Here is a 121,878-nt window from a genome sequence, read left to right on the forward strand (position 1 = left end):
TCCAAAAATCACGCAAATCGGATATCTCTACAGTCATGTGATCGACATGGATCTGTCTGATTGTCCATATTCCATCCTGATTGGCTGAGATTGGCTTTCAAAGTTTGTACGATTGGTCCGTTTTGGAAAAAATGCCTCAAATCACAAACGCAGAGTGTAATTAACATGAAATCGCGCACACACGTTCCCACTATGCCGAGGAAGAAATCTGCCACTTCAAATTTTTGAAATCAGCCTCATGGTGGCGCTATAACAGGCCAATTTGTGGTTTTACCTATAACTCCACCGATCAGTTTCAAACTTTGTACGCGCACTCCCTATAGGCCAAGGAAAAACCCTTTCCTTGCATTTTTCACATCAGCCTTTTATAGCGCCACCAGGAGGCTGACATGTGAGACACATTTTTGGATATTACTCCAGATTTTACCCACAATTAACACAAATCAGTACACAGTATCTCTACAGTCATATGATCAAGACAGATCTGTCCCATATTAAATATTCCATCCTGATTGGCTAAGATTAGCCTCCAAACTTCGCAGGATTGATCCGTTTCCAACAAAATGCCTCAAATCAAACACAGCATGCAATTGTAATGAAATTGTGCACGCACATTCGCAAAAGGCCAAGGAAGAAATTACACTACAAAATGTTCAAATCAGCCTCATGCTGGCGCCATGAAAGGTCGAAGATTGGTGAAGAACACATGCCACCCTTTTTACATTTGCCTATTATAGCACCACCAGGACGCCTGGCCTGGTGGAGACCTGTGCTCGGAAGAGCACTTCTTCTAGTTTTAATTAGTTTCATGCTTCTAAAACTGAAATCGGGTTACAGTAAAAATATATAAAATATTTGGCAACTCTCCTCATCCACTGAACCTGCTCCAGTTTTGGACCATAAAATAAAAAATCAAACCCTTCTCCCCAATTAAGTTTTTATGACAATTGATTGTTCCCCAGTGTTCCTACACATTTCTGTGTTGTCACTGCTGTTGTATCCTACTGGCTCACCTGCCAGTGAGGAGCCCACACAGGGTCAAGGGAGATTGTAGAGCCTTTGCCCTACTCCCGCCCAACACTCCCCACTGACAGGTGCTGTCCCAGCCTGTAGGAGTCCAGTATGGCTTTGTTTTGCGTAGGTGAGTGTGCTGTATGCAATGAATCAATTATTGTCCGATTGATCCAGATCGAGAAAAACATTTGAGACTAATATGCAAGGTGGGCTGGCCTCGGAGACCTTGAGAGAGATGACAATATATCACCACAGGGACTTGGTTTCAATATATATCGGATATATTGAAGCTAAGTAAGAAAACCATGTCACTGTGGTCCCCTAAGCAACTGCCAAATATACCACCACCAAGCCTACCTGGCTGTCACTCACTTTTTTTCTGAAATAAGTACGGTTCTGTACTTGTGAATGTACTAATAGTCCTTTACACAACATGTGTTGGACCTAGACACTGGCAAATGTCCTATCATATTAGATGTTAGATGTTTCAAAGTAAACTAGAAAAGTGTGCTCCTCAGAGCCATGTTGCATGGAAGATCCTGAAGAAGGCACAAACTTGGCATCTTTCCATTACAGGTCACTCAAAACAAGCGCGAGTACCAACTGAAGCATATTGGGGTCCAAGGTTGAACAATCCTTACAAACCTCATTGTAAAGATGACTAATCGATGACTAAATGATACCAATTGGTTTTAGTGAAGGGGAGAAATAATCAAACTAAGTTATGTTTCCGAGCTTGTGAGAAGTGTATATACAGTGTACTGTAGGCTGTATTCATTAGGTATTATAATGACTAGAAAGGTGCAATTCTGGGAAATTGCAAGTGTTTTTGCCTATTGATAGGCTATACGTGATGTCAAATGAAGATTGACGAATCCTAAGGCTGCATCACTCCTCCATTGAACTCAATGGACTTTTGGGGTTAGGCTACTCTATAAAGTTGGGGTTTGGGGTTACTCTATAAAGTTGGGCAAGAACTAGCCTATAGTGTGTTGCCTTTGGTGTCGTCACCAAGAACGTTGCTTCCTCATTGGCTATTTATCTATATGAAGAATAAAGTAATATGTCTTCTACATTAATCTCTCTCTCACATATAAAAGTGTGTGTGTGTGTGTGTGTGTGTATATTAGGGGTGCAACATATCGAACCGAAATACCCTGTACCGAACAATACAATACCACTCCACATCCAAATTCCCCTGTAACCCCCTCGAGGACCCCTTGGGGTCCGCAGAGCCCACTTAGAGAACCACTACCCTAGAGGTTGGGTACCCTATTGTTCAAAGTTAAAACTAAAAAATACGTAGTTATAAAAATGTTCTGTTTATTTTTTGTATCGAAAAAGTATCGAACCGTGATGCTACTAGGTCAGTGGTCTAAATATAAAATGTCAAGGGTTGACACTCTTGAACCCTGTCACAGTCCTTGTCACCTTGCTGTGTCAGGGCCATAGTCATAGAAGATAGGGGATATATATTGTATAAAAACATGAGGTAGTTCCTGAAAAACCTGATGAAACTATTGTGGTGCATGACTTAACTGTACTATGGGGAATACCTCAATTATGTGAACAACACCACACACAGTTCTTACCACACACAGGCCATGCCACACCGTCACTATCCCTGCTGTCTCATGTGTACAGTAGTTTCTATCAGGCGCCTGTGTTACTGCAGGGCCTCGGTCATATGACAAGGACGCCGCTTCACAGCCCTCTCTCACTGACTCTGCGTTTCGCGCAGGGGTTGATCAAAATAAAATAGTACCAATCGAAAGTATCCCTTTAACGGCGAACGCGTCCAAACGTCACCCTAGATACGAAACGCATCTCAATTATTGAGTAAACGGCTTCTATTGATCAGCATTGCGCTTTATTCCGTACAAAACGCAGGTATTTGTCCTTCCCTACGTCATGTTGTTATTGTATCCCTCCGCCGCAGACGCACTGGGAAAACAGCTGAGCTGAAGCAGACAGTGCTAACACTTAGCAACGTTTGTTTGTGTCGTGTCTCTGCTATTATCAGACCAGAAGGCTTTCAATCGAGCGCAGTTGTTTATCTAACTCACAGGGTTCAGAGAGACCAGCTGTCTGTCTGCCATTTACCCCTCTCTAACAATGAAGTTTCAATACAAAGAGGAGCATCCCTTTGAAAAGAGACGGTCCGAGGGCGAGAAAATAAGGAAGAAGTATCCCGACAGGGTTCCAGTAAGTAGCAAACGTTAGCATACTAGCTAGCTACCACCAACTGCTCGTTCGGCTAAAGGCTAAACTTAACCAGAATATCCATTCACTCGACAAAAACCGATGCGTTTTCATCATATAAATAGGACGTCGACACTTTTCCCCTTTTGAAAATAACGCTTTTTCTGCCTTGCTGCGTTATAGTCGTTAACCATGTTGTGACCGCAGTTTAATTTGAAGTTGCGACGTTTTAAATCCACATTCGACAAAGAAATGACGAAAGAGAAACGCCCTTAGATGACCACATTAGGTACATTTTCTATGGTATTATCTGCAACACTACTGTGTCAATATTGGTTTTCTCAATCTCTGGTTGACAGTGTGTGTTGGGTTCGGGCACGTCGCGTTAAGTTTAGTCAACAACACAGACAGGGCCTGCTGCTGCTGAAACTGAAACTGAAGCTGCTGTTAGGTTAATTTACTACTAATCTGCTGGAATGGTTTTTGTTACACATTGCGCGATAAATAGATAAACAGTGGTGGGAAAGTATCAATACTGCAATGTACGAATACTCTGTTTAAAGTAAACGTCTGGTATTCTAAATTGCTTGAGTAAAACTACAAAAGTATTGGTAATTGGCATCAAAATAATATAGTAGAAAGTACTCTGTCATTATGTAGAATGTCCCATTTCACAAGTTTGCAAATGTAAAGAAAACTTGTGAAAATAAGATCTACAAGCTCACAATGCTCGAGCTTGTAGATCGGCTATTTTCATGGCCGAAATGTATATAAGTAACTAAACCTTTTCAAATAATTGTAGTGGAGTAAAAGTACAATAGGCTATTTGCCTCTGAGATGTAGTGGAGTAGAACTCAAATTACTGAAAATTGGAAATACCACATCACAAATCACAAATACCTCAAAATTATTACTAGTAGTGTCAACACGAAATGCTGATAAAGTCCAAGATGTATAGTGAGTGGGCTTACCTTACTGGGCCAAATGCCACAGCCTACATCTTGAAATCGTATCGGCAGTGGATCCTAAAATAGGTGTTGTTTACGTTGCACTAGCCTCAGGTCGTCTTTTAACCCCTTGTAGTAATTAAACCATTAGGTGTCAAGTGTCAATGTGCCCATTTTTAAACGTTTACTTTATCTGACGTCATATTTGTATTGTAACTAGCTAGTAACACTTCTAGTTAGCTAGTAATGCTTTTTCAATGTCATAAAAGATATTCTGCATTTCCCTACCGTCTAAACTAGAAAGGGGTGTTCTGCAGAGCACATAACTACCCAGGACTGTGTATGTCGTCGGTTTCAGCCACAGTATCTGTGGAAGCTGCAGGGGAGATAGCAAATCTATCACCCACCGTTCAAATTTTAACATTTTGTGGTACCCTTTATGAGTAGAAATTAAATCAAGTTTGGGGGTGCACTCAATAGAGGCCTCAGAACATGCTATTCCAATTTGGGATTGATTGGGAGTTGCACATGGCTAGGGGATAAGAAATAGGCCCCTCCACTGAAGCAAATTGCAGACAGAATGTCAAAAAGCTGTTAACGCTGGCTCATTGTCACATTACTCCTGAGATCACGTGGACCTAATTTGGCTCAATCGGTACAATAAATATTTATCATATGACTCCAGAGATAATGTGTAGCAGTTTGAGTTTGCAAAAGGTGTGGTTTGAAGAAAATCAAAAAATATATAATTTGGCAGGGCATCGCCTATGGGGAGATATCCATAAAAATGAAATTTTATTAGACTTATGGTTCAAGAGTGGCCAAAACATGGTAGACTACTGGTAGTATGCACACATTTCATTCAACGCTGATAGATCCACTGGTTTGGTTTGTGAGATTCCCTCCAGATTCTCACATACTGGCACAAAGAGGAAAGATATAATCTCTGTCCCTGGACTAGGCCTGGCAGAGATAATTGCATATTCAGAGTAAGGCCTTGGTTGAACTAGAGACAGAACAGAACCATATTGTTTCTTTATCTTTGGTCTTTGTAGATTTTGTTTCACTTGGGCCCTTCCCCCACCTACCAATTACACTTCCCTACTGGGCAGTAGAGTCAACCAGTCTGTTTTCAAGTTGCCTAGCCTATTTGTGATCGTATTGGAATTTGTACCTGGTTGGTTATTTGAATAAAGCAGAATATATAGGCTTGGCTCATGTTTTTTATAATGCTGTACCAATCATAGAAATTAATCAATTGGCTTGAGTTTTAAGAGTATATGTGCTTGGCTCATGTTTTTATAATGCTGTACTAATCATAGAAATTAATCAATTGGCTTGAGTTTTAAGTTGAGAGAGAGATTTTTTATTATCAAGCATTACCCCTTTCTGGGGAGTTGGGAAACAAACAACCTTGTATCATAATATGTGTCTTTTTCTGAAAGGAAACTACATTCATCAATAATAGTATATAAAAGTATATATATTATTTTTCTAACTAATTGTTATTTTCTTCCTTATTAGGTAATTGTGGAGAAGGCCCCCAAAGCAAGAATAGGAGATCTGGACAAGAAGAAATACCTTGTGCCCTCTGACCTTACAGGTATAGCAGGGAACCACCCAGTTTCATTATTAGATGTCACATACCTGGCAAATGTGTCAACACTCTGATATTGTCATAACTTTGGTTAAAATGTTCCCCTCATTCTCTTTGATAGTGGGACAGTTTTACTTCCTCATCCGGAAAAGAATTCACTTGCGAGCTGAGGATGCTCTGTTCTTCTTTGTAAACAACGTCATTCCACCCACCTCCGCTACCATGGGACTGTTGTACCAGGTAGGAATTATTTGTAACTATTTCCATGATAAATGTTAAAGCACATCTATGCTAAACCAAAAGCTTTACTGTTTTTTTGTTGTTTTTTGTTTTTTACTATGCATGTCTTTCTGGGTTTCAGGAACACCATGAAGAGGACTTTTTCCTCTACATTGCCTACAGTGATGAGAGCGTGTATGGGGACAGCCAAAGGGAAATCTGATCTTGTCCTCACCCATTCACCCCCACAACCTCTACCATTAATTGAAATATTAAAATCCAGCTCAGCAGCCTAGAATTCCCAGAGTAAATGTCAAATGCACTTTCACCAACAGCCCCCCCCCCCCCCCCTTGTTTATTTGCGTTATTCTTATGTCTGAATTGTATTTTCCTCCAGTTATGTTTTCACTAAGGTCTTTGGTTGAGGGTTAAGTGGCCAGTTTTTGTTTTGTATATGTGTAGTGTATTGATCTCACTTAAAAGGAAAGGAAAAAAACACTTTGAAATCTGTGTTAGAATTAGACCATTGTACTTATCTTAAAGGTAAGAGGTGAAAGATTTAGTATGTGAATGTAATTTGGGGTTTTTATTCTTTTTATTATAATTTTTGGCTTGGAAGTTTGGTGTTTATTTTTTTAATACCTAGTTTGGTTCAGCCATGGCAGGTTTGAGGTTGGACTGCATCTGATCAGAGTGGGAAATTAACAGTAGCCACCAGCCAAAGGCAGGTAAATTTTGTCTGTGGCTGCTAAATTTGTCTATCAGCAACTTTGGCAGGTAACCAACTGCAATACAGGAGTCTTATCTTAACGTTAAGTTTGTTCACTTTAACTTGTGAACGTTAGTTTCCTGCCTTGCTGCTGACCTTTTGAGTGGAGTAATATAATTCAGACTAAACAATCACCCTTCCCTCTGTTTCTGCTTTCAGTGGTTCAAGAAGATTACTTTGAATGCTATTATGATTATCGTTGTTAATTATTAATTTTAGATGGCTTAATTTCTAAAGGTGTTGTAAAGCTGAGTGCAATTTTCTCTTATGTTTTTTTTTCTTTTCTCTTTTTTAAGAAGATATGAACCCGGTATTAAGCTGTATTACTGGCTCTTTCTCTCCACTCATGACCATACATGATAAAATGTGATAAAAGCCAAATATTGTTCCTGTCTTTTTTTTAACCCCATGGCATCATAGTGGGGAGTCTGGGAACACACCTAAAGCCTAGTTCAGACCAACAATTTGTGATGAGGTGAAACTGTTTTAAGCTTATATTTTGTGCCATAAATAGCAGATGCAACATGTGAACTTGACTTGTAGATCTGCCATTTTCAGCAGGCAATACCGTTGTATGATGGATGGAGAATAATTCAATCATTAATGAACACAATCAGTGGTCTGGAATTGAAATGCTCTGAAAAATGTGGGTTATAAATTAATGCTTTAATTATTTATAGTAATTTTACCACATTCAGAAATGTGTGCCTTTCTGTATTCTACATTGAAATATTAATTCTGAAGTTGTTGACTATGGGTTGAAAAATAATTCATTTAGACATGATCAAGCTTTTTCAGGCAAAATGCAAGTGCACTCATGAAATGTACTAATTTAACATGCAGATCCTGATTGCATGAAACTCAAGTCTAGCATCTTAAGCATTTTTCATAGCTGCTCTGAAAGGAGTGAGGATGGTAAAAACCAGGCATACAACAAACTCAGGAATATTTTTATTTAGTCCGAGCTGTGAAAAGTAACTACTGGTTTAAGTGATGCTTTCTGAATGGATTGTAATCTGACCAGTTTAGGTAGGTCTTCTGGTTTCAAATAAAGCCAAAGTGATGTTGAGGACCAATACCTCTCAAAGTTGTTATTTGTGACACCCTGTGAATGACTCAGCTGTTCATCTATAGCTGTTTTACCTACACAGAATCAACTTGATTCAGCCCTCGTCTTGATGACAACGCACATACACTCACTCATACAGCCTAACTACGTTGTAATACATTAATCGCTCAATAATAATTTATTTAAGACCCATTAAATTACGATTTCACAAATCATTTAGTAAAATGGTACATTGTGTGATGCTAGCCTTGGATGAAGACTATAATAGGTGTATTTTTTATCGAGTCTGACTTTTACTTTTACTCGTATCTGCAAATGTAAAAATCGATAAAATACATCTATGATTGATGATATAGTCTTGCCTTCTTGATCCAGTGCTAGTGTGATAGTAGATGGAAACCACAAGTTCCAGAATTCCATTCGAAGGAAACCAAGGAATAAGGAAACCCGGAAATCATCTTTTAACACCGGAAGTGTAGTCATTTCACTCAGAGCTGTGTTTACACAGCGGCTCTGCTATGTTTACTACGCATTTCTGGGACGTTGTTGTGATTTTATTTGGTTGAATTCCCATACAAACACAGATAAAAACAAAGTCAAGACAGAGGGTGGATGATAGCTTCTTATCATACAACTCACACTTAAAGAAACGAAAGTAAGATATCCGTTGTTATTTTATTTGACACCACCATAGCGTTAGCGTTAGCTGGTTAGCTAGCTTATCATTTTATTTGTTGAAATATCAATATGATGGTTAACCAGAACAACCTTCTTCCAACAGAACGTGGTATCATTTACACAATCAAACTCTACATGTGAACGTTAGGAAGACCATAAAGGTTCACGTTAGGTTAGTACGTTACTAGCCTTCCTGACCTGCAGCCAATTAGGCCATTGAGATCTGCGTTGTTAGTAGTGGTGGAAAAAGTACTTACATGTTTTACTGCTATGTAAAAATACTCTGTTACAAGTAAAAGTCCGGAATTTACTTGAGTAAAAGCACAAAAGTATTGGCATCAAAATGCACTTAATGTACCAAAAGTAAAGGTACTCATTATGAAGAATGTTTTTTATCTAATGTATTAAAACCGTTTGAAAATAGCAGATCTACAAGCTCACAATGTTGCACGTCGGCTATTTTCAAATGGTTAAAATGTATATAGGGTTGAAGTGGTTTATGTATGTCTTAAATCTACAAAGTAACTAGTAAAGTTTTCAAATAAATGTAGTGGAGTAAAAGTACAATATTTGGATCCGAGATCATGTAGTGGAGTAGACCTAAAGTATTCGAAAAAGTATTGGAAATACTCAAGTAAGCTACAAATACCTAAAAAAGTGTACTTACTTATAGTTACTTTACATCACCACCTATCTGCCTCGTTTATCACCCACACGTATTTTTTTCCTTGTGCCATATAAGCTGGCACCGCCACTGCCTGTCACCATGCCCGCCCTTCTGGAGAGACCCAAGCTGTCCAATGCGATGGCACGAGCCCTCCACAAGCACATCATGAGGGAGAGGGAGCGCAAGAGACAAGGTGGGTTCACCGGCACCCCAGGGTTTGCCAAGTTAACCGTCCCGTGCAGGGGTCATCAATATGTCCCTACACGGACAGATGTGTCTGTGGCAAAAACTTGGTCTTGTCCGTGGGAAATTTTAGATTTACACTCCATTATAATGTTCTCATTTTGATCATAAGACCCAATTAAAGAAATGCCTAGTCTCCAGGTTTTCTTCAGAATATGTACAGTATGAAACTTATTTACAATGACACCATGGCATATTTATTACGAGTCCACTCTTATAAAGAGCCTAACTTATTTCGGTTCGGCACTAGGCGAACCCAAATATGGTTCGCCTCCCCCGGTTCGAGGGGCGTCAACCGACTAAACTCGGTTCCTCGGTGCTGCCGAAATGTTGTGACCTCCCGACTTAATTTCGGTACTCAGCGGTGTCTTCTCATTAATTCAGCCCGGCTCCAATTTAATATTTTCGGCTGTGAAGCCAAGGAAACAGCGGTCGTTTGGGAGGGAGACACGCCGACTTCCAAATGCTTGTGTGGCCGTGTATTGACTATTGAGTGTCGCAGAGCGGAAACACTGTCAGCTGGTTCTCGCTCTGGCTGGAGACGAGAGTGATGGACTGGGAGGCACGCACGCAACACACACACACACACACACTCACACACACACACACACACACAGTCACACACACAGCTTTGCTGCATGTCTCGCTAGTCGGCGACCGTTTTAAAGAGAAAAGAAAAGCTTAAACACAACTTAGCTAGTGTTGACCTCCAGTCATTCAGCGTGCAGCGCAAGGGCCAGTCAGATATGTATCTGCCCTGCAATGCTCATGTATCGGCCACAAACGTTGTCATGCCATGGACCTCCAATATTTACAAGCGACTTCGGCACTAGCCGTTAAGAAAGTATGAATGGACTCCCCCCGAACTTAAATAATTTCGGGTCGGGGAGCCCTCCCGAACCGAAATTAGTTAGGCTCCTTATAAGAGTAAGAAACGACCCTAACTCTGGGTCCATTTGGTTCCTTTTGAACACTCAGTTCTAGACCTGTTATGGTCATTCAGGGCTAGCTCAAGTGAAACCCTAAACCCCTAAACGTCTTTGCCTTTTTTTTTGTTTTTCACTATTTTGAAAAACGTTTTTAAATAATTCAAATAGCTGATCGACAAGCTCACAATGTGTCGATGTAGATTGGCTATTTGAAGTATTTTAAAATGTTTTTCAAAACAGTAAAAAAAAAGGTAGAGGTTCAGTTGTTTAGGGTTTAGCATGGACGAAAATAGGACCCTTGGTCCCTTGAAATGGGAATCTGATAATGCACACTTTGTTTGTTCCTTCTTTTTGGGAATAAAACAATGAACAAGTGAAAACAGCCCATATGCATTAACATTTGCTATAATACAGGTTGTTGTGACTTGTGACCACTGTCTTAAACCCTCTAGACTTAAACTGGACCCGCGTTGTCTCTGTACTTGGACTTCTATTTTCTTTCTACACCAAATCTTTTTGCCAAAATAGACGATCTACAAGCTCACAACGCATAGCTTTCAATTTATTGTGGCTAATGGTATGTTCCTCCCAGGCCTGAATATGATTGCTGGGGTTCAAGTGGTTAATATAATAGACAAAAACTGTGTATACTTGTACACAGTGAGATTTTATCTTTTTCTGGGCGTCCCTGATATTTGTTAGAAATAGGGGAAGTCCCGCCAGGGGTGACCTTATTTCAACCCTAGTTCACCATCCAGCTGTTTGTATTTCATGCAATTTACTGAATATAGCAATGTACAGAATCAAAATGTATTGATACTCCTGGTCAAATATCACTCAACTGGAGTACTTGCTTAAAAATATATATTCTTTCGTATTCAAAAGTACACATTTCAAATCATTTTGTTGTTTGCGCTTGTAGATTTGTTATTTTCACTATTTTTGAAATAGGGCTGGTTAATTAATAACTTTTTACTTTTATCCAAAAATACAAATACTCATGTAAAGTACAGATATTTCAAACAAGTTACTCAAGTACATTATGCAAATAAAACATACTTTGTTACTGACAACCACTGATGAAATATAAGACAGGACTGGTGGTTGACAGTTCTACGGACCGTATAATGTCACTATGATTCTCCATTCTCAGAGGAGGAAGAGGTGGACAAAATGATGGAGCAGAAAATGAAGGAGGAAGAAGAAAGGAAGAGGACAAAAGAAATAGAGGAGAGGATGTCTTTGGATGAAACTAAAGAACAGGTTGGGGAGATGTACACCAGGATTATTGTTTTTTCACACCAGGCAACATAATACTTGTCATGCTAAATACCACATTGCTGCCGTGCAATGGCAGAATGAGTTGCAGTTTCACCTGTCCTTGGTCACTGATTAACATAACTCACTACAGCTTGCACTACAACTTTAGCCTTGTGTTCCTCTAGCATGAATAACACTGTCTCGCTCGCTGTGGTGGTCCGTCACCTCTCCCTCAGGTGATGAAAATGGGGGAGAAGCTGCAGGGACTCCAAGAGGAGAAACATCAGCTCTTCCTACAGCTAAAGAAAGTCCTCCACGAGGAGGAGAAGAGACGAAGAAAGGAGCAGAGGTACTGAATTCATCCATTACATCAGTGCAATGACAATGCTGTGGTTTTAAAACGATACCAGGTTGTAACTGACTGAAAGGTTCTATCCGTTAACATCCTTATCCAGCGATATCACAACATTGACGTCCTCCAGCTACCAACCCAGTCTACCTATGCACCCAGGACAGCACCTCATCACCATGCAAGGTAAGGGGTTATTAGTTTGTATGCATCACAGATCAGTCGCCTACATTGTTTTTGTTTTTATGTACCTAACCTAATATTCCTATTGCTCCTTTCCCCTCAAATATATTTAATCATCTCAGCTGTGTGATTTCTGTTAGGCTACTTATTTTCTCTCGATGTTTCTCTTTCCTTAGGCAGTCCAGTCAACCACAACAGACCTGGTCAACTGATGGGAGAGCGCAGTAAACAGCTGTTCCAAACCCCTGTCCTCCCGGTGAGTGCCACACATGCGACAGTGGAGATTCCTAAAAACATTTTCTTCTGAATCCCACAGAGAAGTTTGCATATCCTTAATCTTCCCCTCTTCTCAATTAAGAAATCGCACCAGTGCAAAGTGAGCGGTGAAAACACAACACACTTGCACATCTCCTTGTATGTCCGTGACGTCAGTTACTTTATGTGTACGAGCACAGATCTCCATACATGGACCACTTCAAAAAGAATGGCGACACCTACGTATAGGCTGGGTGTCTGATACAATCATTCTTGCAGCTGCTATGGGTCCTCGCCAGCCCGAACACCCTGACTGACAAAACAGCTGGCTCCAGCCAAAAGGCCAAGAATGTTGATACCATTATGCAAAATACAAATTAAAGGATCAGCTGGCTTGTGACGTCAGCATGTGTCTAAAACCTATACTGTTGGAGCAGTGTGTATCCAACCGTTTCCACTTATTTTCTCCAGGGGCGTCATTACCAGACACAGGGGTTCAGCACAAGTTCGGCAGAACACGGGCAGTTCAGCGGAAGTCAGGGGGTTCATGAGCCCTATGGTGTATCCCAGAGCCAGCATCCCTCCACGTATGCTGCCGGACCCTCTGTGCCCGTCAGCTTCGCCAGCAGCTCTCAGATCAGAGGTATGGCTCACATGCATCGTGTGTTTAACGTCTGTGATCGACGGCAGGAAACCAGTAGCGGAACTACCAGGACGTGTAATGTGTATTTCAATAGATCAACATCCTTTCATTTAGTTTGTTAGTATTTGTACCCGAGGTGGCCCCCATGCACAGATCCAGAGCTCAGTCATTAGATTAGTCACATTGCAGCATGATTCGTTCAGTGAAATTTGACTGTTGTAATCTCTTCCTCCCACAGGTGGTGCATCTGCATTTCAGGCCATGCAGTACCTTCCCCACCAGCAGGCTGGCTACCCTGTCCACGGCCACTTCACCTCCCAGCCAGGTCCGTTCAGCTATCAGCCTAGTAGTAACCCCCCCACTACCCTCGGCATATTCAGTTCTCTTGAGAATTTATTTATGACAATTTAATAATTTTATCCAATGCTAGGATATCTACCAGATTAACACTGTCATAAAACTTTGGAGTTATTATATTAAAGAAGTTGTTTTATTAGTTGTTATCCATTTCCTTTGTTCCATTTCTCCTATAGGATTCATCACAGGAGCGGGAATACCACTCCAGAAGCAGTTAGAGCATGCCAACCAACAGTCAGGCTTCACTGATGCCGTAAGTCCCCGAACTCTGTTGAAATTGAGAGTAGTCCCACTTAATCCTCCTAGACATGCAGTGGAAAGTCTGGGGGGATATGTTATCAGTTTCAGGCTTCTGTAATAAGTCAAACATGAATGTATATATTTTTTTATTATATACAAAAAAAACAATCAACTTTCAGATTCATGTTTCATCTTAATAGTTGGTGTCTGGAGGAGGTTAGTCAATGCATTGCATATAGCCCAACTTTGGACCATGAACAAGTGCTCTCCAGTCTTCACGGTCCTGATGTGTGGCCAGATCTCTTCACATCTCCATCCAGGTTAAGCCACCAGGTGTTTCTTGTCTGCCATTTTCCTTCTCCCTATCGGGTTCCAGAACAGGGCGTATCTTGTGATATTAGATGCCGGCTTGCGAAGAGTGTGGCTATAAATCCATCGCCAGTGTGTCTTTGGAGGATTTTTTTCTATTCACTGCCACGGTTCCAGGTTACTGATTGTGTTAGGCCAGTGGATTCAGAGGATTCTTCTAAAGCAGGTGTTGGATTTTCTTTATGGTGTTAACAGTTGTTCTCACAGTTTCTGCTCCATACTTCACTATGGAATTAAAGATCCTGATCTTGGTGTTTATGGGCAGATCTGAGGATCCCAAGACATTCTTCAGCTGATGGAAAGCTGCTCTTGCCTTGCCAATCCGAAATTTCACGTCTGCGTCGGTCCTGCCCAGTTTATCGACAATACGGCCCAGATAGGTTAAGCTCCACCTAGTGCTTTACCTTCGTGTGTGATGGGATAACGCTGTCAGTGTTCATTTTGAGGACCTCTTTCCTCTGACTGGAGAGGCCAAGGCGTGTTGAGATGGCTAAGACTACGTTTGTCTTCTCCTGCATTTGATGTTGGGTGTGGGAAAGAAGGGCCAGGTCATCAGCGAAGTCAAGGTCATCTTACTGTCCAAGGTGTCCACAGGATGACATTTCTTTTCTGTGCTGTAGTTGTAACATACCCATACGTAGAGTGATAACAAGCTATTTAGACAAGAGCTCCAATATTTCATTTGAGCTAATAGCAGCTTGGAGTTGGCATCGTCATCGTTCCCTCCCAGTCTTATAATAAAGCCCTATTCATGAATTCACGATGTTCTTTCAGGGTGCGTTGAGACCCATGCATCCTCAAGCCCTACATGCCTCTGCTGCTGGCCTGCTCCCCACACCCTCAATGGCAGTCCAGATCCCTACAGCCAAGGTAAACCCTTGAGAAATACACAAGCCTCTGTCACAATCGATTGCCTTTAGCGTACGACTTTAAGAGCAAAACGGCAGCCCTGTGAATATGGACGGTTGTAAATAATACGCTGAAATGGTGGAAAACAATGGGCACTTGCTGCATGCTGGTTTGACACTGGTTGTGGTTACACAACACTTCTCTCTCCTGGCCCCGCCGCCTTCTTCCCTTTCTTTTTTTAATGGAATTAACAAAACGATGGAGTTTTCACAAAATAATTTCACCCACTGTTTTACACCTGTAAACCTGTGATGTGACAAAGTTGATTCTGAACAACACTTTCATGTCTTTAGTTCTATTTTGACTCCTGTAACATTGTGGTAACATTTTTCCATAACTGTGTTTCCAGGCCCAGTTCCAGAGCTCTCCTCAACCAGCACCCCGCCATGCCTTTCTGCCCCATGCCCAGAGTGGACAGAGATTCTATCACCATGGCAAGTGAGGGTTGCACCCCACCCAGTAAGCTAACATCACCAATGGTGATCACTGAGATTTCATTGGCTCCCTAAAATACCCGCGGAATCACTTGGATTAATAACAGAAACAACTTCTTCAAAGTTCAGGTGTTTGAAAAGAATAGCCCCAAATTACTGGGTGTTAAGCGTTGTCTCTTGTAAAGTAGTATTGTATGTTCTTTTTGGGCTTTGTTTTTTCACTTCGTAGTTTGTGTATCAGTGGTCAGCAATCCCCTGGCTTCATCTATATCTTTCACATCTGTGCTTAAGTCAACATCCAGCTTCAGTTTATATAAATTAAAAAGGATATGCTATGTGTTTGTTTTGAAAATGTTTTATCTTTTAAACATGGCTCATTGTACAATGAAATGCATTAATTTGAATCTAAGAAAATATTAATTTCCAATCTATTGTGAATTTTATTTTAGCAGTAAAATCCTTGATCAGTGTGACATAGTAAAAAGTGGCCTTAGCCCTCACAAAGCTGGATGTTATAAAAAGGCAATTTATCCTGTTAAGTACAGCTATTTTTTTTTGTTTGTTATTACATCTTTTTCCCCCTTCTGTTATTTGTATCTATGCCATTTTAAAAGATTTTATGTTCTTTAAGTAAACAAACAACAAATCACACGCCATTTCTAACAATTTGTGTCATCTTTAATTCCGGTTCTTGAAACGATCTGTAGTTTGGACTTGATGTACATAAAAAGGTTAAAGACATCACAATGCCATGACCTTTCCGATCCTACTGGTACTGGATTCCCAATACAAAGTTAGAGATGATGTCGGATTATCCAGTCATATCTTCAAACTGCTCTGTAGGGCCGCAGAACAGAAATGTGAGAAAGGAGAAGAGGGTCTTTAGATGATGTAATGCGTAAATGCAGAGAAACCTTTGTGTTCTACGCAATGTGGTTCAGATATCCAACACAAGCACAACACATTTGAGTTTCTTTAACCCTACTTGAGGAAGAATAGGGGAAAACCTGGATCTGGATAAACTATCCTTATAACCGTTGCTTAACATAGCTTTCCGGTGATAACGGTGCGCAACAATATTAAACTAGGGCCAGTGTGCCACATAGAGCACACTCATCAAACCTTGGTATGTGATGGGTCAAAACCGAATATATACAATGCAATTCTAGTGTTGAAGCCCTTGATAAATCAGGGGGAAAAGAAAACCTTTCCTTTGAACCTTATCTTTCTACCCTCTATCTCCCCCTGTGCTTCTTGCCTTAAATGTGGTACGTACATGTGAGTATAATCATAGACAATACGTTATAGCATTTTTCGTTTTCACCATTTTCTCAATTATTTAATAAACTACTTACGGTCAGAAAGTACAGTGCAAGAGAGGACTTGGGAGGGATAGAAAATATGAATAAATACGAAATGAAGGAAAAGCGGGAGTCGCATTGATGTGGCAATCCCCTTCCCCCTGTCCAGTGCGTCTTGTTTGCCCCTGAAACTGGGATTGAAAGAAAATGCGGAGCGAGAGGTAGACCTACTGCAGCTTAAAGAGCGAGAGAAGGAAAAGGGGGTGAGAGGACTTAAAGGAGTAGTTCACCCCCAAAATGACTTTTTCTATTGATTACTCATGCCATGGAGAGTAGAGTTCAATAATATATTTTGGTTTTTGTCACATTCCTAAGACAAAAATTTGATTCGAGTAAATTTACCCCCATTGATTCCGGATGGGGACCCGTTTCGAAACGGGTCCCCACCCGGAACGAATGGGGGTAAATTTATTGTTATCACATTTTTGTCTTAGGAATGCGACAAAAAACTAAAACTATTATTGAACTCTACTCTCCATGGCATGAGTAATCAATAGAAAAAAAGTCATTTTGGGGTGAACTACTCCTTTAACAAGAATAAAAGTTACACTACAGAAAACTTGTACAGAATAGAACTTTATTCTACAGCCCACATGTAAGAAAGTGCATGGAGATGATAATGGATGGCTTTTCTAAGCAAGTTGTGAACTTAAAGCGCTTTATTATGGTCCATTCATTCACACATTGGGAAGCTTTGACCCAAAGCTGTAATGACAGTAATAATGCTGCTGCTGTATTGCTTTTAGAGGACCAGGTATGAGATACACTACTGTGTTAAAAATATTCAGTACACACTCAGTGATGCAGAATTGATCAGGCTGTAAAATAAAGTTTGACCCACTTGTTATTTGACAGAATTCTTAAATAAAAATACAATCCGTCAAAAAAAAGAAAGAAAAAAAAAACGGGACAAAAACGAAACTACCATGAGTATTGAAATATATATGACTTAAAGCAGTGGTTTTCAACAGATTTTGACCCAGGTACCACCATCCTGACTACGTGCAAACTGGGGACCCACCTGACAATAGTGTCAGTTTTCAAAGCATTTCATTACCAGTAAAGTGCATGGATCTCGTTTTTATCCAACATTTTTTGTTGGATACAGACACATTTGAATGCATTGGCAGAAAATGTAATTTACAAAAGTATTTTTTATTTTTTTTACCTGGAACAAACAGGACAAGCCAAGTCCTCTGTCAAAATATTATTCACAAGCACACAAGAACGAAGAGTAGCAAATACAAGTAAATTTTAAAAAGGCAAATTACTTTTTTCCCCCTAAATGAATAGCCAGGGACCACCTACAATATCTCCATGGACCACCAAGGGTCTGCAGACCACCGGTTGAAAACCTGTGACATAAATAAATATGATACATAGACTAGTAATGTTAACTAAAAGTGCATAAGGGGTATTGCCTTTCCCTTATACCCATGGTAACATAAGTCTTAGAAACATACATTTAGCTACACAATCCAGACACTTTCAATGTGCTCAGTATTGGTTCATGAATTACAATTTATCCTGTAAAATATAGGAAGCTTATGATCTTGGCTGACTAATAAAAAAAAAAAGTAGCAATAGTGATTGCCAGAAAAGTTTTGTTATGGGTGAATGTGCGAAAAACATGTTTTGATGGATAACAAAAAAACGAATTAGTGCAAATGCATTTACATGGGCGATTTTACTTTTTAACATAGTAAGTCAAACGTCAAAAATAGGGTTTACCATGGTAACAGACTTTCTTCTTAGTGACCACAGTTGAACAGCACATACTGTATTTACATATCATACACACAGAACCAGTATAACACATGCTGGTGTCATGTGGTTTAACATACATCCACTTGCACGCATGCGCGCACGCGCACACACACACACACACACAGCACTGCTGTAGCTCTCTCCATTTACCTGCAGTGCTTTATTTACCCATGGCTTTGATGGCAATTGCTGCCTCCTCTTCCATCGCGTGTAGGACCGTAATCTAAGAGGACATGTCACACACAATTTTATCACAATTCTTTTTCACATTGGTTTTTTTGTTATTTTTCAAGTTACTTGACAAAAACTAGACTCTCTGGGTTCTTTTTGGGAGGTGTAAATTGAACTTTACAAGTATGTAACTCTGACAGTATACAAATGAAACCAAATGGACCCGTTAAGTGGAGGTTTACCTTGACATTTTAACGTTTGAGAACTACTGATTTAGACCAAAATGCAGGTTTAAATTGAATTCTCCAATGAATCTCTGTATTAACAATTAAACAGGATTGTTTACAAGGTTCCCCCAATTGTATCACGATATATACGATATCTCTGAAAAGGCATATCGTGGAGACATTGTATCGTCTCAACGAATTGTTGAAGGTTTTAAGCTAGATTTTGGTTCCTTTGCAGCTAAATAAACTTGTCTTCTCAGCCATGAATTCTACCACAACATCTGCAGCAACCGTGTTTGGTGGCCGATTTTCATCCATGTTTGAAATGTTTGAGTTCAGTGCACGGGAGCAATTAATCTTGCACAGATTGGTCAGATACTACTGCGATATCTGATAATCTTAGAGCTTATCACCCTCTATTTCATTTTATTTGATCACTTCCCTCATTCAGGGCAGATAAATAAAGGCTGGGTATGTGATAAGATGTAAATATAAACAACAACAACATATTTCAGATCACCGCAAGTGACAGACAATACTGACCAGCATCTCCTCTCCAGCTTCATGCTTGCTCTCAATCTCTTTGCCCAGGTCTCCGTCTGGAAGCTTCAGGTCCTCTCTCAACTCGCCAGAGTCCTGGAGCAGGGTCAGATAGCCATCTTGAATCCCTATCAGCTAGAGAGACACACAGAGGGGCCAGCATGAGCCATGAGAGGGCATGACAGAGAAGAAATAAGATGGAGAATGGAAGGGGTGTAGGAAGTGAGAGGGGAGAGATACGCATCCTACTCATTTGACTGAATGACAGTTTTGTCATCACGTTGTGAAGAAAAAAAGAGTTGATCCGTAAGGCAAAGCGCTCTGTCTTTCGAGCAAAAGCGTGGGTCATGACCGAAAGTATAAGGTCTCGGGTACAAGCGGCCGAAATGAGTTTTCTCAGAAGGGTGGCTGGTATCTCCCTTAGAGATAGGGTGAGACGTTCAATCACCCGAGAGAGACTTGGAGTAGAACCGCTGCTCCTTCACTTGGAAAGGAGTCAGCTTAGGTGGTTCGGGCATCTAGTACGGATGCCCCCCGAGCGCCTTCCTAGGAAGGTCCTCGATGCACGTCCCACTGGGAGGAGACCCCATGGCAGACCTAAGACCAGATGGAAGGATTATATCTCCAAACTGGCCTGGGAACGCCTCGGTATACTCCCAGAGGGAGTGGAGGAGGTTTCTCAGGATAAGGAAATCTGGAAGTCTCAGTTGAAACTGTTACCCCCGTGACCCGATTCCGGATAAGCAGTTGAAGATGGATGGATGGATGGATGGATCACTGAATAGTCTCATCATCAGTCTACTTTCAATGCATCAAATAGTATTGTTTTTAAACATCAGGTTATACAGTAGATTACAAATGTAGAATGATGGAATCTGTGGGATGAGAAACACGCAAACCCCTTTTCCACTAGGAGGAATGTACTGTAGACTGTGCACTTAGTTTAAATAATTTAAACCCTATAAACCTGTGGTCTGCTACTTTTTTCGCTCAACACAGAATCTAACGACAAATTCCTTTTACCATCAATCTACAAGCTCAAAATGCACCGTGTTGCGATGCGTTGGGAGCTTGCTATTTTCTCTCAAAGTTCACCCCAGAATAGGGACACAGCGGATGCTAGGGTTCATGTGTTAACTTTAAACTTCCCCTTTCAATCCTATTTTTTTTTCTCAGGGAACACTTATCCCCCCCCTCCCCCATCCTATCCTATAGGACTCACCTGATAATCCATTCTCTTGATGTTGGGGACATCCATGTTGTGAGTGGAAGGACAGATATCCTCATGCTTCTTACCAGAGAATATGTCAATACCCACCATGTGGACCTGCAAGCACAATGGACACTGAATATTGTCTGTGTTGTACTGTACATACACAGTCACTCTTATTGGCCAACTGTACTGCCACATATGTGTGTAAACTGACGTACACACTCAACACAAATACATACCATGAAGTATGAAATATCCTCTCCCCGGTTCCCTCCATTACTGCCACTGAGTCCCTTTGAGCAATAACCTCATCATCAACATCATCCCCAATTTTATACTCCTCCCCACCCATATATAATAACAGCAGATAATAACATAATAATAACAGAAGCTGTAAATGTGTATTATTATGATTAAATGGATTTAACCATATAGTGAGGCACCTAAACATATTATTTTGGACTTTGAAGAGAGAGTAACTACTTGAACCTCCACACCCCTATTCTGGAGGCGAACATTCTGCAAAACCGCAGATCTACAAGCTCACAAACAGGTGTAACATGACATACTGTGAGCTTGTAGATCGGCTATAGAGGGGAAAATGACACGTTAAGTGAGCGGTGCTGTTTATGAGTTAATTTCATTAAGCGTCTTCAGACAGTCCAGTGTGTCATTGTCGTGGCTTAATTGACCTAGACGATAACACACTGGACTGGCTTGCTGCAAAGGAGCTGAAGGTCTAAGGAGGACATACAAGTCTACGACAGAAGATTAAGGGTCACGCGGAGCTTGGCCAGTGTGACCCTGAGCGCTTTGTGCCAAGATGTAGGCCACGCTTCAGAGCCCGGACATTTGAGGCCCCGGACAAAGCCAGAAGTTCGAGCATCTTACAGGAACACCCCTCAAAAAGGAGCCCACGGGGACCCTGGTAAATTACATGATATGGGGTGACATGACACCCCCAAAGAATGCGTTGTTACAACCATATGTATTATGCTTAACAAGCAAGTGATGATGAGCATGCCAGACACTAAACAGTAAACACACTAGTAAAGACTAGTTATGCTATGTTTGCACATGCTGTTTTAGAACCACAACGAATCTTGAAGTGACCTAGTGTCCTTTCACCAGCTTCGACTGCTCTCTTCGCATTCAATCGGACTTTTTCACCATTTGTGCGTTGATATCATTCGAAACAGGTGGTCCTTTAGTATTACCAGGTCAAGTCCCACAAATTGTTAGCTTATATGCTTACCTTGGCATGACCGTGCTTGCCAGTCTTTGAAGTGGACATCTCGACAATCTTGCAGGGTCTGCCTTTCAGGACGACAAAGCCGTTTTTTCGCAGAGCACTGCATGGGGAACGTGGCGGATGCCCCTGCATCGCCTGTCTGGAAGTCCAGCTCTGCATCTGCCATACCTACTGAAAAGATAATGCAAGATAATGAGTGAGAAGTTGAGAACACAGCTGAGCTCAACTTAGCGAACCATAACTTCTATACAGGACAGGTTTGTTTGTCATGAGGGAATAATTGTAGCCCATTGGTGAACTTCAAAAATAAACCTATGTCTTGTCAGTGAAATAAAGTGAAATAATAATCTATAATGAGAGAATGTCATGATTGATAATGTTGCGTAACCTATTAAGTAGGTCTACTTGATGCAAACAGGCCACCAGTTATCAATAACAACACACAGACAGACCTTTATTGATCCCCTTCCCTTTGAGATTTCAGTTGTTAGAGGGAAAGTAAAAGTAACTAGTGAAATGGATAAAATACTTTTATATAGGCCTAGTAGTGAAATAGATAGCTACACTTAAGTCTGACCTTGCCTGCACTTGGACTGAATGGATTAGCAAAGAGTATATTATGAACCATGAATATATATAGATATAAATGAATGAATGTTTAGGCACTGGCTATGAGGCTGTTAATTGTACAGACAGTGTCAGGGCACGTAATAGTATGTTCAGTCAAACAACATAGCCTATGTTGGTTGACATACAGTAGGTCACTATGTTCTATCAACAGTGAAACATCCCAGCAGTTATCCTTAACACTCGCATGACTGAACCTGGTTTTGAGATTTTTAGGTGGTTTGGATTTGCTCAGGAAACTCTGAGAATTTTTCCCTTTCATGATTTTTCCTTATCATACAAGCAAAGTCTTGTTTTTTTCTACCATTTGAGACGTTTTGTAAATATGAAATAAAATGTTTTGTGTGTTTCCTGACTATTCTAATTCCATTTCTAAATCTCAAAAACAGGTCAAAATGACCTGTTAGTCATGCGAGTGGCATCAGTTGGATAACGTACCAACTGTCATATGGTACTCAATCCACGATATGGTGATAAAGTAATTCAGATAGGACTACAGTTGCATGGTCGTTTGAATCAACAACACTGACAACGTAAAGTTGTCATTAAAACTAATATGGGGACGTCCACGACGTGCAGCTCAGGCCCTCAGACAACACGGGTCCATGCACCTTGCAGAATAGTAGCACCATTGTAATTAATAGTTTTTAAAATGTAACATCGGCCTACGATAATAAGTAAGCTAATACGCATGATGGCTTCTTGTGTACACTGTGCAGGATGGCATACGTCAAGCAGAGAGGAAGAGTAGTGCAACTTGAGCTTCCTGTGTGCATTTAGGGCTTCAGACAAACCATGCCAATATGCACACACAAAAAACAGAGAAACGTGAAAACTTTCACATATAGGCCTATAAGCTTTCTGTTTGCCGTTCGCGTACGTTCAAGACGTGATATTCCATCGGCCTATTAAGGATGGAGCTTATGTTGTCCCGGCCGCAAGGCAAAACGGAGTGGACCCGTCACCACTCCACACTATCACAGCACATCTTCATTCTGATCCAGTTTATTATGATGACTATAACGTGGCTGCCTCACAGACATCAATCACATCATGTGCACAACATAGCCTCTGCTCACGCGCAAACACGCCCCGTCTGTCTGCTGGATGTTGTGGACCTGTGGTATTGAACATACCCTGTGTCTGTGATAATAATGCGTTTCCTTCCCAGTGGAACGCCAAGCGCTTTCTTTTTACTCCTTGTATCCGTGCTTCTTGTGGACGGGGTCTGCCGCTGAGGTGCCTCGATCGCGATGTCGTGCCTTTCTCCTCCTTCAGTCCCGTCCTTATACTTCTTTCATCCCCAGTCGTTTACACTGACTCTCCTCCTCCTCCTCCTCCTCCTCCTCTCTCTCTGCTTTCGTTTAGAGCAGCACGGATGGTGACGGCTGCTCTCTTGCAAGGGGAAGAAGGAGCCACACACAGGCTTAGGTCAGACACCTGCCCCCAAAAGAACCCGTCCAGGACCACAAACCCCACTGTATGCAGCAGCACACACTCACCCCACCTCTCTCTACCCTGTCCCTGGCCTGTATGTAGCCCAGAATCTGTAGGCCTATGTATGTAGCCCACAATCTACCACTGTATGTAACAGCCCACACTTTCTACCACTGTCACTGTATAGCCTACACTCCACCTCTGCACTGTGTGTACTACTGTAGGTGTAGCCTACCTGTGCTTTAACACTGTACACTCCTCCCCCCCCCCCTCTCTCTCTCTCTCTCTCTCTCTCTCTCTCTCTCTCTCTCTCTCTCTCTCCCACTGTATGTGTAGTCTACACTCCACCTCTCTCTCTCTCACACTCTCTCTCTCTCTCTCTCTCTCTCTCTCTCTCTCTCTCTCTCTCTCTCTCTCTCTCTGCCACTGTATAGCACTGTATACCCCCCCTCATCCAGTCTCTCCAAATACCTGTGGAATCAACCTACCTCACACTGCGCATGAGCAGGGGCTCATTCTAGAGCAGGGGCACTGCTATGAGGAGAGATGACACGCATGCATCTGTGTCACATATTTTTGTGTGACCTAATGATCATGGCCTGATCCCAAAGTAATTTTGCATCAATTATTTGAAATCATCTGGCTTTCTCTATGTAATTTACGTTATAGGTTTCATCAATTAATGTTGTGTCCTGTCCTGTGATGCACACTGACTGCAGATTTAGGCCTACATGCATATTTAGAGTTGGGATTATTATGGATTAAACATATCAATAGTAGTAGTAGTAGTAGTAGTAGTATTTCCAGTATGACTCAGGGACAGGGTGCACCCACACCTATTGTTTTATTGTTGTGTTAATCATACTTTGATTTAGATAATGGTTTGTTGACATTGATGTAGTTTGTGTTGTCTGTCTCCACAACACCATGATATGAGAAGCTGAACAGACACAGCCGATTGTACCAGCTGGGCTCCAAGTTCCCATGCATGCCAGAGTAAGACATGCTGAGCCGGTGAAAGGTGGAAGATTACACGATCGACGAGGAGACAGTGCAGCAGCCAGCAGGAGTCTCCGGTGAGTCCGGTCTTTCCCCATCACCATTCATGAAAGAAGCTGACGTCAGTGACGTGACAGAGGAGGAGCCCCCAGTCGGGTTGCTACCAATCATAAAGAGAACCAGGACATGTGGCACCGTTGGCACGCCTCTGCCCAGTGCAACCCTGTCCTCATCCTTCATCCCTCAGCCTTCAGCACCTCTAGACTACATAGGTGACAAGGTGATGGATCTCAGGCTATACTTAGACTGTGACCTGAATGTACTCGGTGACGGTGCCACACCCTCATCATTCTCTCTCTCACTCATAAGACTAGGGAACCTGCACAACACTCACTGTTTCCCATCCCTTATCTGGTCAGCAGCAATGGCAGGGCTCAGATGAGAGGAAAATGGTTCATCCCTAGCTGTCCAGTGTGCTATGCTGGATTCAGCTGCCAGTACAGAAACCAGACCAGGGCCCACCATAGGAGACCTGCAAAGTTAAAGAAACAAATAAGGACTCATACTGTAGAAGAAGAAAGGCACTGGAGCAAAAACTCAGACAATTAAAGCCTCAGGTCGTACCATAAAGAGGCTACAAATGGCTTTAATACAAGTGAGGAACAAGATCGTTATTCATTTGCCTACTCCAGTTTACTCAGTGTCTCACCAGACACAAACTGAAAATAGCCGATCTACAATCTATGTATTATGAGCTTGTAGCTTGTATACATGAACTTCTTTAGAAAAATGATTGATATATTTTTTTAATGAAAAAGCTTGATATATTTTTCAAATCTTTTAAAAATATTTTTGATAATTAAAAAAAGGTAACAAAAAAGGGATATTTACTGAGGCAGAGGTACCTCCATCTCTTGTGCAAGTAAGAGCAGGTCATCACATACAGTATGAATGAAATGTTTGGAGAATGGAGTATATATAGTATGCTATATACAGTCATGTGTTCCACATAAAGTGATAGTACCAGTGCAGTGGCAATGGAGGAGTGTTTTTACAGTCTTACATGAAGTGATAGTGCCAGTGTGATGGCCTGTGTCACCGAGACTGACATGGCAACAGGGCTCAGCGCCTGTTCAGCAGCCCGGTGGTGTGGCTGTGGAGTTTCTTGGCTTTTGATTGATTGCATAGGAAAAGGCACAGTTTCATGACAGTACAGTTCACTCGTTCAAGGTCAACTAATAGGAGATCCTAGTAAGCTTTTCGGCTTATTTACACCGGAAACCTTTATGTATCATATAACATTGAATGACAGACGGATAGAACACAGTACTATGCAGTAGATATCGTCAGAAAAAGACAATCACACCCGTGTGAAGTGGAGCTGTGTGTGTGTGTGTGTGTGTGTGTGTGTGTGTGTGTGTGTGTGTGTGTGTGTGTGTGTGTGTGTGTGTGTGTGGATCATGTGTACCGAATTTTGTGACATTTGAAGAAAATATGTAGGAAAAGGAGCAAAAAGTGTGTTTTGGAGAAAATTCAAGATGGCGGAAAATCTATCATGGCGCAAATGGGCGTGGCCTATATGGGGAGATGCGTCATGACCCAAGGAATCCAGGGAAAAAATATTTTTAATTTTCCGACCTACGGTTCAAGAGTTACAGGCCAAAACGTAAAGTGGGGTGTTATGGCGCCACCATGCGGCCAAATGACACAATTATTTTTTATTTAATCCTTGAAATCATTATGAACCTCCTCTCCAAGTCTTGAAACTCTAGCCCCTATGGTTTGCGAGAGACAAATAATTGAATGTGAGTTTTTGCGATTCCCATTATAAGTCAATGGGGAAAATTAATTCACTAATAAATTAATATCAATTAAACTATAGAACCTTTCTCTTAGAAAAGTAATAGCCCACGATTCCCGAGTAAGCCGGTCGATTTGACATATGGCGCGAGTGTGTGGTGGCAAAACTGTGGGACTAGTGGCGTGCCGAAGTTTAGGAAGTTCAGGCTACATACAGACAGACACACAGACAGACAGACCCACACGGCCACGTATAGGGAGCCTGTGCTTCACACAGCTCCAAAAACTGTGCAAGAAATACTGCTGTATCACCTGCCTACGGTAGCAACATGAACAGATTGTAGCCTCATAAATCACCCACTTCCGGAAACCATTTCCTGGATTACGGAAGTTGGTCGTTTACTAGGCTAATAAAATAGGCATTGTTGAGCCTTTTGCACTATATATAGACTATATATATATATATATATATATATATATTTATATATATATACAGTATATATTCTTTTTTTTTTGCATACCCATCCTAACTATTAATATAAGAGCAGTGGGCGACTAGATACAAACAGAGTCTGCGAAGCAATTAGGTGTTAGCTGTTATGTTAAGTGTCTTGCTCATAGACAATTCTTAGACTTATAACTATGGTCCTCATTGATGTGCAGCTGAGGAGCCACCAACAAAATAGCACACCCCAGTCTAAAGTGAACATGATGAAATGGCTTGATAAAAAAAGACAAAAGACTAATGCCTCATTCACACTACAGATATATAGTTGAATGTTTTGCTTGGTAATTCAATGTAATCTCAATGGAAACCAGCTTTAAAGGCTGGATTCCAAGGACAGCCGACACGCCCAGCCTTTAAAGCTGGTTTCCATTGAGATTACATTGAATTACCAAGCAAAACGTTCAACTATATATCTGTAGTGTGAATGAGGCATTAGACTATTTTCTGTCAAGAGATGCAGTGTGGCCGTACACACAGTAGTTCCCCTACAACTTGACAGTTTGCAGAGCTGCTGGGTTAATTTTAGGCCATTGAAACTGGAGTACCACGTCCATTCCGTGACCAGTCTACTACGCCGTCTGAATGACGTACCATGAGGTGTAGATACATAGTGGTGAATGTAAGAGTAAGAGTGAGTCAGGGTCTGATCGGATGCAATCAAGTCAGCTCACACACACTCATGTGGCAGCTTTGGGTGTTTGTGCAGACTGATCTTGCGAGGAAGCATCACTGGCGGCCTCATGTATTTTAGAGAGTAATTTGGATGGCAACAATAAGGCCAACATGGTCTAAAGTCTGACAAAATGTGTAGCTATAGAACCTGTACTTAGATAGAGAAACTGCTATGACAATTTGAGTAATTTCTTAATTTTCTTCGTTTGAAAGTTTAATCAAACTCCTCAAAGTTTGTGCATGCGCGCGCGCACACACACACACACACACACACACACACACACACACACACACACACACACACACACACACACACACACACACACACACACACACACAAACAAACACACACACACACACACACACACACGCACACACACACATGCACGTGTGCACACACACACACACACACACACACACACACACACACACACAAACACACACACACACACACACACACACACACACGCACGCGCGCGCGCACATATACTCCTCATTACATAACTAACACATCCTGCACATAAATCACATTTTAAAGGACAAAAGTGGAAACAAGCTCTAGCTGCATTCAAAAGTGCATTTAAGGCAAAGGGATCCTTCACTTACAAAAGTACAAAGTGCTTCTCAATGGAACCGACTGGATAACAATTTAAGCACAACCTAAAAATCTTGTCTGAAAAGTTAGGCTTGTGTGAATTAAGAAGTAGACTAAAAAAAGAAATGTTTATCCTGTTATTGTACATCTTGTTTTGTTATTGTGTGATGTTTTGTTACGTAAATTGGTTTTATTTATTTACTATAGCCTCGCTCAGGGGTCTTCAACAGGGGGTCCGGGACCCCTAGGGGGCCCTCAGAGTTACTACAGGGGGTCCTCCAAATCTTTGTGCGATCTCTCGATTTGTTTTTATATTAACCACTTGGAACCCTAGCACTATTCTGATAACATTTGCCAAAAATAGCCGATCTACAAGCTCTGAGCTTGTAGATCGGCTATTTTCGGCAAAGAGGTTTGGTGTAGAGGGGAAAAAGAGCAGACTAAGTAAGAATCAAAGGTCAAGTTTATTATGTTTATTCATTGACGGTTCAAGTGGTTAAATATCTGAAGACGTACAAATTGACATGAATCCAAAAAACACTGATGATCGTGCTGTCAAACAATGAAATTGTGAACAGTTTGTCGGGGTCCCTGGCTGCTTTATCTCTCTCTCAACTAAGGGGTCCTTGGCCTGAAAACGTTGAAGACCCCTGGCCTAGCTGATAATATGTATAGCCTATCATGTGGATTGTCAATTTGTCACATTTCTGTTGTTTGTGAGAGGAAGTCCTGTACTTCATAGCTGTTCTTATATTATATTCTCTAATTGGAGTCAGTGAAATTAAACTGTTCCTCATGTTGCTGACCAGTCTATGAGAAGCACTGACCCTTCCAGTGCAATGAGTGCATCTGAATTTATGGTAGACCTACATTTGTACACTCTCACAGTTAAATTAAACCAGAGGATTTGACAGTGTAGACTTCTACCAGTATAGGCCTACTAGAGATAAAATAATAACATAAAAATAAATGGGGGTCCGTGGCTTAAACAGTCTGGGATTCCTTGAAACGAAAAGGGTTTAGAATCAGTGGTCTACACATCATTGGTTCTCAAAGTGGGGTCCGGGGACCCCCAGGGGTCCTTGAGGGAGTTCCAGGGGGTCCCCAGCTAAATGATAGTTAGGAACCAAATGTAATACCATTAAATGTGGGTCTGTAGTCTAATGCATATCAAACTGGGCTTCCTTGAAATGAAATGAATGACTGCTCGAATAAATCTTCTGTAATGGGGGTCCCTCGCATATCTTTTCAAATGAGGGTCTGCGGCTCTGCGCGGGCTAATAAGTGTCAATTTGGGGGTCCAAAGGTTTGAGAATCACTGGACTATATACCTTTTGCCCTCACCAGGCTCCAGCACCAATTACATTCCACGTCTATTGGGAAACCAATGAGGGCGCGGCTTACTCGCAGCAGACTGGAGGATGTCGGGATAAAACTAGCGGCGGCGGAAAGAAGAGTTTGGAGAGAAGGGGAACACACCAACGTTTAGTGTATCCCAGAGAGTATGACCGACACCGAGGCGCAGAGCGACCCACCATCGGCCCCAGTGGAAGAACAGCCACAGCCGGAGAGAAAGATCATAGGTGCGTGATCGAAGGGAAGTGTCAAGACGTTTAGAAAGCAAAATAAATATATTTTAGCTTTTAGGTTTCTAGGCCTGATCTGTTGAGTGGACTTCAGAGATGTTGAGTGTTGAGTGGACTTAAGATACAATAGGCTATATCTTATTTCAGGATAGTAATGTATTTGGTAATTTAAGCGTTAACCAGTTTGATCTCCCAACACGAGATAATTTCACTTGTTGACTGTAAGCAAGCTAGGCCTCTGAGAACTCCCATTAGTTTCGTTTACTGATCTACCTGCACGAGTCCCACATTTATACATGGGCATGATATGGGACAAATCTGTTAAATCTTCACTAAGTAATTTAACTGGTTAAAAACATTTGTTCGTTTGGGCAGGATATGAGACTTTTATGGACTTTTCTTTCATTGTGATGACCCCGTGATTGCACACATTCTTCCATTTGATTGCCACCTATGTTGACGTAGCTACAACAAGGACTACAACAATAATTTAAAAAAAGGCTAATTTTCATTTGCATGTGAATGTAGGTTACCAGTTTGCAAATGGGACCTAGATTTCCTTGTATCAACTGTCACGAGTTCAAATGGAAGGCAGATAGATGCACGCACAGGTGCAAGTCATTTCAATTCTACGCTTGACTGCAAACATGACGGTCGTCATGGATCGACCTCAACTTGGTGTTGAGAAGTTTAGCTAATTTTCCACTCGCATCTACACAAACGTCCAGATTCCAAAAATAAAGTGCTTACTGAAGGCTCACATAGGTCACAATATGGTACGCTCACGCGGAATTACCTGTATCTTCGTATTGTTTAATAAAAGCATTTTAATTCGTTTTGCGGCCATTTTTCGGATTAATAAACTACGTAACCCTATCGGTTGGGAGGTGTTCTGCACTCTGATACATTAAAACCTTTTTAGAAAACGGCGACCGATCGGATTAAAAATGCTTCTTATTAACAATACGGAAGATACTGGAAATTATGCTCAAGCGAACCATATTGAGACATCTGTGAGCCTTCAGTAAGCACTTTATTTTAAAAATCTGAACGTTTGTGTAGACGTACGTGGCAAATTGGCTAAACTACTCAACACCAGGTTGAGCTCGATCCATCGTGAGATAAAACCGTCAGGCTATTTCAATCCCAAACTGGGATTTTTTTTTTAATCAAAGGATTCGTTCAACGAATTTCGTTGATAATGATTTATGAGCGTTAGTTTACACTAAATGTGTTTACATGTTGGGCTGTTAGTCGTCTCTCTGAATCAAAAACCTTTTTATGGGCATTCTGAAATATTTTCTGATTTAATTATTGTGAGGACTATAAATGCAGCTCAGCTCTGTAAACCTCCCTCTTGACCTAGTTGGACTTGGTAGTGGTGGATTACAGGGTTTCAACTGTTATAGGGTTAATCATTTACAGATTTCTGTAGTGCTTGATAAACGCTATACTCAGAATTTACCTAATTTCTTGGATTTCAACTGTTTTATAGCCATAGCCATGTCTCCCTTGTAAATGTAAACTGGGAGGCCTATACAAACCAAGTAGGCTATATTAATTGATACGTCTGTCATTTCTTTATTTTAGCCACCTTGGTCCAGGGCACAGTGAAATGGTTCAACGTGCGTAATGGATATGGCTTCATAAACAGGTACAATGTTCCTTTGTGATTGAACTGTGGGGAAGTGAAATTGAAAATTGTTTAAGGATGATCTTTGATCTATGAGTTGCTACCACTTGTACTGTACTGCGTCCCATGGCAGTAATATAAGAAAGGGAAATATCACTTTTCTTTTTTTTTTCTTCAGACATGCCCCCTCCTATCTAAACCCATTGTAGCTTCAATTCTATTTTAAACAGACTTGAAAACCATGCCCCCTCCTATCTAAACCCATTGTAACTTCATCTCTTATTTTAAAGACTTGAAAACCAATGTTCCTGGTTCTGATGACCTTGTCTGTGGTTGGGACACCCAGATGGATCCCCAAATTATTTTCCTAATATTTATTAATTTAAAACAAATTCATAAAATCAATCTCATTGAAAAAACACAGCCCCCTCACACATATTAGGACAGTGGGTTACAATGGGTTTATCACCATGTATATCAATTTTGATACTTAAAAAAAGCCACATGAGTAGAGTAGTTAAAATGACAGACTTGTTTTTAACCCTCCAATCTGAAGCATGTTGGCCTATGTTATATTTATGAGGCTATGAACCAACGATGGCTGTTTCATCCCCCATAGAAATGACACCAAAGAAGATGTGTTCGTGCATCAAGTGAGTGGTTCTCTAATGTCTATGTCCAAAAATGTGTTTTCTGTGTAGCTTAAGTTTTCAACTGATTGCACGCCTTCTGTTCCCTCAGACCGCTATCAAGAAAAACAATCCTAGGAAATTCCTGCGCAGTGTGGGAGATGGGGAGATCGTGGAGTTTGACGTTATAGAAGCCAGTAAGGTAAGGATAAAGAATGAAACCTCTAGCTACCTGTGCTCATTTGGAGTTTGAACTCTAAAATCTGTCCTAATTGTGGCGGCAATCTTGGCAAAGTATTACTTTTTCAATTAAGTATTTATCTTGTACCACCCACTAATATTGAACGTAATTCCCAAGTAAATTGTTGAAGAATAGCTAAGTCTTTTTGTGTGCCTCAGTGAGGACTTGTGTGCGTTGTTGCTTGTTCTGTCAGTGTTGGAGGCAGAAGTCGTGTGTATGAGGAGAGGACTGTTAGGAGTCAAATAGCTGACCTCTTTTCACGTTATTTGTACCTTTTTTCTTAATTTGAAACTTTTTTTGTTGTTGCCAATGTACAACCCCAACAGGACCTTCCACGACCCCACCTGCGTTTGTATGTATGATAAATTAATCAATTAGTTCAGTTAACTGTTGCACCTCTTGTCCTAATCCCTCCCACAGGGCTCAGAAGCGGCCAATGTGACGGGTCCAGGCGGGGTCCCCGTCAAAGGCAGCCGCTATGCACCCAATAAACGGCGCTTCCGTCGCCGCTTCTTCCCCCGCGGCTCCCGACCCAATGACCAGGATGCACAGGGTGACGGCCAGGGCTCTGCCTCGGAGGGCGGTGTTGAGAATGAGGGCACGCAACCTGTACCACGGCGCCGCAGGCCTCGTAGACCCAGACAGGAAGTGCAAGAGGAGGTGATGAGCGGCTCTGAAGTAGAGGCAGTTGTATAGACTTTCTTTATTAGAAACTGAATACCTATACCTTTCAGCTTGAGACCCAAAAGAGATATTTGCTGTCTACCTGGTATGTTCTGTGTAATCTTATATTGAGGCCTGATCTGTGTGTGCCAGGGTGAGGCTGGAGAACAGAAGACGGATCAAGTAGGTGACCAGCAGAGGCCGCTAAGGCGTAGATTCAGACCTCCATACCGCAGGTGACTAATCTCTCCTCATAGTTCCATGCTGGATGTTGTATAAATGCTGTGTACCAAGGTTTCGTTTAGTTTTTCTTTTCTTAACCCATTTAGGCCTAGAATGATTTTAATGCTTTAACTATTGAAACATAGCAGATATACAAGCTCAACGCGCTGTAAGCTTGTAGATCTGCCATTTGAAAATTCTTTTTTTTTCTCCCAAGTCTGACTATCTTTAAAAGCGAACATTTGTTACTCAAGTATTTGCTTTTGGTAGTCTCTGGAACAACATTTTGAAATGGGGGGTCCTTGACATGAAAAAGTTTGAGAACCACTGATTTAAGAAGGCTTTAGAAAAGAAAATTTGAATCGGGTAAAAAATAAAGATTTCTTTTTTTAAATAGATAAAGCAGGGGTCCTCAATAGGCGGACCGCGGTCCACGTCCGGACCGCGAGGCACCGCCGACCGGACCCAGGACGAATTATATAAAAAAAAAAAAAAATTTACTCCACGTTTTGTTTCCACTTCTCCTTGTATTCATTCATTTCATTGCATGCGCTCTGAAGTCTGTGTGCGAGAGAGAGAGAGAACGGCACGCTGATTGGCTGATGCCGGGGCATAAACTATTATGGGTTGTCATCTCTATGACAATGACGCGCTGATAAACTGTTACCACGGCACCGCCTCTGTTCATTTCACTGCGGAGTGCGGAAGTTTTCGAAGCGGGCAGCACGCAGCAGCAGCGATTAGCTGCAGGCTGTAAACTAGTTATAAATCAGTGGGTTTCATTCGCGCACAAGCACAACATCAACGTGAATACGTTTGCAGGATGAGGATTATAATCTTCTCTGCAGAGAGTTTTCGCGAGGTGCCACACTGCAGCCACAGCTGGCTGCCTCTCTCTTTCTCCATGGATATGCAGCCAGCGAGCCATGCAGCAAAGCGAGCCACACGCATTACTCGGAGTGGGGAGGCTCTCTCCACGCATCGTCTCCGACGCGCGACACATTGTTTTCAGGATCGATATTCACGTTGCGACACAAGCATAAATCATTCGAAGATTATCCCAGTTTGCTAAAAGAAACAAACACTAGCGCAAACAAATAATTTTCGTAAAATAAATATCTCTGCTCCACCTTGATTTATTACATTCTGTTCTCCCTTCAACGGGTTGTTACTCTTTAGTCAAGTGAGTCAACTTGTGGGTCAAAGAGGACCCCAAATGATTTTGGAGGAGTCCCCAGGCCAGATGAAAGTAAAGTCATAATTAAGGACTTAACACCCTTTTAATAAAGAAAGAAACAGAAAAAGACCATTACTGCATCAACAAACTACTAAAAAAAACATTAGCCAATGTAAAATAATGTATGAAAGGGATATATATATATATTTATATATATATATATATATATATATATATATATATATATATATAATTTATTTTTCCCCGGACCCGGACCTGTTTCAAAAAAATATTTGTGGACCTTCAAGATTTGTATTTGAGGACCCCTGAGATAAAGCATAACATAATGGTTAAACTGGTTCAAATCTAAAGTGACACAGATTGGCGTTCAAGCCTAAATGACTTCTTAATCATTGTCCCAATGAGTCAAAACATTGAAGCATGTCTTTGCTGTTCCATGGTCCACAGGCCGTTCCGACCCAGAACCCAATTCAAGCAGCAACCCGAGGGCCAGCAGGAAACCTCTCCGGGGGAAACCCAGGGGGAGGAGGAGGTGGTCAAGCAGGAAGAGCAACCGAATGACCAGCAAACCAATGGTGAAGCCTCTGAGGGCCAAGAGCAGAAGCCACGCCGACAGTTCAGCCGCCGCAGACAAAGGACCTCTGAGTCGTCTGTCTCTAAAGTAAGCATTGGTAGCAATTGGGACAGTTGTCAGGAATAACATTTAAAAAATAATCCTAAATAATTTGAGCAAATTTCAAGCTTAAATACTTGATGTGCAATTATTTACTTGGTGCCATTTCAAGAATGACATGGGTGGGTTTGAGTATCATGGTCAGGTCATGTCTTTGAGAAATTTCGATTTTTGTGTTGCTACCTCTAGAACGGGGTAGAGAAAGAGAAGGCTGCCTCGGAGCCTTCATCGGAGCCTGATGCCTCGCCTCAGAAGCCTGCCTCGGAGCCTGGTACTCCGCCTCAGACCTCAAAGCCAGCTAATGTCAAATCTGCAACAAAATCGCCAAAGCCTTCTCCTAAATCACCCAAAACCCCTGAGACAAAAACGCCTGAGGTAAAAACGCCTGAGGTAAAATCGCCTGAGGTAAGACATTTTATTAGCTTTCTGCCTGCATGTTTTCCCTAGCATTCTATCCACATGCAAGTTTGACACCATTTCCTCTCCTTACAGCAGGCACCCGCCACAACAGTCCCTGCACCCACAGTCTGACATGGGTTTTGCGCGACCCTTTGAAAGAGGTGGGACTGCCATGTTACTAGTGCAACCCTGGCTCAACATTATTTAGGCTTGTACTTTTTGCATTGTAGGTGCCATCTTGGCCATCTCACAGATGATGACTTTTTAGTTTGTCTACAAAAAGGCTTGTGGTGGAATTGTGCCAGTTAGAGTAACCTTTTATATGTGTCTTAAGAAAGGGATTTGTCCTAAATTAAGACTTGAATTAAAGGTAGGTTAAGTTATTACATTTTTGGTTAAAATATGTTTGTTAATGGGTTAAAGCTCTATTGTGTAATCATTGCCATAATGTTCTCTCCAGCTATTCAATAAACAGAATACATTTTCAGGTGGGTTGCAAAATTTCAGCCAATCGGGAGAGTACCAATTTTCAGCTTAATTTTTAGTGTTCAATTTGTCTGCTTATTTCTTTTTCATCGCTTACAATTTCACTTCCAGGTTATCTATCCTGATTGGATAAAATTGGTATCCTGACCTGAGAATGCATTTTCTGTTAGAGCTGGAGAGATCCTGCATTTTCTGTTAGAGCTGGAGAGATCCTGTTACTGAACACTATATGACAACGATAACTATTTTACCAAAGAAAACCACTTGCCCCACCTTAAGCCCTCATTTATAGAAAGGGTAATCTTGGTTTTACAAAGTACAATTGTCATATTTTAATGCCTGTGTGACCTTTTTCTTTTTAGGTCCTGCAGATATCTGGGGGACGGGTCCCATTTCACAACACGCACTGCTTTCCCCTCCCCTTGTACTCCCCATCCTGCCACCCACCACCCCTGGCCCCCTGATCTTGACTAGACACTGAGAGGGAGGGTGTGAGAAAGGTGGGGGATGTGTATATTTAGAAATTGAATTACATCTTTGAAGAGAACGTTAAAATACATCTTTGAAGAGAACGTTAAAATGAGTGGAAAAATCTGCTTGGCAGCCCGGTTCAATAAACCCCCCTCAGCAAATTTTCTTTAATTGACTCCTATTCGGCATGACAGTGGACTAAAAGAACCAGCCGAGAATTTTTGTATTTCTTTTTTTCTTTCGTGGGTTTGCTGTGGAGCCAAGCAGGTGAGAGATTGGTGGTGCATTCGCGGAGTCCTTATTTCCATGCCACCCCACTGAGTTCTAAACAATTACATCCCCAGTTCGATTTTATCTCTGTGGGATAAATCTATGAAAGAAATTATTTTTGTATTTGTTTTATTTTGTCTTATTTTTTTATGTGCCTTGTTTGGAGGGGATTATGTGCAATGTCTGTTAACTTAGTGAAAAAATAAATTGTGTGCAAAGTGATTCAGTTTTTGTGATTCAGAGTTTTTATTCGTTTTAATTTGTCTTTGTGCCCATGTGAAGTAAACCTAGTTGCAGGGTAACTTAGACGACTGGTGGTGGCAAACTCCCTTATTTTGTGCCACTTTTGCATATACAACTCAAAACAAAGTTAGTCGGCACAGAATAGACTGATCATACTAGGGTTGGGGCCATGGTCGCGCATAAAATCATATATGGTGAGGGCCCTAGAGACTTGCTTTTCAGTGTGTATCAAATGTGAGCCATCCTGCTTTTAGCAAGCGCTTTGAGTTCGCAACTTGCTTAGAAAAGCGCTATAAAAATGCAATCCATTATTTAAAAGTAAAGTGTGTAAGGGATCATTTACTAGGAGCTACACAGTGGAACAACCTTAAAGAGGTGCCATAGTTTTGTACTTTTCTGGTTTTCATGTGTCTAGGAGGTTGACAGTATTTCAACGTGGGTGTGGTTAACTTCAGCTGGGTCACCACCACCCATCATGACAACCAGGCATACAAAAAAATAATAATTTTAACTCTTTCTGTACACATTTTGGAAAGAAATCTTCCTTGTATAATCTGATAATCATGTTTTTTTGGGGGGGACGATCATGGCACTTTATCTTTAAACTGACGACCAATCTGAGGTGTCTTAAGCAGTGGACAAAACATGTCTATTAGTAAAGGTTCCCCTTAGAGGGTCATTAGTCTAGAGAAAGTAAGGGAGTGCTTGTTAATGTACGTCATGTGTTTTGTAATGTATTTTTAACTTAATGGCCGTTAACTGTTGGCCCTCAAGGGAAAAAAAGTCTAAGGACTTGTCATCCTCGACTCTCTGTAACCATGTGGTTTTATTGCCTTTTCAAATCGTGTAGCTGTATTGTACCACTTCCTGCATGTAGCGGTTGCCATGTAAGAACTGACACTACCAGTTACACTTTGGGCCGCCAAAATGTGGTCGGTAATACTGAGACTCATGATGACCACTTATTATTACTCAGAATTCACTCTTTATATAAATTACAGGTCCTCTTTCAACAATTTCAATACAAATAAGGCACACGTAAAGAACAAGACGGCAAACGGCACACGTAGGTGACAGGAACACAAACTAAAGTTTGTGCATTACAAAGATCTACAAGGGCTACATTTTAATGGTAGCTATTACATTTTTTTTTTTTATGCTAGTACTTGTGCCATTATTACCCATGAAACAAAAAGCAGTGAGCACTGAGCACGTTTGGTGTGTGGGCAGAGATAGACCCTTAACCCTGCAAGACCCGAATTAATTTCTACTGGCCAAAAAAAATCAGATGGTGTTGTAGCAGTCCTAATCAGGAAAATGTAATGTTAACAAATTAATAATGTTTTTGTAAGGTTTTATAGCCATAAATCATGCCCTAATTTGCATTTTGGGGATATTTTTCACAATATTAACATATGCACGTGTTCTAGACATTCTAATGATCACGAAAAACAATATTACAGGAATTTACTTATGTTTCAGTGAGGAATAGCTTCAGTTAAAAAGTGAGATGTTCGTCCAGACGCTGGAATTTCAACTTCTCTGGGAGGTGTGAATGTCAGTCTCTGTGGGGGGTATTTATATGCAAATATCGTGGACAATGGCATTGTAATACTAAACAATAGGATTTAATGGTGATGTTAATGTGAAAAAAAGAACAGGAAAACTAATTATAACATTTTTTTTAAATGATTTAAAAAATGTTGCCAAAAAGCAACGCTGGGCCTTGCAGGGTTAAACCATTTTTAACTATAATCAAAACGGCACACTATATACATTAAGGTACTAAAATAATTTGCCCTCATCAAAGAAGCTTCTCTGCAGGCTGTGCAATGGGTTTCTCAAAAATGAGTTTAAGTTGATGGCATTCACCTACCTCACTGAAGATGGCAAGCATAGTCAACTCCTGTAGCTAACTTTCACCTATCTCTGAAACCTTGGACGTCTTTCAAGATAAAGTGCAGTAATAATCTCCACCCCTATCTGTCATTAATACATTGGTGTGCATAACCATGGAATACAATTATGCAATCTATTCACATATACTGTACATCTTGGTGGTTAATACCTCAGAAGTTAACACGTTTTCCTTGTTCAAGTTTGTCTCAGTCCTTAACTCCTTGTTTCTTTCCCAAAGCCCGATAAATATGTACACTTCATTCTCATGTTAAGGACCTGGTAACTAAACAACCCTACACACAAATCCAAATTTGGATCCCCTTCCACCTGGATAGCACTTAACATACAGTATGTCTCTGTAAAAGGAACGAGCAGAGGGCTTCTGTTTGGAATCAGGCCCTTATGCAGTACAGTTCACCGACGAGATGTCCCCAGTACCACTTCTTTCTCAAGGCTTCTTTCGCTGGTTTGAGCCAGCAGCTCTCAGTTGGCGATCTCCTCCCCCAGGTAGTCAAGCTCTGTGCTAGGCTTATCCATGTCCATATCCATGTCAATGTCTAAGTCCATCATTCCCCCTGGTGACTGCATGTGGAAGTTGGCTGAAATCTGGTCGAAGGTCTTCCCCCGCGTCTCTGGCACCCGGAAGAAGGTAAAGATGAGGAAGAAGAGGAGAAGCGCTGCAAAGATCAGGAAGACGTAAGGCCCACAAAGGTCCTGTGGAATAAGGACAAATACAGAATAATGGTTAAAAGCTGTAGCTACTGACACAAAATGAATTAGAGCAGAAAAACATGGCTAAAATTAACTCACAGCGACATATTGGAAGCCCATGCCGATAATGAAGTTGGCAGTCCAGTTGGAACAGCCAGCGACAGCCATTGCAGCTGGCCTGGGACCCTGGGAGAAGAGCTCGGCCACAAAGAACCAGGGGATGGGGCCCGGTCCGATCTCAAAGAAGGCCACAAAGCCAAAGATGGCCAACATGCTGATATAGCTCATCCAAGGGACACTGTCCTGTCATGTGGGAGAGAGGAAAAGGCTGGGAGGTTTCTCACGAAATCTTGTGAAAATAAGCTAAAATGACTTTGTGTAATCATAAAATCTATGATAGAAAACTGTGTAGTGTAGGACAATGTTTTATGAAAATAGAAATACTTCAGACATGCATGCATCAGATTCCTCATCAGTGGTGTAAAGGATGTTATTTTTGGGGGACTAACCAATAAGGCGAGAGCCATTGTCATGATGATGGCACAGCCGCACATCCCTGCTAGTCCCAGCATGTGTAGTGTTCGCCGTCCCATCCTCTCTATCAAGAAGAGCTACAACCACAACCAGATGATAGAGAGGTCAGAAACAACAGTCAACATTTGGGTATCCTGTTATAGCCTTGTCAATGACTCTGGCTGAGAGCAAGTAAACCGCCATAAGGCCAGAGATACAGGACAGAACACAGGTTATTTATTTTATTTCCTAAAAAGTAACAGTTTTGCACATACAAGGTTTCCATGCAAAAGCGTCAATACAGTGTATTATATTGTGATGTTATGTTCTCATATTCACAATCAGGATATGTACTGTTTGCCAGACCCAGGGGGTCGGCCTACATAAGGCTTTGTCTGTCGGTCGGTCTGTCGGTCCCTCTTTTCCTCCTCTGCCTGTCCCTCTTTTCCTCTGCTCATCTGCCCCTCCCTTCCCTTGCTGGGCTGATTGCCTTGAGTGCCGTCACCTGTACAGGACCAGCTAAGTTGAGTTGGCTGACGAGCTGCTGACACTATAAATTCCTCAGCCCATCTCCAAGTTCACAAACATTTCCAGCTGCTCAGCCTATACAATCCTGTGTGTTCATGTGTTAGTTCAGTGCCATACTAGTGAAAACAGCCGATCTACAAGCTCACTACGCTTTGTTGCTGAGACTATAAAATCCTGTGTGTTCATGTGTTAGTTCAGTGCCATACTAGTTTTCATTGCGGGTCTGGCACGTCCAGGTGACCTGGTCTAGTTTCTAACCCTACCCCGGCCTAAACAGAGGAAAAACTGCGATCGCTGTAATGTTTACAGTATAAATTGGAGAGAAGCAATCCAAACCTCAACTGTGACACTGAACCATCTTGCCCTGGCAAACAAAACCCAATCTATTTGGACGCAGTAATATGAGAGAGACAGCTAGGAGACAATGAAAGGGTGACCAATTCCCTGTTGTTTTGTTTTGCCTTTCATAACTTTGTTAAACAGTAACACATACTGTAGCTTTATAGAAGCACTATGGTACAACATATTACTGAACACTCTTCTGTGATTAATTGGGGTCTGTTAGTAGAAAGGAACATATACATACAGTATACAGTGTCTGTGTATTGAGCAAACGCATGGTTTATGATAGTTCTGTATGGTGGTGGTTGTATCAATTACTAACCGAGACACCAGTGAAGGCAACGTTTACAACCCCTGCTCCAATGGTGGCATAGACTGGAGACTGCACTCCTGCCTTTAGGAAGATACTGGTGGAATAGTAGAAGATCTGTTTAGAGGAGAGAGAAAGAGTTAAGACAATACTGCACAGATTGTTTAATGATGCCATTTCTTTGAACTAAATTTCATCTAGAACAGGGGTCTTCAACTGGGGGTCCGGGACCCCTAGGGGGTCCTCAGAGTTACTTCAGGGGGTCCTCCAAATCTTTGAGTGATAGAAAGTTTTTTTTTTTCTACTTTTTTATATTAACCACTTGAAACGTAGTGTCAATATTCTAAGAACTTTAGCCAAAAATAGAAGATCTACAAGCTCACAATGCCTCACGCTGCGAGGCATTGTGAGCTTGTGGATCGGCTATTTTCGCCAAAGAGCTTTGGTGTAGAGAGGAAAAAGAGCAGACTAAGTACTAGTCCGGGAAAAAAGAGTGATTTTTGGCTGAACGTGGATTCGCCTGTAAAAGTTTTTTTCTCAACTGATTCTTGTAGCTTGGGGTCACCTCTTAAGGATTCAAGAGGATGACCAGTGATATCCATTGAGCATTTTTTATTATTAACCCCTTAATGCCTGAAACATGGGCTCCCATTGACTTCTATACAGGAGGAAAATACCCAGAAAAAGATTTTTTTTCCGGGTATTTAAGGAGGATCTGAGGGGTCTAACTAGGGGTTTGTCATGATGCTGAATCCATTGCAGGCATTTGTTTTGCACAAAAAAACATTCCGTGGGCTAGAAATAGCCTCAGAAAACAATACACGTATGGGTGAGTATTCATGTTAGTCGGAGGCCTTAGGGTTTTTTTTCTCGTGCTAATCAGTCTAAAAGTGCAAAATTTTGCACAGATGTAGCTCAGGGCATGCTCTAATGATTTAGCTAGGTCGGCGACCTTCGGGGTCACCACAACCCCCACAAAACTCTGAAAAGTGATGACTCATCACTTTTCATCACTAAAGTCGATGGGAGCCCAACTTGATTTGGCCGCTGTAGCTAAATCATTAGAGCAAGCCCTGAGCTACATCTGTGCAAAATCTTGCACTTTTAGACTGATTAGCACGAGAAAAAAAAAACCTAAGGCCTCCGACTAACATGAATACTCACCCATACGTGTATTGTTTTCTGAGGCTATTTCTAGCCCACGGAATGTTTTTTGTGCAAAACAAATGCCTGCAATGGATTCAGCATCATGACAAACCCCTAGTTAGACCCCTCAGATCCTCCTTAAATACCCCGAAAAATAATCTTTTTCTGGGTATTTTCCTCCTGTATAGAAAGTCAATGGGAGCCCATGTTTCAGGCATTAAGGGGTTAATAATAAAAAATGCTCAATGGATATCACTGGTCATCCTCTTGAATCCTTAAGAGGTGACCCCAAGCTACAAGAATCAGTTGAGAAAAAAACTTTTACAGGCGAATCCACGTTCACCCCCATTTTTCCCGGACTATAGAAAGGTCAAGTTTTTGGAGCGGTGAAAGCGCTCCCAATAGACAGGTATGTCCGTGGGTATGTGGCTGGCTGGCTGGCTGGCCGTGTCCGTCCGTCCGTAGCCTGGCAATACCTTGAGTGGCCACACACAACACACTAGTTAAAGAGGGGCGCTGTTTTGTGCAGGCCAGGCACACTCACCACACACACACACACACACACACACACACACACACACACACACACACACACACACACGCACACACACACACACACAGGGTATAGCTGCTCAGATTCACCGCTCCACTTCGAACCGAGGTTTGATTTTTTAAGTATTAACGGTTCAAGTGGTTAAATATCTTAAAACACAAATCGAAATTAATCCAAAATACACTGATGATCGTGCTGTCAAACAATTAAACTATATGGAATCTTTGAAAAGGTTGGGGGGGGGGGGGGGGGCTGCTTCATCTCTCTCTCAACTAAGGGGTCCTTGTCCTGAAAACGTTGAAAACCCCTGCTGTAGAATCTGTATTCTCCATGTGCACACATACACAAATACACTCACAGCATTGACCCCAGACAGCTGCTGGGATAGCTGCAGCATGATGGCTATCATGATGGGCTGGCGATACAGTGGCGAACGGAACAGTTCCAGGATGGACACCTTCCTCTCCATGTCCATTCTCCTCTTCTCTTCCTTCATCTCTGCCAACATGTCCCCCACCTCCAGCCTGCCTGTCAGCCTCCGCAGGCCTGATGAGGAGGGGTGATTGGAAAGAACGAGATGTATTGATACAGTATAGAGCGTCGCAGTGGCCGTGGTTTACTGGTCCCACTAAAAAATCGTTCATTTTCCTCATAGACTTTCACGAAAATATTTATAACAATTATGTTAAGCCTAGAACCAAGCCATCCAGGATTGCAGTGAATCATGACCATAAAACCTTTGTTTCTATTAAAAGAACATTTTGAAAATCGCTAAACAAAGGGTATTTATTAAATGTAGTATCCAAAATAATTGGGGGGTCGTGTGTGATGTCATGACGTCATCAAACGATAAAGTCGACTTCAACTCAACTTTTTACTGATAAGTCGACTTGCAAAAATCACAAGTCGTTAATGCCCCAGTACCAATGTGAGAAAGCGTGCAGATTCCTAGTTTTAAACCGTTATGTTGACAGTGACGTGTTGTGTTCCCTCACCCCTCTTGGCTTGGTGCTCCTGGCAGCGTACAATGTAGAGGAATCTGGGGCTCTCAGGGCAGAAGGGCAGGAGGGCCATCTGAAGTACAGTAGGTAGCACTGTTATCCCCAGCAGTACAGGCCATAACTCCTCACTGCCCAGTAAAGACTCCAGACCCAGGATCTACACAGCAAGAGAATGAGCATGGAGATGAGATTACAAACATAACAGAACATTTACCATGGCCCATTTACACTGGCAGCCAAATCCAGCCTAAGTCATATCTGTGCCACATCCAGATTGGAATCCAATTGGTTTAAATGGCCACATGCTCACAACACGGAAAACAAATCAGATTCCAATCTGGATGTGACACAGATCTGATTCAGGCTGGATTTGGATGCCAGTGTAAATGGAGCCTTAAAAACGTACTTTATGGTCCTCTAGAAAATTAACTCATGCCCACATCTGATACTGACTCTCAGATCCAAAGCACACAATAATCTGAATTGGTAGCGCCAAAAAATAGGCTAGGTCTCTGATGGGATAATGTCATTTTGGTAGATAATAGCATTTCTCAAGTTTGTTTCTCACGTTTACACACACACACACACACACACACACACACACACACACACACACACACACACACACACACACACACACACACAGTGATTACACTACCCTGCCATGACATACTGAAGTCAGTGTCATTGCTTTTCTCACTACTGTTAAAAGAACATACATATCTGGAAAACAAAATGTGTGCCATTGACATCATAGTGTAAAATCGCACCTGTGCGATGAGGATACCCATGACTATAGCCAACTGGTGCAGGGTACCCAGAGCCCCTCTCAGACTGGTGGGTGCTATCTCACCCACGTACATTGGTGTCAAAGATGCTGCCAACCCTGGAAAGAAAACATGTCAGGTGAGGGACACATTCGTTTCTGTTTCATGCCTTAGGTAGGTCATTGATTTGTTCAAGGATCTTTTGTGTGTGTGTGTGTGTGTGTGTGTGTGTGTGTGTGTGTGTGTGTGTGTGTGTGTGTGTGTGGTGTGGTGCGTGCGTGCGTGCGTGTGTAAATACTGTACAGTATTTACGGTATTCAACTATGTCTGAACATTCGTAATGCGTTAACCGACGCATCAGCATCATCTCCTAATATAGGCCTAACACAAAACAGTAACAGTGCAACTCAATCGTAACATCTTTGTCTGTGTATCATCATTTCATCAACAGTGAGGGCCACGTGTTTCTTACCACAGTAAGCGCCAATCACAAAGCGTCCAAGAATCATCATCTCAAAGGAGCGGCACAGCTTGGACATGCCCATCAACGCTCCACCGATGAAGGCCAACAGGTTGTTTATGAGCATGGCTTTCCTCCTACAAAACACAGATGTGTACATATAAGCATAATGTTGTTAAGCCATATCAAATTCACTTATTAATGAAACAATGGTTATATCATACTTGTTGTAATCAAATGTACAGTAAAAAGACTATCTGTCAACAGGTATCCAATCTTTTTTGGTACATCCTAGAGAGTGCTGTGGTCTGTTAGAGTAGCATACACTTCTCAAATCAAGATGTAGTCCTGTAAATTAGCCTTATGGTATAAGTTGACCAGCTGATATACACATTAAACTTAGGCCAGATTCCAATGGCCTGAAATGAGCCACCAAATATTGAATATCCATCATAATATGTTGCCCATGCTCTGGGCTCACCACCACACCATTCAGGTTCACCCTCATTACAACTTGTCTTGAAAAGTCATTTTTGTTGCCCCTAGATGGCAGCGTCTTACAAAGAAAATTGTGAAACCAAGTTCTTCTGTAATAATTAGTGCTTTTGCAGGTAGGCACCTAGTTTGGGAATAACTAATGTGAATTTTGGAGATTATGATTGATTCTGTGACAGAACTTTACCCAATTTCTATGAGTAAAGCACAGCACTAACCACTAACCACGTTTTGAGGGCATTAGACCCCCAAATGGGCATAATAGTCAGTCATTGTGTCTTGTCGGCAAAGTTTATCATGGAAGCTATTGCTCTTTCCTCTTCCATCCATCCAAAAGTGTCTCCTGAAGAATGTGAAGTATGAGAGATACACTAGGCAAGGCAAGGCAGTTTTAGTACATTTCAACAAGACAATTCAATGTTCTTTACACCAGTGGTTCTCAACCTTTTCAGGCCGTGACCCCCAAAATGATCATATTCTAACTGCAGATCTACATGCTCACAACGCCTCGCAACATGAGGCGTTGTGAGCATGTAGATCGGCTATTTTCACAATTTCTGTCTCTAATATTTGACAATTTGGCCAATGTTTAATTTGTCACTTTAGAGGTATTAAAAAGTCCTTAAATTGTCACTCTATACACTTAAACTATATGTTGTTTTGTTTACTGTTGAGAGAGAAAACAATGTTGCACATTATAAGACAATCATCTAGGACAGGGGTTTTCAAAGTGGGTGACGGGGCACCCTTGGGTGCCGCGACGGTAGTCCAGGGTGCTGCGAGATAATTTGATAATATTTGAAATTTATTTGGACATTTAAAATAGTATCATTTTAAATTGAAGTACAAAGTTATTTTCAGTCAGTTCTAACCAAAATGGCTATTATCTGGCTTTCCTCGCAACATAATCGCTAAAATGTACTATAAATAGGGAGTGAAAATTAGGAATATAATATTTAGGGGTGCCTCGGATGAAAACCCCTGATCTAGGAACCCCCCAAAATAATCTAACAGGTTGAGAACCACTGCTTTTACACACTACTAAGAGCATTATAGACAAAGGGGGTCAAGGGTCATATGGGCGTCAGTGACTCAGGGGTATAGTGGCTGCTTGGCAACCAGAAGGTTCCCAGTTCGATCCTGGGCACCGTGACCTGGAAGTATGCCAGGAGGAACAGCTGATCTGGTGACCTGGCTCTTCAGGAACAACTTGTCCTGACTGTCTCCACTGGGATCCCCTTTCAATCAATGGCTGATGCCCAGTTTGTGGTCCAGTTCAGGTTGCAGCGGGAAACTGTATAATGTCCAGGGCCGAGGTTTTCCCCACTGTCTGAATGACTGACATTGAATCCAGTTTGGATGAGATGGAAGGCAGAGCAACATGTACCGTGACTCATGGTTTGGATCCTCCACTGTGTTTCTTCTTTCTTTCTTCATTTAATTCTCACGGCTAGAATAAGTACTTATAAGTACAATGTATGTATTAAATGGCTTGGGTTTGGGGGTTTGCATAGTATAGGTTTATGATGAAGTGACGGCAGTAGATCAATGACTGTGTAATTATACACACAGGGACACCTACATCAAATGAGGTTTACAGTGTGCGTGCGTGCGTGCATGCGTGCGTGCGTGCGTGCGTGCAGCCTTTGGTTCTCCCTACCTTCCCAGCCACTCTGAGACAAAGCCCACACAGGAGGAGGAGATCATGCCTCCTATGGAGAAGATGGCCACCGACAGCGACCAGAGCGAGGTCAGGGTCCCTGAGGGGATGCTCTCTCCATGCCGGTACACCCACGTAGCATTATAGTCCGCCTCAATGATCTGGACCAGACAGAGAAATTATGAGACATGTTTCACAAGTAAATATAGCCTCATCAAGGGAGATATCTTGACAATATTCACATAGATGCCTTTTTACGGCATGGCTCCTATAGCCTAGGGCAGGGGTCTTCAACGATTTCAGGCCAAGGACCCCTTAGTTGAGAGAAAGATGAAGCAGGGACCCCCACAACCTTTTCATGGATTCCATATAGTTTCATTGTTTGACAGCACAATCATCAGTGTATTTTGGATGTCAATTTGTGTTTTCAGATATTTAACCACTTGAACTGTCAATACCTAATAAACTTGACATTTCACTCTGTACTTGGTCTAGTCTTTTTTTTCCTCTACACCAAACCTCTTTGCCGAAAATAGCCGATCTAGCTTGTAGATCTGCTATTTTTGGCTACAGTTCTCAGAATAAAGGGTTTAGGTGGTTAATATAAAAAGGTTTCTATCACACAAAGATTTGGAGGACCCCCTGTCGTAATTCTGAGGACCCCCTAGGGGTCCTGGACCCCCTGTTTAAGACCCTTGGCCTAGGGATGACCTCACAGACCGCTGGAACAATGAGCGACACGTTCCTATGCTCGATGCCAGTAGGCCAAAGGAAGTAAAGTACTCCCTGACCTCTCGCCCTTAGGGCGTCTTACTGGTATATCATAAATGACTGGCCACATTAAGTCTGATATCCAAAGAGAAGCTACCTCTACATCTGTTCACACCAAGGGGAGCCGTCACACAGTCCTTTAGTTTTTGAGATCTCTTGTTATCGATAGGCCTGTCACAATTATGACATAATCGGCGCAATTATTTTGCATAATCGTCATAATCATTTCCATGTTGAAAAATGTTCATTCATTTTCAAATATCTTTCTAAAATTGCGGATATAGACGATTTTACAATGTGTCACGATGCAACGCAATGTATTATAATCTTGTAGATCAACTACGGTATTTCCACTATTGTTAAAAAAAATTGAAATATAGTTATTAAATATGTCACATAATGTCAGTCATTTCTTTGTAGGTTATTTTGTCATATCTGCCTTGTGAATCTTTTGTTTATGAAGCCTAAAAGCCAAACACTGTAATTGTTATGTAATTTACACAATTAAATCATTAATCACAATTATTTGTGTGACAACTCTAGTTATCAAGTGAAATATCAGACAGACGGACAACAACTTAGAGCCGGCAGCGGGGCTAGAAAGGGCGATACCCAGATTGACTTTTGGATAACACACTGTGCGTAAATATAGCCTGGATTATCATAATACAAACTAGATCGCAGTCTTGGGTTCTGAGAGAGGAATACTGGAGCAAATTGTTCAGTCAGTCAGGAACCTCTCTGTTGCCAGTAGGCCTATTCTAATGACAAACATCCAAAGCTGTCCTCAAAATACCACATAGACATACACAATAGCAAAGCTTAGTCTAGTCTTTCTATTCTGGCGTTAGGGTCTCTCTCTGTGAAGAGCTGGTGTTACAGGTTATATCAAGTGTGCCAAGTTAAGGATCTAGGAAAAATACACTAATTAAAGGTCACAGAGGCAGCGGTCACAGGCACATGCACAGATAGATTCCCCTGTCAACCCAAAAGTAATCTCTCAAGAGGACTTTGCCACTTTTCAACCCATCTTCATATACTGTAATAGGTCCTCACTAATGTTCATAATAAAATAGCACAATTCTTTTCTACTCGGTCCAAGTCTCTTAGGAGAGCTGTGGGAAGTTCAGAAATCCATCGTCATCCATCGTCATTTTCCAAAAAATAAATTAATCAATATTTTTGAAAAAAATATTTTGATTTTTATTATCGCAAGAACAATGGCTTCCACTTTAACATTGCAACTTTTCAGGAGTAGAAAGCCTGCATTTTCTATTAGCTTGGATTCCCAATCGATGATGTCACAAGGCGATGGGTTTCTGACCTGCCCACAACCCTCCAATGAGGAAAAAAAAAAAGAAAAGCTATTTTTAAGTGAGGACCAATTATATGAAGATAGGTTGAAAAGTGGTGAAGTACTCCTTTAAGTATGAAATTTGGTATAAAGTTTTTTTTATTGGCCTAAAATGTTGTCTATGTACTGTATATATACATTCATGAAACCACCTGCTGACCGCCTGTCATTGAGCTCTTTTTTTTAATAGGGGGTAAAAGTTTGGGCCCCTTCACTTACTATACACTATACTATAAAGGAAAAAAATACCCTCAAAAATCTGCTTTAAGTAGCATGTGAGGGGTCAAACTAGGGTTTTTAAATGATTCTGAATCCATTTCAAGCACATGCGGTCTGCAGGTGGATTCATGTGTGTATATAGACGATATTTTAGGCCAATAAAAAAAACTATACACCAAATGTCATACCCCACCTCAGGGGCAGCCGGACTATCAGCAAATTCAATTCATAAAAATAAATAAAATAAATGGTATTTTGTTTCATCACCCAATAACAAAGAAGATGTTGCTGATCTGCTTTGATTATAGTAAAATTACAAAGAGGTCCCCTTCTGTTAATCAGAGCTAAATGTCCCCCCTGGCAGGGGAGCTTGTTCTTTTATCAACTACGCATGTTGTTGTTAATGTGCCAATGCATATACACTCCACAAACAATACTTGATAAGCAATACTTAATGTTGATATAATCTTATTGTATGGAAAGAATAGGGATAAAAAAACAACAGTGATACAATACCAGTGAAAACGCTGTTGACGTGCACGGTTGTTAATTTGTCTGCTTAGTCTCTCTGTTCTGCATCAACAATAACATAAACTAATACTGCATGATTTATGCATCTTAGGAGAAGAGAAGTTAGAGAACTCATGGCAGAAAACATACTATTTGTGCATCCACTTCAATGCACTTCTATGTAAATGTAGCCTATATGATTCTGTGAGCTACTGTACCATTCATTCATACACCGTCCCACTCTGAATGGGACACCCACCTGTGTGTGTGTGTGTGTGTGTGTGTGTGTGTGTGTGTGTGTGCGTGCGTGCGTGCGTGTGTGTGTGTGTGTGTGTGTGTGTGTGTGTGTGTGTGTGTGTGTGTGTGTGTGTGTGTGTGTGTGTGTGCGCGCGCGCGTGTGTGTGTACATGGCGGGTGAGTTAAATCATCATTCTTTTTTACTGTGTAGCCTCCGACCCCTGAGAAAGGGGACAAAAATAGCACCTATTTCCCATTACACTGGAGGCAGAACAGTCGTAAACCTCCCCAGTCTCTTGGCTCTCTCTCCCCTCTCTCTCTCTCAGATGTGAAGGATACCCGAGATGAAGAAGAGGGGGGGTGGGGACTGTCAGACTGACTGGTTGGATAGAGTAGGGAATGTGATGGCCTGATAGAGGAGAAGGGTGATGTAGAGGGGAAAGAAGGGCCGGGAGTATTTCTGGCACAGCCCTGTTTTACTGTGGAGAGCACGTTGCGCACACACCCCCATGTTGACATAACTGAGACGTTCGCCAAGCACTGCCCCTTTACACACTCGCTCTTCACTCGCTCTCTCTCTCTCTTTCGATGCATATCTACAACTTTCACTAATAGTTTCGACTCCCTTTCTCCACGGTAGGGTTGAATGGAGGCCATGTTAATTCCCTCAGCTCTATATTCCCGTCTTGCATGGTTTCATTGCATCTCTGATGCTGGGGCAACACAGGGCCAGTGTTGCCCAAAATATCTGTTAAATCTGTTTTTTACAGTATCTAATGTTGTTGTTATACTGTCAATGAATTTAAGCTTGACTTTAAAGGGGGAAACACAAAACACAAATCAACACACATTTGCAATATTGGCCTGAAGAAATATTTTGCCCAAATCATTCAGGCACACTCCACATTGACAATTCTATACCCAATCTCTCTCACCTCTCTACCATTGTGAATAGGAATTGCTGGCAGTCTGCTGGCAGCCATCATATCAGACCAAGCATTTACTAAAGTTTACAGTAACGCTTGGAGGTCTAAAGTGTTCATTGTAATGACAACAACATTTAAACATTGCAGGTTTCCATCACAGCCGTTAATAACAATATCGCACACCCAGGATCAATTCCCTAGGGACCCAGTTCATGTTCATAATTATTATTTAATTTAAAACATACTATCCAAGTGAGAGAGCAATGCATTTGTAGCAAGAACAATATTTAAATGATGACAAAGGGATGCTGTGGATTTAAACCACTCCGTGCTCTTTAGAAAGATGAAACAAAGAGGTGGAGTCTGAATGAGACAACTGGTTAAATGTCACTCTCTGCCCAGTCCAGTTAATGACCCCTCACACACGCACTAGCATTTCTATCAACATGCCCAATTCTTTTAAAATAGACTCAAACGTTTGAGATAATGCTGTAACATGATTTGCTTCAACTTCTCTGAGGCCCTGCTTGATATTAAAGGGACAATACAATAAAACCAGTCCCTCAAATGGAGCTGCAAATGGAGCTGCAAACCTTTCATTATTGACAGCAGATAAGGATGTTACTGGATGCGTTAGAACATCTGTAATAGAGGGTATGCGCGTGACATCATCATCATACCCGGAAGTTATGCGGGAACGTCTACTGAGTAGCAAAAAACTACTTTCTGGACAGCTCATACATCCAAACAGAAAAGTCCTATTAACAACTTTAAACTCGATTTGCCATTCAATTTATGCATGCGCATACCCTTTATCAGGGATGTGCAAAGAATGTTAAAGAGGCAGGGGCTGACATTTCTAAAAAGGTGAAAATACCGAAAATAGACAACATCTGAGCTTGGAGGTCGGCTATTGTCAGTGCTTGATACCACACTGAACTAAGCGTAATCAAGTCAATCCTGGAGATGTGGTGTAATGGCATGGATTTCTACACAGAGAGGGCAATTCTTTCATAAGATGCTGCATTCAAGTTCAGGAGAGTTTAGACAAGGCAATTCTCTTGAATGCCTTCAGGTATAGCATGGAAAGGGGGCATGTGTTTCTTTCACCATAGTAAAAACTGCATTCATGGTCTGGAGGGCACTTTTTACAGATGGATAAAAGGGCAGGGGCTCAAGCCCCCTTTGATGTCTATGTGTTGGTTGGTGATCGTAAATCAGTATGAGCAATATTACCTTCTGGGGGGCATTGATGACACCAATGTTGTATCCAAACTGCAGAGATCCCAGAACAGCAGTGAAGACGGAGAGGACAAGAGTCCCTGTTATTGTCTATGGTGGACACACATAAAACACAGAAGAGAGAGAGAGACACACACATTAATATAACAGTACGATCATGAGGCATTGAATTACATGGCATGCCGATAGGTTTATGTGAGTATGTGAACTGCTCACATATGTACGGTCAGTCAGATAGGTTTATGTGAGTATGTGAACTGCTCATATTTGTACGGTCAGTCAGTCTATGGAGTGAACACACGTGCACATACATACTGTACAAGTGTACCGCCCACCTATAAAATCTGCTATATATAACTATGATCCCAATGTGATACAATCTGTTTGGTGCTGTATAGGACTTGAGTTGACAATCTACTGTACTTTGTGAGTGGAGGCTTAACTTTAGCTTCTCTCTGGTTTCAGGTCGGAGGTCTCTCATTTACACACACACACACACACACACACACACACACACACACACACACACACACACACACACACACACACACACACACACACACACACACACACACACACACACACACACGCACACACACCTGCCCTCAAAGTGACTGACAAGCAGACATGGGGAAGAGGAGGTCTTCCCTCATGTGTTTACATTCAACAAAACCCCTCTGCTGGCTCTTGCTGTGGACAGCAACATATAAACACTGCAGGTTGCCATTGTACCAGCATCTCACACCAAGGATCAACTCCCTTGAACCTTAATATCTACATTTTAAGCAACACTATACATGAGCACTAGGGAATAGCTGGTTATAGTAGGGATTGACCTACTGCTGCAATGACTTTTCTAGCCTAGCACAGCTAAACAATCCACCCATGTTAAAACAAGGTTTAGGATGATTTATACTAATGCAGATCTGCAGTATATAGTCTGCCTACGCCAGGCTATGACTTTTCCACTTTGGGGCAGTTACTCAAACAGCTGTGAGAGTATTATCCCTTTTTATTGTTTAAAATGTGGTTTATCATCTGTCTTACAAAATCATAGCTACAGCCCATGTTTTATTTGTAGGCAGATGTACCAAAATTATATGGTTCTGTTCTATGCTATGCAATACTATTTTGTTCTAATATATCTAATACATTTATTGTGATTACTGTGACAAAAGACTGTGTAATGAGCTGTATGGCTCAGTACACAGTCTTCTGAGTAATCCAAGCAAGCTCTGACTTTGTCACAGGTGTCTTTTTAAAACTATGTCTTGACCTTGCTGTGTGCGCTGTGTTGAGTCTCCAGATAAGCCTTGTTTGGTAATCATAAACCAAAACAAAAGGGCTTGTGTGTGTGTGTGTGTGTGTGTGTGTGTGTGTGTGTGTGCGTGCGTGCGTGCGTGCGTGCGTGCGTGCGTGCGTGCGTGTGTGTGTGTTTGTGCTTGTGTGCGTATACCGGTATGTTGTGCACATTTTTGCAAGCATGTAGGCCTAATGTTTGTGTGTATTGTGTCCTTGCAAAAGAGAAGGTAGGATAGAGACTGTCAGTTAAGCTCTCATCAGTAATTCCTGTGTAATAACTGTAAGCGGGTAAAGGCAAATAGTAGAACAGTCAGTTAAGTTTAGAAAATGACCACACTTTACTCTAATGCAGCCTTTAAAACCAGGAAAAGACAACACACACACACACACACACACACACACACACACACACACACACACACACACACACACACACACACACACACACACACACACACACACACACTCACACCCACACACAAACCAGTAATACACAGAGATGGAGTAGCCTAATGTTGACATGAAACCGGTTGGATAGCCTGACAACTCTAGTAGCCTACAGTACTACTCTGACCGGCTCAAGGTCACCCATAGAAGGCCAATATTATTGGGGCCACAAGTCGCTTCAAATGGGGTTGGTGTGAGTTAGGCTTATGTGGAATATATAATATAGAGTAACACTTAGGATCTTGATTGATTTGGTTATTTGTCCCTCTGTTTTACAGAATATTGAATATAAATAAATATATTATATTATATGACATTAACACTAGAAAATGATGCTTGTAAACACAGATATGCTCTGACTTTGTCACAGGTGTCTTTTTAATGGTGAAAACATGATTTTCCACCTTCCTTAGACACGAACCAGTGCATAAAATCAATGTCAGGACAATGGAAAATGCATAGCGGTTTCATGGCAATACTGAAGAAGAACTGGCTACACTTCAGACCACCACTTCTGTCACTACATAAGAAACATTCCATCTGGTCAGTCAAAAGAGAATCTTGAAAATTACCTCCCCTCCGAGTTGGTGAAACCCGGTCGGCATGACTTTGGCAGTCAGTCACCCAAGAGTAGCCAGAGACAGATGTACACTTTCACCCCACGTGAAACTTTCCCCTGGAGAAAGGCAGCCTCGACCAAGTTATTTAGCAACTTCTTAGAGGGGAGAACTGGAAAAGTAGAGTCCACATCACCCCAAAGTGGTTTGTCTTGTCTTAAGTCCTGTCTGCTTTGAGGTTTGCGTCGAGCCTGTTCAACTGGGATAGAATGCCGTCTGCACGTACACACGCACACCTGCCTCTCTCTCAGTCAGTATGCTCTTTGGGAGGGTGGGGGTAGGCTACTGGTGGGCGGAGTAGAGAACCACAGGAGGGGCTGTTAACAGCGACCTGTGACTATAGATGTATTAAAAGAACGGACTTATTTGACCTCCTCTGCCGAGGAGGGAAATACATCAGAGCATTACTATAGCCAATACTAGTGTGGTGCACACCGTCTGGTCTGGTGCTCTGACTCACCATTACAGTCGTAGAGCACCACCACTGACAGCCAGGGGACTTGTCTCTGTCACCCAGCCTGCCATTGTCTGTCTGTAGCTACTGCAGTTACAAATCCCCATTTCTATTTTGGAGCGCATGCCAAAGGGGTCATCGTGGCCCCCTCGCTGGATACCACAAGCTCGCTCCTGATCCACAAACCCTCCTCATAGACAAAAAGATTAATCCTTCCCAAAGCAACAGGTGGGCCCTAAATTTGGAGCTTTCCACTTGAGTTGGTGATGTAAGGGCAGCTGGGGAAACTGGGGACACTGATCTGATTCAAGATGTTTTATTGTTATATCTCATTAAACAAGTACGCCTATAAGAGGATGAAAGTATTGGTTTTCAGCTCCTTGACATGGCAAAAATTGCAATAAAATAACAAATAGCTGTAAGCACTCGGGTAGCACCGTGGAGTGAGTCTAGCGGTTCAAATCCACTGTGGTGCATTCAGCTTGTCCAAGCATCTTCTAGGAACACAATTGGCTGTATTCGGGGATGGAAGGCTATCTTTGTGGCTGACTCCTATGGGGGCTAGGGTGCCGGACCGGCTGTCAGTGTGTTGAACGGGAGGTGTGCTACTGTAGGCTACATCCTTCCTGTGGGGGATCCTCACTGGCAATAGCAAGCCAACCCTGAAGAAGGCATCCTTTTTTGCATCAGAAGCTATGAGCGTTCTGCAACTATTTGTTGTTTTTACAATAGCAGTGGCAACACAGAAATATCATGGGGTACATTGGCATATAGCATAAAGTCCAAATTGAGAGGAAAAAAAGGGTCCAAATAAATAGCTACCCTATATTTTCAGCACTGAAGTTGCTTTAGGTGTTTAGGTTTAGGTGAGTTGGTGGCACCGATTATTGTGTGTGTGCTGTGGAGGGGGGAGGGTGCTGTTGTAGGGTGTCATTGGTCAGGCAAGTTTGCATCTGATAATAAAAAAAATGCTGTGGAAAAAACTGCTCTACATGTCTTGATAAAAGGTTTCACTCCCGCCCTGCACAGGGACATGCAGAGAATGTTAGAGAGGCAGGGGCTGAAATTTCTAAAAGGGCCTTTTGGTGGAAATATCGAAAATAGCAGACCTCTAAGTTCACAACACGCCACAGCGTGACGCGTTGTGAGCTTGGAGGTCGGCTATTTTTAGTGTGTGATACCACACTGAACTAAGCATAATCAAGTCAATACTGGCGATGTGGCATAATGGCATGGATTTATACACAGAGAGGGCAATTCTTTCAACATAAGATTTTGCATTCAAGTTCAGGAGAGTTTGGACAAAGCAATTCTCTTGAATGCAGCCTTCAGGTATGGCACTGGAAGACGGCATTTGCATTTCTTTCGCCATAGTGAAAACTACATTCATGGTCTGGAGAGGGCACTTTTTACAGACGGATAAAAGGGCAGGGGATCAAGCCTCCCTTTGATGTCTATGTGTGCACGTGCCTGCCGCAAAGACACACCCACTTCTAACACCACACTCTCTCTGGATTTCCCCTCCCTCCTTTTCTCTTTCCACCTGTGCCCTCATGCTCATGGTTCGGGGCACGTACGAGTTGACGAGCAGAACCAACCTGACACCCCCAGGCAGAGCAAGTGACACAGGCAAGTCATGTGCATGACTCAAACCCAATGGCGAGAAGCCATATGTACACTATTAGAACAGTGGCTCAAGCCCAAATCATACTTTGTCACACGACAGAGTTGCACACCGAAAATAGCCGATCTACAAAAGCTCACAACGCATCGCAGACGCGAGTCATGCAACGCGCTGTAAGCTTGTAAATTGGCTATTTTTGGTGCGCAACACTGATGTACAGAGCTTAAATTAGGTATTAGGTTCCTCACAATAGAATAGTTCAGGCCAACAGTGTCCTAAGATAAAAGGTCAAATGTAATAATAGATGCTCATTAAATATTGTAGATACATAAGGAAAACACATTTTCAACACTTCACAGTACAAATGTCACCTGTGTTGTCCGAAAACTTGAAAATGCCAACGAACGTCACAGTGTGTGTGTTAGTGTTATCAGAAGCAAAAGTCATTACACCCATGCAAGCACGACACACAATGTGACTGCCCTCTAAGACTCGCCCAGGTGACTAAATCAGGCGATGTAAATACCTCCTCGTAGTGTGTGTGTGTGTGTGTGTGTGTGTGTGTGTGTGTGTGTGTGTGTGTGTGTGTGTGTGTGTGTGTGTGTGTGTGTGTGTGTGCCGGTGGTGGTGGTGGTGGGCCAACTGGTTTGAAATCATAAATCATGTTACAGTCAGATGTGTGTTGCCGGACAGCAGTCAGGTGATGCTGGTACGGTCACTGTCTAGGTGACAATTATCAACATTCACACGCGGAAAACTACAACAGCAATTGCACGACTGTAGACCTAACTACAACCCAGACCCAGCTACCTGAAAGGTAAATCTCAGGCGAATTTCAAGGAATCTGGTGGGAAATAAATGTGTAGCCTAATGTTTCTGATAAATTCTGTCTTACCATTTATATTACATATTGTGATTGGGAATTCATGGGTTTATACTAGAAAGCTCTGTTTCTAGTATAAACTCTCTTCTGTCTTGCCTTACATATTGTGTCACTCCTGTTTGGACATTATATTGACAAATCAGACAGGCCCATATTCAAGGGTATTCGGCCTTACAAGCCTCAAAAGGTTTACAAAAGGCAGGTTCACTTTGCTGGCAAAAACATTCTCGGACCGAGAACAATAGTGTGTTGCCTATAGCAACCACACTAATTATTATTAATTCTAGACACATCCAAACCATACACTTTCAAGGGCTGTAGTATTGTGTAAAATAAAAGTGTAATTCCATATAGAGTGACGTGTTATACTGTATCTCTGAGCCATCTCAGCCTTCATGGAAATGTATTACATTTACACAACAGCAATTCAAATCTTCTATGAGTAGACCTCTGCATCATGCATTCACATACGATATCACACATGTGACCTTGTGTAACAGATAGTCTTGTTGCAAACTTGCAGCCTCATTTAACCTCATTCCCACTTTTATCTCGATCTCATATGGAGATGATGCCTGGAAAACAACACAGGCCTATACTGTGGAAATTGTCTTAATGAAGTAATAATATAATAATTAGTTCTCAGCCTCACTCAGCAATCAGCTGCCCAAGCAGACAGACTTAAAGGACAACTTTAGTTTTTTACAACAAGGGTTCATATTTTAGATTGTAATTAAAGAATATAAAAGATGAGTGTTAAAATTATTTAATTTACTTCTTTCTATTGTTTTAGAGATTCTTATTTCAGTGGCTGGGGGCATGCGTACAAGTGGCTAAATATGTCATTTTACACAGAATTAGCCCATTTCCAAGATACAACGCAACCTTTCATGGTTGGATGTGACTTATGGGGGCTAGAAGTGTCACTGTAAATAGCAAAAAAGAAACTGCTGGCTTATTGTGTCTAAAAAGACATATTTAGCCACTTGTACGCATGCCCCCATGCGTACGCATGCCCCACATTTTAGCACGGTAAACACGGTAAAACAATTGAACGAAGCAAATGAAAACAGTTTAACACTCACTTTTTCTTTTTTCTAATTACAATCTAAAATATGAACCCTTGTTGTAAAAAAACAAAGTTGTCCTTTAACACATTCCCCGCCATTTAACAATACCTTCGTACTCTATGGTGCCACTGGTCTCCATAGACTTCCATGTAATTCATAGTGCACGGATCATGCACACCCATGCCTAGATAATGCACCATGTGTGTCCACATTGCTCACAGCTTTCAAACAAAAAAATCCGAATGGAAATCCGTTCAGGCATTCATGAGATACAAGCCATTATGTTTTCCTAAAATGTAAACAAAGATGGCTGCCATGTTTGATAGATGGGGTTGCTATGGGGGTTAAACATGCAATTTCGCGATTTCTATCATGCCTACTACATTTTTTGGGGTCCACTTTTTTTTTCAAAATGGCGGAAATTCTCGGGACTATCGGGCCTGGCAGGGAAAGACGTTGAAAAAATCTCGGGACTATCGGGCTTGGCATGCAATGAGTTGCACACAGGGGGAACAGGGGTTAGAGTGTCTTGCTCAGGGACATCGAACCTGTGATCTTTTGTTTCCCAGGTGACCTCTCTACACATTCAGCCACCCAGTGAGTGCGCCCACAATCTACAGGAAATACGTGCTGTCCAGCCTACTGGTCTGGATCTTCCTTGCGGTTAGACACGTCACAGTTCTTGTCCAGTCATGTGACATGCACGGGTTGGAAAAACCATCAAATAATGTATCACACCTCATCAGTCCATAATAGTCTTTCATAACTCTATATACATTTCAATCAAACACGCCGTTTGACAAATGATCTTAAGCTTTGCTTATGACTGACTTCACTTTACTATTACCATTCATTGTATCTTTTGCAGCACTGAAGGGATCAGGTTCATGGTGGACCCGTTGGCACTCTCTGCACATTGCCTCAAAGGTCAAACAGTTAAGTTTACTGTAAGGTGGCAATGCATTTAGTGGCCAACGATCCAGTCAAATCTCTTTGGATTTGACTGACATTGTCAGTCTACAAGGTGCCAGTATCATGGAGGAACAGGTGCAGTATCATGTGCATAACTAGAATAAGCCATTCATTTTCGTCTCTACCATAATAAAACATAAATGTTAGATATTTCTTCCTTAATAACGTATAAGTGTCTTCAATTATATTATACAGGAACTTCTATAATTCTTCATAGTCTATTATTTAATGCAAAATGTAAAAAAAAAGAGGCAGTATTTACCACAAATGTCCAACTTTTTCAGTTTTATAAGCTTCTGAATTATGGAGGGGGATAGCTTGAGTTGTCATTTGCTTTTCAATTTATATATTCAATTGTTCATGAATATTCTTTATAAGATTGTAATCAAATGTAGTGTGGAGTTGTGTGACTGCATCAGCACCCTTGTTTTAGATTCTAAAACCATTTTTAGGTTGACTGATTGGATTAAAAACAAATCTCACAGTGAGGTTGACATGGAGCCGGGCAGTGGTTGAACTTAAAGATGAAGGGAAAGATCTTCTTGTGAATATACTGGACCCAGTATACTGACTCAGTGACTCCAAAACATCTAAAATTCTATTCTAAAAACTATTTTGGGGGTTAATGATTGCACAATAAAGTGTAGATTATATGCACAGTCAAGGTTGATCAGTTCTTTCCTGACGTGTTGAGATGGTAGTGGTCATTCATGACTGTTATAGATTTAGATATAGATCTCTAGACATATATTAGATCAGATTAGATTAGATTAGATTAAGTGTCCTTCAAAAGGGAAAAACGTTTTTCTATTTAAATTAATTTGACAATAACATGGCCCCTTATTTATTTCATTTACAGAGGTTGCCATCTTATAGGAAATGCTAGGTGTAATCATATCATATCATATCATATCATATCATATCATATCATATCATAGACTATTAAGGCCTGTCCATACTTTGACCGAAACCGCCCTTTTCAGTCAAAAGGTCCGGTTCGACTACAAAATGACATCACTCGAGACTTCTGAAAAGCATTAAAGGGCTGTCCATACTTCGACTCGGTCAAAAGGTCCTTTTCGAACATAAAATGATGTCCCTCGGGACTTCTGAAAGGCATTAGACCGAATGAGAGTTTGGAAATTTGCACTTCGGAAAACACAACTCACCAAACATATCGGTTTAAGTATAGACAGACCTTAAGGCCTGTCCATACTTTGACCGATACCAAACTTTTCGGTCAAAATGTCCGGTTCGACTTCGACAACAAAATGACATCACTCGCGACTTCTAAAAAGCATTACACCGAATGAGAGTTCGGAAATTTGCACGTCGGAAATCGCAACTCAACGAACATTTCGGAGATAGGCCTACATATGGACATTGGACAGGCCTTTAGACGGAATGAGAGTTCGGAAATTTTGTAGGCCTATATTAGGCTATGCACGTACCATAGACAATGTCACCTGCACAGTGTGTATATCTACTGTGAACCATTTATGAGCCAGGGTGGTGATAACCCACTTATTTCCGGCTCATAATTATAAATGTTTAAACTCAAACATATCAATCTTGTCTTGCACTGGCCTTGCTGCGCGCCTTTTGCATATGATAGCACTGGGTTCCACGACCTGGGCCTATGTGCCTAAAATAAATAATTGTCTAGCATGACTTGACAACATTAACATGACCTTTAACATTATTTAAACTTGATAATCAATAAATTGTCATCTTTCAAATCCACTGCCTGCCATGTCTTCTTCCTCTCTTCTTCTATTAGAGTAACATTTCATTACACATGAACTTACCGCCATCTCCTGATCTCAGAAAAGAACTTCATCCAGCGAGGTTTTACAATTGAAGCCTTTGGTTATTAATTAACTATGCGCCGCATTGTGAGCTGCCTTCCAGATCTGATATTTTCTAAAGATGAAAACTTGAAATGGGACATTCTGCACAATGAGTAGGCCTACTTTTACTTTTGGTACTTTAAGTAGGCCTACATTTTGATGCCAATACTTTTGTACTTGTATTGTAGGTCTAGGTGTATTTTGAATTCCGGACTGTAACTTGTTGTATGAGTAGACCTATGACATATTTCTACATTGCAGTTTTGATACTTTTACTCAAGTAGCCTAACAGTAACATGTGAGTACCTTTTCCCACCACTTGCACTTTACCATAGAAAAAAAAAATCACATGACAGCTCTGATGACAGATCAAAAAAATTTGCGCGGCGTTTCCAATTGGAGGAGCCATTGCTCATGACGTCACATACACCCCTCCCCACCCCATTGAGGGACTTTTCGGTAGAGATGGGATTTATGCCTCTTTGAAGTGAGCCGGATCTCTAGGATCCGTTCCTTTCAAAGAGCCGTTCAAAAAGACTCATTTTAGTTACTAGTTACTTTGTAGATTTTGATTATAATTACAAATCACTTGAACCCTATATACATTTCGGCCATAATCCTATAATACATTTCGGCCAGTTGAAAATAGCAGATCTACAAGCTAACAATGCGTTGCATTGTGAGCTTTTTTTCTACATTTTATTCAATGGAAAACTTGAAATGGGACATTTTCCAAAATTAGTAGCCTACTTTCTACCATTGGTACTTTTAAGTGCATTTTGATACCAATACTTTTGTACTTTTACTCAAGTAGGTCTACATTTTAATTCCAAACTTCTACTTGTGGCAGACTAGTATTTCTACATTGAGGTATTGATACTTTTACATAAGTAAAGAATGTACTTTCCCCCCACAACTGTTCATTTAGAAAGGAACGGCTCCCTAGTGCGAACCGGATCCCATCGTTCATTTCAAAGAGCCGTTCAAAGGACTCGATTCGTTCGCGAACGTTCCATCTCTACTTTTCGGACGGAGCGGAAGCAAGGAAAATCCAACCGACAACGTGCTCGTTCTGCTCAACACAATAATATTTTGGCTTTTCTCTCTCAAGCCCCCTGCCATCATTATTACCAATGCACCATCTGTGATTCACTGCCGTCGTCACTGCGTTAACCGGGAAACGAGGTACGCGTTTTCAATTATTTTTTAGTTCTCCTTCCTTCGAACTATAATAACGCAAAGCCTCGTTTTGTCCTATGAAAAAAAAAAGTTTTGTTTCTGCTTGGGCCGAATTCCACAACGTAGGGCTAACGTAGCTAATTAGCTAGCGCTAACTCGAGGCTATAAAATGGCTGTGATACAATCACAGTGATTTTCATTTGTGTGTTTACGTTTATCGACGTTTTATCAATGTGCTTGAATGGCTGGAGGAGTATTAGGTGTTTCAACGTCGCAATGTTTACATATTTTCATTCAATTGTTAATAATATGGCCGTGTTCAATAGAAAATGGACGGGTGTCCGGGTGTCTCTGGCCTGGTGAATTGGTTTGCAGGTTTTCGTTTTCCTTCAACACGCTCACATATTTGTGGTGTTGTTGAAGCAGGTTGATACAAGATTATGAGGCGAGGATTTGGTGTGTGAACTGCTGCATAATAACTTGTAACTAATGGTTGCTTGTAAAACAATAATGATCATACAAGACGAGAATCGGTGCCTGATTGAACAATGGTCTGTTTCTGTTTGTGCTAAAAAAAAACTCGAATGTATTGTCACAATCAAAAATAAATGTTTTACTATGTAAAAGGAAAAAAGTTTACTACAGTTTCTAGTACAGACAGAATAAAAACAAACAAGAGGTTGGAAAATTGTACATGAAAGTTATAAAGTGCTTAAGTGTTTACTGTGTATATATATCATATTATACAGAAGCTCACCGTATGTGAAAGAAACAGTTCCATTTAAGTTGGTCTTTTCTTGATGCTGGATTATGTTCTGCTCTTCCATTCCCCCTGGCCCTTCTGGCTGCACCCCTTTGTTTCCCCATGATGTTGACTTTCTCTGCACCCTTAAAGAGATCATGCATGCATGTTTGTATGTACTTTACAGCCAGGTATGATTGTCTGTGTCACTGTCACATCATGCCAGTGTGTAAGTTACACTAACCAACCAGTGGTTCTGCTTATTTTCCAACAGAGACCTCACTTCAACCCTGCATCTCACTGGGCTGCTCTTCACCCAGTGAGCCATGGAGAAAATGGAAGAACCTGCATTTGACGACGGGTTTTCTTTCAGCCAAGAGTTCAACATGAGCCAGGACACTTTTAAGGCCATGTGGGATTCTTAGTAAGTTATTTCAATTATTATTATTTTTTTAATGATTCAGAGATTGCTCTTTTAGGACAGTCACAGCACACTACACTTTTATTCTACCTATGAGAGCGGATTCCGCCAATGTAAAAATAAATAGAATAAATGTGTAGTATGACCGTGCCCTTATAGTTGTGCTTGAAAAAAGAAGAAAAAAAAGAGCATTTCACTACGTTTTCCATTAGAAAGTAATACTAATTATAAGAAATGTTATTTATAATAATAATAATAATCACATTTTATTGGATAGCACAAAACATTCATGATTATGATCATTAACTAATAACTGGAGATCTAATATTGAACAGAGCTTGGTTAAGCTCTGTTCAAATGTTGTGCATTTGTGGCTGACAGTACAATAGATATCAACTTGGAAAGCGATGCAGTATGAGTTGATTAATATAACACACATTTATGTTTTTCCTTTAGTGCTATAGAGCAGCTGCTTCCTAATACTAGCGTGGAACCTATTCCTAACATGGGGCAAGAGTCTGGCATGGATGTGCAGGTAAATTATAACTTGTGTTGACAATAAATACCGTCATATCATAATTAATTGTAGAGTAAATGGTTTTGGTTAAATCTGTTAGGAAAACAACTTAAGGTTAATTTGTACTAAAATGAGTTATTTTCAATTGTAAAAAAAAGTTTTTTCTCTAGTTAAGCTGTTGACTAACGGAACATGAATTTATCAGATTCCCCCACAGCTCGTTACAGTCCCCAGTCTCAGTACCTTTGACGAAAACTTGTTCAACGAAATACCTCAACAAGAGGTGTCCTCCTCAATGGACAATCTGACCCCCCCAGCCTCCACCGTACCGACAACAACCGACTACCCAGGGGAATACGGATTCCAGCTCCGTTTCCAGAAGTCGGGCACTGCCAAGTCGGTCACCTCCACAGTGAGTTACCTCAGTCAGCCACACAGGGTCATTGTTGAACACCAGTATTACCTCTTATCTTCCTGTCTCTCTCCAGTCTCCACTATATTATCCAGATGGAACGATAATGTCCTGCAAATTATCTTAAAAGAGCATTTTCAACCTTCATCGACCGTCATCTTATAATTGGGCCTTACTAATGCTCAGTATAAGATGGCACAAATCTGTCTATTCAGTCGGTGTCTTATTGATGAGAAACCTGCCTACCAGTGAAATAATTTACAGCAGGGGTCTTCAACAGGGGGTCCAGGACACCAAGGGGGTCCTCAGAGTTTCTGCAGGGGGGCTGCCAATTCCTTGTGTGATAAGATAATTATTTTAAATGAACAATTGAACCCTCGCATCCCTATACTCTGAGGAGAACTTAAGCCAAAAATAGCCGATCTAGAAGCTCTCAATGCCTCGCAGCGTGTATAGGTAAAAAAAGAGGAGAACAAGTACAGAGTGAAAGGTCAAGTTTACTAAGTATTGACGATTTATGATTTTGTGGTTAAGTGTCGAACAAGTCTATGAATCTATCTATGAAATTGATGAGAATCTCCATCACACGTTTATACAATATGTAGAGGCGGTCCCTGCTTCATCTCTCTCTGCTAAGGGGTCCTTGGCCTGAAAACGTTGAAGACTTTGAAGACTTCCGGGACTTCAAAGCTAATAGAAACTACAGCCTTTCTCTTCCTGGAAAGTTAGTATGCTGAAATAGAAGCCACTGTTCTCGCATTTAAAAAAAAAGGTTTTTAAATATTGTTTAGAAATGACCAAACCTGCCTACCGATATCTTTCTTTTCTGGTTTCTGAACTGTCCACAGCCCTCCTCTGAGACACAGACAGAATAAACAGAAATGGAACCATAATGCACATTAGTGAGGACCATTTACGGGTATATGATATGATGATAAATGGTTGAAGTGGTGCTTTAAAGACGACAGAGTCGGATAATAATTGAATAGCTGGAGAGCTTTGTGACCACTCTTGTATGTAGTTATTTCCCTCTGTAGTTATTTCCCTCTCTCAAATATTTTAAATTCTTTATTGATATACATAAGAGACATTTTAAGAAGACATGTGTCCCAATACATTTTAAAATGGAGTACACTGCAGCTTGCGATCCCTTTAGGAAGACAAAGGTTCGCTCACTCATGCCGCCATTCAATGACCGCTGTACTGTAAATTTGATACTCTGGGTTTGGAAGTTTTGCTTTAGTTTCCATCAATCCGTTTAAAACAAATATATTCGCAACACAGACATTACAGAAATGTAAAAACAAATGTTATGTATTGTATTACTGTTATTTAATATCCTTTTTAAAAATAGTTTAAACTTTATATCAAATTCCACTAGATGCCCACATAGATCTTTGTAACAGATGGTAAAAGGCTTTTCAGTGAGAATTTTGGAGGTAAATTTATTTGATACAACTTGAAATTATCTTACCTTGGTGACGCATTAAAAAGTTTTTTCGTGCCCATCGTGGCATTCGAGTGGAATCTTATTCATTGTGGCGATTCGCTAAGGTCCAGATGTCTCGCTTTGTTTGAACAGCCAATAGCATGGAGATGTCCATGGTGACTCACTGATCAGTGGGCTGCAATTGGTCAGCTAGATTACGAGTTAGAGGTCTGTGCTGTGGGTCGCCCACCCCCCAGCCCCTCGTTTCACTGCTGTGGCTTTGCATCCTGGTTGCAAAGCCCTGCTCTGACATGACGGGGCATGTTCCTTTGCCTTTTACTCCAGCACAGAAAGGGTTAAAAAATGGACGAAAACGAGGTATGGACAGATGTTTTGACTTTGAGTAATTTTACCAAAATGACTTGACTTCTCTGCATACTGTATATAGAAGTTAAAATGTATGTTTTTATTGACAAAATGTGTACATATCTGATGAAAAAGCTTAAATTTATATCCATTTTTGCCCTTTGAGTGCAAATGTGTGTGTAAATGAGTGCCATGAGTTTGTGGAGGAGCAGAGACATGCAAGAAAATAAAATCAGTACTAAAATAAATGCATACATTTAAAACGTGATGGACAAGTAAAATAGCAAAGGACAAACATGGTCACTGTAAAAGTTACGCTATGAACTGATTTAATTCAATGGCAGATTAATCAGGCCTGTACATAATATCATCAGATTATATTTTGTCTTAGAAAATGGTTAACAAAGTTGAGCAGAAATAAATTCTTTCCTTTTTGTTTCTTTCTGTTTTGTGTTTTAGTACTCTGCCCAGCTGAATAAGCTGTACTGCCAGCTAGCAAAGACATGCCCAATAGAGGTCATGGTTACACAGGAACCACCCCAAGGTGCCATTCTCAGGGCCACTGCAGTCTATAAGAAGACGGAGCACGTTGGAGATGTGGTCCGCCGCTGTCCACACCACCAGAGCGCAGACGGTGAGAAAATAAACAGTGAGAGTGACAGTGAAATAACAAAGAACCCAAGTGTAATTAAGTGAGTTCACAATGGCCCAGTTGGGTCAAAGTTCAACACAGCGTGTTTGCATGCATTTTAGTATCTCGGGCCACAAAACGTCCCCATATTATATGAAATAACTGAATTGTCATTAGCCTTGACATGGAAACGGAAACAGATCAGTAAAAAAAAGTAAATAAATAACAAGCCTAGTCTTATACGTTTCAGTGCCCAACATATCTTGAGTTTCTAAAGAAGTTGGCAATGTGGGAATGTTCTGGTGATTGCAGATGGCATAACATTTAGACTTGAACTAAAGGTGTATGTAATAGTGGGGTACTATTGCTTGGTTTCTGTTTGTCAAACAAACCCAACTTGATGGGGTTTTGGTTGTCAACCAATATTTCAGTACGCTTGTACTCCATAGTATGGTGTGTTGGTAAAGATCCGTTCTTCCCTGTTGTGTTTTGGACTATACATTTAAGGTTAACTTTCCGTGTCTCCCTCCCTCTTTTCCATTGCCTAGATGTGGAGTACCGGTGCCACTTGATCCGGGTGGAGGGGAGTCAGCGGGCCAGCTACTTGGAGGACCACCATACCAAGAGGCACAGTGTGACCGTCCCCTATGAGCCCCCACAGGTACGATCTCCTCACTCCTACCCACCCAGAAAGGCCCAGGGGCCTCTTCCTGGACGACCGCAGCATGGTTGAATTGTGCGAGTATTTAATGCAGGTAGGTAGGTAGTGGTCATTAATGTGGTAGTACAGGCTTCTTGGTTGAAAGGTTTCTTAGCCTCTTCTAGTAATATGAATGCCCAAATACATTATTTGTAGCATTTGTTGAAGGTACATTTAATTTATTCAACAAAAGATAAGTAATTCAACAACTTCTCATAACTTTTCAAACAGAATACGGAGCTGGGAAAAGCACAAATGTAAAAGTAAATGGATGTTTTTGCTCTATAGTACTGCTCTCCCAACCACTGAGCTCCCTATTCTGCATTTGCAAGCACAGTGTCAAATCTCACGTGGAGAAGTATGCACCTACGCAGCGCATTTTGTGTGCTTGGTCAAAGTTTTTTTTTTATAATTCAAATGTTTTTTATTTTTTATTCTTAACTCAGTTACTGCCAATTAAATATGCCCTCGAGTGGCATTATTGCCAGAAAATCTCCATAGACTTCCATGTAATTTATAGTGCACAGATCATGCACGCCCATGCACAGATCATGCACCATGTTTGTGCAGGCTGTTCACAGCTTTCAAACAAAAAAAAAAGATTGGAAATCCGTTCCGGCATTCTTGAGATAATAGCCATTATGTTTTACATTATGTAAGCAAAGATGGCTGCCCTGTATGAAAGATGGGGTTGTATGGGGGGTGGAACATGCAAAATCGCGATTGAAATCATGTTTACTAGATTTAATGGGGTCCAAATTCTTTTCTTTTTTTTTTTTAATCAAAAAAAAAAAAATGTTTTTTTTGTTTTTTTTCTAAGTAAAAGTCGATTTAAGTCGTCTGGCAGGGAAGTCCATAGTGAGAAAGTTGATCTAAAAAAGGATACACCATGCGACATTCCCAAATCATATGGATATACGTGCCTGCTTGGTCAAAGTTGAAAGCGGAGAAAGTAATGACAAAACGGATATAAAGTGTTTATTTTGCGATTTGTGGTCGTATGTTATTTTGCGATTTGTGGTCGTATGTATGAAACACTGTTGCGTTTTCCCATGACTTTTCAGGATTGGTTTGTGCCGTTTCAGATCTAGCTGAAGAGTTGATTTTTGAATCTTTTGTGGTCTTGTTTTCAGCTGGGCTCTGAGATCACCACTGTCCTGTTGAACTTCATGTGCAACAGTTCCTGCATGGGGGGGATGAACCGCCGGCCTATCCTGACCATCCTTACCCTCGAGACACCAGAGTAAGCCTTTCGTTCTTCTGTTTGCCTTGTGAGGTCTTATTCGCACAGCAACCATTTTGCTCTTTGTTTTTACCATTTAAAACTCCCCAACGTCTGATTGAAATCTTGATGGCCCCTGTGTGTGGTCACTCATATAGACAATTATCTGTATTCCATCCTAGGTTTCAGGTTTTGGGCCGCAGGTGTTTTGAGGTGCGTGTTTGTGCCTGTCCAGGCAGAGACCGCAAGACTGAGGAGGAAAATGCCAGCAAGGCAGAGAATGGCACTAAGCAGACCAAAAAAAGAAGTAAGTCTGAAGTCATTGCAATGCTTCTTCTAGAATGACGTTCTCCTTATCTCTTTACTTTCTCCCTATGTCGTACCTAACCTGATTCTACTCTCTCTCTCTCTCTCTCAGAGAGCGTGCCCGTACCCCAACCACCACCAAAGATGATGAAACCTGCCTCCAGTGCTGATGAAGAGGAGGAGGTGTTTACTTTATATGTGAGTGATGTATACAGTACATACAGGGGTGGGTCAGTGTGGCAAACTTAATTGCCATGAGGCGTTTTGCCATGCCATCGTTTTCAGCCGTGGCACTCAAACTAGAATATCTATTGTGATCTCCTAATTTCCAAACTGGAACGCTCTCAATTTGATCTTGTACTGTGATCTCTCCCACAGGTACGTGGACGCAAGCGCTACGAAAAGTTGAAGGAAATCAACGAAGCATATGAAGCATTGGGCAGAGAGAGAGGGTAAGCTGGCACAAACATTACCATTTAACTTTAACAACTATGTAGCATATTAAGGGGCTTGACTATATTACTATGTATAGATCAGGGGTAGGCAACCTTAGGCACGGGTGCCAACATTGGCACAGGGGAGGGTGATCACTGGCCCTGTGGCCCACTGGCAGAAGTGTGAAAGGGAGAATTTTTATTTTAAAATCAAACAATTTTTGATTGTGGTCAATTAAACGAAGTCACCTAATTTACAGAAAATGTGTACATAATTCTACATTCATTAAAACACAGAACTCTGACTGGGGAAGGAGTCGGGGAGATAGGTGGGTTGAGTCTAATGATCATTCTAACAATGTCCTGCCAATCAAAATATGTAAGAATGTTTGATGGCGTGTGTCTCATTACAATATATGTTGACATGGCACACTGACTATCTAGAAAATAAAGACATGGCACTTCATTTCAAAAAGGTTGCTGACCCCTGGTATAGATAGAGGAGATGATGAGTTTAAACTGCCAGTCAAAACGAAGACTGGCCAATCACAGCGCATTCCTCGCCAGACATGCTTAAAAGGATGTCTAATTTGTGTCCAAAGTGGCCACTGATGCCCAAAACTACATAGTGCTGCTTCAAGTACATACACAACACTAAACTAGAATGTTTCAAAAAATAGTTTAAATGTAAGCAACGATACATTTTGAAATATAAAGTCATTAATGGTCAAAATGTCACATATAGCTAGACTTTTAGAGATCTTCACTTACTGATAAATCTATTCTAATCCTGGGTGGGCTAGAGTAAGGGTTCCAGGTTTGGGACCCACTGGGCTAGATGTGGGTGGTAACAATTCTGAGGAGGAAAAAAAGAACTGTCTTGCTGAAGTTGAACCAATGTGAAAGACAGAGGGCAGGCTTTCCTAATCTGGGTGGAGACATTTTAGTCAGATTGCAACTGATTGGAGTAGTTTGATGTATAATTCTACCTGGCCTTTTATGAAACAGGAAAAGGATTAACCTGTAGTTGACATTGCGTTGCTAATTGTTCTATCACAAGGTTCATTTTGCCTATATTATGCCTTGTAAAACATACTTTCATTTGTCTTCCTTCTTCAGTAAAACAAAGAAAGTGAAACAAGAAGCACCGATGCCAGCCAGTGGAAAGCGCCTTCTGGTCAGAAGTGATAAAAGTGACACTGACTGAATTTGTTTTTTTTTTTGTTGAGAGAGAGAGAGAGAGGGGTTAGGGGGAGAAAAACAAAACAAAAACATCACTTTGTCTGACTTTATGTAAGTAGAAGATAAACAATCGAACTATCCCTTTTAACGTGGGTCCTAGGGTATTTTATTACTGCCAGCTTTGTGTTCTACATTGCATTCACCCTTTTTGACCCAGTTCTCAATCGTGCTGAGATAGTTCAGGTGGGATGGGGGCACGCCAGTAGTTGACCCTTTAGCCATGTCCAAGCTTAAAGATTGTCTGGATTACTGTGTCTTCCCGCCTCCCTGTTTCCTATCTCTTTAAGTCTGTTCAGCAGCAGTGCTTGAAATATAGGACCAATTACTGTAGGAAGACCACTTGTTTTTTATACTGCCACATTCTGATAAAGGCATTTAAGCTTACGGTTTCTCGATAAATGTTTTGCGCTTATATTTTTTTGTATAAGAAGTTTATCTTTTTAGTTAATTTTTTTTCTTCACGTTTCTTTGTATTTTGTATTTTTTTTTTACTTTTGAAAAGAGGTGCTATTTTAGGTTTGTTGAATGTGTCTTCCAAGCCAAAATAAAAGTTTCATGCAAAATAAACTTGTTTCCCTGATTAATCAGTCATTAATCAGTCTTTCTTTTATACTTCTGGAACTGCATAGTATAAAGGCTACAATGCAAAAGTTTACCGTATTTATACAAATAAGTAGAGGTATTGTGCATATTATTTAATAGAGGATTTGATGCATTTTCTTACTTGTGAAAGTATTATTAGGAATGTGGCAAAAACTAAACTTTTTTTGGGTGAAGTATCCCTTAAGTGATAAAAGACCACAATACAAAAGACAAATGCAGGAAAGCAAAATAAACAGAATAATAGTAACTACACAAATAATTTACAATATTTTATCCCCAAAAACATGAAGGCTAATTTGACCTTTGAGACTAATCCTAAAACGTAGTTAATGCACTTTGTAGGCTTTGTAAGGCAGTATATCACAGTCTATTGTGTACCAGTATTCATTTTTACTTATTCGCACAACTAGAGTCGTGTCACATTTTTCATTTGAAATGCATTCTTATGATTGAACAGCAATGGCTATGCAAAATTTAAATAAGGCATAGCCACTTACTAACCATAATTCCTTGATCTGATTCCCCAGGGGTCTATACTTGGTCCCCTCCCTTTCCCCCCCCCCTCTATAGCAAATCTCTCCTACAAAAAATATTTTCTATTTTCGTTCAAAGTTTGCCTATTCTGACAATGCCTAGAATAGGGGTAGGGATGCTATCGGGTTCATATGGACCAGCCTTTCAAATTTCCAAGACTTGCAACATTCATAGTTCATACTATCTATACTATAATTTTGCGAATGTCTGAGTGAGTGTCTGTCTGTCTGTCTGTCTGTCTGTCTGTCTGTCTGAAACAGCGTTTCTCCTCAGTGGCTGGAGCAATTGATCTGAAATCGCATCACCATTAGCATATGAACACACACATAACTGTGAAGCCTGTTTGTCACTTTCACAAATCATATACTGTATATTAGCATTTTTATGGTGTATCTACTATCTATTCTGCATCTAGCATGAGGCTAATCTATTCTGCATCGAGCATGAGGCAACATGTTTAACCAGCTCTCTCTCTGTGTGTGTGTGTGTGTGTGTGTGTGTGTGTGTGTGTGTGTGTGTGTGTGTGTGTGCAGGCAGGCAGGCGGGTGGGTGGGGGGGGGGGGGGGTGGGGGGGGTAGCCATTAAACGAAACGGGTATTTCTTACATTGATGCTCCTACATATTATCATGCAAGCACCAGTTAAAGTTACTTTCCATCCCTCATATACTGTATGCACAGTGCACATCCCATAACCCACACACTGCACATCATTTTGGAGCTCATATCTTTGAACGGGTAAGGGCTAGTACTATTAATTTGCCAGCTGGTAGAGCAATTGCACAATGTACCTATAGGCTACCAGTCCCTCCCTATAACGGCCTACTGCAGACAGTGGTGACGTGGTCTGTATATTTACAGAGCTCATACGCAAAAGTCATGCAAATCAGAAAAAAAGAGTTTCTCATCTACCCATGTCTTGTTTTGCAAGTCAAATGTAATTTATATGACCAAGTCTGTAAAACAAGTTTTTGTAGTGTCATGGATGCAGATTAGGAGTCCATGGCACAAGTGAAACATGTATGTTTACTAGTAGCACTGCATGCCTATTACTGATGTTTAGGCAGGAGTCCGTCTTCAGTGTGACCATTATGGAGAAAATCTCTTTATTGATATTTTGGGGTAAGTCATTTTTTTCTTTTTATGGTAAAATGTTAAATGCTCTTTATTATCAGGGCACTTCAAACAAGGGCTTCTCACAGAGTCACAATTTAATTGAATTTGATCTGACAATTCACCTGTAAAACGATTAGTTCAAATATATGAAAATAGGAGTTGCAATGTCACTGACATTTATGATTAAAATGTACCTAAGGGTGATATGGGAAAATGTTCCCATACTGCACAACACAGACCAAACAAGGTTTCTATTATCCACATTTAAAGATTCATGTTTAGGCTTATTGGTAGATAGATTACAGTAGGTTAACAGGAAATGGGGAGAGAGTGAAACACAGCAAAGGTCCGTGGGAACGGGAGTCAAACCTGCGACACGCCTTGGTGCCTGACCGCTACGCCACCCCTATGATTAATTTATTGGCTGGATATTATGGCTGACATTAGTTCAGGTTGTATCACATAAAATGGGGGGAAATCTGTTAACGTCATTTATTCTAATTAGTCTTAGAATTTAAAAACAACAACATAGTTTTGATCTAATTTGGTCACTACCATGCTCACTGTACTTCTATTACAGTGGTACCTTACCATTATGTGCTATCTAACTTAGAAATGTGTGGTCAAGCAAACAGTAGGCTATACTGCATGTCTAAATAACAAACATGGAATGTGTAAACGGATTAAAAGGATTAAGTGATGCAGTGGTGGTGAGGTAGAGTCTGAAAACGACCTGTACCATGGTGGCAATGTCCACATTTCCATTTTACTGCACTATCATATTATAAAGGTATGGTATATTGCCTATAAATGAAGACATTATACCATCACTGGATTTGGATTACTTCCTTGTATTACTCAAAATACACCATAACATAAAACAATAAATGCAAATAAATTGAAAGATTAGAGAGGGGGAGAATACATTTTGTTTCCTTTGTGGAGTAAAATTGTGTCAGAATAATTAACTATCAGAATAGACACAAATACAATGTCATTTATCATTATATTATGGAGTAATGCCTACACATTACTGGATGACATGGTATTATTTAAGTACAATGCCAGCATAGTATGACTACAATAACAGATAGTACCATGGTCAAATTGAACTACCATGGTATTGATTGTCAATGTACAACTGGTATAAGGTATAAAAAAAACATATACAGTAAAATACCATGTTTAAACTGGGTTATACCATCGTAAAATTTATGTATCATAATTGTAGCGCTATGATGATCCATGACTGTTACCATCGCTGTGTCATGGTGTTTATACTGTGGCCAAAATATGATACATTGTCATGATCCATACTGCGGTACATATTTTATATTGGAACACCTTTATCCATATTTTAGATGATGGATATTCAAAAATAGCAGAAATATAAGCTAGGTATATCTGCATGCAAGATATGTGAGCTTGTACCTCTGAAAAATCTTGACAGTGTGTGAACAGTTTTGAATATTTGTGATTTCTTTTACACAAATCTTCTCTTCTGGGGATCCCTAGCAAATAATCTTTTCAGATTTCGTAGACAAATATATTTCAATTTGGGGGTCCTTGGTACGAAGAAGGTTGAAGTGGTTCTCAACCTTTTCAGGCCGCAACCCCCAAAATATCCCTCAAAATAATCATGTTTTAACTGGGGACCCTGGCGTACACTAAGAGTTGAGGCATTACATTTTGTATAACACGGTTCTATTGTGAAAATAGCAGATCTACATGCTTATAACACACAAGGCGTTGTGAGCATGTAGATCGGCTATTTCACAATTCCTACTTCTAATATTTGACAATTTGGCCAATGTTTAATTTGTAATGTCCTTAGACAATGTTCAGATACCCTCTATAGTCTATAAACTTAAAACTTTATGTTGGTTTGTTTACTGTCGAGTGAGAAAACAATGTTGCACGTTAAGTTAATCGTCTGGGGACCCCCCAAAATAATTTGGGGATCCCCCCTGGGGGTTCCCGACCCACAGGTTGAGAACCACTGAAGGACATATGTACTCTGATTTGACCCCATTGATCTCTGCACCTGTTCCTACCGTAGCTCCACTGCTGATGTGTGTTGCGACAGAAAATGATACGACAGCGGAGCAATACTTCTTACACCACAATGTGTCCACTTGGGATCGTGCCAGGATCCATTGCCAGGTAGAAAGTTGGAGCTTAATTTTACTGAGAAACAATTTGTCAAAAACTGTAAGTGTAATATTTTAAGGAATAGCTTACTTCTATGTGGGTATTCATACTGACTGCCTTTACCACTTTCAGCTTGCTATCCCTTTAGTGTCATTGTCAAATGTCAAAAATGAAAGTAGATTGGAAGTTGGAAAAAGTTCATGGGCGAGGTCGCTTCTCGCCCTTAGGGCGTCTTACTGGTGTAATAATAGGGGTATCACAGGCTCACTGACTCTCCCTGGCTGCGTGTCGAAGTGTCATTGAGCAAGACACTAAAGCCTTAGTCTCACGAGGCCAGCCCTCAAGCCTACCTCTGACGGCATGCCCTCCTTGTAAATGTGTTCAATCTGTTCTTAATTTAATGTAGAAAACAGAGAGTAAGGAGTGCATGTTTTTAATGGAATTGTCAGTATTGAGTCTCTGCACTATGCTCAAAGATGTCCCTCTCACCCCAAGGAATCAATTGTCCCCCCAACTCGTCAATTGGCCCAAGTGACGGCTTGGGGGGATGAGAATGTGTAGATCCACCCTTGCGGTGTGTAAAAGAGTTACATTTAAAGTGCATTTGAGTTGCCGTAAAGACTAGATAAAGCGATACATTTACCAATAACCATTTCATAAAGGCAGAGCAACACACACTGTATGCTCAGTCTACAGGGATTCCTTATTGTTGTTATTGTTGAGTTGTACTTCACTGTGCTGTGTTCAAATGCTCAAGTAACTATCCATGCCTTTATAAGGTCTGTTACAAGGAGCTGGTCACCCTGACTCCAGATAATATCCAGAGCATCGTCCAGAACCTCACCTCTGACTACTGGATCGGACTCCGCAAGAACCTCAACACCACCGCCTTCAACTCCACTGCCTTCAACTCCTCTACCCTTAACTCCACCATGCCCTGGTCCCGCTGGGCCAACAAAGCCCCTCTCACCTTCCAGAACTGGTACCCGGGTTGGCCCAGAGCCAAACCCAAGAAACCGCCACCGCCCCCTGTCTTGAACTTGTCAGATGTTTGCCCCGTGTGTGAGTGCTGCTGCTACGGTGGCTGCTTAGACGTAACAACTGTAACAGTAACAACGGGCGAGTATGAGGATGAGAATATAACAATTGCATACGAGAGTAACGAGACTGTAACAGCCGTGCCCACAACGACAACAATGACAACAGTAATGGACACCACTTGGCTGCTAACTGGTGTCACTGACAGCTTCACTGCCAACTTCACTGAAAGCTCTAATAGGACAGATGATGACGATGACGACGGGTACATCGAAGATTCTTGCGTTGCTATGCTTAGCTTTGGGGCTTGGATTGAGAAGCACTGCTGGGAAGACCTTCCCTACATTTGTTATGAAGGTAGAGCATTAATGTGCTTTGTATATTTATTGATTTCTCATGGCACAAAAAAGGATACATTTTAAGAGCACTGCTAATGTTAAAGTTACTGTTCATTTATGACATTTGTCTGTTCTAAAACACTTAACTCCGCCAATAGAGTTAGACAGTGAGTTATGTTCTTGCACCATTTGTTTGTCTGTCTGTCTGTCAACAAAATAACTCAAGAATGGTTGTAACTTTGGGGTTTAAATGGTCAAGTTCACAATCAGGCTAAGATCAAAATGACATTAATTGTTCACATCACGTCTCTGAAAGGACTTAGAAAGATGAGGGTTGATGCAATGGATTGGTTGTGCGATGTCACACTGTGCTAATGTACAAAATCTGTCCGTGAACAAATAATTCCAAATAACCTTGGTGGAAATAATCAGGAGGCTGCTCTGAAGAGATCATTACGTTTGGGGTTGAAAGCGTAAAGGTCAAAATCAAGAAAAGATGGGTGGATCTTTATCTTTACCCTTTAAATTATTCAAATTCTATTAAAGTATTCAGGAAAAGATTACAAAAACAAAAACACATTCAACCAGCACAAATAATTGACAATTATAACTATATATTGATGTATAGCCAGTAAATACAAGTAGACAGATGACATAATACTGCTGTGCGAGATAGGACATGAAAAAAATATAGAAATATTTATATAACATACATACATACATACATACATACAAAAATACACAACAAAACTATACAAATGGATATTCTTGAGATGTGATGGGAAAGATCAGTAGGCTGCCCTGAAGAGATAAGATGAGCATTCTGTCTTTCTGAGTATTTGTTTTCTTCTTTAATAATAGAACTACTCTATTTCTAATGTTTAATTTTCACCAAATTTTATTACTCCTGTCTTTCTTTTTGTCCTCCTTCTTGCAGAGGGTTTCACCAGCGTTGCCACACTGACCAACTTGAATTCCAGGAACGCCTCTTTGAGCTGGCAGGCCGGGCCTGGTGACATCAGCCATTACCGGCTAGAGGTCTGGTCACTCAGAGGTGACTGGACACCTCTGACGGAGAATCTGACTGATTTGACCTATGACCTTGACAGACTGATAGAAGGCTCCGGTTACTCGGTACAGGTGTTCCCTGTCAAGTGTGACAGAGATCTCCCGTCTAAGAAATTAGTATTTTATACCAGTGAGTCTATTGTATTATTCGTTTATTATTTAGGTGGGTGGGGGTGGGGGTAGCCTACATATGCAGCAATCAGATGCTTTTCTAACAGAAAGTAATGATGTTAATGATGATTGCACAAAATGCAATAACCTATGAATAAAAGCTAGTCACTTAAGTTATACTGTATATAGGCTACTTGAATATAGTCGATCTACAAAGCAAAGCACAATGTGTGGCATCGTGACACGTCGTGAGCTTGTTGCTTCGGTATAATTATTTTTATTATTATTATTTCATTTGCCTATGGCCAAAACAGGGATGGCAGATTGAAAGACAAAGAAAAGCATAACGTAACCCAATCACCTTTCATATGTTCATAGAGCCGGGGGCTGTGGGAAACCTTACTGTCACCAACGTAACGGAGAGGTCCGTCTTCCTGTCCTGGGATCCTCCAGTTGGAAACACTGATCACTATTACATAGAGGTGAAGGATCATCCTGGCCACAACAACAAGACCAGCACAACCAACTTTGAAGTCAACAATCTGCTACCAGGATGCCTTTACAACATCTATGTCATCACTGGAGCCGGCGAGACCACGCGTGGCGATTCAGTCGGCATTCCAGCATACACCAGTGAGTTTGAATGACTTGTCTTGTCCCCTGCAATGTTGTTTCTCCACTTACAGTATCTATACTATACTTCTTCATGTAAAGAAGCATACTATAGCGAAAATAGCAGATCTAAAAGCTTACATGGTAGATCTGCTATTTTAGAATTATTTTGAAATCTTTGAACATTTTGAAAATGTTTTCTGCCTTTAATTACATGCCCAAAATGTAGATGACAAGTGGTGCTCAAACACCACAGAAAAGGGTTATTACATTTTCAATTCAATCTTTATTTCAGACCCAGGGAGATCCATATCACACTTACAACACAATACAACAACAAGGGAGATCCATATCACACTTACAACACAATACAACAACAACAATACAGAGGGCCCAACAAGCAGGATTCCCATTTAATGACTCAAACTAATCAAAATGAGTTACTTATTCCACACTTTACTTGCATCTGGCTACCTTGCCAAAGCTGTCTTTATTCCTTACTCTAATGTTATTATGAATCTCATGAGCTGAACGCGAATGAAAATAAAAGTCTGGGTACTGAGGCTATGAATCTCATATAGTCTTTGACCAAAATCCTCTAGGACTTTTGAAGATTATGGAACAAATAGTCTGGTTTGAGATTGTGTTTTTGCAGTTTCTATTGAGGAGATGGACAGGTGGTACAGATGTCTGTCAAGGATGAGGAGTTTAATATTACAATCAGCAGCTCTGTATTTGATGAATGCCACTGCCCAACGATGAATATGGTGATAGTCCGGCTGCCCCTGAGGTGGGGTATGAAATGTGGTATATAGTTTTTTTTTATTGGCCTAAAATATTGTCACATACAGTCCTGAATCCACCTGCTGACCGCCTGTCAGCATTGAGATATTTCTTTTATAGGGGGTAAAAGTTTGGGGCCTATCACTTATTATACACTATACTATAAAGGGGAAAAATACCTCCCAATTTTTTTTAAATTATTCTGAATCCATTGCAAGCATTTATTTAGCATGAAAAACATTCCTTGGGCTAAAAACGCCCCCCAGAAGATTGTGAAAAGTGAAACTAATCACTAATCCATATTTTTCTGGGGCTGTTTTTAGCCCAAGGAATGTGTTTCATGCCAAACAAATGCTTGCAATGGATTCAGAATCATTAAAACCCCTAGTTTGCCCCTCACATGCTACAGTACTTTTGAGATTTTAGATTTTGGGAGGTATTAGCCTTATTCACGGCCCGCCCACTCAGCATCCCCCGGGTGCTGAAGTCACATTTTGAAGGGGAAAATCCTACTATAGCCTATAGAGTTAACACAGAAATCGCAAATTTAAGAAATTTCCGAATAGTAAAGTATAAAATACGGCTAGCATGATCAAGAACACAAGATAGTAAAAGGCACAAAGCATTATAATTTACTTTACTGTTCGAAATAATGATTTGTTGGCTTTAAGTCCAGCTATTTCTGTTATAGTTTCCCCTTCTAAATTGATGTCAGCACCCGGGGGATGCTGAAAAATGTGCTGAGTGGGCGGGCCGTGAATAAGGCTTATTTCTTTCCTTTAGTATATAGTAAGTGAATGGGCCCAAATGTTTAACCCTTATAAAAAAGAATTGCTCAATGCTGACAGGTGGTCAGCAGTTAGTTTCATGAATGTATATGTATAGACAACATTTTAGGCCAATAAAAAAAAACGATATACCGTACTTTAATGTCATACTTAAGCCAGTAAAGGCCTGTTGACAGCCGGACTATGATGTTTGACGTGTTTCATTTCCATTTATTCGTGTTATATTGAATCGTATCATTTTATTTTTCTAATGTCTCCAGAACCTGGTAAAGTATCTCAGCTTAAAGTGACAGACAATAAGAAATTCTCCCTCGTGCTTCACTGGAATCCTCCAGAGGGAAAGACCAAAGGCTACCGTGTGGAGGCATGGAAAAACAATGAGTAGGTTCATCTTGTTTATACCTGTCTAGTGGAGGCTCCTTGCCTGTTATGGAAAGCTGGATGAACGGATTCATTGATACGATACTTTACAACAGTGGTTCTCAACCTGTGGTCCCAAATGATTTTTGGGGGGTCCTCAGATGTTGCACTTAATGTGCAACATTGGTTTCTCACTCAACAGTAAACAAACCAGCATAACGTTTGAGTGTATAGAGAGGGTATCTGCACATTTCTAATGTGAATTTTGTATTTTCACAATAGAACCGTGTTATACAGAATGTAATTCCTCAACTCTTAGTGATTGTCAGGGTGGGGGAAGTCCCCAGTTCAAATATGATTATTTTGGGGGTCGCAGCCTGAAAAGGTTGAAAACCACTGCCCTTACTGGTCTGTAACTCTGAGAGCGTACAAAATATGTAGAAAAAAAGGGCCAAGTCTTCACTGTAAAATTCTCTGAGAGTGTAGAAATGGAACCAAATCATTTGTACATTGTTCTCAGAGATACAGACCAGTATAAAGCATCCAATTTGAATCCCCTGGTGGTCCCCGCATGGACCTGATCTTTGTAACCAGTGCTTTACAATGTTTTCTACAGTATTCAAGCATACAACATTTTCATAATGCATGGTCAGCATAATTTTTATTTCTATTTTGTATTTCTATCAGTCCATAATATAGTTGGCATATCATTACTTGGCATAACCACATTCTGTTTTATCTCTCTTGATTCTTCCTCTTTCTTTTCCTTTTGTATACGTCACCATATGTTCCTTGTTTTCCCAGAACCACGCTATTCAGTGAGATGACTGATGATGAATATAGCCGGAACATGACTGTGCATAGGCTGCCCGCGGGCTCCAAGGTTCTGCTCAGTGTGGTAGCACTGGGCAACGGGTCTCTGGAAGGGGAGAGTGAATCACTCGAAGGACTTACCGGTAAGTAGAGCTTAGGGCTGCAACTATACATTATTTTCTTAGCAATTATGCTATAGATTACTTTTTAGATTAAATCAAATAATATTAGATTATAGATTATTATTTTAGTGATTTTATATATATATATATATATATATAATATATATATGCGTTGTGAGCTTTTGACATGCACAAAATAGGGATAGATTATTAATCGATTATTTTATCCAATTATCGATTACTTTTGATAATCTATTAAATCGATTAGTTGAATTAACTGCTGAACTCCTAGTAGAGTTTGTGCTTAATGTTTGGACTGATCATGGGTCTGTATCAGTTCACCAGGTGCTGTATGACTATAGTACCGTATGTAATTATGGGTTTCTATTTGTGCGTGTCCATTAAATCTAGTATTCTTGCATAAAACAGTGGTTCTCAATGTGGGGTCTGTGGACCGCCAGGGGTTCTTGAGGGGACTCCAACTAAATGATTGATATTTTGGAACCAAATGGGCCCTTATTCGATGTCTGTAACTCGGAGAGTGTACGAATGGAACCATTTCATTCCATTTGTACACTCTCCGAGTTACATTAACATTGAAGATTTTACAGTGGAGATTGGGGTGCCAGAGAATTAAAATCCTATCAAATGGCAACGTGGCGTAATGCATGTCGAAACTGGGGAGAAATGACAAAGGTAGAGATTCACTTTTCTCTCCACCGCAACCCCACCTTCACCATCTCTCCACTCCTCCCACAGCTCCTGGACCTATAAAGAACCTAAACTTGTCCACAACATCCGACAGCATGGCACTGACTGGCGCCTGGGACAAGCCTGACGGTAGCTACGAAGGTTTCACTGTTTGCCTCCAGCTGCTGGGTGAGACCACAGAGCAAAGAAACACTACAAACACTCTCATCACCTTTAAGGACCTGAAGTCTGCAGCCAACTACACACTGTCAGTCACCGCCTTCAATGGACATCTCCACAGCACCACAGTGTCTGACTCCAGGTTTACCAGTGAGCAGCTTTCTAATGTATCAGTGGTGGAAAAAGTAGTACAAACATACATATTTACTTGAGTAAAAGTATAAAAATACTCTGTTACAAGTCCGGATTTCAAAATGTACTTGAGTAAAAGTATCGGCATCAAAAAGTCATTATGCAGAATGTCCCATTTCACGTTTTCAAACGTATAATTATTTTTTAAAATAGCCTATCTACAAGCTCACAATGCGCTGCATCGCGACACATTGTGAGCTTGTAGATTGTATATTTACAAATACATTTTTACAATACAATACAATACAATACAATTACATCTTTTTTTTTATTTTATTTTTTTCAAAGTACTTAAGTGGCCTACATTATTTAAGTAAATGTAGACTACTTAGTTACTTTACACCACTGTAATGTATGCCCTGGTCGGCATCACTATCAGTTGTGGGGGAAATGAAACATCTCTTAGATGCAAATGTTAATTTCACTTCCTTGTCTCTTTGTCTGCTTCTCGTCTCCATTGCACCCTCTTTCTACTGCCTAGCGCCAGTGAAGCCTACAGATGCCAAAGTCACACACTCTAATAAGAGCCACATCACTCTGGAGTGGACCGCACCCAAAAACACAGTGTCGGTCAAATACCAGGTCAAATACAACGCCGGTTTCTGGGATCACTCATTGATAAAAGAGTTTGACAACCAGACCAGCTATACATTTGACGGCTTGCATTCAGGGACCAAGTATGACTTTGAGGTGCGAACGATGGCGGGGGTCCTGCTGAGCGATCCAACCACCGAATCACACTGCACAGGTGGGATATTCAGACCTCGGTCAAATGATATTTGCAGACACAGCGTTTTATATTTTCATGTAAACTACTTTGACTAGCAGATGGGCGACAATTTGTCTCAATGGACAATCTAGTGAGCAGGGGTGTCACACCAAATTCTGGGCCCTGGGTACAAGGATTCACTCACATTTTGTGCTTTAACTATTGAAAAATAGCAGATATACAAGCTCACAGCGCGGCACCGAGTGCCGTGCTGCAAGCTTGTAGATCTGCTATATACCCTTCTAAGGTTTTTTGAATCAACCTATGTTTCTATGTCAGTGGTGGTCAGATATTTTCATCTGAAGGACCCCCATCTCAAAATATTTAGTTCCAGGGACCCCCCAATTAAATTTTGAGTTACAAATGTTCGCTTAAAAAGTACATATATTCGATTTGCACACATTTTCACGACTTTTCAAAAATAGCAGATCTACAAGCTCGCAGCGCGGCACTCGGTGCCACGCTGTGAGCTTGTATATCTGCTATTTTTCAATAGCTAAAGTATAAAATAATTAAGGCCCCTCCACCTTGGGCCCTAGTAACTCAGTCCCACTCCCCCTCCCCTTGTGACGCCCCTGCTAGTGAGCATCAGAAAGATTAGACAAGGAACACATTTGAATTGGTTATTGAATGTTGGTCTCTTTCAGCTCCAGAGAAGAGGAGTATCACTCTGTCCATGGTGTGTTCTTCCCAGACAGCGCTCTTCTGTGATAAAAGCGATACAAGAGCAAAAATACTCAACGAGGTGAGAATGTATGGTATGGTCATTCTATTCGAAATTCTTATGTTTCATATTTCTCAACAAAAAGAAGAAGCTGAGTTAATTTATCTTAACATAATTTGGCAGGGCAGTGTGAGATGGAATGATCATGACTTGAGCAAGGTGAATGAATACAAGACGACTGAATATGATTTTAAAGGGATTTGTTTCATTGTTTGTGTCTGTGTTTCGTTGCAGTTGGAAGAACATTTCAAGGAGCTATTGAAAGATGAAGTGTTTTGGGGGATCGAGTGGAAAGAGGAGATTGACCAAAATGCAAGATTAATGCAAGTTTAACCAGCACTACATTAAAACAACAAGCAACTACTGATTATTCTATCAAATGTTGGTTTGATTAATAGAATAATCAAGAAGCATATTTTCTTCAAATATATTTTTAAATACTCTATTAAATAGATTAGCCCTATTTTTTACTTTTTAAAAACTGTATCAAGCAAATTAAAATAGCCAATCTTCACATTTTAGTGGTATAGCAGGAGAACGAATTTGAACCTTTTTTAGAGCCACATCTGGGTTGGGTGTGATTTGTGGAGCTGCCTCTGGTGTTGTAATTGTGGACATCCTTGACGTTTAGGAAGCATTTTGTCAGGTACATGGGTATCTTAGTGGTGTAGTCGTGTATCTTGTACACCAGGCCCATTGCAAGATGCTGTACTCTGTCAGCTTCCGTGAGCAACCCCCAAATGACTAAATTGGGAAGAAAAAGGGGTAAAAGCATAAACGTGTTACCGATTTTAAATTACTAATCTGAACTTTTAAAACTTAGAATGCTTGGTTCCCAGTTATATTTCTCTCTCTCTTTTTTGTTGTTGATATTTTGGGGGCTTTTATGCCTTTATTTATAGCGTATAGTGGAGATTGACAGGATACGGGGAGAAAGATGGAGAAATAAAGATTGTTGGGCATGGGACTCGAACTCGCGATGCACTGTCAGGCTACTTATGAGCCTAGCCCATTCCGACCTTTCAAGTGACTGTAAGCTGCTTCACTTCCTGTGATCCTCAGAATCTGCCTTTCTGGCTTTTCCTAAATCAACCAATGTGATGGAGCCTTTGCGATCAGGGCAACTACTCTTGGAAATGACTTACCTAGGGTCAGATTGGCAAAGCCAATTTCTTACATTTAGAGCCTCCTAATTCTATTGCCTTTCATTTTAATATCTTGATTTGTTTTTTTATCTCTTCAGCTGTTTCACTGCCTTAACATTTTTTTATTTTGTTTTATAAAGCACTTTTTAAACCCTGTTTTGGACTAGTCTCTCTCTCTCCCTCAATGTCATGATTCTTGAAACCTTTTGAAGAACATAATCACCTTTCTCGTTCTCTTGTCTTATTTAATTACAGTCTAATATGTCATGTTGTTATTGTTGAGTGGTTTATTCTACTGACACTTCTGCTCAGTCCAGTCCACATTGGATACTTTACAAAGTGGTAGTGATACTTAAATGTGTTCAGTTATCAACCCTTGATGAACTAAAACATGTGCAGTGGTGGATGTTAACGAAGTACATTTACTACTTCTGTACTTTACTTGAGTATTTTTATTTTTGGATACTTAGTTTGGATGCCAGACAAATATTGTACTTCTGACACCTGACACTACATTTTTAGGATGGGAAAACTGCATCATGAATAAACCACTTCAGAACTATTTCAAATTTAGCGAAATTCTTAGAATCTGGAATATGGTATCTATTTATAATGGTATTTTTTAAATCAAGTTCTCCAGTACTTTAACACAAGTACACATTTGACAGAGCAACTTTCACTTGTAGTTGAGTAATAATTGACTAGGAGTATGTACATTGACTCAAGTATACAGGGTTTATTTGTCTGCCACTGTCCATGTGTTCAGTACCACTGAAAGCCTATAGTGACATTCATGATTGAATATATTAACGAATCTACAAATTATGATATGAGCATCACTAGGCATTCAGTGGGTGCAATAAAACCTGTCTGCTCAGTGTGCAAGCAATTTAAAAATTGTACTCTTTGTACTCTTTTCTTCTTTTCTTTTCTTTTCTTCGCCCAGCACCTGACCAACATCCACGTCTTACGCTCTAATAAGGTCACTGTAACCCCATGTCTGTCCCATTTTCGTTATCTCAAGAATGACTTGAGGGGAAGTTTCATGACATTCGGCACAAACACCAACTTATACTCAACGATGAACTGATTAGAAGTAGGTGGTAAAAGGTCAAGCTTAATTATAACCTCACAAGAAATCCTTCAAAGTCTTCATTCATTCACGCAATCAATCTATCAATCAATCAGTCAACCTTTATTTGTCACTACAATTTAAAAAAAAAAGCAATTCTCTAACACTATACTATAGGAGTTTGGACAGACACAGGGTAATCGGTTGGTGGAGGGATACAACTGTGATGCGATATTTCTACTTTAATATTGGAACTTTGTAATATTGGATTTTTTTTCATACGAAGAAACAATAGTTGAGGGTAAGTGATAAGATAGGCCTACCTATACAAATTAAGCAGAGTCAACAAGTTACGTGAAATTTATTATGTACAGTACAGATTCTGAAAATAGTATAAAGTGCATATACATAGGCCTACAGACAGAAATACATGAATGCGAAAGAATGAGTATAATGAATATTGATAGATATTATCTATAAACATCAATGAAATAAATGATATACACATACATCTTAGACATTTAATGTTGTTTGTCTGCTGGTGCATTTGACAAGTCAAGTTTAATAATCTTCTTTCAACAGCAAATTTGTATTTGCAGTTAGGGGTTCAGAAATCTCTCAAGCTGTGAGCTGTCAGCAGTATTGCAGGAAGCAAGCAAGCAAATGATCATCAATTGGCGTGGCCAAGTCTGAATTCCTCTTATTCAGGCATTGAAACAAGCTTGTCCCCAGACGTAAAAGGAAAAAAATAAATGGGAGTTCAGGGTAGGAATAGCTGGGGTAAAACAGGACAGTGGCAAAAGACTGCTAGCACAGAATTTCATTCTTTTTTTCTTTTCTTTTTCTTTTACATTTTGAACAATCTTAAAATTGGCTTAAGGGAGGGCGGGCCGGCGGGCGGACCTCTGACATCACTCTGACTCAGCCATAGCCATATAAGGAGTTCCCAATGAAGCTCCGCTCAAATATGGAGTGAGTTGTCTAACCTTTAATGGGACATCATGGCATCAGCTGCAAAAAACCTGTCACCTCCATATACTGTATGGGCACAAAAGCAGGGCATGCATATACTGATCTACTTAAATGGGCATATACAAGGGACAAGGAGTCAAGGACTGACAGATACAGAGGTCGTTGTAAAGAGCCATAGATCCAACCGCTATGCCCATATACAGTATAGTCATGTGCATATTGATGACCGACTTCAAACTGTGCCAAAATAGCCTACCTACAAAGCTCAAGCTTAAAAGTCTCTATGGACAGTGTTTGTCGGTCAACAAAAATACAATACGGTACAAGCATCCGCTCGACATTGTTGGATATTATTTATATTTTGTGGGGCAACCCCAACCGTGGGGTCTGGGTGTAATATTACAATACATTGGTGTCATATGTAGGTTACATCTTGTGCATGTTTTGAATTACGTTGATCCCTGCTGACGCACCCATCTCTAAGCTTATATCAGGTGTGCATAAGTTGCCTATAATACATTGGTACATTGAAATATTCCCCGCTTGGGGAAAAAAAACAGCTTCCTCTCACAATGAGATCTTGTGTGGTGGAATGATGTTCATGAGCGTGCGTCCATCCAGTGGAGCAAACATCGGGTAGAGCTTCTCCTTGAAGCTTCCGTTGAAGGAGTAGATGTGGGACTTGGTCTCAGCGTTGTAGAAGGAGATCTGTCCCTCTTCATAATCCAAGTATATGCCCATGCGCTGGGGCACGAGATCCACGGGCAGGGGTATCTCTGGCTTGGTGCAGGCGAAGAACTGGTGTGTGCTGCGCCACAGGGCCCAGTATCCCTGCCGTGGGGTCATTGGGAAACGGCCGTGGCGCTTGGAGCTAGCGGTGGTCATTCCTATGCGCCAGTAGCCGTTGTTGACTATTTCCACCTCCCAGTAGTGGCGTCCACTACCATAGCCCTCCCAGCCCAGCACACAGGGCCAGCCGTCAAAGCGCTGGGGGCTGTAAGGGAGGTCTGCTGCAGAGAGGCCTTCCTGAACCTTCCGGTGGTCATCGGACAGCTGCAGCCATGGGTGGTTGGTTGTGGGGTCAAGACTCACGTCAGCTGTTCGGACGGTTATAGATGGATGGTGTAAATACAACACTGTAAAGCTGATGAGCGGAATCAGCTCAGAATATTGTGAAAGTCATGTTGGTATCTTAGTGTAACTGTTTCATGAATATACAATACATAAAAATGTGGCGGCCCCTGAACTACATAATCGCACCCAATAGGGTTGATCTTACCTGATGCACTACAAATCCAGGTCCACACTGAAAAAACAGAAAACACACATTTAATGTCAATACATTTAGGCTCAGACATACCAGACATACCATGTGTACATACGGTACCATAATATAATGTAAAATATGAACACCCACCTGAGTTGGGGATGTATCGTGGAATTCCTGCTTTCCAGGTGCGCTGCTTCGCCAGCAACCACAGCTGCGGAATCATTCTCTAAGGAGGACAAAATAATAATAAGATAAGAGTTATTTGTTTATCTCTTGTTTTTATGGATTGTCCACAGAGTAGGGAAACAGAAAACAGAGAGAGGGTCAGGAAGCTAAATGCAGCAACGGTCCACCGTGTCCGGGAATTTAACCCAGGACTCAGTGGAGCCTCATCAGAGCCTACAAGGTACACAACTTTTTAATAACCTTTATGGACACATACATTGCTGTAAGCGAAATTTGTTCTCCACCTTTGACCCATCACTTGGAGTGGTGAACTGCAGCCGTGGGAATCAGTAGTGGTAATCAACCCCCCCAATCCAACCCTTGATACTGAGTGCCAAACAGGGATAGGAGGCACTGGGTCCCATTTTTACAGTCTTTGGTATGACCCAACCAGGGATCAAACCACGCCCTCCCAGTCTCAGGGCAGACACTCTAACCTCAAGGCCACTGAGCTGGTCACTTACTTACTTGACTTAAACGTTTGACTGTGTTACAATTTGATTCTGATAACAGCACCACCATAACAGCGTTTTATCTGTTGAATCTTCAGTGCAAGATATCAGTACAGGGGACATGCTGCAAAGTGAGAGTTATCAGCCAGAGAATGGAACACTGTTGTATAAACATCACCATGCTCCTTTATTAACACTAACAGTATGATGATTTAACCTCCATCCAAAGGTTCACTAATCCGACCATTCGCCTATATCACTGGTTATGTAACTATGGCTGTAGGCCTATATGCTACAGTATATCTGTGTGATAGGCTACATGACCTGAAGAAGATCCACAAAGGATCGAAACATCAGCTAAATAAAGACGTTTTTGTACATGCTACATAGGCTACATGTGTCATGATTTGACTGATTAGTTAGTCAATGTTTTAATGCATTTAAAGTGAGGATTGATTGATTGATTTATTCAGCTATGTAAACTAAGCTAATCAAAGCTAAAGTTTTGACGACTTAATGACTGAATGGACAATAGAGACAATAGTATTGTCAGAGGTGTGGTCCTTTCTGTTGAAAAAGTTGTATGTGTATGTAACACATCAGGTGAAGAGGTCAGTAAAAATCCCCTGTGGAAGAAATCTTATCTTGAATCTAATGCCAAGATAAAAGATTGTAATCAACTTGCACAAGTCCATTGTTCCAATAGGCAAATGTTTTATAGGTTGGAAGAATATGAAACTTTGTCCTTGCTTGTCAAAAACAACATCTGAAACATGTGTGTGCATCGCTGTTTGCGTGCATATGTGTGAGTGTGCATGTGTGTGTGTGTGTGTGTGTGTGTGTGTGTGTGTGTGTGTGTGTGTGTGTGTGTGTGTGTGTGTGTGTGTGTGTGTGTGTGTGTGTGTGTGCGCGACTGTGCTTGCATTTGTGCGTGACTGTGTGCATGCATATGTGTGTGCAGTATGTACGTGTGAGCGAGCGTGCGTGCATGTGTGTGTTGTGTGTGATCACCTTGCTGTCTTCCTTCAGGATGGACCAGGTGATGAACTCCAGCAGAGGCAGCAGGTTGACCAGACGTTTCTTCTTCAGGCCCAGCCAACGCAGCAGCTTACCCAGCTCCTCACCCTCCACACCATAGGTCTGGAACACACATGCACACACACAAGCACACACACACACACACACACACACACACACACACACACACACACACACACACACACACACACACACACACACACGCAAGCACACACACACACACACACACACACACACACACACGCACACACACACGCGCGCACACACGCACGCGCGCACACACACACGCACACACACACCACATAAATGCATAGATTCAATTTGCAATCTACGGTACCACTCAGATCTGCTTTTTTCCAGAAAAATGACTCGACTATCCTAGTATATAGAATGATGAATAGTGAAAATGTAACAGTTCTATGTGCTTGTATATCTGCTATTTGTATTTCATTTTATTAACATTTTTAAATTTTCGTTAAAAAGAAAATGACAAAAAGTGTTCTGTGACAAGTCTTTTCCTTGGCCCAATGTCATTAGAGCCCTCACCTCTGAAGCCACCTGCAGTTCCTTGGCCCACTCCATAACCCTCATCTGAGCTTCCTCGTTGGCATCCACCTCCAGTTTCCTCTTCTCCTCCTCTAGTTCACATTCCTCTATCTTCCAGGGTGTGTCTTTCAGCAGCTGGAAGCAGACGTCATGGACATTTCATGTGCCTTTTCAAAACATCCTTAATTACACGGTTCAATTCACCACTTAAATCCTATGCACTTCATTGACCAGAGCACTCCCATGTGTTATTTGCGCAGACTGTTAGACCTAAAATTGGTCTAGTAGACCTTATTCCTGAGGAAGGTCTACTACTAGTTCACTTCAAACTTCTGTCCAAGTGGCAGTGTGCGAGCTTATCTTTTATTGTTGATATTGTTTAAAGTACCTACTGTTTCTTTGCCTGCGCACCTGCTTATAAACTTTTAATCTGGGCCTGCGAAAGTTTTTCTTTTTTTACACTTTCCCTTTGTTGAAATATGGGCAAAACATATAACATATTGGAAAAGTACACACGCACACACACTATGTACTGTACCTTGTCGATATGATGGAGTTCTCCGGCCCATTCCAAGATTAACTTCCTGCTCTCCTCCATGCTGCGTTCGGTGCGAGTCTGAGACTCACTCTTTCTGCTGCTCTTCCCCTCACCAGCCTCATCCTTCTGAAAGATATACAGGAGCACAATCAATATCCAGCTTTTTTAAAAGAACATGTGATATAGCCATGGAATGTGGTTTACCCACTCACAAGAAGAAATACACACTGTGAAATGAACTGACCATTTAGTTGACTCAGACCTTGAGGGTCAAATCTTAGTGGTCAAGTCTATTAGGCCTACCGATGGCTTTTGTATAAGTAAAAGCTGCATATACAGTTAACTAGTCTAAAGGTCCATGTAAACATTCTTACTCCACCCACAGCGCCTGACCCGCTTGTACTTGTCAGCATCCATCAGATATGTTACTTGCCACTGCCTACTCCTGTCCTAGATGTTCTAACCATGTACAGGACAGTAGGTGATCTAACCGGGTCATAAAACAACTTGCAACAAACTCTATTAACCACCCTATAGCTACACTTTGTTAGCCTCGTGAACCATGCAGCCTCTTCTAGAAATCTACTACACTTTGTTGTACTAGATTACAAATAACTAGAATCTATAAGCTCAAGCACATTAAACATTCACATCATATGAGGCCTTTCTGGCCATTAGCTTTTTTGTAAGTAATAATAATAATAATAAGGGTAATAATAATAATAATATCTAGAACTGCACTCTGTTGAGGTGCCAACTTGCGTCTCACGTACAAGCAGGCCACACATGGCCTACTTGTCTGCAAGCAGAGCGTGCCACGAGGTGTGCAAAAATTTGGAACACTTTTGAATTATTTTGCCCATAATGATATCCATAATACAGATGCCAGGTTTACAGGGGTTTTAACCTATCAATAACCTATGTATGATGTGTACTCTGTGTAATCGTTTTCCCATGGCGACGCTTATCCAATCTCTGGGAGCTGTCATAAACCCTAGTTTGAACTCATCTTGACCAACATAAAACTTTTACACCAGGGTTTTCACCTTTCAGGAAGGCCATTCAACTGTATACAGGTGTTTCCATCCACATCTTTATCTACACCGTTATCTGTCAATTTTAACTAAGAAAAAGGAACACCTTAAAGTAGTGGGTCGTGCTTTTTCCAGCAAGGTTGATGAAAAAAAAAAGTCTTTAAAAGTCACAGGGCACAACATGCTATAAACAGTGGCAAACTAATATTTAAATGGCTTTTATTTTTTTCTGAGACTTGAATTGTGGATATTTTTTAGTGTTTGTTGCATTCCTATATACCAATAATTTGAGGAGACTCAGTGGGTGCGTTTATATGCACATTCAGAATGGCATTCAGAATGAACTTATTCAGAATAGAGCTTCATACCCAAACATTTACATGGGACCTGAATACAAGTATCCCTCATTCCACTGTCGTTTACATGACCAAAGGATTCATTCGGAATAGAACTTTGGGCATGCGCAAAGTAGGCCTACTTCAGGTCGGAGAAGGGGGTGGGGGGGGTGGGGGGGGGGGGGCAGTTCAGACAGCAGTTCATTCCGAATGGAGCGTTTATATGACAAATGTATCCCGATTGAAACGGCATAAACCACCTCTTCAAACCAGAATGAAAATTCATTCGGGTCAGACCGGAATGGCCATTCCTAAACGTTTATATGGGCATTTCTATTCTGAATGAGCAGTCATTACGAATATAAGTGGAATACATCTGTGCATATAAACGCACCCTTTGTGTCTCCATAGCAAACAAAGCAGGCTCTTTGTGTCTCCATAGCAAACAAAGCAGGCTCTTTGTGTCTCCATAGGGAACCACTGCTGGTCATCACATTATTGGCTTAGGAATGCCACAAAAACAAAAAATATCTATGAATTCAAGTCTCTATAGGGTAGAGTAATCAATAGTTAGATTTTCTTTTTTTCTTTGGGTGAACTATCCCTTATCTCTTGTTCTTATTTGTGAAGGTGGCAACATTATTGGTCTGAAGAAAGAAAATAATCTATCAATAAAATCAATAATACACATGGTTCCTGGTCTTCAAATGTAAAAAGGTCTACCTAATATCTAACTAAGTACCTAATGCAGCATGTCTGTAGACTTTGTTATTTGCGTTGTGCGCGTTGTGCGCGCGTGTGCGTGTGTCTGTCTGTCTCCCTACCTTGCAGACTTGGTCCACTTGTTCCTTCCAGTGATTGATGAATTGGACACACTCTTGCAAGCTGCGCAGGTCCTTCAGACCATTCTGGCGAGTTGGTTGCTGCATGATACATTACATACAAGTTATCAGCAGGTTATACACATGCCCTGCCCCTGACCTAACAAAATCAAATAATGATTTAAGAAATCAGATTTGGAAATGGAAATGGCCAGACACGAACAGCATTTATGCAAAAATGACAGTAGAGAAATGGTTATAGTCATTGAAAAAATTTAACCAAAAACTGGAATCAAATTTCCCATTAGAATAGTAGTTTTTTCTTAAATTTTGTATGGTCAGGGTCAGGGGGTTGTTTTGGTGGGAATAAGGGATCATCAGGATGTTTTCTTACATAAATAATAGTGTGTGTGTGTGTGTGTGTGTGTGTGTGTGTGTGTGTGTGTGTGTGTGTGTGTGTGTGTGTGTGTGTGTGTGTGTGTGTGTGTGTGTGTGTGGCTGTGTGTGTGCATGTGTGTGCGTAGGCCTATTTGTGCGTGCATCTGTGTCTATGCAGTATGCATACAGTAGTGTACGCATGTGCGTGCATGTGCAAGACAAGTGCATATCATATTTGTCTACAGTGCCTGAGATGATTCTATAGCATTAAAGACACGACCCGAAGGCAACTTTTGTGCACATTTCTTCCATTTCTACCCAGGGTTTTGCATGTGTCATCTACTGTACCTGAAAGTGTAGGGATCTGTCGTTGCTGGGTCTGTTGGGGGAGCTGGGAGCCGAGCTGTGGGCCTGGACGTCCTCCTCAGCTACTGACCAGCGCACCGCCCCGATGGAGCTGCTCTGGGTGCTGCTCTCCCCCCTCAGCTCTGCAAAGGGAAAGATTCATGTTTGGAGGATATTCAGTCACCCAAGACAGAGGTTCTCAACCTTACCTTATCAGGCTGTGACCCTCCAAAATAACCATATTTGAACTGAACCCTGATGAGCACTTGGCATGTAGGACTTGAGGCATTAGATTACAATATTATTTGACAATTTTGACAATGTTTGACAAGTTTTTATAGTATAGATTGTTGATTACTTTTGATGCAGTAATGGTCTTTTTCTTTCCCCCTTTTTGTAGGTGTTAAAAATGGTCTTAAAGGAGTAGTTCACCCCCAAAATGACTTTTTTCCTATTGATTACTCATGCCATGGAGAGTAGAGTTCAATAATATTTTTTGGTTTTTGTCACATTCCTAAGACAAAAAATTGATTTGAGTAAATTTACCCCCATTGATTCCGGATGGTGACCCGTTTCGAAACGGGTCACCATCCGGAATGAATGTGGGTACATTTATTGTTATCACATTTTTGTCTTAGGAATGCGACAAAAAACTAAAAATAGTATTGAACTCTACTCTCCATGGCATGAGTAATCAATAGAAAAAAAGTCATTTTGGGGGTGAACTACTCCTTTAAAGTCCTAAAATTGTCATTTCTGTCATCTGGGCTCCCCCAAAATTACTGGTTGAGAACCATTGACCTAACATGCCTCTAATGGGATTAGTCCCATTAGAGGCATTAGTCCCACCTATAATTAGCAGAAAATAGGTGGTTATATGGTTTTAAATTATTAAGATTCAGCACATCGGCCTCCAAAAATGGACATCTATATACGTAAGCTTTCAAGTAGGCAACTGACAGTATTAGTCTGCAAAATCCGGTTGTTAATAATGGATGGCAGTATATCAAATACCAGTTTAACACATAACACATTTTATGACCATGGATGTAATACCAGGCTGCCATATTTTTCCATGCCACACAAAGAGATCTGATCAAAGGTTGTAAATGTAATCATTTCAATCACCGATGACGCAACAATATTTCATCTACAGTAATCAGAGTGAGGAAATTACATACTTGTGGTTTTGGTCTTCAGAATGCTCTTCATCTCAAAAGACATTGTATTCCTTTGAAAATAGAAATTGATAATTCAATGTCATTAAACGTTTTAATACAAAATTTGAATGGAAGCATTTACAACACTTGCTTACAGCAATATTTTTTAACTAGTAGGAACTCGAAGATGTTATTTGGTCTGCATTATGCTTGTTAGTTTCACTCATATTAAGTTATTATTTGTCAAATGTCACTCAGCCATGTAAGGTAAATGTAAATGTTAATGCAAATTGGGGGGAAATGTAATTCAATTAAAATGCAAGTTTTATGGATACTGAAAATGAGAGTAAAAAATTGTTCACAGATCCAAGAGACAAAAATTATTATTATATTAATTCATTAATTATCAGTTAATATAAAATAGTATAATAATTATCATCAGAAATCCTACCCAGTGCCTAGGGGGAGGTCTTGGTCCTTGGTCTTGGTCTGGTCGTTTTCAAAGACTGAACAGCCAGTACTTCACTCTACCCTATTTTACTCAACTGCTCCCTGAACCTTGGACTTTTTATGGCTGAGAGTTCAAGCATGATGAGATCCTTCAGGGTTTACGGGAAATCATGTCGTTTTATATTACATAATGCTGAATGAAGAGACGTGTTGTACAGCAGTCTGTCAGTCTGCACGCTATCAACCATATTCTGGGAAGTAGTAGCCTATAGTAGACCTCACTTCATTGGAGTGGGAAACAAACCAGCTTCAGTACAGTAATGATATAATAATTGTGTGACCCCACAGTAATGTTAATTAAAGGAAAACTTTATTTTCTTACAACAAGGGTTCATATTTTAGATTGCAATAAGAGAAAATAAAAAAAAAATAGTGTTAAAATGTTTTAATTTACTGCTTTCTATTGTTTTAGCGATTTTAGTATTTTGATTTCAGTGGGTGGGGGGCTGGGGGCATGCGTACAAGTGGCTAAATATGTATCTTTTATACGCAATAAGCCGGCAATTTCTTTGTTACTATTTATAACAGCCCCCATAAGTCACATCTACCCATGAAAGATTGCGGTGCGGTGGAAATGGGCTTATTGTGTCTAAAAAAAATACATATTTAGCCACTTGCATGCATGCCCCCAACCTGGGCGCATGCATGCAAATCAAAATCGTTAAAATCACTAAAACGACAGAAAGAAGTAAATGAAAACATTTCAACACTCATATTTTCTTTTCTCTAATGACTATCTAAAATATGAACCCTTGTTGTAAAAAAACAAAGTTGTCCTTTAAGCACTCCTAGACTTTTTGCAGTGCATGTCACAACAATATGCCTTATAATTCATTTATTCATTATATTACAGTTACTTGAGACTCTACAGTCATTGCATTGACACATCCAGTGTTGGAAAATTGGTTGTGATTTGGAACAAAGGTCTAATTTCTCATCTTTAAACTCAACACTATGATTTAACCATTTCCCTCAATAGGCCTATACGGTACATTAAGAGCTGACTGTTGTCATAACAAATAGACCATCAGCATCAAAAGCGACATATGAGCCAGAAACACCCAGTCATAAAAGGAGATAGCTGTTTGATATGATTTAATAATCATCAAAATTGTCTCCACCCTAAAATAAACAACCATAAAATAATCTACCTGCTGCATGCACTGTCCTTTCTTGGCAGCATGCTGTTGGTCAGTTTATGACTGGTGTCAGGGTTAAAGGTGCTGTAAGTTATATTATTTTGTTAAAATAAGTGTTAAATGTCATCCCATAGTCATCCTATCTATAGTCATCATATAGTCATCCTATAGTCATCCTATAGTCAGCCTATAGTCATCCTAACTGTCTCCTGATTGTCTGAAATTGGCACCCCACCTGAAAATGTATGAAAATTATAAAACATACATTAACGACTTAAGCCCTATTTTACATACCTAAGCTATTTGAAAATAGACGATATACAAGCTCATAATGTGTCGCATCATTCACGACGTGTTTTGAGCATGTATGTAGATCCACTATTTTTAAACATTTTAGTACTTTTACTTTTGGTACTTTACGTATATTTTGATGCAAATATTTTGTACCTTTACTTTAGGGATAGTTCACACCCAAAATGACTTTATTTCTATCGATTACTCAACCCATTCAGACTTGGATTCATGGATATTTTTAGTTTTTGTGTCATTCCTAAGCCAATAATTTGAGGAGACTCTTTGTGTCTCTATAGGGAACAAAGAAAGCACGTTGTGTCTCCATAGGGAACCACGTCTTCAAATTATTGGCTTAGGAATGCGACAAAAACTAAAAAATATCCATGAATTCAACAGGGTGTTAAATTCTCCATGGGGTGAGATCAATTAAATATTGTTATTCTTTGGGTGAACTGTCCCCAGTATAACACCTCCTACATACAGTGATCTCAGCTGTAGACAGACAGTACACACAGGTTGCCTGTCTCTAGCCTGGGGCCAGCCTAGATACTAATGCATCTAGCTAACTAACTGCAGTATCATCCCTACCTTGTTTTAACATGGCTGGGATGTCTAGCTCCAGCTAGGCTAGCCTGTCTCTCCCATAGGTCTCTCCCTATGGTCTCTCCAGTCTCATCCTCCTCCTGTCCAGCAGATGTCACTCTCCCTTCATAATGTCTCCTCGGGAATCCCTCTTCATCTACTCTTTTTCCCCCATGGTGCAGGACCATAGAGCATAGAGTATATATAAAATAGAGAGCGGACGAGCCCCGCCCCCACTATCATTTCAATGCAAGTGCTCAGTGGCGTTTTGAAGCAACGGCTACGTGCTAGCATGTAGCTAATCCAGGTGCATTCTGGGGGAAATTGGCCACTATTTAGAGACCACAAATGACGTCACGCTGCTCTCCGCTCACAGGAAGGATTGTCTGGAGTGGAGGGGGCGGGGCCAAAATGCGCGTTTAGGCTGCAGTTCCAACTTTGGCCACCATCGGGGTTGCTTCAAATCTAGCCCTGGGTTCTGGGGGCTTGCCATAGAGTATATATAAAATAGAGATCGGACGAGCCCCGCCCCCACTATCATTTCAATGCAAGTGCTCAGTGGCGTTTTGAAGCAACGGCTACGTGCTAGCATGTAGCTAATCCAGGTGCATTCTGGGGGAAAGTGGTCTCTACCTAGCTACATGCTAGCGTTCATGTTTTTTTTAGGCTGCAGTTCCAACTTTGGCCACCATCGGGGTTGCTTCAAGTCTAGCCCTGGGTTCTGGGGGCTTGTGCAGGACCTATGTGCAGGACCCAGGCGCTATGATGCTTCCCAGGCACGTGCGCACATAGACATGAAAGGGGGCTTGAGCCCCTTCCCTTTTATCCGTCTGTAAAAAGTGCCCTCCCCAGACCATGACTGCAGTTTTACTATGATGAAAGAAACGCAAATGCCCCTTTCCATGCCATACCTGAAGGCAGTATTCAAGAGAATTGCCTTGTCCAAACTCTCCTGAACTTGAATGCAGCATCTTATGTTAAAAGAATTGCCCTCTCTGTGTAGAAATCCATGCCATATGCCACATCTCCAGTTTTCACTTGATTAGGCTATAGTTCAGTGTGGTATCAAGCACCGAAAATAGCCGACCTCCAACCTCACAGCGCGTTGCAGTGCGACGTGTTGTGTGAGCTTGGAGGTCTGCTATTTTCACCAAAAGGTCCTTGTAGAAATTTCCGGCCCCTGCCTCTCTAACATTCTCTGCACGTCCCTGATGCTTCTTTTGGCGCTACCCTGTCATCTATGGTGCTGTGGGCTCTTCGATCGCAGATGAAAGGAGTCTTCCGGTCTATTCATTTAACATTGAAGTGGATGGGAGCTGCGCCTTTTTCTACGCATATGTGGCTACTACGGCCTGACCGTACCCTTAGTTTCCATGGTGTACCTTGTTTCCCTGTCATCTATGTTGCTTCCTATGGTGCTTCCCTGTCTTCTATGGTGCTTCCCAGCCAGCATCCAGTTGGGAATTTCCCAACTGGGTCCTTAATCTGCGAGACTGGTCCATATATTCCCCCATCCCACACTGAACGTGAGGTTATCAGTCTAATGTGCGACTCACTACACATTGAACGTGAGGTTATCAGTCTAATGGGTCATAATTTGATACACTCGACTGCACAGTGGTTAATTACCAGGAAGGCCTCTGAAGTAGCCTCTGAATGGGGTGAATGTTTATAATGGAATCTATTTGATGACATGCTCTGTGGTTTCTTGGACTAATTGGGCATAAAAGTTGTCCCCCTTGAACACGCATATTTTAATAGTTTATTCACGTGTGTGCAGTTTGTAGACAGGTGGCAGAGTTTATAGTGTTTATGTAGCCGCACGGCTGCAAGGCCAGAGTTTAAGTGCAGGTTGTGTAAATAACACGTGGCTGTACCATCATTATGCTTTATGGATGGAGGTGTGGCCTATAAACCTACGCAGAGCATGGAGGTGAAACCGCAGTCATAAGGTTAATAATCAGATATAGGAGTAGGTCATGTTCTCAATGTCTGTGCAACATAACGATAGGCAAAGCATACAGAATTACAAACCACTTATTGTACAAGTTGTCCTGTTTTATGATTTATTTTCTTATTTTCAAATGCAGGAAAATACATCTATGTTATTCTTAAACAAATATAAAAAAGACAGAACCAAACTAATTCAACAGAGGCTTCATGGAATCTTGGCTTTACAAACTGTTAACTACACAACTAGTCTGTTTAAAAGATTTAACAACAGTGGGTGGTCATCTTTAAATGAAGACACATTCTGTGTTGTGCTTTAAATACTCCAATATCTTTGCACTCTCATTCAAAATACAACATCTTTTTACTCTCTCACAGCAATTTACTAATTTGTCCTATTGCATTCACCACTTAAACCCCAGCATCCTTACTGTGAGGAAGGCTTTCACAGAAAACAGCAGATCGACAAGCTCACATTTGTCGATCGGCTATTTTCAGTGAAAGCTTTCCCCACAATAACAGACAAAAGAAAACACACTAGTATAGAGCCCTGAGGGACTCCGGTCAGCCATATGGGATTTAAGTGGTTGTGGGAGACACAGGGATAGGATGTATTGTTGTTAACTCCAAGATTGATTACCAGAGAGAACAAAGCCATACATATACAGTAGATGGCTGTGACAGGGCCGATAACAGTGATAATTAAAAATGTCTGGCAGATTTTGTTTTGTTTAGATGACATCATATCACTGTGTCTACCCATGTCTAATGCGAACAATGAATTTCTTAGTACAGTACCTTACAATTATATACATGTATAATAATCATATTTATACAGTATATTTGTAAAGTACCGACATTATGTAACATACTGAGAACTGTATTTTAGGAAGTATTATGAGTGCAAGATATGAGAACATTGAATGCCACGTGAAAATGTTTAGTTCCAGTTCTTGAAGAACTGTTTGAACATGACGGTTTCTCTCCCTTGTGGCAAAATCTCCACCTGCAAAATAATAACAGTTCTCAGGATTAGACAATACAGGGGAAATCACAATAGTAATAATACATTTTCACTGAATAGAGCTAGTAAATGGCCAGTATGATAAAAAATATCCAGAATTGTGTGGTTGTTAAAGTTGTTGAGCTCATGGCACACATTCACTTTCGGCTGTATAAACATTGCAGGCACTGGACTTAAGACTTCTTGTGACTGCATTGCAAGTTTAGACATTCATATCTATGACTAATTTGAGATATTACAGAAAGCGTCTGTACAGTTTGTGAGTCACACCTGTGTTTTCATCCTGGGATAGTTCATCTTCTGGATAAATTCATCTGCCATCTTTAGAGCTTCTCTCTTCTCCTCGGCATTGGCTCCACTACCTGTCAATCAATGAACTAGTTTAGTCGTGCTAATACATTTCAATGTTACCTTTGTCTGAAAAGGAGTAGTCTCTGTTAGCTTCAGAGACAGAGGAGAGTGAATCTATCAACCTCCAAATGTATTAAAAGCAGTACAATGTCATTCAAATAGTGCATGGGGATGGTGTACGGGTAACGTTATTGTCATTATCATTTTATTATTGTTATGCAAACGGTACCGGGGGTAGGGCTCAACAAGCATTATGCTTATCCCTGTCCCCTTTTCCAGCATCTTGGACACTTTACTGTCAAATGGACTTAACAACTTGTGCCTTGGACTTAAATTCTTATTTAGAAAACTCTTCTGTGATTGCTCAAGTTGCACCAATGCACAATGTATGTATTCTATTGTAAAAAAAAAGAAAGAAACTGAACTGAACTGAACTGAACAGAACAGAACAGGGGTAAAGTTCGTGCCCACCACCCTGGAGACTACAACTTGGTTGGGGTGTCTGTTCAATGAGGAGCAGATTGTCAAAGGGTAATGCTCCCCTGACCAAAAACACTAACCTCTCAAGACAGATTATGAGGGAAAGAAAATACTTTTTTTTTCACCGAATGGGTTCCCAGATTGAGTTGTCAGTGACAGGGACTATAAAACATAAGGGGAATTGGCAACGACTAAACTGGAGTGGCAATGCAAAAAACAACAACAAAACAACTGATAAGAAACATAAAGATAAAGTGATTCAATTAGATACGTGTATCACCAGCATAAGAACTGAAACTATCGTTATCCTCTGTGTGCATCTTATTTGTCGGCCAAGGTTCGAAGATTCCTGAATCCTGACCTTTCCAGACGAAGATCTTTCCATTGGCCCCGTTGTCCAGAATAAAGCAGTCGTCTCGTAACAGCAGCTCCTTGGCAAATGGACTCTTCTCTGACACTTTGGTCATTGTCATCGAACCTGTCGCGTCTGACACCTGTGATACATGTTAAAATAACACTTTTCACCTTGGATTCATAAATCGTATAAGATGGGAAACAGAATTAAAAGTATAATAGCCTATTACATTTTTAGACAATAGCATACTTATAGTTTGGCCTACTGATATTATAAACCTCTATTGCACCTGAGGTTACCTTGAAGAGAGAGGCTGAGTTGGAAGCATCTGCTTTGCTATCCTCCTCTGGAGTGCTCACTGCGAGCTCTGGCATTGGTCCCAGCACCTGTCACTCGAGAGAAATGGGTTGTTTTGGATGAGGTTTAGACTACGGTCTTGGTTACCCTAGAGTAGACTGTAGTCTAGACTAGAACAGAGCCACCCACCCAGCACTAAGAGTTGAGGCATAATATTTTGTCTAACACGGTTCTATTGTGAAAATAGCTCATCTACATGCTCACAACGCCTCACAACACAATTTCTGCCTCTAATATTTGACAATTTGGCTTTAGACTTTAGAAATGTGCATATACCCTCTATACACTTAAACCTTTATGTTGGTTTGTTTACTGTTGAGTGAAAAAACAATGTTGCGCATTTAAGTTAATCATCTGGGGACCCCCCCCCCCAAAAAAAAAAAAAAAATAATAATTTGGGGATCCCCCTGGGGTTCCCGACCCACAGGTTGAGAACCACTGCCCTAGAGTAGACTGTAGTCTAGAGAGAACTATTTTGGATACACTCCCTACATACCTTGTATACAAATGGCCTCAAGAATGATTACTCTGTAATTCCCTCTTAAATAATGACTGTATTGTTCAGATTTCTTTTAGGAGGGTTAATCATTAGGGACATTATTCTTTGCAGTGTTTACCTTCAGCATCTCCGTTGGCTCCTCCCCCTCGCTGATGTCAATGATGTGGGCTTTACCATGCCTGTCTGTGTCACGAATCAGCGAGGCGATCTCCCGCACTTTCTGCTTCTCAAAGATATTGGCCTGGGAACCAGTCCATGACACGATAGTCTGAGGAGCATAGGGAAGTGGATTATGCTGATGGTTCTATACAATATGTATATATTTTTTAACTCTCAAATATTTTTATCAAGGCAGAGATACAGAATAAACAAGTGAAATTTGAAGTGATGAAACAAATGAATGACAAATTGGAACTGGAAGCTGATGAAGGATCTTTGTAGGCTTTTCTCTTTTGATTGGATGAATTTTGGGTCATTCATTATATTTTATCTATAATGGACAATCAATGGGACTCAATCTGATTAGGCTCAAACCAACGGTTGCCCAGTTGTGCAGTCATACGTCATAGACGACTATCGTCATAGATGACTGCTGTCACAGGCTGGCCGCATGAAGTCTGAGATCCAGATTTGTTGTTGGATTTTGTAAGCATGAAAAACATGGGCTTTTCTGTCCCAGCTGGCATTGTGATGTGGTCAACGTAAAGTTCCCTTCACCTGCCCAAGGTCAAGGATAAAGCAATCTCCTTTATTGAAGCTCTCCCACGACAGCTCCACCTCCTTGGCACGGATGTTTCGCTTCCCTTTGATCTGGTATAACCTGTGGACTGGTCCGGAACCCTGGGCCCTCCGGAACCCTGACTCCACGCCCCCCTCCTGGAAGTAAAACACATGTTTAGGTACGAATTTTGCAAAGTGCAATAAAATGTTTTTGGTTTGTTTGTTTTCTTTCTTTTTTGCCAGCTACTAAGTGTGTTCACATCACATACAGTAAAGTTTTGCATGTCTTTTTTTAAGATAACATCTCAATAACAGCAACATAATTCTCTTTTCAGTTACTGCCTAATACAGGGGTTTGATTTAATATATATCCTTTACATGTTTTCAAATGAGGAATTGTGCCAGAGTTGTCATATGGTAGTAAGCTTGTGGCAAGTAACTAGCCATGTGGAAATAAAAAAGTAGGCCTAGAAGGAAGAAGTAGAAGTGGCAAGAAACAAGAAGTTCCTATTCTTAGATATACCACTTGCAGAAGTACTTTACCCCTCCTTTACAACTCTGCCACAACTGAAATTGTGCCACAGTTGTCATATTAGTTGGGGCGAATCCGACACTTCCGTGACCACGAGAGCAAAGGTCCGTTTCTCAGTGGTTTTGTCAACTATGAAGGTTAAATAACAAATTGAGCTCCCATGTCCCTCGCAGAAAATGCGGGGGAACATGTTTGAGAGCTAGGGTAATTTTCATTTTCATTCACTTACTATACACCATACTACTGAGTATAAAGGAAAAGATTACTCCCAAAAAATCAGCTTTAAGTTGGATGTGAGTGGTTAAACCAGGGGCTTTTAATTATTCTGAATCCATTGCAAGCATTTGTTTTGCATGAAAAACAAGGAAATACACATGCATGCTCTTCACTGCTGATCAGACTCTTTGGGCTACTAAACTGCTGGATCGGCATGATTAGAATGAACGTGTCACAACCTGACTGTACACCCGTCCCGCCGTCCCGCCCCCTTCCCAATAACTAAAATACTTCACCAATTAAAAAAAATGTTGTCCCCAAGGTTTTGACCAGTTTTTTGTTAATGTTGGATTGATTCCCAGATTGATGTCGGGATTTGTGTGACTGTGACTCATGCAAGAATCAAAAAAGCTGCTGTCGTGCTAATAGAAGGTTTTTCCTGCTTGGCCTATCCCCACCTTGTAGCTGACCCCTCTGGGAAAGAGGTTCATGAACTCTGGAGACTCGTAGCCCTGGACGTGCCGGTGTTGGATTGGGTCGCCTCCCAGGAAGTTGTCCAGCTGGGTGCCCAGCATGGCACATGCCACCTGCTCATCACGGGATGACTTCTCACCTGTCAGGAAGGGAGAGAGAGAGAGAGAGTTAGAGAGACAAGTTCCGAATATTTACATTGCATTAATTATGTCGGTTTCCCCCCTCAAACATAAGGGCACGATCACACCAAACATTAATTCTACCTATGCAGGGCGGATTCTGCTAATGCTTTTCAATGGGAACGGAGCGGTTTGTAGCCATCTGCGGATTTCTGTAAAATAAAAATAAAAAACTCTCCGTTCCAATTGAAAAGCACAGGTAAGGTTTGTGTGACCGCACCCTAAGAGTAAAATGACCTGAGTATGGTCCATGCTGGCTTCAACTTTTAAATGTCTTCTTTCCTCGTGCTTTAAATTATTGAGGCTACACTTGGCAAGTAAAGTTTTTGGGCTGCAAGTGACTCCTTTAATGGGCGAGAGAGAGAGAGAGAGAGAGAGAGAGAGAGAGAGAGAGAAGGGAGGGGAGAGGAGAGGAGAGGAAATTGGAAACAGTAAATGATGCAAAACAAGATGAAGTTGTCATAACGGTAATATACATGAAGGGAAAACAAAGGGATACCTGACAAAGGGAATAGAAACAAACAAAGCCTGCATTAGTAGGGCAGCCGAGCGACAGGTAAACAATAACAGCACACCGGTCAATGGGTCATACGAGGGAGAGTGGGGCCGGTTAGGGAGATCGATGGTTGAGCAGCGTGACAGGCCTCTCCCAGCTGTGACAACCAGCTCACTGTTACCTAAGCACCGGATACATGCTGGAAACAACAACCACATTTGAGTACTGTAAGAGTGCTCCTGCATTTTTAATGGGCCCGGCACAGGAACGTGCCCATCCCATCGGGATGTTCTGTCCCGCTGTTGTATCTCCCTGGTCCCTACACGGACCCACAGACCCCCTCCCCTCCATCCCCCAGGCATCATTGGCCCATCCATCTATATCCTCCTCGCATAATTATGCGTAACGTAGGGTCAGTGTCCTGTCTCGAGTGTCATCATCACATTAGCTGAAGGGATCGTAGCTTTTCAGCCACAATTGCTCTGAAAAGTTAATTATTAACAGCCACATTACAGCCACAGCAGTAATTAGGTGCGTTATACAGGCCATTGGCTAGCAGTTCATCTTGATAGAGTGGCGCTTGCCTGCATGGCCAAAATATGTCCTGTTATCAGGCTGGGGATCTATCAAGATAACACTTGATACACTGTTCCGTGTTCAATAGGACAATCCGTTATAACTTTCGTTCTCAGTACTCATTATAGATAAAAAATATAAATAAAGTAAGTAGTTAGTAGTAAGTAGTAAAGTAGTTTAATTGAATGGTCTGCACTTAGTCCATGTGGTCCACTTCTGTTGCTCACTAGACTCTCACCTATCCACATGTGGACGTCAGCCCCCATGAATCCACGGTTATCCAGTACCAGGTACGAGTCTCCGTTGAAAAAGGCCCCCACCTCCTGGGGATCCAGCAGCACCGCCTTCAACTTCTCCACCCTCCACACCTTGAGCCCTGGCTCCCGGACATCTGGTCCAAACTGCCCTGGCGCCGCCTGGAATGGGAGCATCCTGCAAGGAGAGAGGAGAGGAGATAACGTGTGGTCAGAAAACATGTCAATTATATGCAAATGTTCCCCCTATGTAATAACAATAACTAGAAATGCACTCTGTCGAGGTGCCAACTTGTAGGCCATATGGCCTACTTATGGTCTATTTGTGCGAAAGCAGAGCACACCATGAGGTGCGCTCACCACTGGCATCACCGCTTCTAAAGAAAACTGATATATTATGAACAATGACATGCATCACCAGTAATACTGGTCCCTCATTGCCTGTTAATGATGACGTTGCTACTTGCCAGAGATGCTGGTCCCTGATTGGGCTGCGGTCTTAGACAAGAGAGGACACATACATACATACCCAGCCGATCGCAGTACTTGCGCGCTCTGCTTGCGCAAGTAACTAGAAAGGTGCAATTGGAAAAGTGTGTTTGCCAACGTGACTAGATTCTGCAGCAAGCTAACTGTCATGTGAAGCTCAACCAATACTTAAGCTAGCACCACTCCCGAATGTTTTTCCACCAATTTCCAATTGCATCTGATTCAAGGTAAAAACCTGTTCACAAATAAAGTTTATCTAGAATAAATAAAGTTTCCCCAGGACTACAGTGTGTTGCCCTGTTGGGCAACCACACTAACTAGAAAGGTGCAATTCTGGGAAATTGCAAGTGTGGTTGCACTGGCACGAGTCATGAGGAATCCACTGGGAAATGAATTCTGTCTGGGATGTCAGGTGAAGCAAGCTTCACTTTTCTGTTGTGCAAAGGTTAACAAAAAGCAGGTTCACTTGGCTGGCAAAAGATTCCTAGAACAATACCTATAGCAACCACACGAATAATAATATTCATCATGATACTATTTAGGTATGATTTTATGTGTGCGAGAATTTATCTCCCCAGTATAATAGTCATCTTAATTGTGGGCTCGCTGAAAGCGAGCACAAGTATGTTATCTTCATCATTTATCTATCAGTCAAGTTATCCTCGACAGTACAAAGGCAGGGCCCTTAGCCAATGAGGTGCAGCCAAAGGGTAGATCTTTGTGCCCATACATGGTGTTACATGCGAGCCCACACTGTTTCGTAGGAACAGTATTTCTATTTTTTTATCACTTTTGATACAAAAGAAATGCAGCTCAAAATACAGTCATCAAATAAAGATGAAAGATCCACATACATCAAGAAGAAATGTAACAATTAAAAAAAAGTCTGAGAGATGATACGATGTGTAAAGATTACAGTATGTACGCTCAGGTTGAATGAAGGAGGGTTGAAGATGTGTGTTCTAATGAGCTAGGGTGCTAATGGAAAATTGTTGTCTAGCCTTCAGAAGGAAGTGGTTTGCTGGTCACCATAGGAGGGAGTATCTATTTCTTGTACTTCCTCCTCAATAAAGTCTAGCCCGAGGGCAGAGCAGTTGTGTGGGTGTCAGATGGGAGCAAATGACTGAGCAAATTGGCTGAAAATGACTAACGACTAAGAAAGGTGTTTAACCATGCAACCAATTCTAATCGAATAAAAGAGATGGGGTAAAGCCATTTATACAGCATTGTACAACCGTGTCGCTCGCAGAAAAAGAAACCAACTGAAAATCTTCGACGAGTGACACAGTCGAACGACAAAGTATATAGGCCTATAAGATTAACATGTTGGGTTGGAACAGAACACTTGAATACAGACACACCCATACAAGTAGGGTGTGTCTGTACTCAAGTTGGATCATGTCGCATGCAGTGGTGGAAAGAATACTAAAATGTTTTACTAAAAGGACAACTTTTTTTTTTTACAACAAGGGTTCATATTTTAGATTGTTATTAGAGAAAAGAAAAAGTGAGTGTTAAAATGTTTTCATTTGCTTCCTTCTATTGTTTTATCGCATTTACCGTGCTAAAATGTGGGGCATGCATACGCATGGGGGCATGCGTACAAGTGGTTAAATATGTCTTTTTAGACACAATAAGCCAGCAGTTTCTTTATTGCTATTTACAGTCACATCCAACCATGAAAGGTTGTGTTGTATCTTGGGAATGGGCTTATTCTGTGTAAAATGACATATTTAGACACTTGTACGCATGCCCCCATCCACTGAAATAAGAATCTCTAAAACAATAGAAAGAAGTAAATGAAATAACTTTAACACTCATCTTTTATATTCTTTAATTACAATCTAAAATATAAAACCTTGTTGTAAAAAACTAAAGTTGTCCTTACTGCAAAGAAGAAATACTCTGGTTCAAGTAAAAGTCCGTAATTCAAAATATACTCAGTATGAAAGTGTTGGTATCAAAATATACTTAAAGTACCAAAAGTAAAAGTACAAAATGTTTGAAAAGAGCGGATCTACAAGCTCACAACACGCCGCGATGCGAAGCATTGTCAGCTTGTAGATCGTCTTTTTTTAAATATCCTTGGTATTAAATAGGTGGTTAATGTATGTTTTATAATAGTATAATTTATATGTGCAAAGTAACTAGTAACTAAAGTTTTCAAATTAATGTAGTGGAGTAAAAGAAAAATATTTGGATCCGAGATGTAGTGAAGTAGAAGTAAAAGTATAGGAAATTGGAAATGCTCAACTCAAGTAAAATACCTGAGAATTGTACTTAAGTATAGTACTTAAGTAAAAGTACTTAGTTACTTTACATCACCGCTTGTGTGACTCCATTAGAGAGATCTGTATCACAGTCTTTGCTCACATTATTCACATTATCCAGAACTGCAAACTCTCAAATCAACACACAATGTAAATTATTTTACATACAGTAGCCTACACTTGGACTGCTTTCCATCTTAAAGGTATATTTTCCACAGGGAGCTAAATACATGCTTTACTACCACAGTAAATCCTATCCCTAAACCTAAGTCGGACTATCGAGATTTTCTAGGCTTTTGGGGGCTAAGTCTAACCACGTTTAACCTGGCAGACATGTGTGGGGTGTGAATAGAAAGAACAACAATTGTCAATACACATCATGGACAGGCCTTGCAATTAAATCCATTCTACAGCTGTAGCTGTATAATGCATTACTTCATGTTTCCCAAACTACACTGTGCTTTGGTAGAAATTCAAATGTCTTTCACTGGAGGAAAGTGTAAAGCTGAAGTACTAGTACAGTACCTAGTTTACAATGACACACAAGAGCACACAATTCCAGTAAACTATTGCACTACAGTGTTGGGGTGTCATCTCTCATTTAATAATTGCAAATGTAAATACTATACAAAGTAGGCACAATCGTTCTCTGACTAATGTAAATGTCAATCAGTTTGCAATTGCATTTAACTTTAGCTTTGAGTCAGGCACCAAGGAGTAAACAGTACTGATAAAAGATACACAGCAAAGACCTCAGTGTTAATTCAACTCTAAAAGTGGTCCACTTTTACACACTGAGGATTTTATTGCGCAGGATAAACATAGGACATGATTGACACTAATATGGCTCAATTTCAACTTGGCTCAAAAGGATCGATTAAATAGAGTGCTCAATCTACAGGTAATTGCCTCAGTTGATTATAGCGATTGAAGTCAGAGGATAAAATAACCAACCACTAATTTAACGTTTTGTGTGTGTGTGTGTGTGTGTGTGTGTGTGTGTGTGTGTGTGTGTGTGTGTGTGTGTGGACAGGGAATTACTATTTTGTGGGGACCTCATGTCCCCACAAAGAGAGTACAATCCTTGCACAATACCTTGTGGGTACTTATTAATAGGTCCCCACAAGGTGTTTAGGGGTTAGGTTAAGGGTTAGGGTTAGGGTTAGGGTTAGGGTTCAAAATGAATGGAATGTCCCCACAAAGATAGTAGACTATGTGTAATGTCCCCACAAAGTAGCAATTGCAAACCTGTGTGCGTGTGTGTGTGTGTGTGTGTGCGTGCGTGAGCGCATATGCGTGTGCGTGCATGCGTATGTCATTATGTTTAAGGTTGTCTCTGCACATCAGAACAATCCTCAAAAGATGCATTATTTTGCATACAAACTGCACATGTACCGGTATCTCCTGATTTCAGATAAGATGTATTCTCATGGGGTGATGCCCAGAAATAGTGGGGGGAAAGGAACCTTGTTTGGGTTCATTGTGAGCTGTTGTGGGAGGTCACCAAACAGCTGCATCTGACCTGCACAGGAAGAAGCCAACGCCAGCTCGACCCTGCCCTGATGCTACCCCTCTCATAAGACACTATGAGAGACACCTTAGTGACACTGGACTCTGATTCATAACTCCTGAATTCTGATACCATCAGTGATAAACTGTATGTTAAAGTATGTGCCATTTACTATAGATGTTCCACAAGCCTAGCTACAGTACACGTACAGTATAATTTGTGTTGCAAACTTGCAACCCTAAAGCAGAGTATACCCCATCATCATTGCATCACTTAATTCCTAACAGGAACACAAGTTAGTAAAAGTGCCTGTCATGGCAGAAAAGAGAAAATGACAGCGCAGGAGAGTAAATATTTGAACACATAAATGCTCGGAAGGGCATGAGCAAAGAACGGAAGAGAGAGGGCCCTCACACAGGACACACAAGGGCCGGGGCAGGTTAGGGTTACAATGCTTGGACAAGCTACGTGAAGAGTAAGTAAGCAGAGAGAGAGAGAAAATGCCCTGATCCACTTAACTGTATGATCTCCCCAGGTACGCTGTCTGACTCCGGCTCCATTCTGCCTGTCCACTGCGAACGTGCTGGTGTGTGTATATGTGTGTGTAAGGGATCACGGGGTGCCGGCAAGGAGGAGTGTTTGCGCTCACCTGGCCTGGTTAGCTTATATGCTGGTGGTAACAGGAGCTGGGATGATGATATCCGCGGCCCGTGGATAGGGCACCGTGGGGGGGGGAGTCGGGTTCCTGGTTCCTTGTTGCTAAAGCTAAACGCCAAGCTGATAATTACTGGGAGAGCTATAGCTGCCAGTTTTTAGAGCATTTTGTCCCTCTGCTGTTTCCTTTCCTTTGCCTCTGCAGAGCTTGTATACCGCCCTGTCCTTACCATGGCTCTATATTTTATCAGAGAAACTGACAAAGGATGAGGTGTCTTTGCTTCGCTGTCAAACCAACTTATTGCTATCTTCATGCTCCCTTGAGAATGACTCCTAATGATTTTGGTGACCCTATGGCCTGACCCATAGCGGCACAATTTTGCCAAAATGAAAATGTATTATTCATATTGTCTCAAATGTGTACAGCATTTGGACAACTTTTCAGAATCCAGGGGGGTCGAATGGGGAAGTCGCACAGGGCCACAGCCCTGTGCGGTTAGACGTGAGGGCCTTGCGTCACATAGTGAGGTGAGGAGGAATCAACGACTGTTTCTTCTAATACTCTCTTTAGCAAGCACTGATTTTAGTTTGCCATCACAGACTAATCAACTGCAATTTGACAACTTTACATGTGGGACAATTGGACAAAGGACAGAATGAAGCAAGATTTTAACACAAGTCCAGTCTCGCTTCGGGATGTGGCCAATGAAATACCCAGAGGCAGACAGAGGTGTAAGCGCTAAGCAGGGGTCATCAACATGTCCGTACACGGACAAATGTGTCCGTGGCAATACTTGTTTTTTTTCCGTAGCAAATTAATTTCTTATTTACACACGTTTCTTATTTTGATCATAAGCCCCAATTACTGAATGTTCTTCACAATATGTATGACACTGATTTACTATGACACTAAGGCATATTAGGAGTCAGTCCACTGATATACGAGTACTAGTGGTTCTCAAATGTTTTATTTTCAAGGAACCCCCATAACACTCAGTGTTACAGACCTGTTATGGTCATTCGGGGCTCACCTCTTTATGTGTTTCTGGCAATTATTGTCTTCTCATTTTGTATGTCCGAGGCAAAAAAGTGAAGTTTGACAAAATGTTCACCACAAGCCAGCATGGTGATGATGACCCCTGGGGTGTAATAATACAAACCCAGGCTTGTAGTATCAGAGAGAGAGGGGGAGAGAGAGAGAGAGAGAGAGAGAGAGAGGGAGAGCGTTGCCAGAGGGCTGGAGCAAGAGAGACAAATGTAGATAAGGTCAGAGATAGGCTACAGGGGTCACTGAACCAATCAGTCATTCATGCGTTAGTAACCAGACAGAAATATGAGAGCTGACAATATGGAGGCAGACGGAGCGGGAGGTGAGGAGAGATATGAGACCAATCTGTCGATTGACTCTGTAATTGTGTGTGTGTGTGTGTGTGTGTGTGTGTGCGTGCGTGCGTGCGTGCGTGCGTGCGTGTGTGTGTAGCGCTGGGTGTAGCCACTCTACGTCTGGGAGATAAAGGGATTGGATAATGAGAGGGGAGACTGAAGCAATTAAATGAAAAAGTCAATCCGAAATTCCAAAAACAATCAGCTCAATGACAAACACAAAGCTAAAGATACATTTAACATAGAGACAAAGTGTTATAAAATGGTACCTATCTGATTACAGAAAATAACTGGATGTGGAAGTGGAAAGGGCAGTTAGCAGTCACTTGTTGCTGTGTATATTACTGCTGCTTTAAAACACATTATATTTCAATGGTTAGTGATGATATTTTATAGAAAGGTAATCATAATAATACTTGTTAACGGAGGACAGGAGAAAGAAGTAAAGAGTGAGAAAGAGAGAATTCTTCAGGGAGAGAAGACTCAGTTATGGGAGAGTAACTGAGATTTGATTGTTCCACCCTGCAGATTATTCCGTTACGTCCAGTCAGGAATGTCTGATGAACAGATTTGGAATGCAGTGGCAGGAAGAAAACAAACTAACAAAGCGGTTCTTTTTGGTGAGCTTTTGTCAAAAAGATTATGAGAATAAAATAAAAAAATGAAACAGAAAAGTGACAAAACAGATATCCTAACAATCACAATATAATAAAGTATAAGCAGCTAAGAGTTACCTGGTGAGACTTACCTTGCAAATATTGGTGGTGGAAGCAAACTGCACGCCGATGGAGAGACAGAAGGGAAATGCAGTCAGGCACAGGCACGTTCTTTACACGCAAACTCTCTTCCCCCACACACCAAAAAAACAAAGACATTTCTTCCTGCCCCCGTCTCTTGCAAATAGCAAAGCCCGGCCCTGCTGACTCAACCATGACAGAAGAGGAAGGGGAAGAAATTGTTACACTTAACAGAAATAGATTAGACTTAAAAGCTAAAACAAAAAGAAATGTCCGTTAGCAAGTTGTCTTTAATATGAATGGAATGGCTGGTGTTTTGAGTTCTACATGATTTGGAACAAAATCAAGTACTTTTAGTTCGTTTGCAGCTTTGGTGAAATAAAGTACACATAGCATTGCTAACAAAATCATATAATAAGTAAAGTGGCTTTTGAATGGAATGATACAAAGCCTGCAGAGCTAGTTCAGGCAGACACCTCAAAGCAGTGCCAACTCCTCCTGATCAGGTGATCAGTCATATGCACACAATTCATCTGATTGGGGTGGGCTATTTAGAATTGTGCCTTGTGCCTAGCTCTATCAAGTTTTTGCACTCTTGTACCTACACCGCCACCACCCCAGCATCCAACTGATTATGCATGCTTTTGAGCTCAATAGTCACCAGTCATCAACAACCTGTGATACAACAAACAAGAAGCTCTAACACAGTTAACAACTTAAAGCAACATATAAATTAGACTTAGTCATCACTGAGACACACCTATGGGAATCACCCTGCCTTTGTATACACTTGTGCACTGTGACACACTACATAGTTGACGCAAAAACGCATGCGCGCACACACACACAGCACACACACACACACGCACGCACGAACACACACACACACACACACACACACACACACACACACACACACACACACACACACACACACACACACACACACACACACACACACACGACACATAAAGGTTGTGTCCAACTTACAGATGGGAGATGGAAGGTGTTGAATTCAAACTCCGCCTCTGTTTATGTAGTGAAAATGTATAGGCCTACGCTAACTAGTAAGACACCAAAGGGCGAAAAGCAGCCTCGCCCCCTAAAGGGCGAGGTCGCTTTTCTAACCTACTGTATAGACCAGGGTTGAGCAACTTTGATGATAGAGGGGGCCACTGTATTTCCACACTAACTGGATGGAGAATAATCTTGAAAACCGCATGAATCATAGATTGCTGGCTGCAGTGCTCTCCCTACCTGCCTACCACTTCAGAGATGGGCTGCATGGCGCCAAGTTGCCAACCATAAGAGTTATGATTCATCGGGTGCCAACAACAAACTCTGGCCTCCTGGACACACCCGATCTCATAATCAGTTTACTGAAGAACTTGTGTTGTCTAGCACCACCCTGCGGACAATAACTTTTATGGTTTGCACAGATGCATAATCTTACAATTTTAACTTAAAAATGTTCCAACTTCTTTCCTTTGATCATAGAGCTTCCCCAGAAAACATTGATTGAATCTATGGCACAGATTAAAAAATAAACATTATAAAAAAAATGAAAATATCTGCATTATTTTGAAAAATATTATTTTGCCGATACTGATAACCCTATGTATTAATGTATTCACAAATTCAGAGAAAAATTAATATCAGTAGCTGTAATGCTATAGGTAGCAGTAGTGAGTGATTAGAAGAAGTTTCTCTGTCCAGTGTATCATTTTATAATTTTATTTTATTACAACATTTTACACAAAAAGTGGGGTTCTGAGAGAGTTCTCACAGCAAAGAAACGCTTATCAGCACCTTAAAACAGCCTTCGTTTTGGTGAGTTGCGAAAGTAGGCCTATATACTTGATTTTGACTATACAGTGTACTGTACACCACTCTTTTGTGACCCGTTGTGGGCCACAGACCAATTTGTATGGGTCATGATTTTGAATCGAGTAATATTTCAAAATATTGTTTCATAGTAGTATAACTATACTGTATAGTTATACTACAGTATATATAACTCCATAAATACAAAAATATAAAAAATAAAAAGTAGTGAAAATAACCCATCCACACGCTTGTAAGCGACGCACTGTGTGCTTGTAGATCTGCAATTTTCACTAGTTTGGGTCTTTTTTATGTCTCGACCTGAAAGGTTTGGGAACCACTGGTGTACACTGTAGCCATTATAAACTGGGGCAATGGGGAAAATACAGTACATGCACAGTCACAGCTCTAAGGACCAGGAGAAATGGCACACTCAGTGAAGGACTGTCTTTGCACTGTAGGTGGACAACTAATTCCCCAGTGTATGGCCGTTTAGTGGAAAAGGTTAAATATCTTGGCAGGGGAGGAGGGCTATAGGCCATAGCTGAATGGGTAGAGATCCAGCCTGGGAGCCAGAAGATCCCAGGTTCAATTCCTGGCCCTGGCAATGTGTCCCTGAGCAAGACACTTAACCCCTGAATGCTCCCACTGACCAGCAATCAGCTGGGTGATGTAGAAAACTGAATAGATCTGATTATAAGGCCAAGGATTCTATGATGATTGATACCGACCAAAGGTGTCAAGCCCACAAGGACTTACCGGAGACAGCATACAGTACAAACATTGCAAAGGCGTACAAAGACTACACAGTTTTACAAACTCCATTTCATAGGCCCACAAACAAAAAATTGCCTTTTCCCCACGCCTTAAATATAAAATCAGTATGTTTCCTAACATATAACTAAAGTCTTTCATGATCATCTAACCAAAAAGAGGTTAACAATAAATACATACAATAAGTAATAATAACAACTACCTGTAGTTTTCAATTTCTTCCAAGTCACACTTGGAAAAGGTGATTGAATGTGACAGTATAATCAAAGGAGACACGTCCTATATATTCAGTCACCATGCCTAAAGTGGTGAAAAATGAAATCAGGCTGTTGGCTGATATTACATTGGTACCTGAAGGACACCTCCTCGCTGGGCGTGGCTGACAGGCCAAAGCCCACAGAGCACGGATAAATGTTCGCAGTGCTCCCTTTAGCTGGTATGCGGGGCAGGGCCGGGTAGGGAAGAGGGGTGTGTGAAAAGGCCATTCTGGTTACAGTACGAAGACACCGGGTCATTCCGGGAATCCATGGAATTGCTCACAGGTTCTGGTTATCAGTAAAACAAGAAAAGATAAAAGTGATCTCATAAAATAGAGTGGTATACTATGCAGCAGCAGTCTAAACATAAAGCTTGAACCTCTTCTACTGAGACAAAAAATTATATTTCATCAAGAACACTCCCACCATGTGTGCTGCTTGTAATGTGTTGATAGAATCTTGGAGAATATTCTTAAGGTTAGCTTTTATTATTCAGAACGGGTACACTATATTGTGTATCATTATTTTATGCTTTAACTATTGAAAAATAGCAGATATACAAGCTCACAGTGCGGCACCGAGTGCCACGCTGCGAGCTTGTTGATCTGCTATTTTTTTTTTTTCGTGAAAATTAGAATTTTGAACAGATTCTATAAGTGTCTTTTGAATCCTTCTAAGATTTTTTGAAAAACCTATGTTATATGTTAGCAATCTGGCTAGCCATCGTCAAAGAAAAGGTCCTTTTCACTTAAATGGACTTTTTCAAAAATAGCAGATCTACAAGCTCGCAGTGCCGCGCTGTGAGCTTGTATATCTGCTATTTTTTAATAGTTAAAGCATCCAATAATTTTAGGCCTAAATGGGTTAAAGTATCCTGCAGCAATACAAGCAGCTAATAGCCTAATAGTGCTCTCCTGCTGCTAATCCTGTGCAATTAATGTAATGCCATGTCTGGTTTGGCTCGAGGGTGAATGTAAACAACAGAAGAAATTACTTCACTAAACTCTCTTGGGAGATTAACGGACAGAACATTAGCACCATAAAGCCTAGTCGCCCAGATTAGACAAACAAAGGGTTTCCAGGGTTTGCACATAGCTACAATTGGACGTTTATCATCTCTCTATTTACCAGAAAGCTGTTCTATCGTATCCAGGTGAACTTGAAGGAGAGCAAAGTCGAGAGGTGGTGGATCTGGGGTTTCTGTAAGTCAGATAATAAAATAAGAGAATGTGTAGGGTGCACGTGCCCAAAACGTACGGTATTTATACAGTATATAAATTTGACTTACTGCAACAACATTGGCAGATCAATGCACAAAGAATAAACACTCCCGCACAACAACCAGCCGCGATGTCCAAGGCAGTAACCTCAGTCTTATAAGGATTTGCTAAGGAAGAAATGTCACCTGAAAACACAGATAAGAAGACAATCTATGATGTCATGGAAAGGTTAGGGAAAGGTAGGGGAAACATGTTAGTAATGTAAAAAATATACAAAAATGAAATAAAAACATTCATCTTTACCTTCCAATTGAGTTACATTATTCTGTCCCTGCTCTCTTATTCCACTTTCAGCTGTTGTGTTGACAGATTCTTCTGTAAAGCACAGTGAATATTGTTTCAATGTTGTACAATGGTTGAAGGACCATAGACAAGTGTGGTTCCCAAACCTTTTAGCCCGTGACCCAAAAGAGAAACCAGTCAATCGCCAGGACCCAACATAGTGAAAATAGCCGATCTACAAGCTCACAATGCGTTGCTTCGCGCACCGTTGAGAGCTTGTAGATCGTCTATTTTCACCATACAAATTGGTCCGTCACAAACCACTGTTTGGGAAACAGTACCATAGACCATGTTTTACATGATCTGACGGAATGGAGACATGTAACCACCTGGAGCAAATGATTTGAATCGACTTCACTAAGTGTGTGCACAGGCCAAAGGGCCGCACCTACAACAAGCTCTACGACCGCATCCTTGACCTGGCTGTTCAGTTTAGGGATGAAGAGTCTGTATCTCCCTGTGTCCGACAGCGTCACCCCGGAGAGTTTCAGCCACACGTTCCCATTCTTCAGCTCGTCAACCAACAGCGACGTCCGTCCCTCGTAAGACCCCCCCTGAGGTAGTGTGCCGTCATGTTGGTGTATATGGAGGTAGGTTTCATTCTCGGGTCCTTCTGCCGGCTTCAGTTTTGTCCACGCCACAGTCATGTTCTCAAGGTTGAATTCAGGCTCCAGGTGACAGGACAGGGTTGCATCTTCTCCAGGACTTGTGAAAATTGGTTGAGAGGGACAGACGACAGAAACCTCACCTGTTTAAAACAATAAATGGAATGGAAACATTAAGTATAAAAAGTGCTGCAGAAGTGAAATACATGCTGAAGTAGCCTACATGTAAAAGTATAATTGTGTGTGTGTGTGTGTGTGTGTGTGTGTGTGTGTGTGTGTGTGTGTGTGTGTGTGTGTAAAACAAAAAGACAGCGTCTCCATATAAAAGGCCCCAAAGTGTGCCCCAAAGTGTGCTTGGGACCATCATGGTCCCAAGCATTTAAAATGCCTAACCGGTAAAAAATAATGAATGTGTTTTTAGATGCTGCTTGAATCAGTCAGTTGGTTGCAGCTCCTTGAAACGTGTGTGTGTGTGTGTGTGTGTGTGTGTGTGTGTGTGTGTGTGTGTGTGCGTGCGTGCGTGCGTGCGTGCGTGCATGCTTGTGTGCGTGTGTGTGAGACGTCACGTGCATATACTGTATATTTGTGAAGAGAACTGGAGCTGTGCTAACGATGGCTGGGGAGTGTGTAAACAACACTTAGGTGTTATGATTTGAAGTGACAGCTGCAGACTTATGTTGTGTAATCCACTGTTTAAGTTCTCCCTCTGAATGGTCACCGGTGCACCATTAGTCCAGTCGTTATATGAAAAAACCTAAAACAAATTGCAATAGTAGCAAACTCAACTGATTTTGTATCCTCAATATGTCCTTAGTGAGGGAAAAAAAGTCCCAAGGAATCCCATCAGGGGAAAGTTTTGAAAACGACCTACCTACCTTCACTTACTATACACTACACTATAAAGGAAAACATGACTCCAAAGAAATCTCCTTTAAGTGGGATGTGAGGGGTCAAACTAGGGGTTTTTAATTATTCTGAATCGATTGCAAGCATTTGTTTTGCATGAAAAACATTCCTTGGGCTAAAAACGGACCCCAAAAGACTGTGAAAATCACTAAACCATCGTTTTGAGGGGCCATTTCTTGCCCAAGAAATGTTTTTCGTGCAAAACAAATGCTTGCAATGAATTCAGAATAATTAAAAACCCCTAGTTTGACCCCTCACATCCCACTTAAAGCAGATTTTTTGGGAGTCATTTTTTCCTTTATAGTGTGTATAGTAAGTGAAGGTATGATGGGATTCCTTGGGACTTTTTTTTCCCTCACTAAGGACATATTGAGGATACAAAATCAGTTGAGTTTGCTACTATTGCAATTTGTTTTAGGTTTAGCCTAATTTTGGCCTAAAATTACTGGACTACATGCCCCCTCCAGCAGCCCTGGTCGTCAAATGTCTGTTCTTCCCAGCCAGCCCCCGAATGCTGATTAGCTGCCCCCAAAGTTATGGGGCAACAGGCCAGGGGCCCCTTAATTTTGCAAAACATATGCATCAAATTATTATTTTAATTAAATATCTTTAAACAAAACCAGTGTTAATAGTTCTTGGTAAAAGAACTTTTCATTCAATTTGGTTTCTTGACAAACTGATTCTTGAACAGTGGCATTATGAGGTTCAAGTGTATTCGCAGCCATTTGAAAACAGATTATTTGGCGCCATCTTCTGGAGGAACTGAGAAGGGAATGTGCAGCACCTGTTACCCATGCATGGAGGGATGTTACCCCCATGCTTAATTTAGACCTAGTTGGCCAGACAACAAAGTCATGTGGAGAAGAGATGTAGGCCTATGTAATGTATGGTGTGGTATGGGGTCCAAAAAGTGCAGCATGCAGTTGATTTGATATTTGGTTTGTTTCATTTATTTATGTATTTTTTATGTTGCTTACTGCAACGTTATGACAGGGGTAGGCTATGCACAATGAGGTCTCTTGGGGATCCATGCATTCATTATTTGGCTATGGATGGCGAGATAGGCTATTGTAATCCCAGCAAGCCAAGCGTTAGGCTAGGCACTAGCTATTCATAACATAGAGATTCATCACCGGCGTTCATTTGAGGACAGTTTAGGCCTATCCCAGATGTTCTACTGATATTGGCTGTCTGTGTAGGGCAGGGCAGGCCTATCTACTGTCATGAAAACGATCTGAAAGTGACGACATCGTTCACCACTGCCGTGCCGTTATACCTAGTTGTGATATGGACTCGAACGATTTTTATGTTTAATAAAGTTATCATATAGCCAGGTATCGTTCTTGTCGTGTAGCCCTTTAAGGCTACCATTTTACAGGACTGTTATCCCCCCCAAACAACATTTGGTGACGGCGGGTTTTAAAAGTGCATTTACTTTATGCTCTAAAATAACAGCTACACTTAAGATAGGCTATATAATACTGATGTAGACTACTGTAGATATAATCTCACTATATAAATGAGTGTTCTATCACATATCACTATGACATTAAAAATAACCTATAGCCTACTCACCATTACCATCGGCATGGGTTGACATCAGTAGATGGAAAATAACGAGGCAACCAAGATGAGTTTGCCCTGACAAGTGGTCCATAGTAGTCTGCAGAAAAGCAATGTGAAAACCTTTCAGCAGGGAGCAGATGTTTGTCTCCCTGAGAGCTCTAGTATTCTCTAACAGTGGCTGCTGTGCTCTCTGCTGTGCTCTCTCTAGTCTAGTCTCTACTACACTCAGCTGGTTGGCCCCTCCTCACCTCACTGAGCCCCCTGTAATGTTTAGCCCCACTCCTTTCCAATACATGGACAGTGTACTGTCCAATGTTGAGTAAAAAAAAAGGACCTCAATTCTTGAAACAAG

The 121,878-nt window shown here is 41.1% G+C and overlaps 8 protein-coding genes across 12 annotated transcripts; 4 read left to right on the forward strand and 4 right to left on the reverse strand.

The window, feature by feature from the left end:
* The first annotated feature begins 2,975 nt into the window (after positions 1–2,975).
* LOC308297759 (gamma-aminobutyric acid receptor-associated protein) lies at positions 2,976–7,824 on the forward strand. Its single transcript, XM_080741323.1, has 4 exons — positions 2,976–3,219; positions 5,688–5,766; positions 5,882–6,000; positions 6,122–7,824. Exons 1-4 carry the CDS (start codon positions 3,130–3,132, stop codon positions 6,200–6,202), a joined length of 369 nt encoding a protein of 122 aa, XP_080597449.1. The 5' UTR covers positions 2,976–3,129; the 3' UTR covers positions 6,203–7,824.
* A 497-nt stretch (positions 7,825–8,321) lies between these two features.
* On the forward strand, positions 8,322–15,984 carry gps2 (G protein pathway suppressor 2). 4 transcript variants are annotated; one of them, XM_080741902.1, is made up of 12 exons: positions 8,322–8,472; positions 8,599–8,667; positions 9,238–9,355; positions 11,488–11,597; positions 11,831–11,943; positions 12,023–12,129; positions 12,303–12,382; positions 12,853–13,024; positions 13,263–13,349; positions 13,558–13,634; positions 14,765–14,860; positions 15,249–15,984. In XM_080741902.1, the coding sequence occupies exons 3-12, from the start codon at positions 9,262–9,264 to the stop codon at positions 15,339–15,341; spliced, it is 1,029 nt and encodes a 342-aa protein (XP_080598028.1). In that variant the 5' UTR covers positions 8,322–8,472; positions 8,599–8,667; positions 9,238–9,261; the 3' UTR covers positions 15,342–15,984. The 4 variants fall into 4 exon arrangements, with proteins under 4 accessions (XP_080598028.1, XP_080598027.1, XP_080598029.1 ...); XM_080741901.1 differs by lacking the exon at positions 8,599–8,667; XM_080741903.1 differs by lacking the exon at positions 8,599–8,667 and having other exon boundaries at positions 12,050–12,129.
* Positions 15,985–18,621: 2,637 nt separating this feature from the next.
* Positions 18,622–22,274, reverse strand: LOC308297706 (eukaryotic translation initiation factor 5A-1-like; the record flags this gene model as incomplete). Its single annotated transcript, XM_080741259.1, is given in 5 exon segments — positions 18,622–18,684; positions 19,403–19,534; positions 20,622–20,726; positions 21,868–21,961; positions 21,963–22,274. Coding segments are annotated over 5 exon segments (462 nt in total). The 5' UTR covers positions 22,031–22,274.
* A 2,200-nt stretch (positions 22,275–24,474) lies between these two features.
* On the forward strand, positions 24,475–37,195 carry LOC308298366 (Y-box-binding protein 2-A-like). Of its 2 annotated transcripts, none has more exons than XM_080741952.1 (11): positions 24,475–25,004; positions 29,850–30,085; positions 31,679–31,742; positions 32,341–32,374; positions 32,463–32,552; positions 33,012–33,251; positions 33,408–33,490; positions 35,122–35,335; positions 35,537–35,752; positions 35,840–35,907; positions 36,595–37,195. In XM_080741952.1, exons 2-10 carry the CDS (start codon positions 30,007–30,009, stop codon positions 35,876–35,878), a joined length of 1,059 nt encoding a protein of 352 aa, XP_080598078.1. In that variant the 5' UTR covers positions 24,475–25,004; positions 29,850–30,006; the 3' UTR covers positions 35,879–35,907; positions 36,595–37,195. The 2 variants fall into 2 exon arrangements, with proteins under 2 accessions (XP_080598078.1, XP_080598079.1); XM_080741953.1 differs by having other exon boundaries at positions 35,843–35,907.
* Positions 37,196–39,598: 2,403 nt separating this feature from the next.
* Positions 39,599–55,214, reverse strand: LOC308298183 (solute carrier family 2, facilitated glucose transporter member 4-like; the record flags this gene model as incomplete). Its single annotated transcript, XM_080741738.1, has 11 exons — positions 39,599–39,829; positions 39,926–40,129; positions 40,336–40,437; positions 41,532–41,636; positions 43,577–43,764; positions 44,214–44,376; positions 44,990–45,105; positions 45,459–45,583; positions 47,602–47,762; positions 52,855–52,950; positions 55,182–55,214. 11 exons carry the CDS (start codon positions 55,212–55,214, stop codon positions 39,599–39,601), a joined length of 1,524 nt encoding a protein of 507 aa, XP_080597864.1.
* Positions 55,215–63,135: 7,921 nt separating this feature from the next.
* On the forward strand, positions 63,136–72,233 carry LOC308297768 (cellular tumor antigen p53-like). The gene is made up of 11 exons (XM_080741333.1): positions 63,136–63,264; positions 64,275–64,424; positions 64,878–64,956; positions 65,144–65,350; positions 67,605–67,779; positions 68,325–68,437; positions 69,610–69,719; positions 69,881–70,005; positions 70,117–70,202; positions 70,383–70,456; positions 71,558–72,233. The coding sequence occupies exons 2-11, from the start codon at positions 64,327–64,329 to the stop codon at positions 71,643–71,645; spliced, it is 1,155 nt and encodes a 384-aa protein (XP_080597459.1). The 5' UTR covers positions 63,136–63,264; positions 64,275–64,326; the 3' UTR covers positions 71,646–72,233.
* Positions 72,234–88,426: 16,193 nt separating this feature from the next.
* On the reverse strand, positions 88,427–96,065 carry LOC308297961 (uncharacterized protein; the record flags this gene model as incomplete). Its single annotated transcript, XM_080741525.1, has 9 exons — positions 88,427–88,956; positions 89,139–89,165; positions 89,277–89,355; positions 90,818–90,946; positions 91,391–91,525; positions 91,929–92,054; positions 94,122–94,220; positions 94,845–94,984; positions 96,023–96,065. The coding sequence occupies 9 exons, from the start codon at positions 96,063–96,065 to the stop codon at positions 88,427–88,429; spliced, it is 1,308 nt and encodes a 435-aa protein (XP_080597651.1).
* Positions 96,066–101,083: 5,018 nt separating this feature from the next.
* On the reverse strand, positions 101,084–107,166 carry capgb (capping protein (actin filament), gelsolin-like b; the record flags this gene model as incomplete). The annotated part of the gene is made up of 8 exons (XM_080742386.1): positions 101,084–101,482; positions 101,771–101,862; positions 102,693–102,825; positions 102,986–103,072; positions 103,661–103,810; positions 104,260–104,418; positions 105,469–105,623; positions 106,974–107,166. 8 exons carry the CDS (start codon positions 107,164–107,166, stop codon positions 101,417–101,419), a joined length of 1,035 nt encoding a protein of 344 aa, XP_080598512.1. The 3' UTR covers positions 101,084–101,416.
* Positions 107,167–121,878: the final 14,712 nt, after the last annotated feature.

Source organism: Nannobrachium achirus (assembly GCF_963921795.1).
Source record: "Nannobrachium achirus genome assembly, chromosome: 14".
In the NCBI taxonomy this organism is placed as follows: Eukaryota; Metazoa; Chordata; class Actinopteri; order Myctophiformes; family Myctophidae; genus Nannobrachium; species Nannobrachium achirus.

Coding starts and splice junctions, on each gene's coding strand:
- LOC308297759 (XM_080741323.1), top strand. CDS start 3,130: ATGAAGTTTCAATACAAAGAGGAGCATCCCTTTGAAAAGAGACGGTCC. Junction 3,220..5,687: donor AGTATCCCGACAGGGTTCCA/GTAAGTAGCAAA, acceptor CTTCCTTATTAG/GTAATTGTGGAGAAGGCCCC. Junction 6,001..6,121: donor CCATGGGACTGTTGTACCAG/GTAGGAATTATT, acceptor TCTGGGTTTCAG/GAACACCATGAAGAGGACTT.
- LOC308297768 (XM_080741333.1), top strand. CDS start 64,327: ATGGAGAAAATGGAAGAACCTGCATTTGACGACGGGTTTTCTTTCAGC. Junction 68,438..69,609: donor TCCCCTATGAGCCCCCACAG/GTACGATCTCCT, acceptor TCTTGTTTTCAG/CTGGGCTCTGAGATCACCAC. Junction 70,457..71,557: donor GCATTGGGCAGAGAGAGAGG/GTAAGCTGGCAC, acceptor TTCCTTCTTCAG/TAAAACAAAGAAAGTGAAAC.
- gps2 (XM_080741902.1), top strand. CDS start 9,262: ATGCCCGCCCTTCTGGAGAGACCCAAGCTGTCCAATGCGATGGCACGA. Junction 11,598..11,830: donor TGGATGAAACTAAAGAACAG/GTTGGGGAGATG, acceptor CCTCTCCCTCAG/GTGATGAAAATGGGGGAGAA. Junction 11,944..12,022: donor AGACGAAGAAAGGAGCAGAG/GTACTGAATTCA, acceptor ACTGACTGAAAG/GTTCTATCCGTTAACATCCT.
- LOC308298366 (XM_080741952.1), top strand. CDS start 30,007: ATGACCGACACCGAGGCGCAGAGCGACCCACCATCGGCCCCAGTGGAA. Junction 31,743..32,340: donor GGATATGGCTTCATAAACAG/GTACAATGTTCC, acceptor CATCCCCCATAG/AAATGACACCAAAGAAGATG. Junction 32,375..32,462: donor AAGATGTGTTCGTGCATCAA/GTGAGTGGTTCT, acceptor CTGTTCCCTCAG/ACCGCTATCAAGAAAAACAA.